Source organism: Marmota flaviventris, chromosome 8, assembly GCF_047511675.1.
Source record: "Marmota flaviventris isolate mMarFla1 chromosome 8, mMarFla1.hap1, whole genome shotgun sequence".
NCBI lineage: Eukaryota > Metazoa > Chordata > Mammalia > Rodentia > Sciuridae > Marmota > Marmota flaviventris.
The window spans coordinates 3,962,733-4,084,628 of record NC_092505.1 but is presented as its reverse complement, the minus strand read 5'-3'; the positions used below and the strand labels follow the sequence as shown (position 1 = coordinate 4,084,628).

Here is a 121,896-nt window from a genome sequence, read left to right as displayed (position 1 = left end):
GAATGTCATGAAGTTCTGACACCGAGTTTGCAAAGAGCTCCTATGAAAGGAACTTGGGGCAAGTGGTAAGAGCCAATGAACACCCACAGAACACCCCAATGCCACCAGATGCCAGCTCCTCTGGCCGACAGCTAGGCATTCCTCCCAGGAGTCCGTGGTTAGCCCCTCAGGATGGAGGGGAGACCCTCCCTACCCAATGCCTTCCACAGACATACTCAAGTCCAAAGTGTTCTCCTTTCAAGGAGGGAGGGCTTCTAACTGTAGACTTGTTTCCCCCAATGGAGCAGGGAGGTCTGCTGCTCCCAGAGGCTGAGAGGAGGAGGACAGGAGGAGGAGGAGTCTGGGGTACTGCCAGGAGGGGAGGGGCAACTGCTCTGTCCTGCACTGTCTGCCCATGAGAATTCTTTCTTGGGAAAGGAAAAGGTTGATGAAGGAAAACCAATGCTCCCTCACGAAAGGACTGCCAAACACCCCTCGATGCTCACACCTGGAAGGTAGAACTACTATTTCTCAAATCCAGCCAGCACGCTAGTCCCCAACAGGGACCAAGAATTCTGACACCTTCCTAAAAGCCGTCAATTGAGGGGACCCAATAGACTGTGGCTTTGGCTTGTCTTCTCCCCTGACAAGGCAGCTCTGCTCATCCATACTGCCTGTGCTACTCCTTCCCCACATCTTCAAGTGCCTGTCCACCTGCAAACCTCAGTCATCCCCTACCATCAAGGGCTCAGGAATGTTCACGCTCCATGGACTCTGGAGTTTCAAGTACAAACTCTAATTACACTTGATTTCTCACAGATTTCCCTTATGGTTTTTAACTATTAGAAAGCAAATGTCTTTAATATTGGGCTTATACATCACGTAACCCTTATATCAATGTCCTTAATAAATTCCATGTGCTTTTCACAAGGTTTATAGTCTTCTGAGAGCTCTCTGGATGTCTTTCTGAACCCTCAAGACTGGACACCAGGGAGCATAAATAATCATTTCTTTAAAATTGTACCTCCTTTACAACCTTGAATTTGAAATGTGAATATATGAATATAAAGGTCTGGAATAACTATGCAGATTTATGGGGAATATCAATTTAGGTTATATCACAGGCTCCAACTTGGCTTTTCTTTGTATAGCTGGAGATTTGTTACAGTTGGGCTATAGTTTGGGGAAAATGTGATTTATAGTTAAAGTCATCTAAAAATCAATACAGTTGAAGATTTCTGACATAAAGGTCCTTTGCAGAGCAAGATGTGATGCTAACATTGGGAAGACAGGAACTAATATGGAAGCTAGAGTAGAGTGGCTGGAAGTTGCCCTGGGGGGCGGGGGGGGGGGGCGTAGCTTGGCTTCCACCTCCCCACTGTTTGAAGATGGGCTTGTGTGTTTTTTGAAAACAGCCAACATAATTCAGGTGGAGGAGGCAGAAAGACTTTTCTATTCCTTGTTTCGGTAGAAATCAATGGCTTTAGTTAGTGTAACTGTACCCTCTGCGTTCAGTATCTAAAATAAAATAAGCCTCATTGCTTGTATGATAGCATTTCTGCAGATTTGGCGTCTAGGGCTGAACAAGTTGTTAATTAGGTGATCTGCCAGGCCAGGCGGCAGTAGGGATGGGGTTTCAAAGGCAGGGCTTAGACGCGGCAGCCCTGATTTTGGATTCTGATACCAACTTTCTAAATGAATTGAAGGGACCCCTGGGGGAAGGGGAGAGCAGTCCTTAGTAGGATCTCCTCTGCATGAGGACGAACTTGGGACCCAAAGCCCAGACTCAAAGCCAGTGGCGGGCGCCAGCTCCCCAGCTGGTAGTGCAAGGCGCTCTAGGAGAGGCGAGGCTCCCATAGGCAGCAAACGGCCGCCCAGCCCCCCACCCCAAAGGATTTCAAAGCTCTCGCGTCCTCGCCTGCTTCCCCCAGCGCTCTGCTCTCCCAGCCTCCACTCCAGCACACCCCGCTCACGCGCCGCGAGGAGGAAGGAGGAGTGGGTAGGAACCGAGGCGGGGGAGTCCGCGCTCGGGAAATGCCCCGAGAAGCAGCCGGCGCCGGTGGAGATGCACTTGGAGAGGGGGAGCGCAGGCTCCAACTCGCTGGGAGCCTCGCGGCTCTTTCACAATTCCCTGCTCTCTTCCTTGACCCCCAAGTCACCCCAGCAGCCCCCGCCGCAGAAGGGCAAGGGGACACGGCGGGCTCGCTCGCGCGCGGGACCCCGGGGGTATTTCGGGCCCTCGCTGCCCCTTTAAGGGTTCCTGAAACTTTCCCTCTGATATCAGATGAGCCTCGTCACATCCGTTGGCCGCAGCCTCCCGAGCGCGCTCCGAGGAAATTCAGGACTCGAGTTTCCCGGGGAAGAGGCGCGGCCCGAGACCAGCGAGTGGGCCGGACCGGCGCGGGGGCCCTCGCGCCCCGCTTTGACCTTGGGCACGGGGAGGGGCCCCTGCGGGGCAGCCAGCGCCCGCCAGAGGGGGCAGCGGCGAAGAACTTGCTCAAGTTGGAGGCGCGGGTTGGGGCGGCTCCGGCACCGCCGCCGCCTGTGAGCCTCCTCCCCGGCTCCTCCGCCCCTCCTGCGCCGCCGCCGCCGGCCCGGTGCGCGGCCAGCCCTGCCCCGCCGCCCCTCAGCCTCGCGTGCCCGCCAAGTTGCTGAGCCGCCCGCGCCGCACCGGCAGGCTCTCCTCCCGGCTCCGCCGCGGCTATGGGCGCGCCGGCCAGGGCGCTGCTGCTGCCGCTGCTGGCCCAGTGGCTCCTTCGCGCGGCCCCCGCGCTGGCCCCCGCGCCCTTCACGCTGCCCCTCCAAGTGGCCTCGGCCACCCGCCACCCGGCTTCGCCCGCCCCAGAGCCCGTGACCTCCGCACTGGCCCGCGCCAATGGCCTGGCGCTCGCCTTGGAACCCGCTGGAGTCAATGCCAACTTCTTGGCCATGGTGGACAATCTGCAGGGGGACTCTGGCCGCGGCTACTACCTGGAGATGCTGATTGGGACTCCCCCCCAGAAGGTAGGTCAGTAGGCTCCCGCCCGCCCTACGGACCCGGCGCCCGCGGTCCCTGTAGTCCTCCTGGCTGCAACCGCGGGCTTTTCAGGGGCTCGGGGCAGAGTGGGGAGGTGCCCAGAGATGTCTTCGTGAGCCTAACGTCGCCCCTAAAGCGGCAGCTGGAGGGGAGAGAAGAGTGGGGAGCTCAAAGGGGCTTGGGGGTCGGGGAGCGGGGGTGCCCGCGCGCTGGCGGGGCGAGGGATGGCTGACCCGTGCCCTAGGCGCCGCTGAGTGCTGTGCCCAGTGCTCAGAACTTGTTAGCCCCGGGCCTCCAGTGTGGCTGGCCCCGCGAGAGACCTGTAATGCGCCTCCGGCGCGATTTCCTTCACGCGAAAGACACCTCCTTCCATCAGGATAGGTAGCAGGGGCCTTGGGCGAGATGCTATGGGTTGGGAGAAATCACCTCGTGTTGCTGTCCCCTGCCCCCCACGCTGTCTCACATGCTGCTTAAAGAGGCTCGTGGCCGGCATCCAAGCTGCAGTACCCTTTAAAGGGATTTGTACATGAGCTCAGCTAAAAGCAGCCAGGTTCCGAAGTGGTTCGCTGCCGCCTGCGGAGCGAGCTGCGTTTCCTCTGGCCCGCTTTTCTCTGTGAGTTGTCTGTTGGCTCCTTGGCTGCCCCTGCGCACGGAGCCGCGTCTCCCCGCGTGTGGCTGGGAGGTGTGAAGTGCAGGCTGAGCGAGGCGGTGACAGAACAAGACTCCAGTCGAACAGCTTTCCCTTTCTCTTCCTTGGATGTTCATTTATTAATATTTTTTGGTAGTAAGGGACATCTTAAGAAAATAAAAAGGAAGAAGCCTACCAGGAGTTGATCTGACCCCTTGTTCCCTTCAGAGTCCCCAGTGCACGGGTGAAGTCGAGTTTTCTCCTCATTGCATACGCTGTAAAGATACTTTATTTTTATTTTTAACATTGTCATTTGGGTTTTAATTCTGCTATGATCGCCCATAAATAGAACATATTCATGACTTTTGTATAATTCTAATTAAATTATTCAAGACTTAAAGAGGAAAGATATGCCATGCTAGTTCTTTTTTTAAAAAAAAGGAAATAGGACTGAACAACTTCTGTAGTTGTTTAATTAGTTTAACAAAGAAAAATAACCTTCAAAATGCATTATTTTTTCTCAGCTCCTATTCTGGCTGCTTGTTTGGAATGGGGTGAGCCTTCTCTGTGGCTGCAGGAGTGGGAGGTGGCTGGAGGGCAGGGGGGATGGGACCACAGTCAGCTGAGGAGGCTTAGTGGCCCATGAGGACACCACGTGGCGGTGGGAACCTTGTGAATTGCTTCTCACAAGATCCCACGGGACATGGGATAGACTTTTTTGTGTCCTGTGAAATCTCTTGGAACAAGCCCTGAATGATTCCCTGTTTGAGAAACTTATACCTTTTTTGGGGAAAAATAAAAAAAGCTAGTGTTGGCTTTAGAAGGGACTTCTCACTGAGATACAGTGAATGCTGGCAGTTCTAGTAGGCTGAGATAAAGGAAGCTTGGAAGCCCTCCTTCCAGAGCAAAGTGCAAGAGAAAGTCTCGAGAAGAAATAAAAAATCCTTCTTGGGCTCTCTCTCTCTCTCTCTCAAAAAAAAAAAAAAATTCATAAGTAATAGCTTGCTTTTGTTAATTAATTCGATGACCTTTCTTTCAAAATGATGAAGTTTAATTAATTTAATTAACAGAATGTAACACACTGAGCGCCTGTGCTCATATCTTTACCATAGCCAAAGAGGTGATTGGATCAAGGTTATTTCTCAAACAGTAGCATGTTTTCAGGGCAGGCTGTTTTATAAAGACAGATATAACTTTTAAATTGATGGGGAGTGAAATATCTGGGACCTCTTTCCTGGCTTGATTTAGTGATAAGCTGCTTTATAGCAAAAATCCATGTACATCATTTTCTGCAGGCCTACTGTAAACCCTTAGGTGTTGGTGACATACATCCTGTTCACTCCTGTCCTGCCCTGAGGTGTCCTGACCACCAGCAGGGCATTCGCAGAATGCCACCCCTCATGGGCCACTAAGCCTCCTCAGCTGACTGTGGTCCCATCCTCCCTGCCCTCCAGCCACCTCCCACTCTGTTAATGGTCAAGAGTCATGCATTTATTCTCTGCTGATTCTCTGAAGCCTGAATAAAAATTGCTCAGGTGGAAAGAAAAATAGGATTATAAATTCAAGCAATAAATAACCAGGACTTTCGGGAGTTCATAGACATGGATAGTGTCCGAGGGCCCCGTGCCTGACAGACACTGCGGAATATTCCAAGTGTGTTTTTCCTGGGAATCCTCACAACCTCTTACCCCTGAAGTTCTTATGTGCATCAGGGAGATGAGAAATCTGGAACTTGGAGAGGCTGAGTGACTTGCGAGGGCAACAGGGGAAGAAAGAGAGAGAGAGCTGAAGTAGAACCCAGGGAGCTGGACTCCAGCACCCAGCTTCCCAGCCACCAGCCACATCCTGTTCCTTTCCCCCTCACACCTCCTGACTTCTTGGGTTGTGGTTTTGAACTAGCCTTTCCAGCCAGAGATCCCGCAAGCTCACACCTCAAGGTGTTAGTGACTTCATGTGTAACTGCAGTTGGACTCCCCACCCCGCAGCTGCCCCATCGCCTCCTTCCTTTAGGGCAAAGCTTGAAGAAGAACACAGTGCACAGTTGGATCCAGGAACGAGTGCCCAAGGAACGGAGGGAGGAGTTTGATAGGAGCTGAGCCTTGCAGATCCCTGTCTCCTGTGGGAAAGCCAGCCCTTGGGAGTGTGCTTGTTCCCTGAAGGCTTTAATCAACAACTGGGGGTCCATTGTTCTGCTCGCCACTCTGTGAGGAGTCATAGACATCTGCCCAGAAACCCAAGTGAGAGCGGCACAGCCGTGAGCTGGCCCACGTTGGCATGGAGATAAGAGCCGGGTTGCACACTGATACCATTATGTGACTTCTTTCCAACAGGAGAACCAGCATCTGCTGGAACCATGCAATTTGGTCTTAATAATAATAATGGTGTTCTAAAGTGATTATAATTATAGCAATTTCCATTATTTAAAAAAATCTTTCATGCTAACACAGTAAATCCAGATGAAGATAGGAAAGGTCTGCAGCCATACACTTTATAGAGGCTTCATGGAAGCATTTGGGGCTTCTGTTGAAAGATTTTCTGTTGTCTCCACTAATATGGATGAACAGCCGGGAAATCTGTTTTCATATTTAAGCACTCAAATATAAACAGCCAAGGAATCATTTGGGGGCATGTGTTCGGATATCAGCCTCTTAGTTGATAACTGGGAGACTTTGGATTGAAAGTTTGTTCCAAGCTTATAGAGTTGAAGTTCAGATTTTTCCCAGTAATTCATCCAGGGTCCCTGAATCACAAAGCTGACGGAGGGAAAGGAAGGTGGCAAGAGGACATTTGGTGGAACAAATATCTAAGGTGGTAAACTCTTAAAGACAAAAAGCAAGATACAAATGTGCAAGATACAGAGGTTCAGATGGCAAGAAAGTCACAGCTAGTCTACCATTGGCTCCTTCAGGTGAAGAGCAGCAACCTGCGGGCTTCGGCAGAGGAATTTATCAAAGGCTCAATTACAGAGGATGTGAAAGGCAGGCCCAGGAATCAGCTCAGAGCAATGGGGTGGGGATGGCCAGAGCTGGAGAAACTGTCACTGCAGTCGGAAGAGCTGCCTCCCTTCTTGCCCATCGAGTGTGCAGCACCATGATGGACCTTTTGTTGTTGGTTGGTTGGTTGGTGCTGCAGGGGATGGAGCCCCAGGCACCTGCCAGGGCTCTGGACTCTGCCACCAAGCTGTGCTCAGCCCCTCACACTAAGGGTTTTGCCCAGCTCACCTCAGTGAACTCTCATGACATCCTGCGCGTCCACGCAATTATTTGAATTGCTTTCAGATGGGAAATCTGAGATTCCGAGCCAGGACTGTGTCCTAGGGAGGAAGAGAGCAGGGGTGCTCATCCAAGAACACTGCCTGTTCCAGTCTGCAGCCTGTGCCACTGCGCTGTATGATTTTAGTTACAGTAACCTTTTAAAAGAGTCACCTTCATCTTTCTGGGAATGCCTGGGTGTGGCTATGTCACACCTGTGCCTGTGGGCAAGTGGTGAATCTTCCCAAGCTTCCCGTCCCCACCCAGGCTGCCCTGAGAAACCCCTAGGCTGGAGACTGGACCAGTTGAAGTTTATTCTCTCAGCCAAGGTACCAGCAGGGACATTCTCCTCCCAGGGCCCCAGAGGAGGTCCCTTTCTTTGTTCTCAGTGTCAATGGCTTTCAGGGGTCCTTGGCTCACAGCTGCACTGCTCCAACCTCTGCCTCCATCTTTCTGTGACATTTTCCCCTCTGGTGTCTCTGTGTTCAAATTCCTCTGTTTTTTTAGGGACCTAGCCATCAGACTACCTGACTTTATCTTAGGCATCTGAACGGACCTACTTTGCAGAAGAGCTTCCAGGGACAGTTCTTCAGCACATGCAGTTGCCCCATGGACAACCACAGATGTCATATACTATGGTGGTCCTATGACCCTGTGCGGTGTGGTGACGTTGTAGCTGTCTTAGTTGGTGTAAGCACACTCACTCCGTGATACTTGCGCAGTAAAAAATCCGTCTAATGATGCATGTCTTAGAACGTCTCCTACTGTTAAGTGGCGTGGGATCTGTGTCATGTTGGAGGACACAATTTAGCCCACAAGTTCATTATAGTTTATCTTTCTGTAGTAGGTTTTATTCTCTCACACTTTTTAATTGCCAGTAACTTCACTCAGTCTTTCAAGTGTAATGTTCATTAGCAGCAGTGAGCAAATGGTGGTTTTGGTGTGGGACTGACGTGGAGCCCACGGCAAGGCGGTGCGCTGGGGGATGGGAGAGGAGGAGAGAGGGTTTCGCAGCTTTTCTTTGTTTCTGTATTGGTTTCCCCATTAGAGAGTAATCGCTTAGAATTTTAATATGTCTCTTATCATGTTGCCACCTCATTCTAGAACCTCTGAAATTAGTGTATAATGGCAGAAATATATCCAACTTGTGCCATCTTGGGTCAGCAATATTTAAATACCTCTGACTAATAAAACACTCTTGTTAGGAACAACACAGATTTTTGAAGCTTGTGTATTTCATGTTTTAAAGACTTTGTGAGGCACCTGCTGAATCAGGATATATTTAGTATGAAATGACAGCCCGGCCCCTCCAGGACTTCTCCCGTGGTCTTACTGCCCGCTTCCCTGTGTCGCAGGTGGGCTGACTGAGCCCATCGTCCTGTGCTGGGCGCTCTGCTCCTCCAGCCTGCTTCCTCCAGCAACGATTGCTGATCGCTGCTTACTGAAAACCAAAAGGGGAAGGATAAGTTTAGCTATTCCTGTCTTAGTCTGTTTTCTGTTGCTTTTACCCACAATATCACAAATTGGGCAAATTGTAAAGAAAAGAGATTTATTTTGGCTCCCATCTGTAGCCCTGGACCAAGGGGCCACATCTTGGTGGTGGCCTTCTTGCTGGCAGAGTCCCAGGGCAGCACATGCATCACAGGGCAAGAGACCTAACCAAACTGGCTGCTCTAGCCGACTTGCTGAGGATAACTCAATAGGGTAGGGCTAAAGTGGGACATTTGCCTAGCATGTGGAAGGCCTTGGGTTCAATCCCCAACACTGCAAAACCAAAGTAACCTCTCTGTTAATCACCAGAATTGGATTAACTCATTCACAACAGCAGAGCCCTGATCACCTTTTAAAGTCCCACGTCTTCCTGTCTCCTAGGGGGGATTAAATTCCAACATGAGTTTTGGAGGGGGCACATCATATAAAACTGTAACCATCAGGACTAGTGATTCCTCCTTATGGTGGAGGTATGCAACTGTACTGCACCTGTGAGGAGCAGTTCATTTCTCTTCCCTCAAGCCATCTGACAGTGTGCCTTGGGATGTATTTTGTGTCTCAGAGCAGGTCAAGTCTTATCCCCTGGAAGGTCCACCTAGGCTGAGGCAGAGGGTGGCCTGGTGGCTGCTGATTCCTGCACCACCTTCCTGCAGAGCGCAGCAGGAGCTGGGTAGCCCGGCCTGCAGGTGAGCAGGTACTATTGCATCCCATCCACGAGTCTCTGTTCATGACTAATGATGGCCTTCTGCCCCTTCTTGGCTCCTTTGCTGTCTGCCATGGCTCCCACCTCCTGGTCACCCTGCTCTGCTGTCCAGCCTTGGTAAACACTGGGGTTCTTTGTTCCTTTGTAACAGTGGATACCACCTGGAAAATAACCTACCTGTGAGGCAGGTACATGGCTCATAATGGCTTCTGTAACTTCTCTGGCTGTGAATGCACACTTACAGGTGAAGTGTGAGGCAGAGTGTGTGTCACATATTCTGTAAGATTGTGTGTGTGCACGCGTGCACACAGGCATACACGAGGGCAGGATGGTTGGATAGGCTGTCACGTGGCTCCCCTGGGCGCCTTCCTGGCCCAAATGGACTATTTGCTATTTTGCCTATTGCTACTCAATAAAAAATGGACACTTCTTTGTTCTTAGAATTCTCAAAAGAAGAAAAAGCGCTCTGGGAGTGCAGACATAACCACATTAGGGAAACAAAAGGAGCCGGTCGTCTTTGAGTTGGTGCTTGCTATCCAACACGGGCTTCAGGGTGGATGTGTTCAGATTTTTAGTATGTGGCACATCATATACCTGTACCTAGAAGTGCACGCTCCCAGCTCTGCCATTTGGGGAAGACAAAGAGGACTGTCTGCCAGGGCAAGTGGGGCTGCCCGGGCCAGCTTCATCATTCCAGGGAGCCGTAAAAGGCCAGGGAGAGCACACTTCTGCCACCTCACGCCCCTGAGAGTGGCAGGAGGAGGACTTATCCTGGCTGCCAGGACAGCCTCTTCATGCTCCCACTGCAGACTACTTGCTCCTCCAAACTGAGTGCTCCGGAAAGGGCCTTGGCAGTGGGCGGAGACCCAGGGAGACCCAGCAGGTCTGTGCCAGTCACACAGACCCCCTGCCAGAACCCAAAGAAGACCTCTAAGGCAGCCCTCTGGAAGACACACCCTGGAGGAAAAGGTGAAGGCATGGAATCCAAGTTTTCCAGGTCGGGCTTTCGGACCTCGGCAGCTCTGACCGGAGGGAGGGTTGGTTGCTGGAAGGAAAGCTGGAAGGAAAGGAAGGGGGTGGCTTCCAGAGGCCTCCATGGAGCTCCTGGGCCCTCTCCACTGCATGCTGCGCCTTCCAAGGAAACGCATAGGTGTTTCTCCATCAGAAAATCCATCAGGAAGCAGAAGCAACTGTGGTGTGCGCAGTGGTTAGGAATCCGGGGCTTTGGGTGCAGATCCCAAATCTGCTTGCTGTTATCCTCACCTGTAAATTCAGGTACATGACCAGACAACCTGAGATCTCTTCTAGAAGCTCCAAGACCCCGCTGCTGTGCTCTGTTCTGCTGGAGAGCATTTTTGAGCCCTCATTTTTCACCCCCGGATGAGTGCTGCTTTGACTCTCTGCAGAAGGGAACCCAGGGTCTGCTGAAGTGCAGTCATCTCAGTCAGTGTCCTGGCATGGGGAGGGGCCTGCTGCTGGCTCATGGTCACGTCTGGGGACACTGCTGCCCCAGATCAACTGACCGTGGGAGGACGAGGAATACTTTGCAGAGCTGGTTAAAAACAGAGGTTCCTGGGACCCAGTCCACACTTAAAGGATGAGGTTCCGCACCTGGGATGAGAAGCTGCATGTTCCAGCTCTGACCTAGGAGCAATCCTCAAGCCCCCAGAGCAGCGTCCAGGGCTGCACTTGAACGCTATCTGGGGGCTGTGATGGAGGCCAGAGCCCCTGCCAGTGGTGCCTGTACACAGAGTTCTGTTCTGTCACCTTCCTGGACATGTGACTTGGCTGGGGGTTCCCTCTCTGCCCTTTGAGAATCTTTTCTCAGGTGGACTGCTTCAGAAGCTTCCTGGTGTTGGGCAGGTTGGAAACCAGGAAGGCTTTCTCCAGGCTCAAGTCCTGAGGCAGTGCCGCTCAGAGTCTCCAAGTCTCGGGGCTGAAGGCTGCCTTTTGAAATTTCCAACCTGTCTCAGAGCAAAAGTTTGTGAATCCAGAAAAACGAATTATCAGGAAGCAAAGTGAACATGAACCAGAGGTGCTTAACACAGCGTGGTTCTTTCAGTCTTGCTTGCTCATCCCAAAGCCAAGATGAGCCAAGATGTAACAGACATCCCTCTGCAGACCAGATGGGACCTGGGAGCAGCCAGGCGGTGGTTACCCTGTTGCCCTGAGGAAGCTGTCTCAGCCGCCAACTGGAAATTGTTACAAAAACTCCAGAAACACATCCTTGTGCCGCCTACTCCCTTTAATTAGAGGGTGGTCCTGTCTTTTTTTTTTGCTAAAGCAAAAAAGGAAATGTGGTAAGAGTAGGTGTTGTGCTCTCTGGAGTGTCCTTCCTGGGGAAAATTGAGGGCTGCCCCTGGATGAGCAGGTAGAGCCCATTTAAATCCTGTGTTGCAGGGCTGGCCATATGCCCAGCACCTTGTGAGTCGTGGGTCTATCAGCCACTTGCGTGGGATCCCAAGTAGAGGTTGAGAGTCAGCAGGCGGAGGAGGGCAGATCATCTCACCTGGTAAAACAGCTGTTGCAGACACCTGGGTTCCAACATACATCATGCCGTCCCTCAGAGCCCGTTCAACAGTGTTGAGCCTGTTTCCCAGGGTCACAGCGAGAGCAGATCAGTCACAGCAATGAGGAGAGGGCTCCAGGGGGTCACTCTGCCAGTGTCTGCATTGAGGCCAGCCATGCCAGGCCTCGGCCTCCTCATTTCCCTAGTGGTTTCCAAGAAGGCAGATATTGTACAGATAAAGCAACATGCACTCCACTGCTACTGTTTGGCGTGCACCGGGTAGATATGCTGGGGTAGTATGCCGCATGGTACGGGCTTCCCAGATCTTAGCTCAGCAAAAGGCAAGAGCCAGGAAACAAAGCTGGGAAGACAAACAGAACAACACAAAACGGAACAGGGCTAGGCACTCACATCCCGGGTCTGTGTCCCGAAGGAACCTCAGTCTTGCTTGCTCATCCCAAAGCCAAGACTTCTGTCGCCCCACCTGCACTTCCTCGCCCTCCTGCAGAGGTGAGAATAGAGCTTCACCTCCATGCAAACAGGCCTAACAGTGGTTCTCAGCCCGAGGCCAGCACGGCCTGCCCAGGGGACACTGGCATTGCCTGGAGACATCTGAGTCTTCACCAGTAGCGTGATGCTACCTGGACAGGTGAAGGCCAGGGGTGCCGCTCAGCATTCTGCAGCACACGTGATGCCCCCACCAGAGAAGGATCTGGTCAAAGTGAAAGCAGTGAGGAGTGAGAAGCCCCCACTAGCGCCTGGCACACATGCCCAAGGAGCAAGGGCGGAATGTCCACCGGGAGCCACTGCACAGGCACAGGGAGGGGCAGAGGGGACACCTGCTGATGGCTGCCATCTTGCTGTCCTTCCTTGTTCCTGACAGCAAGATCCCGAAAGGCTTGGCAGTGCCTGCTAACTGAAGTGATTGGGGACCAGAGAGGAAAAAGAATTTCGAACTAGTTCTGAAGCCTGGGCTTGCTTTCATTCCTTTATTCAGCATGTCTATTAAGTACCTACTGTATACCAAGCCCATTCTGAGCAGTTAACCAGACAAAGATGGTCTTTGGGAGGAAGACGGATTGTGAAGAAAGCACACAGCATTTCTGATTAAGTGCCGTGTCACAGCACAGCCTGGCCATGGGTGTTGTACGTCAAGAGTTAGAATGGGTGCTGGGGAGATGTCACTGAGAGGTGCAGTCAGACTCAGACAAGGCCCAGGCCCAAGAAGCTGGGGGCAACCAGCTCCAGGATGAGCCTGGAGATGCAGACCATGCCCAGGAGGCGCTCAGTGTGGGCGCATGTGTGGGGCCCCTCTGAGACACCTGCCTTGGCAGAAGCTCATCTTCATCTGTTTTAAAGTGTGCTCTGAGATTGGATTTTATGAGAATAGAGTATGCAGACGTTATGCTCCCCTGCGTACAGGCATGAGGGTATGAGTGTGAGTGGTTTATTTAGAAGACCTAAGGAGTCATGGATAGGGACCGGGTATGATAGAGACAGTAATAGGTGGGGACAGCAGGGGCTCATCCCTAGGGGTTTCTGAGAGGTCAATTCAGCTAGGCTCTGCTGAGGGGCTCTGCTGAGGAGATAGGTGTGGGGCACTGTCACCCCCTCCTGTCACAGACTGGGAGGCCACAGGTGTGGGGAGGAGGCTTAACCCTTCAGCATGGTGCTTCTGCAAGGCGCGGCACACAGGCACGTTGGGTTCCCCGGTGCCTGCATGGCCGGTGCAGGCGAGGCCCACATTTGAGGAATGAAACAGCAGTTGCTGTCCACTGCTGAGTGACTCAGGAGCATCACTGCAGCCCCATTGTCATGAAGTCGTCTTAAAACTGTCCTTCAAAATCACGACCTGCTTGCGGGATTCAGTGTTGGGACCATAAGGACTTTCAAAACCTCTGGAACAGCTGCGTGCTCACAAACAGGTGGCAAGTCCCAGATCCGTGAGCGTCCTGTGATCCACACACGTGTTTACCAAAGGAAGGCCCCAGAGCATTTTGCACATAAGAATTCACTATGCCCTGGTTTTATTGTACTCTCCGTAACATGGGTTCTTAAGTACAGTCTCGCTCCACAGAATGACAGCGTGATCAATGGCAGTCTGCATACAATGCTTGTCCTGTAGGGTGAGAATGGGGCTGAAGGATTCCTGTCGCCTGGTGACATTGTCACCACTCTGTGAGACACAGCAACACGTTACTCAGCGCTCACAGTGGTGCTAGTAGAAACAAACCTATTGCACCGCCAGTCGTTTAAAAGTGTAGCACAACCCACACAAGCATAGTCATCTGATCCTTGAAAAGGTGCCAAAGGATACAGTGGAGAAGAGACAGCCTGTTTAGCAAATGGTGCTGGGAAAACTGGTTACTCACGTCTAGAAGAACGAAACTGGACGCTTACTTCTAATCCTGCACAAAAGTCAGCTCACAGCCTCGGAATTAGACCACAAACCATGCACCTCCTAGACACAGGCATGACTTTCTCAATAGGACCCTAAAGCTCAGGAAATAATACCAAGAGCTGATAAATGGGATGCCTTCATGTTAACAAGCTTCTGCATAACATAGGAAAGAATGAGGAATGTGAAGAGAGAACCTACCGAATGGGAGCTACTCTTCTGAAAGAGGATTAATATCAAGAATATACAAAGAGCTCAAAAAAACTTTACAGCAAAAAATTAAATAAGCCAATTAATAAATAGGCAAATGAATTAAACAGACACTTCTCAAAAGAAGCAATACAAATGCCAACAAATGCATGAAAAAATGTTCAACTTCATTAGTAATTAGAGAAATGCAAATCAAAACTATACTGAGATCCCATCTCACTCCAGTTAGAATGGCCGTCATCAAGAACACAACTAATAATAAATGCTGGAGAGGATGCGGAGGAAAGGATCGCTTTACCCTGTTCCTGGGTGTAGCCCGCTTGTTCAGTGGTAGCAGTCTGCGGTGGCGCACAGGCCCTGCCACGCCTCCCGGCTCACAGAGGACCTCCCCACAGCCACACAGCCCCGCAGGCTCCGTTCAGGGTAAGAGCCCCTACACTGGTGTACCATTTTTTATCTCTAATACTGTGTTATGTCTTTCCTGAGTCTCTGTTTAGATTTACACCTACCTACCATGGTGCCACAGTGGCCTCTGTGTTCAGTAGAGAAACTGCCGGGCCACTTAGCCCAGGTGTGCCGTGGGCTGTCGTCTAGGTCTGTGCAGGCGCTCCCTGGCGTCCCCGTAATGATGCAACCGACTGACAATGCATTGCTCAGTATATCCCCATCATTCAGTGACACTGGCTGTATGCACGGATTTTACAAGCATTTGCCGTCCTTGTCACCATCCTTTGATTAGTAGATACACGAGCATTTGGGCACATGCGTCTTCTGTTGTCCACCTCCTTGCTCCTGTGTCCCTAGGAGAGACTTCTGTGCTTGTGGAACCTGGCGATGTGCTGGGCTCCTCCCCTGAGCTGGTGCTTCTCGGGGCTGCTTGTCTCTGTCTCTGCAGACACACACTCGCTGTCCTGGGTTGGGGGTCAGGAGTGGAAGGCCTCAGCAGCAATGCAGGACCTCCAGGACCTCCAGGTCAAGCCTCACGCTCCAACCCAGCTTTGTGGGGGCTCCTCGTGGGTGCAGGGGCGTGGCACGGCCAGTGACCCACGTCCTGCCATCCCTCAGGTCTGTCACCAGCTCCGGTCCCCACCCCCTGGGGGAGCCACTGGGCCCCAGGAGCCCAGCAGTCCTGGCTCTGATACAGCATCTGCTCAGTTTGGAAGCTCTTCTCACGTGGTCTCAACTGGCTCCTGGCCCTCTGGGGACATCTGAGACGCTCTTGGACCTGGCGGTGGGAACGTTCTCCACTGTCTGAGCCTGGGTTTTTCTTCTGTTTTGTTTTCTGTGCTGGGCGCTCGGGGAGTGTTTGCAGTCTAGAAATGCAGGAGGCTTGGTGCAGAGCCTGGAGCTCCCCCGTCCTCTCCTGTCGGCCTCCTGGGTGTGGACACTGGGCCTTCTCGCCTCCCTCTCCCACTCTCGTGTCTGTCTCTTGGGTTCTGCTCTCTCATTTCAGCTGCCGTGGTTTGAGTTTTCAAGAGCATTTTCTTCTTCCCTGGGAGCCCCTTTTTGTCCATCTCACAGCTCAGAGTTGCTTTTCTTCTCTGTCTGTGTCCGAGGAAACGAATGACGATTTTGTGTGACATTTCTTCCTGCTGCCTGTCTCTCATCTGCCTCTTCTGAGTGCCACTTCTCTGCACCTGCCACGGTTTCTAACTCACAGAGACTTTCCCTGCCATGTCCTGGTTACTGGCTGGCCCTTCACGTTGGAAAGAGAGGCGTTGAAAGGCCGGGATTCAGGGCTGTGTGCGGACAGGGCCTCGAGCACGTGTCCTGTGGGACCCACGCCGTGATGCTCATCGCATGTGACCTTGCCTTGTCAGTGGTTGACTTGACAGAAACACCTTCCCAGCTTTTCTGCAGACCTGAGGACTTTTTACAGTGGCTTCCTTTGGGCTGTAGGCCCTGAGTGGCGCTCTCCTGGGGATTTAGGGAAGCTTGCTTTCCTGTTCCAGGTGCAGGGCTGCCAGGTAATGCTCCTCCCACTCTCTGCTTTTAGTGAAAACGCAGGCTTCTGTCAGGAACAGCCACATCTGACCTTAAGGGAGAGGTCAGGAGGATAGTCGAGATGCCAAGCCTCTGAGATGTTGATCTAACACCAGCATCTCTGGGAGAAAAACAAATCCCTGCATGTTCTAGTCACTCAATCTACATTTTTTGTTTATTTGTTTATTTTCAGCCAAAAAATTTCAGTTGATGCACCCTCATAACTCTGGGGGTAAACTAACAAATAGGAAATGTGCTATTCTTTTTCTGTTCTCAAAATTTCCCAAGTATGGAAGGACACACCTCAAAACTTGCTGCTATAGTCTTTCTTCGTAAGGCATTATTTCCAGTGGGGAAGGTGTGGATCCTGTTAGAAGGATTTAGACTTTGGTCATCACTAAAGGGACCTCACATGAGAAGAACACCCAGGGAGTTTGCAAGGGACAGACGGGAGGTGGGGAGAATAAGACCAGGACTGAATATGGCCACTGCCTGTTTGTGTAAATAAAGTTTTATTAGGACACAGCTGTGCTCATTTGCTTTCATATTGTCTGAGGTTATGTCCTGGTCTTTCTAATTCACGGTTCAGTGGTACCATAAACTGTAACAGAACACCACCGTCTGGGTGATTTGTAAAGAATACGGGTTATTTAATTTGTTTCTGGAGGCTGGGAGGTCCGAGAACCTCGTGTCAGCACCCAGGTGTCACATGGGAGATATGCAGGCATGCCAGCTCCGTCTCTCCCTCTTCTTATAAAGCCATGATGCCATCATGGGGGCCCTACCTCATGATCCCAGAGACCCACCTCTGAACACCCTCAGCATGTGGCTTTGAGGATTAGGTTTCCAACACATGCTCTTCTGGGGACACGACCATAGCAGCTGCTGTTACCCAGCAGCAGCAGAGGGGACCCCCAGGCGTTTCCACCTGGGCTTACACAGAAAGTGCTTGTTGGCTCGGTTGACTGGCAGGTGCCAGTGAGTAGGGAGGGAGTGGCCACTCAGCCCTGCAGGCCTTGTCCACACCAGGAAGCTGCAGGTGGAAGTGTCGGGCCAGGCGGTGGCTCAGAAGCACCCACTGAATGTCCCAGGGTGCCCGGGTCATGACACCAGCCTCACCCAGTGTTATACCATGCAAGGCACTTGTGGGTGTGCTGAGCCTGCACCTCCCCATTCCGGTGCCTGTGCTGGAGGCCCGGGGCCCTGTGGGAGCCAGGTGGGGAAGCAGTGGCACAGCCACCTACCCCCTTCCTACTGCAGACCTGGAGCCTGAATCAGGCCCGTCACCTTGGATTCCTGCTGTGGTTTGGGTACCCCAGAAACTGAGCTGGAAGCTTGGTCCCCATCATAATGGTCTCGAAAGAGGGGAACCTAGCAGCAGATGGTGGGGTCTGGACCACCCTGGTGAAGGAATTGATGTGGGCCCACAGTGAGTTTGATCTCCCCGCAGTGGATTAGTGCCTGTGGAGTGAGTGGACTATGAAAAAGCAAGCCTGGCCCTGCGGCGGCTCTTGCTTCCTGGCTTGAGCACATGCCTCTTCTGTCTGCAGTTGGCTCCCTTTCCTCCCCTCCACCCTGTTCCTGCAACAAGATTCTGGCACCTTGTGTTTGGACTTCTCAGCTCCCAGAATCGTGAGCCAAATAAACCTCTTTTCTTTGCATGTTATCCAGCCTCAGGTATTCAGTTAAAACAACACAAAATGAACTAAGACGAAGTCAAAAGGAAGTTTTGGTAGTAGTTAAGACTGGACTTGCAATGCCTAAAAATACATATATTTTCACAAAGCTATTGTGACAATACAGTATTTGCCAAAGATTTCATTCAAGGTGGAGAAGAGTGATTTACGGAGCATGTTTGAAGACAGTTATTTGGCAAGAGAGAGTTTTCTTGAAATGCCCTATCATGCATACCCATGGACAGAGATTTGGAAATGTGTAGCAGAAGTATGTATGCATTTGTCCTTTGACTTAGAAATCTACTTCTTTAAGTTTATACAAAAGTTAAAGCAGAAAGGATACTAAAAGCAGTTTGCAAGGTTTTTCCCCATTACTACAGGTAACAGAAGAGATGGGAACAGTCCATATGTTTAACAAGAGGGAACTGAGTGAGCTAACCAGTTCACTGACACCACGGAGCACCCTGGGAAGGACCGAGGACTCTCTCTATACACTACAAGGGAAGAGCGAGGTGGAGGAAGAGGGTACTGTCCTGCCATTCATCCAGGAACGTGCCCTATGGCACAAGTAGGAGCTTTGATCAAGGAAGGGGAATTCCTAGGTCAGAGGTCCCCAAACTTGGGGTGGACACATCCCAGGGAGCATCCAATGAGCCACTGGGGTGCAGGAGGAACATATGTCTGCATCTGTTTTTACCCAAGATAATCAGGAACGAGGCTTTACTAAGTCGTAGTGGACACCTATGGTTTCCTGAGGCCCACCTGCTGGGAGCCAGGTCACCAGTGGCTGTTGCACACCGGGCAGGTCTGGGGTCCAGGGGACTCTTCTGTTCTGCACTCAGCGAGCCAAGCTGCTGTCCCCTGGGTGCCTTTGGTGTAGCCTGTCCCTGGCTTCCATTCCAGCCTTCAGCATGTCATTGATCTGGTTTATTTTTTTAAATAAGATCTGTTTAAAATAAGAAGATGAGTTACATGCTCTCAGTACCCAGAAAGTCAGCTCCAGGTTTTCTGAGTGTTACTGTGGTGACGAATGGCCAGCAGCGCCGCTCCTTGGTGGGCACTGGAGAGGGAAGCCGTGGTGAGAGTGCACAAGGGTGTTCGGCACAGCGAGGCCACCCTCTGCGAGTCCCGAGCTGATCTGTGAACATCACTGAGACTCTACTTATACCAACGGCAGTGTCTATTTGCTGCCTTAAAAACACCTTTAAATCCTTAACATGGAAACATAACGTCTAACTATGTAAAAATCTTCCAAACAATTTCAGGTTATTTATTTATTTATTTTTAACCCACAAACTGGAGAAAAGTATTATCTTCTGATGAATTTTCTGGAGCTACCTACTGGTGGGCATTAGGGGGATGTGAGCAAGTTTTCATCTCCATCTCACAGGTGGGGAAACTGAGGCACCCATGGGTTACATTGCTGAGGTGGCACAGTCCATGGGAGCAGAGCCAAGATTTGGAAGTTGGCTGGTCCCAGACGTGACCTCTGGATGGCATGCTAAGCTGCCAGATTTCACAGTGTGGCCAGGGTCTCTCTTCTGGCCTCTGATTGGTTACACTGGGGCCAGAGAAAAGGTGATGTAGATCCTACTCCCCTGCCCTCCCTACTTTGGCAGCCTGCATGTCCCTTCATGACCCCAGCCTCTAATGGAAGTCCCTCCAAGCTCCTGCCAGTTCTCTCCTGGCCCAGCGAGTCCAAGGCCATTTGTTCTGCCCTACCCCTCTGGAGGTGATGGGGATGGTCCCCACCACTGCCCCAGCCACACCTGCATGAATGGCCCCTTCCTGAAGGCCTCCTGAGTAACTTGGGAGCTTCTGTCCCTGTGGGGCTCTGAATAACACAGCTGGTGGGCACTGCTACTGTCCAGGCCTTTGGATCCTGAAGCCCAGACCTCAGTTTGCCTCTGTTGGTTTGTAGACACTTCAAGCAGCGAGAAGTCATCGCCTGTTTTCTCTCTGGGTTGGATGTCACAGTCTGCGGGCCCCTGGGGTCTTGGAGTGATTGAAACCACGTGGGCTGCCAGGTCTCGGGCCTCATCCCTGCACCAGGTCAGCCCCCACCCCCCACCCCATCATGCTTGAATTGTGTCTCCTAATTCCCCAAGTTGAAGTCCTAACCCCCCGTGCCTCGGGAGTGACTGTTTGGACACAGTGATGTCTTTACAGAGGTGACGAAGGCAAAATGAGGTCCTCAGGGGGTGGGCTCCACTCCAGTCTGTCTTGTGTTCGTATAAGAGGAAACTAGGATGCCCTGAGGAGACACGGGGCTCATGCACACAGGGGACAGCCATGTTGACAGGCAGCAAGAAGACGGTCCTCCGTGAGCCACGGGGAGAGGCCACCTGCCCCTGCCTTGGTGTTGGACTCTCAGCACCAGAACTGGAAAGCATAGGACTTCTGTTGTTTAAGCCGTCTGGTCTGTGCGGCTGGAGCTGACCCCCTCACTCTCCCCAGCCGCGGGCCAGGTCCAGGGCTCCCGCTTTCCCCCTGCAGCTGCCGTGGCCATCATACGTGCATCCTCACACTGTGTCTGTCCATGCTGGGTGACCAGGTCCCTCAGTCTTCTTGTTCCAACTTTATGTTGGCAGGAAGGACGAGACGGATGGGGTGCACACCCGGTCCCGTACAGTGACGTCCCACCTGGCTTTATTTTCTGGATTCATAAGAAAATGTGTCCTATGAATCTGGTTCTCCAACAACTGCATGTTAACATCATAGGAATTCACTGAGCCACCCAGCTCTTGCCACCCCAGAGCCAATTTTAAGGGGAACAAGAGGGTGAAGTCAATTTGTTTTTCACAAAGCAAGACACCTCCACTTAGGGCAAAAATCGTGACATTCAGGTGAATCAGAAAATTATGACATTGCTTAAAGCCAGTTATCCCAGAGCTGTCCACGCTTCTGAACACGTAAAACCAAGAGGACTGGAGTGTTTGGTACAAAATCCAGCTCTTAAAGGCTGGGGCTTTCTGCTGTGACTCTTACCTGCCTCTCCGCCTGGCAGGTCATTGATCTGCAAACCTGGCAGCCTCCTTGGGCAGAGAAGATTTAAGGTGGAGAGGCCAGCTCAAGTCTCCAAATCGCCCGGGAGCTGGGCGGTGGATGGAGAGCAAGGCAGGCTCACGGGAGCTGTCTGCCCTCCGCAAGGCTCAGGACGCTGCCCGTGTAAATCAGAGTTCAGGAAACTGTGCGGTGAAACGTTATTTCAAACTCTGCACTTAATGCCCTTTTCCAAAGATCTATTCTGCAGTGGAGGAGATAAAATTTGAGTTAATTCTGGCCATTTTAAACAGTAATCAATATTTTTTCAAACTAGTAAACCCAGCATTTTTTAGGATCATTGACAGTGATTAAAACTAAAATATAGTCGTTTTAAGACCCTGTTGAAGGCTGACCAGTGGAGGTACTGGGTTGGTTGGGGCAGGGGGTGGGGAGCATTGAGAAATCTCTATGTGCAAATCTCCTCTTTGTCCGAGGCCAGCTTTTAGATAATTTTTAATTTTTTAGGAAATTTTAAGATGTGTGATGCGATTTTCACTATGAATTATTTCAAAGATCGTCATGCTAAGTGACCAGCCAAGACGGTGACAGATTTTGTTGAGTGAGTCGTGGTGTGGATCACACTGAGTAGACGTGCACAGGAACCGTGCACTCGAGTGTCACTCAGGGATGAGTTCTGAGCAAGGCTTAGTTAGGCAATTCCATCACTGTGGGACCGTCCTGGAGTCCACCCATGCAGCTCAGATGGCATAGGTCAGTCGCTCCGGTGGCCCTTGGTACAATCCGGCAAGGCTGCAAACACGAGATGGGTGTGGCTGCTGCCTGCACACTGTCTTATGGTGAACTTTTCTGTTACAAGTGGAAGAGTCATGCTCAATAATGATGGAAGTAGAGCCTATTAATAAGTAAACTGGTAACAGCTAATATATATCATTATCAATGGCACGAAATGTGCGTGACCCTGTGCACGGCTTGTCCACACCAGCTCCACAGAGCATGCGAGGCTTTGCACCCAGTGACTTGATGTCTTGGTGATGGGATTTCTCAGCTCCATGAATAATCTTATGGGACCCCTGTCACCTAGAGTCCCTCGTTGACTGAGGCCTACAGCGTGTGGCTGTAGGTAGATGTTTGGTGGGTGGGGTGTTGAAGGACACTGACTTCAAATGGGACCTCGAGGCAGTGTTGAGGTGGCGGCAGGATAGGAGCGTCACCATGCCCAACATGGGGAGCGCTCCAGGGTATTCACAGCCTGCCCCTCCACTAGACTGTGGACTCTGGGCAGGACACTGTCCAGTAGGCTGCCAGGTGGGAGAGGAACCACTGGGAGCAGTCAGGTGTTTGGCCAGGTGGAAGTTCAGTGAGGACAGGCTCCAAGTCCCTCTGTTGAGGTATCTGTCCCCAGGAAGAGCATCGCCCTGCTTTGGGTAGGTCCTCATTACATACTGTTGACTTAGAGTGAACGGGAGGGCGTCGTGAAAGAGGCTGTAACATGCTAGGGCATACATGAGCACGCCCCCATGACCCAGGACTGAGGACAAATGTGGTCACCTGTCGGTGACAGTGACAGCAGAGCGGCCCTCCTGGGCTCGTCAGCCGTGCCCACATCTGCTGGTCATCAGTCACCCAGAACCTCGTTGAGGAACAGATTCCGGATTCCAGACCGCGCCCCCTGGGTTGGGGATTCCATGCTTTTCTACATGTTCCCTAAGTTCCTGGGTGATTCCAGTAATCAGCCAGCACAAGATGACGACCCCAGTCTCCTGTCAAGTCTTTAATTATCATGTTCATGATAAATCCTAGTCTAGTTGTTGATTCGTAAGGCAGTAGCTCTGTCTGCCCGTGAAGACAGCCTTCAACAGAGTCAGATGTGCCCTTGGCCTTCACCTGGCCTGCTCTGGACAGGGAGCACACAGCAATGGGCAGTGAACAGTGACCAGGAGTCCTTGCCCGCGCGGAGCTTGCATGTTAGAGTGGCATATCGTAAACATACAGTAGGGACGGGGACAGGGGCTGTGAGGAAACCGTCAGGCGGGGCAGAGTACAGGAGCAGGGAAGGGTGGCTAATTTGTGCAGATGGCCAGAGACGGCCTCTGGAGTGAGAAGCCCCGGGGCAGAGAGGAGGACGGGAGATGAGTGGGAAGGTGTTCCAGGCAGAGGGGGCACCCACTGAGAAGGCCCTGAGCCACACGTGCACTCACCTCCCGGACCCCAAGGAGACCCAGGAGAGGGAAGCCCTGTAGGTAGATCCTGGACGAGAAGGTCCGGGAAAGAGGAGTGGGTTTCCTGTTGGGAAGAGTCTCATGGTTGAGGGGTTGGCTGTGGTTTTGGAAATGCCTTCCCTAACACTCAGACCAGCTGTCCAGGAGCAGCTGGGTATTCAAACAAGAGGCCCCAGACAGACACCTGCTTGAGAGCCCATGTGCAGAGGTGGCATTAGAGCCAGGACAGCAGGTGCACGCCCCGTGCACAAGCCTAGGTGGAGAGGAGGGGAGGCCGGGGATGGGGCCTGGGCTCCCGCACCCTAGAGGAGGTGGGGAGGAGGGTCCCGGGTAGGCACAGCCAGGAGGCTGGAGCAGAGCCAGGATGTGTGGGTTCCTGGGAGCTGAGGGAAGCGAGGGAAGCGGGTCATGAACCAACCATGATGACCAGGGAGAGGGGGCCTGGCGGTAAGCTTTGGCACGTGAGGGAGAGAAGAGCCATTTTTGTGGGGTGGTGGGCTCCAGTGAAAGTGGACAGAGGATTTGGAAGCTGGGAGCCCTGTGGGCTGTTTCCAGGGGTTTTTCTACAATGGAAGACAAGTGTGGGTGGAGTTTGCCCTGATCCCTTCCTAAGGGGATATAACATGCTCTCTGCAAGTGGGTGGGCACGATCCTGGCAGAGGAGGGACCATCAACGCTGCAGAGAAGACGGAATTGGGGATCTGCTGTGCTAGTGGGCAAAGGTGCCCAGGCCCAAGGAGAGGGGCAGGATCTGTGGTACCGCTGCCCGTCAGACACATGACACTTGGCACACAGGGTTCTCACCTGTGTTTGAGGGTCTGTGGAGATTTCTGGGTTTCTTCTATTTCTAGAATGTTCTGGAAGAAGTCCATGTGACTGTTTTTTACTGTGGTTAGGAAAACATCTGTATTGCACTGGCTGAGACACAAAAGAGGGCTATTTCTTTCATTCTCTCCAAGGTCTGCGTCCTTTCAAAGTATCGGACATTGTAAAAATGCAAAAGTGCGCAGAGACTTAATGTTTTTCCTGAAAAGAATTTACTGGGAAGGCCTTTAACAGATCTTTCTGGTAGAGAGTGGTGTCTTTGATTGCCATATGCCCATTAAAATACTTTTTTTTTTCTTGTGGATTTAACAAGAAAAAAAAAACATCAAAGCCTCTTATGAACTGCTTGGAAATAACCTGCTTCTTAAGTGGCTGGTCTGGAATTAGAGAAGGGGACAGACAGCAGCCTTTCTGTGTGACACGTTCCAGGTGGGGCTGAGCAGAGGGGTGAGGAGCATGTCAGATGGGAGATGACGTTTCAGATCTTAAGGTTTCACTGAAAGGCGGTCCCGGCATCCACGTGGGGGTGAATGGTGGTGGCTCTGGGTTACAGCCATGGCCATTAGCACACTGTGTAATCCCCGAGCTGCTAAGAGGTGCCCCTGCCTCTGTGACCCTGAGAGCTTACATCCATCTCCTGTTTTCCGTGCACTTAATCATAGTCAGTAGTTGAGAATGTATTTTCATAGATAAAATCAACTCCCAGGGCTCTCCTTGCAAGGCCATTCAGCCGGCCATTTTTAAATACAGCGAGGTCATTATCCACTCATCTTTGTGCATAATTCAGAATAATGGATGGTTGATTGGCAGCCCACCTCTCCATTTACCCCCTACCACTTTTGTGTTTTACATTGTATTCAGATTGGTGATGGTGCCTTGAGAATACCTTCATGAACACAGATTGTTAACTGTTTCACGGGTGTTGAGTGGCCGAGGAGAGAGCTTAGAAGTTCAACTCCCCAATCGTGGATAGACCCTGTGTGAACTGTGCTTTGTCCCCCACTGTCCCACAGTCAGAGCAACAGGGATGGACACCTGTCATGAAAAGAGAGGCAGGGAAGCCAGGAAAAAGCAAATTCCCTTCATCCCTGTGACCTGGCACCTGGCGGCTGCTAAGTATTCATTGAAAAACGAATTTCCCTTAAAGAATCAAAAGGAGAGTCTAGTCTCAAACAGCTATTTGCACACTCATGTTCACATCATGCTTCACAATAGCAGATAGGTGGGAGCAGCCCAAGTGTCCACTCACCGACAATTGAGTAACAAGATGTGTATATGTCTTAGTTCAGCTGCTGTAACAGCTGTTAGACTGTGTGGCTTATAAAGAGTATGAATGCATTTCTCACTCTTCTGGAGCCTGCAAGTCCAAGGTCAAGATGCCAGTGTGGTCAAGTCTCAGAGAGCACTTTCCCAGGGGTGTAGGCTGCAGACTTCTTGTTGCACCTCACGAAAGCTCTTTGGGTCTTTTTATAAAACCAATAATCCCATTATTTGTGGCCCACTTCTTTATACCATCAGTTTAGGGGTGAGGATTCCACCTCTGTGGGGACAGAGACACCCAGGCCATAGCAACATGCAGTGGAATTGAACCTCAAGAGGGAAATCCCACCCTCACAGGCTACCACGTGGGTGAGCCCTGGAAGCACGGTGCCAGTGACAGAGACCAGCCACAGAGGCCACTCCTGCACGACTCCACTTACACAAGGTCCCTCGAGTAGTCAACTGAGGGACAGTTGCTGGTGGGGGCGGGGGCAGGCCGTAGTGTAGAGCTTCAGCTCCGCTAGGTCAGAAGAGCTCTGCAGGTGAGGTGGCCGCCACACACCAAATGGCTGAAGGAGGCTGAACTGTGCATTTAAAGTGGTTAAGATGGTAAGTTTTGTGGTGCGTATTTTACAGCAATTAAAAAAAGTAATAAAGGACACCTAATACTTAGAATAGGGGCGAGTGACCAGTGCACAACAGTGACCTGAAGTCTCTCCTGTTGCCACAGCAGGTAAGTGTGCTTTCTCTCCCTCCCCCTCCCCCTCCCCTGGCTCCTCTCCCTCTCCCTCTCCCCCTTTCCCTCCCCCCCTTTCCCTCCCCCTCTCCCCTCCCCCTCCCCCACCCTTCTCTCTTTCTCTTTCTCTCTCTCTCTCTCTCTCTCTCTCTCTCTCTCTCTCTCTGACTCTCACTAAAAACATTGGCAACATTGGAATTTGGGGAACCAGGGTGAAGTTGACCATGTCCTTTTACTGAAAGTTCAGGTCTGATGTGGCTTCTCAACCAGTTTCCAGCTCTTGACAAAGGGGGACATTTAGTGACGCTCCAGAGATTTGGGGGGAGTGAAGACTTAGACTTACGCCTGAGGGGAATCCTGGGGGCCCTGGGAGATGTGCAGGCAGAGCTGTGTCCTAGGTGCCCACTAGGTTCCCCAAGCCCTGAAAACGCAGGACAGGCTCTCGGGGCCCCAGGGCTTCAGCTGTCCCTGGGTAGGAGGAGGCTGGTAGAAAGGCTTCCATGTCCTTCTGTCACTGCCCAGCCATGGGGACCAGGCTTCTTCTTAACGCCTGCTTTATCTGACGTGGTTTAGTGGGGCCTGTCCTTTCCTTGGGAAAAGGAGCCTTGTCTTTCTGGAATAAATGAATGAAGTCCAGCCTGCGACACTCGCACGTGACTGTAATCAGCGGGCCCACATCCTGCCCAGAGGCAGACTGGAAGCTCAGAGGCTTCCGGAAACTCCACAGCCTGGCGGGTCTGCAGGAGCCTGGCGTCCTGCATGGAGAGAATGCTGCTTGTTCTCCTCCTCTCCACCCGCTGCTTCCTGGTCTCCCCTGAGAATGCTGGCCAAGCAGTGGACGTCTCCAGCCCACCTGTCATGCGGTAATGATCCTGCTCCTCCTGACCTGGGGCTCCCGCCTGTGGAAACTAAAAACAGGAGGCAGCTTTCAGCCTCGCTTCCCGCTTAGTCTTTCCATGTCCAGACTCGGAGGGAACCAAGCCCCGAGGATGATGCCGCATGTGCAGACAGCTGCTCAGGTGGGACACCCACTCAGGTGGGTCAGCTCTCCAGGTGGGACAGCTCCCCAGGTGGGACAGCTCCCCAGGTGGGACGCTCCCCAGGTGGGATACTCCCCAGGTGGGACAGCTCCTCAGGTGGTACAGCTGCTCAGGTGGGACAGCTCCCCAGGTGGGACAGCTCCCCAGGTGGGACAGCTCCCCAGGTGGGACAGATGCTCAGGTGGAACACTTCCCCAGGTGGGACAGCTCCCCAGGTGGGACAGCTCCTCAGGTGGGACACCTCCCCAGGTGGGACAGCTCCCCAGGTGGGACAGATGCTCAGGTGGGACAGCTCCCCAGGTGGGACACTCCCCAGGTGGGATACTCCCCAGGTGGTACAGCTCCCCAGGTGGGACACCCACTCAGGTGGGACAGCTCCTCAGGTGGGACAGCTCCCCAGGTAGGACACTTCCCAGGTGGGACAGCTCCCCAGGTGGGACAGCTCCCCAGGTGGGACAGATGCTCAGGTGGGACAGCCCCCCAGGTGCTATAGCTGCTCAGGTGGGACAGCTCCCTGGGTTAGATACCTCCCCAGGTGAGACACTCCCCAGGTGGGACAGCTCCTCAGTTGTGCAAATGGTTCTGTGGGCTCTGGTGAGAAGGTGAGAGGGCCCCTGTGTCTGGTTCTACCCCTGCTCTGCTGGTCACTGGCCTGGCAGCCTGGCACCACAGTCCCGACCCTGGGGCACCCGGGGGCTGGTCTGGTGCCGAGGAGGACTTGCACATGGCTGTCAGCCTCATTCTCCGCAGCCTGTGTGGATGAGGGGGCCTGGGGATATCAGTGAAGCACACCACACAGAAGGAGGAGACAGAGGCCTGGGAAGCACAGGTGTGTGTTTTGTTTCGGGTTTTAGTATCAGGGATTGACCCAGAGGTGCTTAATAACTAAGCCACATCCCCGGTCCATTTTTTTAATATATTTTATTTAGAGACAGAGTCTTGCTGAGTTGCTTAGGGCCTCTCTAAGTGGCTAAGTCTGGCTTTGAACTTGTGAGCCTCCTATCTCAGCCTCCCTAGCTGCTGGAATTACAGGTGTGTGCCAGTGTGCCCAGAAGAAGCCACAGCTTTTAAGGGGGGTGGCTTAGGGCTTGCTTTCTCTTTCTCCCCACCCCTCGGTGTGTCTACCCACTCTTGGAGGAACTGGGTGGCACATGCAGGGTGCATCTCTTGTGCTTTCTCAGGGTGGAGAGGTATTTAAAGCCCTAGTGACTCTGAGGCTCTTGCCTTCTCGGGAGGGCGGGAAATGACTGCGCTCCCGGGAGGGAAGCCATCACAGGCCACCCCGGTGCCCCTCGTTCAGCAGAGACAATAAGGAGGTTTTTGGGGTTTGTGTGTGTAATTTATTTTTTTTCCTTTAAATATTTTTAGTTGTAGATGAACACAATACCTTTATTTTATTTATTTATTTTTATGTGGTACTGAGGATCGAACCCAGCGCCTCACCCGTGCCAGGCAAGCGCTTAACCACTGAGCTACCGCCCCAGCCCTAATTTTTGTTTTTAAAATTTATTTTAAAGCTTGAGATAAAGTTCACATATCACTGGGAATTCACTGAAGGGCACAGCCTGGTGGCTTTTCGTATGAACAAAGAGTTGTGCGGCTGTCCCCATAGTCTGTGTGGGACGTCTTCATCATCCTCAGCATTAGGCATCACTCCCCGCTCCCAGAGGAGAGCTGCGGGGCTGGGCACTGCTGTGGCCACAGTGGAGGAGGGTACAGCGGCATGGGAGGCGGCAAGGCCACAGTGGGGGCACCGGTGCCAGAGGGAGAAAAGGACGGGGCTTTGCTCCACTCACACTTCCACGACTTCATCCTCTGCCTAGTTCACACGCTGCGGTGGCAACCAAAGGGGAGAGAGGGCTGCCGCAGAAGCTGTTGTTGTGAGGCCCAGAACTCACCAAACCCAGGAGGGGATCCTGCCCTGAGAAACCCCAGGCCAGAGAGTTCCAACTACCTGGACTTGAGTGTCCTGGGCAAAATGGGTTCAGTGATGTTGATATCCTCACATTCCTCCACCCATCCACCCATCCATTCATTCATCCACCCATCCACCCATCCATTCATTCATCCACCCATCCACCCATCCATTCATTCATCCACCCATCCACCCATCCATTCATTCATCCACCCATCCACCCATCCATTCATTCATCCACCCATTCACCCATCCATTCATTCATCTACCCATCCATTCATTCATCCACCCATCCATTCATTCATCCACCCATCCACCCATCATTCATCTACCCATCCACCCATTCATCCATCCACCCACCCATCCATCCACCCACCCATCCATCCACCCATCTATCCATCCATCCATCCACCCACTCCCCATCTATTCATCCATTCACCCACCCATTCATCCATCCATCCACCCATCTATCCATCCACCCACCCATCTATCATCCATTCACCCACCCATCCATCCACCCATCTATCCATCCATCCACCTATCCACCCATCTATCCATCCACCCACCCATCTATCCATCTATCTACCCTCCCATCCATCTACCCACCCACCCATCCATCCACCCACCCATCCATCATCTACCCATCCACCCACCCACCCACCCATCCACCCACCCATCTATCTACCCATCCATCCATCCACCTACCCATCCACCCATCCATCCATCCATCCATCCACCCATCTATCCACCCACCCATCCACCCCATCTATCCATCCACCCATCCATCCACCCGTCCACCCACCCCTCCACCCACCCATGCATTCATCTTCACCTTTGTGGAAGCTGCCAGGGTCACCCAGGAAGCAGTGGGAGGCGAGGCTTCCACAAAGGCACTGTGATCAGGGTAGTCAGGACACACAGGCTCTCAGAGATGGGGGCTGAGGGAAAGGGATCAGAGGAACTTGGGCACCAGGGGACCCTGTGGGCGCTGGCTGAGACAGGGCTGAAAACAGACATCGAGACGGCGGTCTGTGTGGCCCTTCAGTTGGACCCTCCTGGACGGAACTCTGCTGTGGTCACCCCCAGCTGTTCCCCCAGGTCACGCGTCCATCCCAGCATCACCTGCATGAGGACCAGGTGGTGGCAGGGCCACCGAGTGTCCTGTGCCCAGTCCGCAGTGCTGTGCGCACCCTTCCCACTGAGTCCAGACTAGTGGCAGGGAGAGGAAGAATGAAGGGCTGACAACACTCTGGCCCAGGTTGGGTTTAGCAATGAGACATTTAGGAGATCAGTCTGGGAAGACATCCTCACCTGCCCTTCTTTGAGTAATTGAAACCTCATATGCCAGGTGATTTCTAGGGACATGATACATATATGGTTTCAGGTGCTGCTCAGAGCAACAACCATGAACCCAGGTGACAGGAGAGCACTCAGACTCAGGTAGGGTGTATAAACCTCAAAGGTTGCACAGCCAACTGCAGATTGAGCCTGGGTTTGAATTCAGCTAGCATAACCAAAAATCCAGTGTTTTTGCACACAACCCTGCTTTCTTTAGCGAGTGTTAGCAGGCTATATCCCAGGACCAGAGCTAGAAAATGAACTTGAATGTGTCATCTTATGAATCCCATGAACGGACATGTTGCCAGCATACTTAAGAGCATTAGCTTCAGGATTGGGATAAAAATCCACACTGCCCCCCTCCACCTTAGTGATTTGTCATTTACACTTTCATTGACCAAGATGAATTGTTTGAAAAGTTTGCAAACTCAGAGGGTCTTCTTCCCCTGCTCCATAATTCTCCTCTCACCTGGGAAGGGTCCCAACGTCAGGGTAGCAGGGCTCCCAGAGGATTCTGAGCTGGGTTTGGTTTTGGCTTTGAGTGACCTTGGAGGTTCTTGGCGGAGGCATCTCCTGCACCCTAAATGCCCCTGCACTCAACCTCAACTTCTGCAGCCAGTCTGCATCTGCCCATGCTGGGCACCCAGCGGCAAGCTGTGACCGCGTTTCAGAGTCCACAGCTGAGCCTGCGTCCCTCTCTGCATCCACTTGGGGGTTGTGGTTTTCCCCAGAGCAGCTGGGACCCTGTGTCTCCCAGCGCGTGTTTTTCTGGAGGAGCCCCGCTGCAGTGGGAGGCCACATACGAGCCTGCACGTGCTCGCACGGCCAACCGGAATCAAGTGCGTCAGCCTCCTTGCAGCCCAGTTCTGGGACAGCTGTTCATGTTAAGTGGGGCTCTTGAAAATGATCTTTTCCCCTCCTTGATAAAAAACAACCTTAATTTTAGATTAGGGAGAAATGGCATGTGGCAATTAGCTTTTGCTTTCTTCAATGTGCTTAAGTCAATGAGACTCATTTCTGGAACCGGGTGTTGAAAGAACCCAATGAAGGAAGTCAGTGCCGACTGTCACGTGTAGGGACTGTGGGCAAACAGCCCGTGTGGCGGGCGGAAGGCGCTGGCTGCCGTGGGCTGGGCCTGCAGCCTGCCTCCAGCAGATGGGCCGCTAATGCAATTAGGAACCGTGGTGTTAAATGAGCCATTATTTAAATTATCTGCCACTTTTCCTATCTATTAACCGGCTGAAAAAGAGTGGTGTCTGAGAATCCCAGGCTGATCACCAACCAGCTGAGTCACCTGGCTTGTCCCTTATGCCACACTTCACCTGTTGCAGCGATCAGCAACTGTCTTTAGGGCCATTGCTCAGTGTGTCAGCTGGAGATTAGGAGGACCTGGGACACAGGTGCAGGCCATGTGCAGGTTTCTGCAGCTCATGAGAGTTCTTGGCCCTGGGAGGCTCCTGGCTTCCGGACTACTGTCTGCCTGTTTCCGCCGGGGACTCTGAGTGAGGTGACACCTGGTCTTCGGGGAGCATATCAGCTCATTCAGAAGTGCTACGGCAAATTACCCAGAAGCCTTCTGCCAGCCTTCTGGAGAAGGCTGCTTCCTGGTTCACAGAAATGATACCCTCTCTTCTCACTGTGTCCTCAGGTGGCAGGGGAGAGCTCTCTGGGCACCTTTGTCAGGTGTGGCCCTCGTGACCCAATCACCTCCCAGGGGCCCACTGCTGAAGCTAGCCAGCTGGGGTGAGGTGGGCACACACCCTCAGACCATGGCCAGACCTAAGGCTCTCGCTTTTCTCCACCCCAGGGGTGGGCAGGGAGGCAGGGAGGAGTGGGTTGTGCAGCCGGCACCACCAGGGATTTCAGGAGACCACACAGGGCACCCTGGGTGCTGCCTGCCTGAGGAAGGTCCCCCTGCACCAGAAGTCTGCTTTGGGCTGAAGGCTGCTCCCAGGAGCATTCACCCCTGGCCACTCCAGGCCTGCCCTGGGTGCTGGACAGGCTCGGTCCTGCCGCAGATAAGATGCCAAGGTTGGGGTGAGTGTGAAGGAAGATGGGGTGCCATGACCTCTGCCTCTTCTTGCTTCTGACTTGGGTTGTGCTGGGAGTTCAGGACGTGGGCCTGCAATTATCTGGGTAGCAACTGGGAAGTTAACTAAGGTTAGCCGATTGTCGAAAACCGAAAGCCCTCTTTGCACACACACTCATCAGGAGGTGACAAGCTGGCTTTCTTTACCTGTGTCCCCTCTGCTCCCAGTGCAGCCCCTGTAGACCCCCTGTTTTAGCCAGCTTTTCATTTCTGTGACCAAAATACCTAACAGAACAACTGAAAAGTGCAAAGGTTTGTTTGGGGTCATGATTTCAGAGTTCGTAGTCTGTAGCTCTGGGTCCGAGGTGAGGCAGCACGTTGCGGGGGGAAGGGCCCAGAGGCGGAAGCCGCTCCCGTTATGGTGGGGTCCGGAAGCAGCCAGAGAGAGAGGGGAAAAGGGCCCTCAGAAGATGCAGCCTTCCAGAGCACCCCCCAGCCACCACCCCTCCAGCCACCAGTCCTCCAGCCACGCCCACCTGCTACAGTGACCACCCTGGTCAGCCCATTCACACTAGGATGGACTGATTAGGTCATGGCTCTCCCAATACAGTCATTTCACCTCTGAACTTTCCTGCATTGACAAAGGATCTCTTGGGGGACATATCACCTCCAAACCATAATACTTCGCATCTGAAGGAACAAGAGATGAGTGAATTCCTATTAGTCGAAGGGGTCCATCCCTTTGACTTGGGGGACCATCCAAAATGGACTAAGGAAAAGGCTTTGCCCTCAAAGCTCACTGAGGGAAGAGATGGCAACTTGGAGGAATTAGGGACAATGAAAGAATTCAGGGGTGCCAAAAATCAGGAACGTGTGGATCACCTTCCTCTTGGAGGCTGCCTGTGGGACGTGGGACTCTGTCCGGTCACAGAGACGGGCACTATGTGTGCCTTGTCCTGAGCCCTCATCCTGGCAGAAAGGGTGAGAGACGTGTTGGGAACGATCGTTCCTGCTAAAGCTCACGATGGTGTTGGGAGGCGGGTCTCCCAGAGGTGCCGAGGTGTGGAGGACTGGGCTTGGGATGGATTCCGGCCAGGGCAGAGGTACTTAGCTGGCAGCTGGGTTCTCTTGCTGTGTGAAGCCCCACCAGATTGTGACCCAGCAAGACGGCCCTCACCAGATGCGGCCCTTCCATCCAGGACTTCAGCCTCCACAGCCATGTCCATCAAATAATCCCCTTGCTTGTAATTCTCCCAGTCTGTAGTAGCAGCAAAACCCAGACTCAGACAAGGTGTTTATAATTGTATAAAAAGAAGCAAAAAGGCCCCTAGTACATGCCTTTGTAAAGCTGAGTAAGCTCTATCTAGCAGGGCCAGGCATGTGCCCAAGCACATCCCTAAAGGAACCTTCCTGAAGAATCCCTTAGATTCAGATTGCTCCGCGATAAGCCCAATTTCCTTGGCTGGAGATTTATGTCCCTTGGGATGTTGTGAGTTTGCACCAGTGGTCACCAACAACTGAATTTTATTGACTGTATATTTCCACCTGGGTGTCTAAAACTGCACATCTTCACCCTCTTCACCCTCTTCCTGGAGGAGGTGAGGGGGACCTCCCCTGCACGGGCTCCAGGTAGCAGGACATGGTTTGACCCCAAGGCATGTGTGCATCCAGCCCTCCTGCTCAGGAAGCAGAGGTGGAATTCTTGAGACACAGGGCAGACCGGGTTCTAGGGGCTTGAGACGTAGGAGGAATGTTGTGCGTGTGACCCATCCAGGGCCCACCCGCCATACCATGTGCGTGATGGTCGGCTCTGCCTCCTGATTATGTATCTCATTCGGGGAGCACATTAGAGAAGTAAGTACCACAATGACAGATTGCTATTGTGGGGCAGGATTCCTCCACGTCTTCCTTCTGGTCCTCTAGAGTAAGCCATCCAAGGTCTTCCACCCTCTCCGATGTTGCCCATACCTGGAAGGTGCTCCTGCAGATTGCTTTACAAGTGGATTGACAGCCTTCCTTTGCCTGCTGTACGCACCCCCTGCTGTCTCCCTCCCTGGAAGGCTCTCAGCCCTGACTTTCACGGAGTCACTCAACAACTCTACTGAGTACCTACTAGGCCCTGGCACTGTCCAAAGCACTGGGATAGAGAGATGCCCATATGTGCATCCTGCTGTCACAGAGGGCACCCTGTGCAGGGACTGTCATTGGAGAAGTTGGGCTCCAGCGTGGTAATGGTGTGTAGGCCCCGGGGTATGGAATCCTCTGGAACCCTCTCCACTTAAGGCAGGGGAAGAAGTCCCTGTGACAGAGAAGGAGGGAAAACAGGACAGCAGTACTTCTGAAGTCACAGAACACCAGGGCCTCCATCAGACCAGACGACCATGGGATAAGGGTACCCAAGGTTGCTGGTGAGCTTGGTCGGCCCTGGAGGGTATGTTGGAAGCTCCATCTTGGCAGGTTGCTGACCAAAAGGGAAGGGAGAGGTTGAGACCCATGGTGGCCCATGGTGGGTGCTTGGCGGTCACGGGAAAGAGAGTAGTGGCTGGAGGGAGCTTGCTTTGGATTTTGCTGCTTCTAAGACGTTGACAAAAAAGTGAGTTTGCTCAATTCTTGCAGTTCTGCCTTCCTAATCTGTCTGGATCACAGCTTCAGAGGTCAAGTGCCTGGGGAAAGTTGTTTTTTTCCTCTGGATCTTGGGACACCCGGCCCCGCCCCCAGCGTGCACACACACATACACACCCTGTTGCTGCTCTGACTCCCTGTCCAGGGCCCTGCACAGGAAGGACCCAGCCCTGCCTGCAGAGGCCCTCTGAGCCTGCTGGGATTGAAGGAATGAAAAGTCAATGAGCCTGTTAATCCCAGAGGCTGAGGCAGGAGGATCATGAGTTCAAAGCCAGCCTCAGCAACAGGGAGACGCTAAGCAGCTCCGTGAGACCCTGTCTCTAAGTAAAATACAAAATAGGGCTGGGGATGGGGCTCAGTGGTCAAGTGCCCCTGAGTTCAATCCCTGGTACCCCTCCCTTCCCCACCAAAAAAAAGTCAACGAGGATGGGAACAACAGACCCATCTCTGGTGGAGGCGGGTTTCCCCGTGGGCCACTGTGTCAGGAGGAAGTGGAGCACTGGACTCTGCAGAAGCTGCACACTGTGGGAGAGTAGCAGGCAGGAGGCAAGGCCTCAGATCTTGCTGGACCTTCCCACCTCTCCCGGTTGCTGGTTTTCTTGGTTATAAAGTACCCATGCCATGATGTCCTACATGCTTCTGAGTCAGGTTAGGTCACGCTTTGAATGTGTGAAAGCGTTTTCTGAATTTGTGACTTCGGTATCCTTTTAGGAGTCTGAATGATGTAGTCTAGAGCTGGGCTGGTGTGCGCACAAGTGTGCGTACAGTAGGAGTGCATGCACATGAAGTGAACCCAAAGATGCCGGTTGTGATTTTAGAAATCCCTGGGACATGGATAGGAGGAGGAGGACACAGGGCCATGTGACGTGAGTGTGTCAGTCCACGTAAAGACAGCCGCAGACTGTATTTCTGAGTTGTGCGGGATGAGGGGTCTGGAAGAAGCCCACAGGCTGAGTTTTGGAGCGCCAGGTACTTCAGTGCATCCTGGGAAACTTGTAGGCGTTGATGGTCTTTTTTCCCTTTGCCGTTGAACTCCTTGGACAGGTGGGGCTGCATCTCAGGGAGCACAAATAGTGTTAACCTGTCTGCCTCTGATGCTGCGGAATGGCCTCCGGGGGTTTCTGCCCCTGGATTTTCATCCACTCCTGACTTGGAGCCTGCTTTGTTTATTTGGGGCGACTTCTGTCCTCAGATTGAATATGTAAGAATGACCTGTCACCTGGTGGCCTGCTTACATGGCCACAGCTCTGGACTGAATGCTCTTGAAAACTGACTTCTAAGGAAATCTCAAGGAGGTGTGACTGTCCTGAACTCCTGGGCCATGAGAAGAGATGGTCGGTGTGAAGCACTGCAGCCCACGCCTGAGTCTGACTGTCTCTGTGCTGTGTTCTCTGCCTCTGCAAAGGAGCAGCAAGGCCCAGGACGGTGTCAACAAGCCTGTTTATGAGGTGGGAGGCAGGGGTGGAATTCCAGACCCAGGAGAGCAGGGAGGAATGTCTGCCCAGAAAGCTCCCGGGCACTGGGACTATTGTATGGAGGACAATAGTCTTGCTGCCACCTCAGCCAGGCCTGGGGTGTGGGAGCCGCCAGTGTGGACATGGAATGCCCGCCTGCCTGGCAGAGCCCGCGGGCGCTGGGCGGCCGGGCCGTGCTGGCATTTCGCCTGTGTCTTGCAGCTGCTGGGTGCGAGGTTGCCAGAGAGACCCGGGAAACGCGGGTGACGTGGCATGCTTCTGAGACTGACAGCAGGCCTGGGGGATAGCTGCTCCTGTTCAAGATCCCATAGCTTTTATCATCTGTGGCTTTAATGACCAAGAAAAACCTCTGCAACCGTGTGCAGGAGTCAACCTCGAGGGTGGCGACATCCCTTGCCTCGCAGGCACATTGCCCTCTTGAAAGCTGGGACTCCCGGACTGGCCCCAGGAAGGGATCCCAAGTGTTCTAGGGCTCTGTTGGTCTTCACCCTCCCAAACCCCTTCACCCAGCAGCTTCAAAGCTCGTCTTGCCCCCAGGGAACATTTACACTCGGACGGACGTGGACAGGAGGAGGAGGACACAGGGCCATGTGACGTGGGTGTGTCAGTCCGTGTCAGCTCCTACTGGTGTCTGCTGGTCAGGCACTAGCCTTGGCACTAGACAGGGTGCGTTGGAACCCATTCCAATGGTAAGACCCCAGGCCTCACTCTTCCGCATGGACCACACATGTGGCATGGAAGCCAGCTCTGAGGCAGTGAGGAGGCTCAGAGACAGGCCCACCTCAAAGACGGACAGACAGTATGACGCACTGACAGGTGTCCACATCCATTCTCGGCACCTGTCAGCGCAGAGTGAACGGGATGTCAGGGGTTGCTGGTCAAACTGAAAGTCAGACGAGGCAGGAGGGACTCCCCTTAGAGCCTTTCTGGGGCTCTCAGCCCTGCCGACACCTAGAGTTTGGACTTCTCCCCTCCAGAACCTGGGGAGAATAGGCGTGTGTTGTTTATGATGCCCCGGCAGGGGTATGTGCTACGGCAGCCCTAGAAGACCAATGGGAAAGTTGAGCCCCTTTGTCCAGGAAAGTTGAATCCGCCAACCAGTGTGAAGTCGGACGGATACCGTGGAACTGCGAGGCCAAGGAAGCCATCTCCAGGTGCCAGGGAGAAAAGGAAAGAGCAAGACAGGCTCAGGTTTCCCTCAAGTACTAGAGAAACATCTATGTGCTGTTCAGAGGAACACGTGACTCAGGCGTGTAGAGCCCAGGCAACCCTTCTTCAAGTGTAAGAGTCTTGGCGCTGGGTCCCAAACAGGAAGGGACCAGAGAAGATGGCTATCTTGGGGGGCCACAGGACGCCCAGCAGAAGTTCCCACGAGGGACCTGGGGGAGCCAGCTTGGGCCTGCGTCTGCCTGTGACCACTGAGCAGCGGTGGGAAAGGTGATTGTCACAAGCAACCCTTGAGAGGGCGCAAACAGCAGCGTGAGCCGTGGAGAGGCTCCTGGGACAGAGATCCACGGCCATCTAGGAGGGCCAAGGAAGACAGGGCGGGCAGACAGAGGAGGGTAAAATCCCAGGCAGGTAAAAGCAGGAGCTCTCAAATGCACCGCGTGAAATGGTCAACAGAGCTGCCCAGAAGAACAAACAGGGTGTGAGCCAGCGCATGCCCTGTCCCTCCTTATCTTATAACACCCACCGTCACTGGGCTTAGCTGTGTGCCAATTTTGTCAGATCTCAGAGTGGGGAGCCCACAGAGCCATTCTAAGTTGTGAAATCAAGACATCAGGTAAAGTTGTAAGACAACAAAAAACGAGTTAAAATGGATACAAAGCTTGCAAACTACAAGAATTCTTAAAAACCAGGGAATTCTAAAGTAAAGATTAAAAAAATAACAACAAAGTAAGAAACATTAAAATAGAAACCGAGATACAGGAAATGATAGGGTTAAGAAAAATGTGTGTGGTTGGGTGGGTGTGGGGTCAACCATCTCTTAAAAGATGAAGGGATTAAAAACTGCCCAGCAAGTCTGACATGCCTGGAAGTGAGCCTCTGAAAATTTAGTCTTGTCTCTCTGTGTGTGTGTGTGTGTGTATGTGTGTTGTGTGTGTGTGTGTGGTGCTGGGGATTGAACCCAGGGCCTTGTACATGGGAGTCAAGCCCATGGGAGACAACTGAGCTATATCCCCAGCCCCTAAAAATTTAGTATTTATGAACAGGAAGAAAAGGGAACCTGGCCCTACAGGAGGGATTTGTTCAGTGAGACTGAGCTACAGATGGGTCTCCTTCACTTGTTTTTGTTATTGTTGTTGTTTATTTCGTCCTGGGGACTGAACCTCCGGGTGCTTAATCACTGAGCTACATCCCCAGACCTTTTAATTTTTTATTTTGAGACAGGGTCTCACTAAGTTGCTCAGGGCTTCGTTAAGTTGCCAAGTCTGGCCTGGAACTTGTGATCCTCTTGCCTCAGCCTCCTGAGCCACTGGGATTTATAGGCGTGCACCATGAGGTCCAGCGCACCCACTTGTTTTAACCTCTGATTGATGATTCAATGCATAAGATGATTTCTTAGCATCCACCAGTTCCTCTCCACCAAACTCCAAGTTCAGTTCAGCCCTTTGCATTTCTAGGTTCCACATCCAAGGATTCAAACCACCAGGGATCAAAAATATTTTAAAAAATAGTACTGAATATGTGCAGACGTTCTGTCGTTGTTCCCTACACGGTGCAGTTTAACAACTCTTTGCATGCATTCACATCCTGCTGGGTATGATAAGTAGTCTAATAAGTCATTTAATCTGCATTTAGAATATGCAGGAGGATGTGTGTGGGTTCTATGCAGATACTCTGCCACTTTGTAGATGGGACTTGAGCTTCCTTGGAGTTTGGTACCTGCAGGGTGTCCTGGAAGCAATCCCCCAGCTACCAAGGGAAACCATGAATGCAGATTTGCTTGGTGCTCCTTTGGACCTCGCTCCCTCTGAGGCCCTGGAGAAGCCTGCCCTGCCTCTTCCAGCTCCTGGTGGTGGCTGTGAGTCCCTGGTGTCCTGGGGCTGTGCAACCCTGACCCCTGCCTCGATCGTCACATGCAGCTCTTGCATGTTTCTGTCTTTCCATGGGCCTTCCCCTCCCTGCAGTCCGACTGGATGGGCCACCCTAGGGCTGCCACCTTAACTTGACCAGCTCCGCGAAGACCCTGTTTCCTGACAACGTCTACTCAGGGTGTGAGGTTGGGGTTTCGGCACCGGAAGGCCGTGAAACACCAAATGCAGGTGTTGGGCCGGTGAAGCCTGGAGTCCCGGGCCAGGAACGGGCTGGCTGTGAGCTTGGGGCTCAGGGGCGAGAGGAGGCCTTTACAGACACGAGGGTGTGAGTCCAGAGGGCAGAAGCCACGCCAGGCTGAGCCCTGGGCAACTCCATCCAGCGGCAGGGGCATGGGGAGTCGCAGAAGCAGGAGGGGAATTCAGGAAGGTTGGAGTTCCAGAGTCCAAGGGGAAGGAGGAATTTCCAGGAGGAGGGGTTGAACCTGAGCCAAATTCTGTGGCTGGGTCGAATAAGTGGGGGTTGGGGGCATAGAAAGTTCTAGACTTAGCAAAACTGAGGGTATTGGCCAAGGCAGCAGTCTGTCCATGAGATAATGCTGGACAGAAGCTTGCCTGTTCTGTTTCCTGTCTCTAGCTGTTTAAACTTGATGTTCAGCCTTTGGGCTTCATCTACCTACTCTGTGTTCTAGAGGCTTTGTTCACTCTCTAAACAGCTGGCCATGTGTCTGCACTTGGGAGAGTGCTGGGCATAAAGAGGGGCAACCCACCCTTCCTCCCCTCGTGCCATTGTTGACTGGGGTACATGGGCCAAACCGTGGACGGGCAGCAGTTCAGCAGCATTGGTCAACTGGGGAGGTACAGGAAGCCTCAGCAAGATGCCACTATCTCCACTGGTGTGGCAGAAACAAAGGCCACCAACACCAGATTTGGGGGAGGATATGGAGCAAATAAGCAGAGTGGACCCTGGCGCGTTGCCACGGGAGTGCATCTTGGTATGTCTGTGTTGGAGAGCTACTCAGCAGTTTATTTAGAAAACACTAGAAAGGCATCTTGACCCTGTGACCCAGTAGGTTTAGTCCTGGGTATTTACCCAAGAGAAATGGAAGCATCTGTCCAAAGACTTCCAGGAGCGTCCACAGCAGCCTCACCCACACCAGCCTTCAACTGGAGACCAGCCAGCCCCATCTAGAGAAGCAGACCCACTGCCGCGCACGTGGAGGAACGCTCCTCCGCCGCGGAGACTCCAAGAGCAAAGACCCCAGCAAGGGAGCAAACCCAGCACCGCCCCGTTGCCCTCACAGAACCTTCAGGAGCGCCTGAAGCCGTTCCATGGTAATAGAAGTCAGAACAACGTGCGTGGCAGCTTCTGGGGAAGAGGCGCCAAGGGGACCTTTCAGGGACAACAGAAGTTCTGCATCTTGGTTTGAGGACATACTGTGGCAGCCCTCACGGAGCATTTCAGGCGAGATTGGGCACCTTCAGGGTGGTGTGGCTATGGTCTCACACGCATTTCAGATCTTGCATTTTTATTGTACAGAAATTCTACTGTAATCAAGCTACAAAAGCAGGACTGGGGCAGATGTCCCCAGGCACTCTGCAGGGGACATCTGCAGAAGGGGGCCACATTGGATCTGGTTTTCCCAGAGATTTGGGAAGGCAGGAAGAAGGTGTTCCCAGCCAGGGAACCAGGGCACAAGCTGGGGCGGGGGGCTGGCGGAGGCTCGGCCTGGTTAGCCAGTCCCAGCGGCCTAGGGGGAGATGCAGCGGCTGCAGGGCTGTTTCCAAGGCTGTGTGTGCCTGAGGAGGCCGCTCCTTGCTGCAGGCCTCTTCGTGGACTCTGTCTGATTCGGTTTACAACCGCCTCCCCAGTCAGTTCAAGCTTTTGCCTTATGATACTTTCTATTTTGTCTCCTTAAAAAAATAAAAGCTACAGATTCTCGTCGACACTGGAAGCAGTAACTTCGCCGTGGCAGGTGCCCCCCATTCCTACGTAGACACCTACTTTGACGCAGAGAGGTAAGCGGTGGGTCCAGAGTGGGCCTGGCTGGGTGGGGACACCACATGAATCGGCATGTAGAATATACTGGAACAAACCAGCCAGAAGACTGACTCACTTTCAGGATGTGTGTGTGCATGTATGTGTACACACGCACATTCGTCATCTGTGCTTGTGTCTGGATGTGTACCTGAACATGCATGTATACGTGTAGATGCACATGTATGTATGTGCGTGTTTCACTTCAGGGGAATCCATCACACAATCCCCCTTACGTAGCCTCTGTGTATCCACAGGAGAGTCACCTTATGCATTGTCAAGTGAAACAACTTCTGCACTTACACAGGAGCGCAGAGCTTGTGAGCCGTCAGTGTGTGAGGGAAGGTATGGGCAGAGGAGCACCATGTGAGAGTGTGGCCATTGAGGCAGGGGCCATTCTAGGCAGGGGTAAGCATGCAAAGCCAGCTCTGTGTTGCCCCGTCGTTCAGAACGGTTGGGGCACAGTTCACAGGAACATCGCTGTGGGGAGGTATCTGGGGAAAGAAGTCAGTGGCTCATTTGGAAAGAGTGAGGGTGCTGAGCACAAAGCACATGGCCTAAGCACTAAGCACTAAGCACTGAGGGGCTCCACAGGGCAGCTATGGGTTGGGCTTGTGAGAAGGGTGGAGGTCTCTGGAATAGCAGACTGTGCCCAGTGCAGGGGCCAGGACTACTGGCTCCAGAGGACCTCTGAGTGGGTGCAGGGAGGGTCCCCAGTGGCCTCATGTCACCCTCCAGTTCTGCAAGAACCCTGGATCTGGTGTCCCCTTCCTCTGGGCACTTGAAGCTGCTCTAATGCTGTCCACATTTGGACTTCATGTCAGTTTTTGTGAAGCTCAAAGGGAGCAGGCAGAGCAAGCCTGCCGACATGCAGGGGCTTTCTTTTTAGGGTCACGAACTCCCATAGCCTGAGAACTGCTGGCGGGATTCCCGACGGCGGGCCCTTGGCATCTCCGCCCCTCTCCCTTTCCTTATCCACAGTCTTTATTCCGAGGACTAAAGCCCAGATTTAGCTGCCAGAAAACAGGGAAACAAAACGCCCCCAGAACAGTCCTGTGTGGGCTGCGCTGCGGCTCCCCGGGGGGGCAGAAATGGCGCAGTGACCTGGGTGTGCGGCTGCAGCTGCTGGCTGTAGGGGGAGCCGTGGCCAGTGCACGCGGAGCCCCACAGAGCCACAGAACAAAGTGGCACCCCTCCTTCAAGGAACTTAGAGCACAGCACGTGACTCCGCATGTTGTAAGATCTCGCCGTTGCTATCCTAGGGTACACTAGCTGGCCCGTGATGGCCTGGGGAACGAGAAGATCAGGGTGTGCCAGAAGTTGTGCTGTAACCACGAACACGCGTAGAAGTGGGTGGTGTTTCTCGGTGCGAGAGGGGCCATGCTGTCCTTTCCCGTTCAGACGCAGGTTCATCCAATCCTCTGCCCACAGACAGCTCCCACCTCCAGTTGCTCACTGTGGGTGGCCCCGACGTGGGACGGGACGCCAGGTTGCTCCAAACCTCCCATGTTTATCCACATGGCCTGGGAAGTCAGGTAGGCAGCAGCCCCACCCACCTTCCTGATTCCGCACAGCAGGCCCGGGCCTTCCGCCCCACACCCTCCTCGTGACGAGTGCTTTGTGTCACCCCAAATGAAAGCCACCAGGAAATATGATTTGACCTACATACATGATTCTGAATGGCCCTATGGAGCTCACACGTGGAACACTCCTAGTCCCAAAATCTGGCATGCTCCAAAGTCCACCAGCTTCTTGAGCACTGACATGATGCTACAGGCAGAAACGTCCACTCCTGGACTCAGCTGACAGGTCATGGTCAGAACAGGCGCACCAGAAATACTGTATCAAATGACTCTCAGGCTACGTGTCCAAGGTGCAAACAAATGAACTTTGCTTTCATAGTTGATTCCCATTCCTGAGGTAGCTCATTGTGGGTATGTGAACATTCCCAAATCCAAGACACCCCAAATCTGAAGTTCTTCCAGTAGCTTTATTTTATTTCAGGAAATAAACACCTGTGCGGGTGGAAGGAAAGGAAAGGGATGTGTAGTAAGGTAGTCATGGTCTCTGAAGGTGACCTCTGTGGCTCGAGCACACTAGGAGACCGTGAGGGCAGGGCCTGGAGGCTGTGCGGGGACCACTGTGGCTGCGTGTCACCCAGTGTAGACTGACCAGGGCTGATTGAGTAAGACTCCAACCCGCAGCGCAGCTTGGGTTGTTGACGTTGTTTCTTACGTGGTGAAGAATCCTGGTGGAGTTCAAAGAAAAAGTTATCACCTGCCATCTTATTTACATAGCAGTTAATATCCAACTTCTGTTAAACCCACATAGAAAACATTCAGTGTGTATGTGAAAGGGAGGCACATCTGGGGCTCAGGGTTTTCACATGTGTGTGCCCAGAGGGGCTCAGAACGTGCACAGGGATGAGGGACAAGGGCTTCTAGGATAGCCATTGTGCCTGATGCTGGCCCCCCAGTGGCCAAAAATCCCCCCAGAGTTTCCACCACTCTCCCACAGGGGATGGTGTCCCCCTCACTGAGAACTGCTCCTGGTGACAAAGTTGTCCAGCCCTGTGTCATTCTGAGCAGGCTCTGGTCTGTTCTGCACACTGACCTGGGTTCCCCTGGGTGGGGTGCTCAGGACACAGAGGCAGGAGGAACAAGCCCGAGCAGGTTCCCATCCCAAATAAGTTCATTCCTTATCATACATCTGTTGACATCAGTCACAGTAGAGAGACCGGAGAGCCAGGTCGGGGTAGTGTGCACGGTCACTTCCGGGTTTAAACGGGCAGACTTCACACAGTGGTGGTCACTTCTAGACTGTAGGTAGATGGGGTTCTTTGGCAGCTGACAATTGCCAGCTCCACAGAAGTCAGATGGGCTTCTCCACCCAGGCCCTGTGCCAATGCCATTGTCAAAACACCCAGGGGTAAATAACAGCCACCACCGCCAAGCCACGCACCGCCCTCCATACAAGAGCCATGCTTAATCAACCACACAACCGGGCGTCCTTCCCCTGGGCTCTGATGCACTCACTGTTCTCATCAGGCCCCAGGAGGCCACATCTGTCTAACCCCCCTGTTGGCTGGTCCAAGTGGACTTTGTGCATACAGCCAGCCTGGTGTTCAGGTGGCAGGTGGGTCCCTTTACCCAACCTAAAGGCTGGGCTTCTCTGGCCATCTGCCCCTGACTTGGAGCAAACTCCTGAGGTGCACACAGCTCCCTGCATGGCCGAGCCTCCTGCTCATCCCACCAGAGGACACAGACCTGCCATCGGCTCTCTGACCACTCCAGTTTCTGATCTGCTTCTCCTCTTGTGAGTAGATAAAAACAGAACACACCCATGTCCAGGGAGAGCCCTGGGCTGCCCCAGTGGTCACTTTGGCCCATGACCACTGCCTGCTGAGTTTGCTGTGTTCAAAGCTGCACTGCGGCCAGGCCTCCTGCCCTGGTCCTGCCTCTTTTCAGGAGCCCGCTCCTCAGCAGGGCTCGAAGGCCACTTCTTTTCTTGGCCGAGTCAGACATGAAGCTTCACACTTGTGACCTTTGGTGGGCTCTGTGCCCCAGGCCACATGCCTGTCCCAGGCTGGCCTTGCAGGTCAGTCCCCTCTGGGGCTCGTGTTAACCTCGCCTTCTCTTTTTCCAAGCTTCTGAGAGGCATGTGGCCGACACAGATCCATTATTTCAAGATCCCAGTGTTTTCTCTCGATGACTTGCTGTGAGGCTAGCTTGTCCGATGCCTTCCCCCGCCTTTGGCCTGGGCCTACGGTGCCCCTTCAGCCCTTCTTCAGTGGGAGCATTCTCTTCCTTTCTGCGTGTTGGACAAAGGAGTCTTTTCTGAAATGTGGCCCCCCGCGCTGTGAGTTTTCAGTGTGAGCCTAGGCCTCTGATCTTGGTTGTAATAGGGTTTCTGGTTGGGTTTGAGCCTCTGATTCAAGTTCCCAGTCTCTGGGCATTCAGGTTTAATGTCTCCTGAAGCACTCTACAGTAATTGGAGGTTTGGCATGGCGCTTTGGGCAAGGTGGCTTTGATTTATGGGATGAGAGGTCGGGCTGCTGTGAGTCATTGGCATAGCTAGTCTCTGTCAGAACTTCTTCCATGGTCACGAGTGCTCCAGTGGATGACTATGCAGTGGGGAAAGAATTGTGTATTTTTTTTTTAATGTACTTTTTTTTAGCCAATAAAACAACCTCTGGCCCGTTGGCTTGAGGGAAAGCCAATATACACACCCCTCGACCCTCGACTGATTTGGTCAGGAAATTAAGTATCTATTCCCATTAAAATTTCCTGGCTCCTGGGCTGCATGTAAGCAAAGCCCACAGAGAGGGTGTAGCAAGGAGCCAACTATTCTCTGTAACTGACGCCTGGAAGTGGGATTCGGGGATTGAAGACGCACCTGGTGCCTTCTCTACAGAGGCCAGACTGGACACAGATCAAATGCCTTTCCCTGTAACAGTGACAGATGTGTTTGCCTGATTGTTTAGGTGCTTTCTTACGCCTGTGCTTTCCTGGAGGGACTGGCTGTATTAGAGGCCTGTGAGTAATGGTCACTGCTGAGGCTGTTGAGGACCCACGAGGCTCGGCAGGCTTGCTGAGCTGCCCCGAACCTCACGGGTTCCATCTGTTCCTTCTGGTAACTTCCAGACTTACAGAAGAGAGCGAGGGACCTCTGGTCATCTGGGCCAGGCCACCCCACCCACAGGTGGATTCCAACCCTGTAAAGTTCAGGAGAACCCCAGGGAGGCTCAGGCAGAATTCTTCAGGGGACCCAGCGTTCCCTGGTGTCGGGGACCCAGAGCCGCCCAAGGATTCAGCTGCCTTGAATCTGCCCTTCCGGCTTCTCTTTTCTGTTTTCTGGAAACATTGGTGGGCTTCATTTAAAACAATTAGACGCTCTACGGCTCTGCTCTCCTCTTCGACTGACCTTGGTTTTTATTCCTGAGTCCCCTGAGCTCTCTTCTCGGAGGCAGACTGTCTTCTGAGTTTGGTTCAAAGTGTGTTTGTTGCTGTGACTGGACTTTTTCCTGCCACCCACAGATTGTCCCTGACAGATTGTTGTTTCTGAGCACTGGAATGGACATTACATATGAGAAGCCCACCGGGCGTTCTCTCTGGGTATATTTAATTAATGAACAGAGGGGTTGGCCATTCAGTGCCAAGAATTAGGATGTTAGAAAATGAAGGTAGAAGAATTTTTTGTTTAATTTAAAGTTCTGGAAATTCTATGCTAATAATCCATAGAGCTGCTTATGATTCTTCTCCAGGACTCCATTCTTTGCGGTTTAGTGAAAGAAACCCAGAGAGAAGGGCTTGGTACTACTCTTCTTTCTCACATTATCTTGAATTGTGTTTCTGCAAGGGTACCCAGTGATCACATGTAACCATTTAAGCTTAAATTCACTAACGGTCAATGAAACGAAGGCTCAGTTCTTCAGTCACACTATTGTCACATTTCAAGTTTCAGTAGCCACGTGTTGCTGCCATGTCGGGCAGTGGCAAAGCAGAACATCACTGTCACCACCGCCGGTTCTGTTGGATGGCACTGGTGCAGAGCACAGAGGGACTCACCCTCTGAGAAGCCTGTTGCTCAGGGGGATGACCGCTCCTCCACCACCCCAACCTCCTTAGCAAAGCCAGGCCCCCTATGGGCAAGAGCTGCCCCTTTCCATGAGGTCATTGGAACTTAGAATGAGATAATTCGGGGTCCTCGGTATTAGTAGTTCTGTAGGAACATTTTCTAGAAAAAAAATTCTTGAATTTTCTAATAGTAGCTCATAGATTGGAGAAGGTAGCAAGTGATTAGATAATTATAATAATAGCAGCTATTTTGGTTACGTACCTGTCATGTTCTGGGTTTTTTTTCTAAATGCTGCGTGGTGTTAACTCTTGTAATCCACATCATTAACCCCAGGGGGTCTGATAGGAGGACCCCATGTTACAGTTGAGGAATCTGAAGCACAGAGAGGCTGAAGAGTTGGCCCAGGTCTGGAGGCTTGTGAGGGGCTGAACCTGTACCTGAACCCAGGCGCTGTAACTAGCTGCCACTCCCTTTCCTCAAATGACACTGAAATGTCCAGAACAATGTCAGGGGCCAGCAATCTGGGCAGGAAACTGTAGAAGACACGCCTAATACCCAGCGTCCAGAAGGGCTCAGGTTCCCATCCCAAGGAGTTGTTTACAGACCAGAGGCAGTAAAAACAGGAGGCCGCTGCACTTGAGACTGTTTGGGGACGATAACTAACATGCTAGCCCAGGGGTTGGCAAACTGTCACCGTTGGGCCCAACCTGACCTGCCGATGCGTTTATAAATCTAAAGTTTTATTGGCACACAGCCACGCAGCCGTTTCCACATATCACGTGGCTGCTTCCACATTACGGTGGCAGAGCTGAGTAGCTGTGACGGGCCTCGTGTGCAATGCAGAGCCTGCAACGTTTCTCTGTGGGCTCTTCAATGGACAAAGTGTGCAAACTCCTTTCTAAACCGTGTTCTCGAAGCATTTCAAAGTGTCAGCAGTGGTGTTCCTGTCCTTGAGGAATGACCTCAAAGTGTCAAAAGGGACTGAATAATTCAGAGTTTTTCTTGGCATTGAACATGACTGTGTGCATGCCCTCCTGTGTGCCTGGCCCATCTGAATTTGCACCAACCCTGGAATTTGGCACTGCACCCATCCTCAGATACTCACGCCTAAAGGTCCAACTGCACTTTCCATGGCGATTTCTGGTGGGGCAGCCGGGACTCAGGGTGACCGGTTCTGCTGCCCTCACCCTCCGTCTCTGCGCCTGCCCCTCCTCGGGAGGTGCTTCTCTTACGTTAGGGCCACAGTGGAGGGAACTCAAATGGTAAGCTGATATTAAAATTCAACACCCGTCAGAGTTTATTCTCCATCATAAAAGTGAGAATAAATTAAACTGCACTGAAATTTCTTTGCCAGACATTTTTTAAAATAACATTTTTTTCCTGATTCTAAAAGTCACATGCAGAAGTTGCTGAAGGATTCAACGACAAGAATGGGCATCTCTCCACCAAATCCATTACCCAGAGACAGCCACTGGTAATATTTTACTGTGATAAGTAGTTTTGAATATTTTGCCACAGAAACAAATTTTTCTTTCAACTTAATTTTTCCCTGACACTTAAATGGTAGGAAAAACCATATTTTCATTGCTGCATAATAATCTCTCATACAAATACACCATAGTTTATTGAACTATTTCCTTTTTACTAGGCCTTTGGTTTGTTTCCTATTATAAATAAAACATTATGACCATCTCTGTTTCCTGAGTACATCCTCAGGGTCAGATTCTCAGAACTGTGATTAACAAATTAAAAATGATTTGGGCTGGGGTTGTGGCTCAGTAGTAGAGCACTTGCCTAGATGTGTGAGGCACTGGGTTCGATCCTCAGCACCACATAAAAATAAATAAATAAAATAAAGAGATTGTGTCCATCTACAACTAAAAATATTTAAAAATGGTTGACATTTGTATAGCGTAAAAGATACATGAAAAATAAATATGCATAAATATGGAATCATGTCATCTCTGACTTAACTTCTTCCTGACCCCAAGCAAGACTGCATTAGCTTCTACATAAAGACATATTAGCTTGTGTTGATGTTGTGCAGCCTTTTTACTGGAGCAGAGTGGAGTGGAACTGCAGGAAGAAGAGCCCTCTAAGGTTGTTGGTTTGGTGATTTGACACTTGTCTTAGGAACCTGGTCATTTTCTGGCTTGAATGTCCAGATATCTGCCCAGAGTCATTCCTGGGGTTCCTTCTTGTAGCCCAAGAGTTTTCAGACTCATGTGGATACAAGAAGGACTGCAGGGCTGGACACCCAGGACTCTGACGCCCGCTCTCTTCTCCCCAAGAGGGCCTCCCCGGAGAGCTACAGGACTCCGTGTCCTCATGTAAGTGCCTGGTGTCAGAGAGGTCTCTGGTGTCAGGAGTCCCTTGCTTTCCCGCCATCTTGGGAAGAAGCTCCAGTTCACTCTTGTGCTACCTGAAGTGCTCTGTGCTCACATGCCGAGCGGATCACTGGCTGATCCTGAAGAGGACGGCATTGCCGTCTGTCTTGCCCATCGCCTGCCCCTGTTCATGTTATTGTCAGTAACTTGGTCCTCAGGTTCAGATGAGTCCCAGGTTCTTGGTGGTGCCACCATTTAGATATGAGTGTAATCAGCTTTGAGGCGTTAGGAGAGCCTTGAGAAGGGCCTGTGACTTCAGGGGCCAGGCTGGCTCTGAAGAGGAAGGACCTGGACTCCCAAGAGGGGGCTTGGTCTTTGTCACCTGGGTCATGTGAATCTGAGCCTCAGTCACTGCTGGAAGAGCTGTAGAGCCTCCTCACGGGCTGCCAGCACCTCTGTGTCCCTTCGAAGCCAGTGGGCCAGGCTGGTGCCCAGATCTGGTCGTGTTCTTGGAGGCTGAAGGGATTCGTGGGTTGGGGTGAGGAGAGGGAGAAGGACACTTGAGGGCTACAGGATAACCCCAGACCCGCCCTTCCACGTGGCACCACACCCTGTCATCAGAGTGCAACTGATCCTGTCTGGTGAGGAGGGTCACCTTGTCAGCACTGGCACTCCTGATCATGAAGAACTGCTTACAGTGGGCTGCGATGGGGACAGCTGCTTGTCCACAGTGACCACCCTCTCCTCTGTGGGTCAGGGAACCTGGCTCTCTGCACAGAATACAATGGACTTTTCTTTTCCTTCTGCAGGTCCAGCACCTACCGCTTCAAGGGCTTTGAAGTCACTGTGAAGTACACACAGGGCAGCTGGACTGGCTTCATGGGGGAGGATGTGGTCACCATCCCAAAGGGCTTCAATAGTTCGTTTCTTGTCAACATCGCCACTATTTTCAAGTCAGAGAACTTCTTTCTGCCTGGGATCAAATGGAATGGAATACTTGGACTTGCTTATGCCACCCTGGCCAAGGTGAGGCAAATCCAGGGATTTCAGCCATTTATTTAAGTTAATAAACTATGGATGAGAGTCTGAGGACCAGCCATTAAAGGGCTAAGAGACGGGGGACTGCCCCTGAGGGTACCCAGTGAGAATCCCCCCCCCCCCCCCCACTGTTGAAACAGACCAGTCCTCGCACACTCAGGTCCAAGCACTTTTAAATTAAAGGTAAATGGCACACTTCTTGGGAACGTCCCTGCAGGATTTAATCATAACATGAACTTTTTTGTTTTTGTTTTTGATTATTTTAGTTCTGATGCTAAAAGGCGTCAGCAGAATCTGAATTGTGTTGATTATGGACTTGGTTCAGGAGTTTCTACCAAAACAGATTTGAAAGAAAACATGCATGTGTTCAGTTCACACAGGCACATGAACAGGGGCCTGTGGGGCATCCTGGGACATCAGCAGGTGGAGGTATCCCCCCTGTCCTGCCATCGCCCGCCCTCTGGGGGAGCCTCCCAGGACACAATTGGAACAGGAACATGTTGAGTTGCCCTGGGGATGGCCAACCCCTCTAAGGAGTGACGAGCCAGGAGATCGGGGACCTCGCTCTCAGGGCCATTGTGGCCTTCACATCATGGGGAGGGACAGAATTGGATGTCTGCAAATATTTGTACTTGGGCCAACCCCCAGGAAATAATGGTGTGCAGAAGAGGGAGGCAGGAAGGCAGATTTCTCCCTGGGAGTGTCACCAGAACCATTGGGGCTAGATAGCAGAGGTGTGCCCTGGGCTCTTGGAGACAGGCGGGTCTGCATGGGCTTGCGAAGAGCAGAAGGGGGCATCTCTTGTGGTCCTGGCCCTGGGCCCCACACCTGGCTTCGTGGTGCAGCCTTAGACTTGGAGGCAGAGCTCAGTGTGAGAAGGAAGTGTCACTACCCTGGCAACAGACCCTGTGGGCCTTTGGAGATCCAGAGCGGAAGGCCAGTTTGCCCACCCTGTGGGACCATTACTCCTGTTCACGTTCATTAGCAAATGGTGTGTGGTGGAGCAGACAGGTTTAGTGCCAACCCATGACTTCCCAAGGAGAAAGGCTGACCTGGTTCTGGGTGCCTGTCAGGCCCTAGGGAGAACATCACAAGCCGTTCATTCACTCGAGGTTTGTGTCCTGTGATGCCCACCTCGTAAGGCCAGGGTCTCCCATGTTAGAGCTGTGGGGGCTAGGTCAGAGAGGCTTGACCCCTCCACCCAGAGCACAGAACCCCGTGTCCTTTCACCCTCTCTGCAGAGCGGCCGCAGTAACCTGAGGTGAACGTCTTAGATTGCAGATGGGTAGAAACTTAGTAAATCCAATTTCACTGACAGTGTGACCTAGGGCAAAACATCTCATCTTTATGTGGCTTTTTGGAAATGAAAGATGTGAGCATGATTGATTTTATGCAAATTATTCTAGATGATAGAGTAAATTTCAATTATCTGCAATTAATAGAGTGTAAAACTTCTGTGAGAACAAACTACTTTGGGGTTTGGGGGGACTATTCAGAACCCCCACATGACCTTTGCTCTCTTCATCTGTGAAATTGCAAGATGACTGACAATTGGCTTCATGCCCCCGAGTTGGAGGAGCCAGTAATAGGAGCTGCGGGGGAAGTGGCCCATCTGGAAGGACCAGCACAGTGGTGTGGGTCAGGCACTCAGTGGAGGTCACAGTGTGTGGTGTCCCCGGTCAGCCCCAAGTGCTCCCACCAAGGCTGTGTGCGACAGCTACCACTGCACACCCACTAGACCATGTTCCCTTGGGGTTGGTCCTGAGTAACTGCCTGTTTTTGAATCCCTTGGGGGATCCTGAGGCAGGGTCCCAGTGGAGAGTAGCTTGGCAGAATGATAGCAGAGCCTTGATCATGTGTCCCACTTAGGTCCCAGAACAGGCCTGGCAGGTGATTGCTATCACAGGCAGGAAACAAAGGCGTGACCCTGGTCAGCAGGGTGGAGCCCGGCCTCAGTCCCAGGTGGTGTTGTCCCTGCTGCCTCTCAGGAAGGCAGGCCAGAGTCCACCAGACCCCACCCTCCTGCAGGGACTTTGTGTCCCTGGACTTGTAGCTCTGCTGCAGGTAGCCAGCTGGTGGCCAGATGTGGGTGGGCTGAGTGAGCGGGAGGCAGAACTCATCCCTCACGCCTCCAGAACTGCCATCTCAGCTCTGCATTCAGTGAGCCACTCTTCCTGCCGAATGACCACAGGTGTCAGAGGACGCCTTCAGCCTCTGCCTCTGCAGCTCATTGTTGTGATGGCATCCAAAACTGACCCTCCACCCCCGAGTGGCTTATCTAGATCCTCCCAGGTGTCTAAACTCAGGTCTGTAGTATCAGTGACTTTCTGCTTGGCTGCCCGCGCCCTGGCTCCCCGGCGTGGAGCTGTTTGCAGAGTAGCCCTCTTCCCTTTGAGACCTTCTGCAGAAATGGGGGTGTCTTCTGCACACGTAGCCGTGAGTGGGGACCAAGGCTGTATGACAACACACAGAGCAGACCAGGCCTGCTGCGGTTTGGCAATGGGAATCACCGGGCTTTGTCTTTTTAGGTCCTTTTCTAATTGCTGCATTGTAATTGCACCTCAGAGTGGGTTTCCCTGTCACTACTCAGGCGTGAGCATAGTTTGGCCAGTTTCGCTCCCCAGCACCTCCCCTTCCCCTCAGTCACCAGCCTTGTCAACTCCGGGGCTCACTGACACTCTCCTGATGCTGCCAGAGTCCAGCTGGCCGGGCCTGGGCCGGGGACTCGCTGCCTGGTGGACCAGTCACCAGTCACTTGATGTAGGGCAGTTGCTGGGAGGTGGGTCAAGCATCAGCAGCTGCAGCAGCTCCTAGAGACACTGTTCCCTGCCACCCTCCAGTGTCCAAGGTCAACTCCACTTCCTCCTCGTGACCCCTTCCACGTGGACACGCGCCCCCTCTGGAGGCCGTGGTGAGCAGCCCGAGGTGTCTGCACCACTCCCAGAAGCACTGTCTCCCTTCGCAGCAGAGCTCTTCCAGAAGGCGCGCGCCACACGGGAGCAAGCGCCACTGGGGGTCTCCGCACCTGATCACAAGCATGTTTGTGGTTTAGCTGGAAAACTCCAAATTTGAAAGACCAAAAGAGCTGTGGACCGCGCTTGGTGTCCACACTGGGCGGCCCTCGTCTCCACCACGACTCATGAAGCCCGGTCCTTCTTTTCACCCTCCTCAGCCATCAAGCTCTCTGAAGACCTTCTTCGATTCCCTGGTGACTCAAGCAAAGATCCCCAACGTCTTCTCCATGCAGATGTGTGGGGCGGGACTGCCAATTGCTGGATCTGGTACCAACGGAGGTAGTCTTGTGGGTATCTTTTAGTCTTAAAGGGATGAAAAAAAAGTCACAAATTTATGGGGTTATTTCAGCTTTACTAAAAACTGGATGAGAAATTTTACACACATAGGTACTATAACATTGTGATACTCTTTGTTATAGAAAGCTTTTAAAAATGGATAAGCTTGGGTATTATTTTATCCTTCCTAATCATGCCACCATCTAGAAATATGCACCTCCAGATCCCACTCACTCTGTCCTTATTGACCTTTGAAAGCACACTGCTTTCAGGGAGAGGAAAGGCACAGAGGAGCAGAGGGGAGGTGGCAGCTGGGTCTACTGTAGGTGGGGGCCGTGCACTCCCTGAGAGACAGGAACATGTGCACACAGCACAGGGAGCAGGTGTTTTCTATGGAAACACAATCCAGACTATCAGCCACACAGATATATTGTAGCCGGAACTTCCTTTGGGGGACCCTGCACCCAGACATCTAGAGTAGACGTACAAGGAGGGTCCATCTTGGGGAGAGCTGGCCAACCCCTCTGCCCTGACCCTGAGAGGCATGCTCAGCACCCATCGGCTGATGGTCACCGGCTCCCAATACTCCTGTCTTGTCTTTTCTTTCTTGGTAGTAAGAGTTGAACTCAGGGTTTCTCTACCACTGAGCTGTGTCCCCAGCTACCCTCCTTTTTATTTTTTGAGACAAGGTTTTGCTAAGTTGCTGAGGTTGGTCTTGAACTTGTGACCCTCCTGTCTCAGTCTCCTGAGTCGCTGGGATTACAGGTGTGCACCGCTGCACCCAGCTTCCCAGCGCTTCTTTCCCTGCTCCCAGGGGACAGGGTAGCCTAGCACTTGCAGCCTGATGCTGTGACTGGGGACGTCCCCGTGCTCTGCTTTCCTGGTCCCTGCCCTCGGGGGGACTCGTTGCCATCCATCATGGCAGCTAGGCATCTTATTGCATCTGTTTGGGGTGGGGGGTCTCAATGCTGTGAAGCTGGAGTCGTGTGTGCTTTCCTTAGATAAGGACCCTGCCAAGGGGTCTTGGTTACACCAGGGCATGGCTCCGTGTGACCTTGCAGTTGCGGCCCTCAGACGTTCCCCATTTAACTTTGAAGCATCAGTATTTGCTTCCCGACATCACAATAAAGAACAAGTGCTAATTCCAGTGAGGCTTCACCCGTGAGCGAGTGCTTCTAGGTGGAAACGTTGGCTGTGCTCTTCCTCTTACACCTGTACTTTCCTCCCCAGGTCCTGGGTGGAATTGAACCCAGTCTGTATAAAGGAGACATCTGGTATACCCCCATAAAGGAGGAGTGGTATTATCAGATAGAAATTCTGAAATTGGAAATCGGAGGCCAGAGCCTTAATCTGGACTGCAAAGAGGTGAGCACCCACCACTCTGTCGTGCCTGTCTGGGACCTGGGCCTGGTGTGCTTCAGCGTTCACAGCTGGAGCCTGCACAGGAAGTCAGAAGGTGCCTTATGTCACAGGCTAGTTCAGGAGATTCTTATGGGAAAAGACACAGGGCCTTGTGGATGGTAATTTAGTGCATGAATTCCAGCCCCTGAGACCCCCTGGCTTAATGGGGCAAAGCTAGCACAAGGCAGGGAGTGAAGAGCCCCAGAGCCAACTATACCCTTCTGCACGTGCCTTGACCTGAGGGTCCCTGACCTCCACTGCGGAGGATGAAACAAGCAGATTTTTATCAGAATGGGGGACGGAGGGGAAAGAACTCAGCAAAACTGAACCCCAAAAGCCATATACTTTATCTGCCCTGTGTGGCCGAGCCCTGCCCTCCTCGAGAGCGATCCCCGCCCCCCTGAGCTCACAGCTCCTGCCTGCTGGGGCCCGGGGTGCAAGGCAGGCGCGACAGGCCCAGGGACACACACAGCTGTGACTCTGTGTAGCACCCTCTCACTGCTCTGTGGCTTTTTTCTTGGCACGTGTAACATCATGAGTGCTGTGGCCTTTCAGCATGGCTGTGAAAGACCCCGTGGCTCCTGTGCTCCTGCCCTCCAGGCTCCTTGCCCTTCACCACCACCTTCCTCCACCCGTACTCACGTGCGGACTCCCCAGGACCAAGGCTCACACAACTGTGTTTTATTGTGACAGTGTTTCAGTCCCAGCCCTAAGTCTGTGTTCATGTCAGAGGCACTTATTTACACTTAACAAATCACCGATGGACCCATATGCGGGCCTGTGTGGGGGTGTGTGTGTGTGAGAGAGAGAGAGAGAGAGAGAGCACAGCGCCTATCTTGAGGCTGGATTCCTAGGCCTGGGCTCTGTCCTGCATGCCCTACATGCTGCCATCCCTCAAAAGAGCAAGTGACAACGCCCAGGCCATGCCACATTTCAGCCTCCTACAGGACTGTCATGTATTCACTCTTCATATAGGTACAAAAATATATAGTTTTAGGAGCAAGCAGAGTTGACTTTCACATTAGTCAGTTTTTAAACTGAAAATAAGCGTGTTTGAAAATCATATTAACAAGTCGGTTCGTTTCATTTTCTCCAAATTCTTCACTCCTCCTGCTCACTTCCTTGACCTCACTGGCATGTTTGGCCATGGGAGTCACAGACTTGTGTAAAGTAGGAGGGCAAATTGGCCATGCCTCCTCCTTTCCCAGGCAGCTTCACTCAGCTGGGTCCCTAGTGGATGTAGTGGCCTATCTGTGGTTGGCCCACTGATCCCCTTTCTCCTCTGCCACATCAAGAATGTGACAGTGGGGACAGGGCTGGCTGCTGCGCGTATGTGTGTGTGTGTGTGTGTGTAAGTTTCCCATGACAGTAACTGAGGTGACCAACTTAAAAAGAGGAAAGGTTGATTTTGACTCACAGTTTGGAGATTCCAGTCCATGACCGACTGCCCTGTTGCTTTCGGGCCTGTGGGGATGCAGCGCATTATGGTGGGAGTATTTAACAGAGCAAGCTGGGAAGCAGGGTGCCAGGAAGGGACCAGGGTCCCACAATCCCCTGCAAGGTCACGCCCCAGTCACCTGTGCCTCCTGCAAGTGCCACCTCTTAAACTTCCCATCACCTGCCAAGGGCGCCTGGGGCTGGAGTGCCAGCCTTTCACAGGTGGGCCTCGGGGCACTCCAGACGCAAACAACAGCAGTGCCCACCACGGGTGTCCTGTCCTGTCAGTCTCCTCTCAAATGCGAACATGGTGAGCTATGGGGGGGTTGTCCTCCTCGCCCACGAGTAGGTAGTAGAAAGTTGATCTGTGCAGCTTGCAGAAGTGGCCTTAATAAGTCACGTCAGCCTCTAAAGTAAGGGGTTCCCTCTGTGCTGGGTCGGGGGTCCTGGGAGAGGGCATGGGGCCGCTCCATGTGGCAGGTCCAGCCATGCTGGAGGGAGCGTGCCCTGATGCGGATGCCCCCTCCCTTCTAGTACAACGCGGACAAGGCCATCGTGGACAGCGGCACCACGCTGCTGCGCCTGCCCCAGAAGGTGTTCGACGCGGTGGTGGAGGCCGTGGCCCGCACGTCCATGGTGAGTCCCGCACGTCCATGGTGAGTCCCGCACGTCCATGGTGAGTCCCGCACGTCCATGGTGAGTCCCGTGGGCTCGTGCAGCGCCAGGAGCACCGGGTGCTGATCACACGCCCGGAGTAGCACTGTGACAGAGTCTAGCAGCACGGTGACAGAGCTATCACTCTGTGTGCGCTGAAGGTTTTAAAGGGTGGACTTTTAAAACCTATTATTACAAAGTTCACGTCCTGCTTGATGTTAGCCAGTAAGTAACGCCTTCGTGTTGACCCCGAGGAGCTGGTCCCGAACGGTCGACTCTGCCTGGGGTTTCCATCGCAGGGCAGCGGGTGCAGTACTTCGTGACACTACCGCAGTCCCCTGTCGCTTGAGGACAGAATGTGCTCTGAGAGATGCCTCACTGGGCCGGGCGGACGCAGTAGCGCGTACCTAGAGGAGCCTGGTGGCGCAGGGCAGTCAGGAGCACAGTGGCCGCGTGCCCTGCGAGGTGGCTCCTGTACATGGTCATTTCTTACTGTTATCAGTATCATGTGCTTTCATAGGACGAGGGTGTACCCCAGCTTCAGCACAAATGTGGGAGAAGTAAAACGTTGCACGGTGGCCACGCTGACCACACTGTCACTTGGAGGCAGCTCCAAAGTTGTTCCCGGGACCTCCCTCGTAGGTGCAGGCTGTTGTTGGCTGGGACGCTGTCACTCGGTGCATGACTGCATGTTAAAGTGACGGTGAATCGAGGGTGCCTGTGTGGCCTTTAAGCCAGGACAGATAGCCCTGAACATCACCCCTCTTTGGCCTTCACCCACCGTGTGCTGGCATCTTATCCCCCACTTCTGGGGGAAAAATGATTTATTTCACAGATGACAAAGGTCAGTTGGCCAAACTAGTGATTATTTCATGGCCGTGCTCTGAAGGGCAGTTAAAATTGGGACCTGGCTGCTGGAACTTTCAGTGTCACCCCGATTGTCTGGACAGTCAGGACATCAGGGTGGGCCAAAAAGCACTGGACAGAACACAGCACTGGGGTCCAGCGGAATCTGGTGGGGTCCAGCCTCTGCCACTCAGCGGCTGGGTGCCTGGAGAGAGCTGCCCTCAGAGAGCCTCCGCCTTCTCCTCTCTGGGGCTGTTGAGGGAGTTTGGGTGAGATGCCCCGAGCTGGGGTGTGGTCGGCACTTGGTAGAGAGAGCTTCCATGAAACGCCCAACGAGGCACCACTACGACTTGTTTGGACACCGCTTCTGACTTTGCAGGTGTTTTTGTGGCATCTGCGCACTTGAGGCCGTCTTTGCAAGATCACCAAAAGTGAGCATTTCTTATGCAAAGCCGGTGTGCTGGTGGTCGTGTGGGGCTGGTGTCCCGCCATGGAACCAGGATGGACTATAAGAAGATGCATAACTGTCACTTTGTTGGAGCTTATAGCAGAAATGCGGGGAGCAAGAGGGGGTCCAGTTGTCCTGAACCAAAACTTCCAAAGTCTAAAGCTGCATGGGAAGAGCAGCAAGTCCACAGGACATGAGGGAAACGGCAAGAAAGGACACGGGGAGGACGTGGAGCCCGGTGTGACTCGGCGGGGGCGGGGCATCCTGGCAGCTGCAGCAGGAACCAGAGCCCATGACCAGCTTGCTCAGCATTGGCGGAATCCAGAAACGCCACGTCAGGGCTTTAGTGCTGAGAAGCCAGGATGCTTGTGGGACACGAGACCCACCTTAAATCAGGAGTGCTGTGCCCGTTTCCTAGACAGCAAGAACGTGCCCGCGGAATCGTCATGGGTCTCCTCAGGCTGGGCGCTCTGAATGGTTGATGTTTACCAGTGTCCCCGGGGTGAGTGTGAAGGGTCGGTGTGTGGCCACAGCAGGTGTCCCACTGCCTGGGCTCTGTGGGCCTGGGGCGCGAACCTCCTGAGAGCACGCAGCGCATGCTCAGCAGCCACTGACTTGGGGAGAAGGAGTGAGCTGACGGCATCTGCTTGCCTTGTCTAAAATTATCCTCTGATTTCATTCCACGCCATCGGGAAGGAGAGACGCGGGCAGCTTGTTTGCCTTGGGCAGAGAGTCCACAGCGTGCATCGTCGGTCCTGGAGGGTAGGGCCCAAGGGCCGGCCGCTCCTCTCCCTGCTAGGTGCCTGTTCCGGACTCTGCTGCCTTGGTTTCCTCTCTAGTGAGGAGAGGGCTGGATTCAGAGAGTTAAAGGAAATAAAAACACTGGGCCCTGTCCCTAGGCTTCGGTCCTTCAGGTGGGATGCTGAGTTAGTGTTGGGTGGGTCTGTATTTCGGGGGGATCTGGGGTGGGATGAGGTGCCTGCATGTGCTCACCTCGGTCCTCCTTCCCTAAACTCTCCTCCCTGAGCGGTGAGGACTCCAGCTGTGGCTCCCACCTGCCGCCCCTCCCGGGGTGTGTCCACCTGGCCCAGAGCTCATACTCAGCTCCCTGGACAGACATCCCTCCTCACTCCCTCTGTCCTCTCCTACCTCTGCCTCAACACACGTCGGGTGTGGTGGTCCTGCCCCAGGTGGAGGAAGGGAGGCTGCTGGGAGAGACACAGGGGTAAGGAACCTGCAGGATCCGCACAGGTGGGCCTGGCTCCGCCCCTCCCGCTCCCAGTGAGGCACAAGGGGGCGTCCTGAGCTGGTGGCCATGTTTATGTCCCTGGGTGCCTTCATTCCCCCCACCCCTGAGTCTCATCCGTCTGCAGGCGTCAGGACTTCAGGGGACCAGGGAGAAGGGCTCAGGCTCTGGGGCTGGAAGCAGAGCTGCACCACACCAGGAAGTGTCCGAGGCTCAGGGCCTCGGGGAGGAAGGCTGCAGGACAGGTGTGCGGTGGTGGCCGTGGGCGCTCCGTGAGGATCAGGGACAAGGTGGCACCCGAGCCAAGATCTGGAGGACTGTGAGGCTCCAGCCCTCGAAGGAGTCAGGAATCCAGAGGGCAGCAACACCCAAGAGGGCCCTGAGGGTCACAGTAGGGTTTCTCTCTTCTAAGGGGCTGCCACCCACCACCGTGTGGCCTGGGGCAGTTTCGGCCCCTCTCTGTGCTTTGGTTGCCTCATCTGCAAAGCGAAGAGGTCCAGTGGCCACCTGGCTGGGGCTGAAGGCCAAGTCGCTACCGCTGCATAAGCCCAGTGCTCACGCTCAAGAGCGCTCCGTGAGTCTGAGCAGCTTTTACGATTATTATTTCATTGTCACCAGCACCCCCAAGGGACTGAAGTCCCTGCCACTCTGTCCAAATGGAATGCTGTTTGTGCCCGTGGGCGTCTGGCGAGGGGACCAGGCAAGCCGGGCACTGTTTCCTGTTGACGCGCGAGACTGCTCCCTGTTTCTCACGGGATCTTGTTTTGTCTAGATTCCAGAATTTTCTGACGGGTTCTGGAGCGGGGCCCAGCTGGCGTGCTGGGCGAATTCTGAAACGCCTTGGTCCTACTTCCCTAAGATCTCCATCTACCTGAGGGAGGAGAACTCCAGCCGATCCTTCCGCATCACCATCCTGCCTCAGGTACCTACGCGAACCTCTGCTCCCTCTGTGCTTCCTACAGTAAGGAGCAGAACCAGGGGCTCTGTGCAGTGGCCCGTGAATTACAGGTGCCACACCCCCCACTGGACAGCCTTCTCCCCCAGGCACACCCTGGTGCTGAGCCCACAGGTCTGCTGGTCTCCGCCATGCTGGCTCACCTGTCTCTGGTCAGTAGGGGGCGCTGGGCTTCCTTGGCCCCAGAACAGGGGGCGGGAGGGTAGCCTTAAGCATAGTCTGGGGGCCAGGTGGGCAGCATGATGGGTCCACGTGTCTTTCTGCATTCCATACCTGACTTTGACATTGCAGCTGGGTTCTAAGGAGAGGATCCCTGCTGTGACCCCTGACCTCTGGGCTCAGAACTGGCAGCCCTCTCCTCCGCAATACCCTCCAAAGGACCCCAAGGTCATCAGATTCCGGGGCTGGGAATAGAGAAGCCCCTCATAGTAGGAGGAGCCACGGAGACACATTGTGGAGGGTGGCCATGAAGAAGGGTAGCACTTTTGTAACATGTGCCACACACCATTTTATTCAGCGATGGAGGCATCATTATTTTTTACTATAATTCCAATAGCCACAGACAGACTCCTTTGTCTTGAGTGCCTGAGTAGGCAGCATCCCTCAACCCCTCCCCAGACCCACAGCCCTAGCCCAGATCCTCTCACCACCAGCTCCCCCAGCAGGCTGGTTCCTCCTCTGCAGCCGATTCCCACCACCCCCGGCCCTCATGGGGTGCCTCAGCCTCTCCCATCTCCTGGCCTGAGTTCCACCAGCGCCCGTCCTGGGAGCCCATCTCTCCTCCTCCGTGTGTGCAGATTCCTCCCGTCCTCTAAGACCCAGCTCAAACAAGCCCTGCTTTTGTTGAGACTCGCTGAACAGAATCACCCGTTTGTGAACTTGCCCTTCAAGCGCATGCTGCATGTTTGCCAGTCCACTCCTCGGGGGTGGGGTCATCTATTTAGGATGTATTCTGTGCTGTTTCCTCTTTCCATTTGACTTCTGCTTTCTTTGTAAAAAGTCATCTTATGTCTCCTCTCTGTTGATTATTAATTCCTGGGGGATGAAGATGAGCACCTTGAGGTTTAGAGACGGCCTTCCTCTGGACACTGGCGGGCAGCAGAGGGAAGGCGCTTGCTGGCTGACACAGGAGTGTGTCCCAGTTGTGATCTGTGTATGGGAGATAAAGGGCTGGGAGAATCGGGAGGAGAATCCTGTGTTCAGGTCCCAGGGCCCTGGGAGGGAGGACAGAGAGCCACAGGAGAGCAGCTCAGCAGAGGACACACAGGCCAGGCATGGGGGCTTAAGTGACACCGTCAGCACCACCCTTGAATCCCGAGTAACTTGGAGCAGGTGGCTTGGCCCTTCTTTCTCACTGTGAAGGAGAGGGAGTAACGCCTACCAAAGGCGTTTCCAGATGACCTTGAAAGAGCACCCTGCATAGACGGCTGTTAGAAAAAGTGATTTTCAGCATCTTTAAAATAATGTGTTGTTTACAACAACTGGTCAGTCAAACTGCAATACGTGGACACTGTCTCATCAGTGTGGTTTGTAGCCAGTGTCCAAAGCCAGCCTGAGGACAAAGGTGAGCAAGAAGTGGTAAATAAGGGCATGAGGGTTGATTGACAGAGCCCAGGACCGGGAGAAGCAGCTGTGGGGAGCGCAGGCAGGCAGAGAGCTCTCTGTCCACGGCACCTCCTGGCCACAAGAGCTGAAGCTAGTGGGGAAGCTGCCGTGAGGACCAAGCTTCGGACCACACAGGACTATCATGAAGGAGCCCTTGCTGTGTCCTCGTGAGAATTCACCGTGACTCCCTCTTGGGAGATGGCAGACTTTGGGGGTTGACCTTGACCCGCTCACATTTTCATGTACAGATCTGTTTTCCCTGCTGCTGTCCTGGGTTCTCACTCAGGTCACTCACTATTCCTTTGGTCCCCCTCCTTGCTGGGGGAGGACAGAGGCAATCACCTGGGAAAGGAGGTTCCGTGAGCTCCCTTTGCTGCTGTGCCCATCAGGGATTACGTGGGGAGTCACCCCTGAGCAGCTGGCCCTGCCCAGCCAGCCCCTGTACTGACACCCAGGGCATCCTCAGGGCTTCTTGCCACAAAGGTTCAGGGTGGGGCTTTCAGGCCTCAGCAATCATAGGCAGGCAGATGACCACCAGTGCAGCAGAATCAGGTTATATCTATGATACGTGTGCAAATAGGGCATAATAAATCTTGCTATTATGTATGATCATAATGCACCAATAAAATTAAAAAAAAAATAATAGCATACTTTAGTGTCAGCCGACAGGGTGATTCTGATTTTTTTTTTTTAACATAACCTTAAAAATGTACTTACTTTCAGCCTAAATACCACTAGTTTTTCTATTTGTGCTATTTTAGTTTAGGGCAGACAGTTTATTCTGAGATCCAGCAAGACTGAAGCTTCCCAACATATTACAAGATGTATGGCTTGGAAAAATCTACGGGGACATACACAGAAAGGACCGAGTAAAAGATCCAAGTTTGGTTTGCCCAGTGTTAGGGAGCTGCTTAGTCGCATCCATAGATCAGTGTCCTTGGACTCCGTCAGGCTCGGCACCATCGTTCACTCAACACAGTCACGGAGTCACCTTCTGCCAAGGTGGTGACATCTAGGGAGGAGGTGTGGTTCCTGTGGCCCTGAGCCAGGGTCTGCAGACAGACAGTCCAACCATGACAGGGCCATACTGCAGGGACGGGATGGTTCCCCAGAACAGCAGCCACGGGATGTCCACCTACAGACGACCCTGAGGACAGTCACCTCCTGCCTTGGGGGCCTCTCCTCACCTTCCCTGCACATGGGAAGTTCAGTGAGGCCCCCCTCTCCATGTTGGTCTGATTAGACAGACAGACAGACTCCTTCTGTAAGCACGTGCCTGCGTAAGTTACAGGTGGCGTGTGTGTCTCCTCGTGTTTCTGTCCCTTTCAATAAGCATGGATGTCATTATGCTTTTGATCTTGTCTCCTGGGTGGCAGGGACTGTGCTGCCATCTGTCTCTCTGTGGCTCCCCTTCACCTTGGGGGCCTCCAAGCCTATGGTGACCGTCACTGTTTTGTGACGTCGTCCGACGGGTGCCGTTTCTTCTTCTTCCCCCTCCCCTTCCCCCACAGCTTTACATCCAGCCCATGATGGGGGCTGGCCTGAACTACGAGTGCTACCGATTCGGCATCTCCTCCTCCACCAACGCGCTGGTGATCGGTGCCACCGTGATGGAAGGCTTCTACGTGGTCTTCGACAGAGCGCAGAAGAGGGTGGGCTTTGCTGCCAGCCCGTGCGCAGGTGAGCGCTCCTCGTGTTAAGCGGGCACTTGGTGTAAGGGCACCAGCTGGAAAGCAGGGCTGCAGGGCAGGTCAAGCCTGTCCTCGGTCACCAAGTCTCACCCAGAGAGCAGAATGGGTGGCAGGGTTGTTGGGAAGATGCAGTGAGATAATCCACGTCCAGTGTTAGCCCTGTGCTCAGCACAGGGCAAGTGCTCAGTAACCGTGAGTCACTATAGTTACCTCTCAGGTCAGGTGAGAGTGGCCATGCACCCAGAATACATATCCTCCCTGGGGCCTTGGTGTTGAGTCCCAAGGTTTTGTGTTTTATTTTTGGGGTGCTGCCTATGAAACCCAGGGCCTCACACTTGCTAAGCCCATGCTCTGCCACTGAACCATATGCACCCAGCCCCTGAATTACAGGTCTTTGACAGTTAAAGGAACATAAAGAAGAACATTCATATACAAGCGGTGTATATTTTTCCCTCAACACAATCCTCATTATGAAATAAGAAATAAATACCTATCATCAGGAAATTTGACTTGGTGGGGAAAAGCCTTAATCATGAGACAGAGCTGAGGGACAGGGAGGGATGCTGGACCGGCCCCCAGGGAGCCTTATAGGCACCTTCACTCTGTTCCAGTCCAGCTGAAGAACGTGGAGAGGCCAGGGAGGTAAATGCCACATGATCCCAGCTGAGTTGCTAGGGAGGGAGTTTGGGTTTTAATACCTAAACCATAGTCTGAACCTGGTCACTAGAGCAGGGGAGTGGTTCTTCCCATCCTCTGACAGCACACCAGTGTTTCTCAAAGTGCTCAACGATTTGGGGAATGGAAGAAGAGCAATATTTTTTTAAAAAAATTTTTTAAGTTATAGATGGATACAGTCTTTCTTTATGTATTTTTCTGTGGTGCTGAGGATCAAACCCAGTGCCTCATGTGTGTGAGGCAGGTGCTCTACCACTGAGCCACAACCCCAGCCTCAAGAAGAGCGGTATTAAAAGGAAAAGCTACCTCTGGACTGATAGGCCAGCTCATATTCTGTATGATAAACCCCCAGCCCAGGACACATGGGTACCTGGCGGGGCACCTTGCTAGGTGTCAGTGCACACTTAATCGACTTGGTGCAGGTGAGCAGACCTGAAGTCCTCGAGATTGGCCATGTTTTCCACCCTTGAGATCAGACGTCCACTTTTCCATGTGCATTAACTTCCGCCTGTTAGGCTGTCACTGAGTGAGTGTCGCTGAGTGTGGGAGTGAGTGGGACCACACGGCCTGAAATGCCACCATATTTTCCAACTGTGAATAATTTACTTCTTTTTGACTGAGGGGATCTTAAGAACTAAAGCAGTTTTGCACACCATTTCTGTTCTCTCGTTAAATACCTACCATTAAAGTAGGGGCTACTAGGCAACAGCTGTCCTCACGTCCACTTTGCTGAATACCTCGGAGTGGAGCGGTGGTGAGTTTCCCAAATGAATTGCTGTTGGAAATGGCTTAATATGGAGTGTCTCTGGGCAGGACCACATTGTTTCCTGCTTTTCTCCTGAATTATTTGTTAGGTGCTCTTACATAAGATTTTTGGTGTTGTTGCTTTTTTAAAGTGGATTGAAGGCTTTGGCACTTAAACATTTGATTATGCTGGCTGTGGGAATATACCCTGAATATTCCCTCTTCAATGCAAATTACTTAGCCATTAAAGTAATTGCATCCCTCAGGGCTGCAATTAAAGGAGCTGTTGGTGCTCTATAGAGCTCTGATAAATAGAATGGTTATCCTGCCTTTCCTTTTTAAAATCCTTCATTTTCAATTATAAAATGTTTAAGGAGTAGATAGATGTTTTAAATGTCAGAAAATGACAGTGTCTGTGGGGGATTAGCCCTGGACCGCTGGAGGATGCCACAGTCCGTGGGCACTCCAGTCCCTTGGTGTACCGTTGCCCAGAACCTGAACACACACTCTCGTATGCTCTAAACCATCCTTTCCTGGTACAGTGTCAGTCCACATAAGTGGTTGTTGTGCTGCACTGCGTAGGGAACAATGGTGAGAAGTCTGTACCTGGTAGGTCCAGACTCAATTTATTTCAAATATTTTTAATCTGTGGTTCGTTGACTCCACCGAGGAAGAACCCACGTATACAGAAGGTTGACCCCACACACCTCGGGCACACTTGTGGAGCATCCAGATTTAACATGTTGACCCTGTGACATAGGTTCTTCAAAAATGTGAAGAAATTAAAAAAAAAGCAAAGCCCACACCTCATTCCCACACCTTCCCCAGAGTTACCCTTTATCCTGAAATTGATAAATATAATTGCTACACATTTACCATTTTACTATATATATATATATATGTACTTTACATTAGTTACCTATTGCTGCGTAATAATTTTCCCCAAGACTTATCAGTTCCTTATCACAGTTTCTCGAGCAGTTCTGAGGGTCGGGAGGGGGAAGCGTGGCGGGCTGGCTGGTTCCCACTCAGGGTTTCCTCTCATGAGCTGCAGTTATGATGTTGGCAGATGCTGCTTCCAGGCTCACTCACACGGTGATTGGCAGGAGCCCCCATTCCTCACCATGAATGTTCTCAAGACAGGGCACCTGTGATCCAAAGTGTGCACCTGGACGCCCAAGGTGGAAACAGTCCTTTTATGACCTAATCTCAGTGGTGACATGCCATCACTTCCACCCCCACTATTGGCCAGCAACCCTATTGCGTGTGGGAGAGGACTGCACAGGTTAGGCACCAGGAAGCGGGGTACTTTGGGAGCATCTCAAAGCTGCCTAACACACACTTATGGCAAACATATTGGTTGGTTAGTGGTTGTTTTTGTTTTCTTTCTGTTTTTCAATTTCTGTGAATGCTATGGTAATATGCATATACTTTAACTTGATTTCACAGTTCTACATTATATTTTCTAGATTTTCCATGTTGATATGAGTACCAGGACATTTGTTTTAACTGCTATATCATATCCTTACGTGTGAATAATCTCAGATTATTCACCCAATCTCATGTAGATTAGCATTTGGGTTGTTTCTCATATTTGCAAGTACACACAGTACTACAGAGAACATCTTTGTGCACATGAACAAGCCGTTCTCCTTATTCTTATTTAAAATTGTCCTTTCATTTCTCTTGTCAAGATGGGTGGAGGTTCTAATGGTATTTTGGTGAGCACAGTCTTCAATTTATAGATTAATTTGGGAATAATACCCATTTTTATGATATGAAGTCTTGCCCCAAGAATGTGCTAAATTTCTTCATTTGTTTAGTTTTTCTTTTATGGTGTACTGCAGTGTTTTGTGATTTTTTCCCCCCATAAAAATTATATGTACTAGGCACCTCTTAGTTCCTACTGTTGCTGTAGATGGGATGATTTCAAATAGCGTTTTCTAGTGGGTTGTTATGTAAGTATGCAGTTTTTTTACATTAATCTTTTATCCAGTCACATAACTGAGTTCCTATTTTATTTTAGAGTCACTGGATTTTCCACTAAGGTACTCAAATAATCTGAAAATAATACATTTTAATCTTTTATAATCTTCACATATTTTATTTATGTTTATTATGTGATACCTTCTGAGACAGTATTGAATAGAAATGATAATAATGGTCATTTTTGTCTTTAAGGGGAATACTTTCCATGTATCACCATTGAGCGTGATGAATGGGGAAGGCTTGTGGAATTTCCTTTTTAAACCTAAATTTAGGGATTCGTAGTTCTTGGAAGTGTTTGGTGTGAATAGAATGACTGCTTCACGATTTCTTCTAACATCAGACATGTGCCTGTTTCATAACTCAGCAATTCTAATCCCAGGTGTATGCAAAGAAATCTGGACGTCTACCCAAAGTCTTGACCAGAAGGTTCACAGCAGCTTTGTTCATAAGAGAATGAAAGCAATACATCATTTAGGAATTACAGAATGGTACTCCCATGTCCTTCTCATCAAAGAGAAAGCCAACAAGTCATCAAAGGAGAATGGGTTAAACAAATGGTTGACTTTTCATTCAGTGGAACACTATACTGCAGTTCTTTCTCTTGAAGAAAATTCTCTTTCATAAGAGAATCTTAGAAAGATTTTTCTTATGAAAGTCTGTGAAGGGGAATTAAGAAAACCTAGAATTCATATCTCAATCGTGAATTTTGAAAATTTTCCATATAATGTATTTCAGTGTAATAAATGTTCACTTTGTGTATTTACACATTTTAGTCTTCTGCTTTAAGACAATTGGGTTTACTGTCCCCTTTTAAATAACTTTTCTCACTAAAAGGGTTTTTTTTTAAATTTATTCAACAATTTTTATGTTTAATTTACCTTGCATAGAATATGTGTAGGATATACGGATTAAACGGCCTCCCTCTGGATGACTATCCCATTGTTCCTTATAACATTTATCAAACAGTCTATCTTTTCTTTACTAATTCGAAATCCCACAACTATTACACATCAAATTCCAGTAAATTCTGGAAGATGGATCTTTACTCCTGGATTTCCTATTCTTGCTCATTGATTAGTATTGGTTCCTTTCCTTATTCTTTTGTGTAAAGCTTCTCTTTTCTTTTTTCTTAATTTTTCTTTTGTTTTATGAACATTTGAATCAACTTATTTAAACAGAAGATCTTGTTGGTATTTTGTTGAGTTGTTAACCATTTCGAATGCAGCTTTTGTATAATTTTGCATCCATTTTTCTACTTTTCTTTCATTGATGAAGAGTTTGTCTTTCTTTTGTGGAGACACTTCCCTCTCGTGGTGGACATTTTTGTTTGGTTGTTTTGTAGAGCTCCTCTTTGGTGGGAGTGCTGATTCTCCTCCTGGGAGAGTTCAGTGTGCCTTGGGTTGTGAGCAGGTCACCATAAAACCGTTTTGTGGTGGTTACTGCTCAGTGTCCTCTGACCACGAGAACTTCTAGGTTTCTACACTAAGTTGTGTGAATTTAGACTCCAACCATGCTTGAGGTGGAGGTTTGAGGGTTCCAGTTCTCATGGGAGATTCTTTCTTGCCCTTCTCCCCAAGACCTTCTGCAGACCTCAGGCCGACTCGAGCTTCCGAGATGGTGGAGATCCCTGTCCCCTTCCACCAATGGGCTAGACTTTCTCAGGCGTCTCAGCCCAGGTGTCCACTCCTTAGTGTTCAGGGCATTGAGATCTCAGCAGTAGCACCTACTTCTGGTCAAGGAAGGGCTTTTACTTCTGGTCTCAGCTACCTATTTGGAAATTGGGGGAGAGCTGGGGGTAGTGGATGCCCCTATATTTCTAGCTACTCGGGAGGCTGAGGCAGGAGTTCAGGACAGCCCAGGCAACATAGCCAGACCCTGTCTCTTAAAATAATTGCAGGGGGAGTGGGTCAGTGGTAGAGCATATGTTTGGCATGCATGAAACCCTGCACTCAACCCTCAGCACCCCAAAGTAAATAAGTAAAGTAGACAAAAATCAGGGATAACGTTTTATCCTGGGGCTGTGTTGTAATAGGAGCAGGTGCCACCATTACACTAATCAAGTTGATGGAGCCCCAATCTTTGGGAGCGTCCCTTCTCTCCCTGTGTCTTTTATCTTTGTTTTGTAAGAGGACTCTCAGTTTACAGGGTCTGGCTTCCCTGTAAGGGCTGGGATCAGGGAGCAGTGGAGGATCCTTGGTTAGAAATCCCTGGAAGCTCTCCCATACCACACAGTTGACCTCAAACCCATTTTCAGCCAGGGCATATCCCTGGTGCAAGAGCCATGAGTGTTTGGAAAAGTTCGCAGATGCTCCCTTCTGCCGCCCTGCCCCCCACCTCTGCTCCCACAGGGAACCGCTAATCCAGTCTCCCCCAGATCCACCGGAGGAGGAGAGGAGCGGCAGTGCGGCCTGGGCTGGCGGCTGCAGCTGGGCCACTAATAGTGCTAAGTCTGCAACTCTGTTATCTCAGTGCCTCGAAGCTTCTGAAATACCATCCATCTCTTTTTATAGATTGAGACATTTCACACCCAAGAACTGCATAGCTTTCAGCTTGTCCAACTTGAAACGCATCATGGATGGCGGCAGTCATTTCACGGCAAGGTTTTCTTGCCGCAGGTCGGAGTGGATCGTCTGGTACAGTCCTGTGATTAAAAATAGGGAACTTAGCTGCTAAGAGCAGAGTTTCAGAGCTAAGCCTCTGCTTATCCACACAGAATGTAATCAAAAGGTACCAAGACCAGGGGACCCCAAGGACAGGTGGGGCAACGCTGGTTCCTCATTTTGCAGCACAGGACACCTGGCTTTCACATGGTTGCAAAGGAAATGGGTCCTGGATCCAGAACCCCAGTAATTCCAGCCTATTCTTCCAAGTAAACCAGGTCCACGCACATGCCCTCTCTGCCCGTGGGGTGGTTCCCTTTGTGCTGTATGTTACGGGGGAGATCTGACCATTGTAATCTCTGCGCTTGGTGAAGTAGAACTTTCCCAGGAGCTGCTTATCAACCCAGTCCTGACCTTTGGGGGATGACAGACAAAAGGGCCAGAATCAAAATTTCTACCCAAGACATTAAAAATAACAAAATAGTAACAGCGGGCAGTGGCCTAACCCCACCCTGCCCCACACCCTGTGCTAAACGCTGAGCATCAGTTGATATGGTTTTCCTCCCAACAACACTGACCTGTAGGGGCTGTAATTGTCCCTGTTTGACAGATGAGGAAACAGGGTGAAGGAGGTAGTTCAGATCCCACAGACCACAGTTAAGCCAGGACGGCCCGGCTCACAGCGGGAGCTTGGGTCTGCATCACGGAAGGCCAACCCCAGAGCCCATGTCCCTCCTATCCACTGTGTGCCTGGATCTCTGGTCTGTAAACCAACATACAGGGTTAAAATCTGTGCCTTGGTTGTAGAATCGGCAGATGTGTAGGAAACATGCAGACCATCAGTGACGGCATTTCCAGAAACTGCCCCTAGAAGTGACTTGAAATCCACTTCTTCCCGGCTGTGCTAGTCTGTGGCAAAGGGCAGAAGATGGTTGTCTGCAGCTGAGGCTTGATGTCTGACAACCTTAAACAGGGGCTGTTTCCAAAACCATTATTACTACTATAAAAGTAACAATGTGTGTGTTGATGAAAAGTTTATGTTGGGATCTTCTGTGCTTCTCTTATACACACAAGTCATATACAAAAAAGTGTAACTCAGGCGTTCAGCTTGAAGAACAGTACTAAAGTCTGTCTTCCCAACCTGGCCTGGCTGAGGCTGGTTCTGTTTCTTTAACCCAAATGTGATCAGGTCCCATGTGTCATTTTTTGACATGCTTTTAAAAAAAGTTTGTACATATTAATGGGGTTTGTGCAACATTTCCATCATGCATACAGCAGGTGCTGATCAAATACAGCCTCCCTTTCCCACCCTGCCCCGCCCTGCACCCACCCCAGTCCCTCACGACCACTATTTTGCTTCAGGTGGACATGTTTTGGCTTCCACCCGAGAGGGCACATGCGAGCGGCTCCTTCTGTGCCTGGCTGGTTCCACCTGACGGGACGTCCTTCTTCTGCGGACAGCAGGACATCCTTGCCCTTTGTGGCTGAGTCATGCTCCCTTGCGTCTGGGCCCCGCATGTCCTTTACCTGCTCCTCTGATGGGCATCGGGGTTCGCCCCACATCCCAGCTCTGTGGACAGTGCAGCCGCCAGCCCACACAGGCAGGAGCGTCCTCGACACGCCCACTCCATCTCCTTGGGACGTATCCCAGAAGTGTGATGCTGGATCCTACGGAAGATCTATTTTTTGACTGCCTTTTTTTTTTTTTTTCAGCCATCTTATTGAGACATGATTCGTATAAACAAAACAGGTCCTGTTGACAGGTACAGCTCCCTGAGCCCTGCACGCGTGTGTGCCCGACACTGTCACCTGTGGAGGAGGTGCCAGGTGCCGGGTTGTGCTCCCTGCCTCCCGGCCCTGCTCCGCCACCCCCTCCCTGGCAGCCGCCCCTACCTTCTGTCTCTGGAGATTACTTTCCACTTGCTAGAACCTTTTATAAATGGAATCACAGCATGCGTCCCTCTGCCTGGCTCCTGCGCTCCGTGGTTATTTCGAGCCCTGGTTGCTCAGTGCACCAGCCGCTCACGCGTTCTTATTCCTGAGCAGAGCTGGGTTATAGAGATGTACTACGATTTGTTTACCTCCTTTCACCTGCTGGTGAGCTTCTGAGTTGTTTCCAGTGCGAGTGTTTTCACTTTATAAACAAAGCTGCGTGGGACCAGGCTGGGCCTTGCTTTTCACCTAATTTGATAACCTCCGTTTTTTAACTGGGGTATTCAGTTAAAAATGTTCAGTGCCGGGGCTGGGGATGTGGCTCAGGCGGTGGCGCGCTCGCCTGGCATGCGAGCGGCCCGGGTTCGATCCTCAGCACCGCATGCAGACAAGGATGTTGTGTCCGCCGAATACTAGAAAATGGGTATTGAAATTCTCTCTCTCTCCCTCTCTCTCCTCTCTCTCTCACTTTAAAAAAAAAAAAAAATGTTCAGTGCCTGTGCCCCTCACTGGCAGGGGTCACATCCCAGGAAACTGTAATAAGTTGAAACTAGCATACAGAAAAAGTGCATTGAGGGCTGGGGCTGGGGCTCAGCAGTAGAGCACTCGCCTAGCACATGCGAGGCCCTGGGTTCGATCCTCAGCACCATATAAAAATAATAAATAAAATAAAGATATCGTGTCCAATGACAACTGAAAAAAATGAATTTTTTTTTTAAAAAAAGTGCATTGAGCCCACCTGGCCCCCCGCCCCCCACAGCTCAGTGGCACGCACACCATGGGGTGCCCGGAGGTTCCCCTCCTGACCCAGAGCTGACTGGAGCCGTGGTTTGCTGCTGCCTGCATGTCAGGAGAGCCTCACACCCCTGCTCAGTCCAGGAAAAGACCCTAGCCCCCACTGTGAGCCGGGCACCCTTGGCCTAACTGTGGTCTGTGTGATCTTAGTGCCCTTTTCACCCTCAGCGTCCTCATCTGTAAAATGGGGACGATTACAATCCCGACAAATCAGTCTTATTGGAAGGACAACCGACTCAACCGGCTGTCGGTGGTGTGCAAACCCTGCGTGTGTATCTCCGTTTCTCCTGTAGGAACACCTAGGAGGAGAGTGGTCGTCCACAGGACAGGTGTGTCTCACTTCCTGAGAGCCTGCCCAGCTGTTCTCCAAAGTCTGGCTGTATGGTAGTCATTCCCCTTGCAGGCCCCCCGTTCTTCCTGGCCCACATCAGATATTGCCATTTTTTTTTTTATTTTAATAGGTCTTTAGCATCATCTTATTGTGGTTTTTTTTTTTTTAATTTTTTAATATTTATTTTTTAGTTCTCGGCTGACACAACATCTTTGTTTGTATGTGGTGCTGAGGATCGAACCCGGGCCGCACGCATGCCAGGCGAGCGCGCTACCGCTTGAGCCACATCCCCAGCCCCTTATTGTGGTTTTAATTTGCATTTTCCTAATGACGAATAGTCTTGAACATCTTTTCGTGTGTTGCTGACCATTCACTCAGCTTCTGTGATATATAGTTTTTAAAAATCCTCTTGTCCATTTTTGTACTTTTCCTCGTTATTCAGAGATCTTTATATTTTGAGGATATGAGTCCTTTATCAGAAATGTGACTTGCAGATATTCCCTTTCAGTCTCATAGTATTGTCTTTGGAAGAGAAGTTCTTTCGTAGATTGTATTTTTTGGTGTTGTAAGAATTTTTTTTGCTCAAGCACAAAGAATTCCTCCTGTGTTTCCTTCTGGAGTTTTTATAGTTTGAGGAATGTGTCATTTTGTTTCCTAATATTTGGAGATTTCCCAGATAGCTTTCTGTCATTGACATCTCATTCAATTGTACTGTGGTCAGACAACATGGTTTACATGAATTGACCCTTTTAAATGATCTGGAGCTTCTCTTGTGACCGAGGACTCGGTCCATGACAGTCAGTGCCTGTGTGCTGTTGGAAACAGGCGCATTCTGCTGCTGCGACTGGACCCTTGCATAGTCCCGAGCTGGTCCTCTCAGTTGGTGGTGGCCCAGGTCCTCTGTACCACTTGTCACCTCCATGTCCTTGCTCTGCCTTTAAGAAAGGGGAGTTGCCATTTCTGACTGCTTTTGTGGACCTGACTATCTTGTGCCATGGGCTTTGAAGCTCTGTTATTAGGTCCAAAAATGTTCGGGGTGATTCTGTCCAAAGCAGGACCTTTGCTAGGACTCATGGAGTCACTGTGTTCCTTCCTGCAGTTCCCTGGCTCCGGCTGCCTGAGGCAGGCAGAGCCCCTCTGGGCTTCCTTCGGTGACATCCACAGGGGACACCCTTCTTGACCCTTTCCCTGTTAACACATTTGGGTTTCTACACGGACAGTGGTTCCTTATTGGCAGCGTACGGCTGGGCCTTGCTTTTTACCTAATTTGACAACCTCCGTTTTTTAACTGGGGCATTCAGACAAGAGATTGGCAGATGCCAGCCTGCGGGCCAGATCTGACGTGGAGCTTGTTGTGTGAGAATGGTTTTTACATTTTTAAAGAGTTAGGGGAAAAAAATTAAAAAGAACATGTAGCCCAAAAAACTCTAACATATTTTCTCTCTGGCCCATGACAGAAAAAAGGTTGCCAGTCCCCGGTTTCGACTTGTTTCTGTAAAGCGATGATTGACAGGGCTGTTTCAGTCTACCTTCTTGCTACAGGCTGAGTATTCCATATCCAAAATGCATGAGACCAGAAGGACTTCAGATTTTAGGGTCTTCATACTCTGGAATATCTGCAGACACTCAGGGTATCCAGAGGATGGGATCCAAGTCTAAAGTTGACATCCCCTTACATTTCCTCTGCACCTTATTTGCACACCTCAAAGGTCATCATATGCAGTGTATTTGTTGCGCCTGCTTTGGGGATTGCACCTCTCACGTGAGCACAAGTGTACACATTTCCACTGTGGCTTTATGTTGGGACTTGAAAAGTTTCAGATTTTGTAGCATTACAGATTTGGAGTCTTCATAGTGGGAGTGCTCAACCTGGATCTGTTTTTTCTGTGTCATTGGTTCTTTGTTCCCCCTCTTATGATGTGGCTACAGCCCTTTGTATCGAGTTCGTTTGTTTCTTTGTGTTTCCCTGGCTCCCGTGCTAGCTGGACCTCTTTGAGGAGTTGCTCTGAGGTTTACAGGGTGCACCCCTAGCTTCTCACAGTGCACCCCTCGGGTAATCTAAGACCCACTTTCCCTCCTGTATACCACTCAGGACCTTGTCATTGTCTTTGCTTTAATTGGCCAATGATCTTCAAGTATTCCGTATTTAAAGTGAGCCAGGTGTGGTGGTGTGCGACTCTGGGGGTCAAGGCAGGAGAATAGCAAGTTTGAGGCCAGGCTGGGCAACTTAGTGAGACCCAGTCTCAACATAAAAAATCAGGCTGGGGCATGTAGCTCAGTGGTGGAGGACCTGCCTAACATGTTCCGTCCCCAGTACAACAATAAATAAATCAACTAATTACAAAAACCAAGAAAGAAATGAGGATTCTTGTAACACACTAGAGAGTGACCACTTTGGGTTTTCTTCATCCCTTCGCACAAAGCCTGCTGCCCACCCAGTGCCCTTCTCTTCTGCTTGAAGGACTTGGTGCAGATCTGCTCATGATGAGCTCTTTCAGCTCATGTGAACCTGACGACATCCTTATGGCATTTCATTTTGGAAGGTTTTTTTGTTTTGTTTTGTTTTGTTTTGCTGGGAATAGAATTGATTTTCACCCAGTCCTTCAAAGATGCTTCTCCACGATCTTCCAGCATGTTCTGACCAGAAGTCTTCTCTCATTCTTATCCTGTTTCTTTGCTTGTATCATTTATTTTCTTTCCATTTTTAAGATATTCTGCTTATCTCTTGTTTTCGGCAATTCACTAGGGTCCTCTTTCCTTGTTCTTAGGCTTGGGGTTCCTTGAGCCTCTTCTGTTGGTGGTTTATGGTTTCCACCAAATTTGGAAAAATTTTGGTCATTATTTCTTCAGTCATTTTTTTCTGTCTCCCATCCTTTCCTTTCCTATGAATTCTCTGCCGATGTAATTCAGTGCCTTGGAATTTTCCCCGTGAACTGATGTTCTATTTAGCTTTCAGTGTCCTCTGTGTTTGGTTTGCCTAGTTTCCATGGTGATGTCGTTAAGTGGGTAGGTCTCTCTGAAGCATATCCTCACTGCACCTGGCCATGTGGCGCAGGACTCTCTGGCGTGTCACTGGCTCCCCCGGCCTCCCCAGGAGGTACAGTGACAGAAACTGCTGTGGTGTCCTCTGAAGTTGTCGTCTGTATCATTTCTTAGTAAATTTCAGCTGATTGGTTTTCTTGTTGTATATTGTTTTCTTGCTTCTTTTTATGAACTCTAAGTGGTGTTTCCCTGCTTCTTTGCATACTCGGTTGCATAGACTGCATGTGACCTTCCAAAGTTCATATGCTGAAACCTCATTCCCAATATGATGGTACTTGAAGGTGGGGACCCTGGGGATGAGACTAGTGTCTTTGCTAACGTGATCCCAAAGAGGTCCCTGACCCCCCAGCATATGAGGACACAGTCAGTAGGCAGAGCTGTGTGTGGACCAAGAAGCCCTCACCTGACACAGAATCTGCTGGGGCCTTGACCTTGGACTCTCGGATCTAGAAGGGTGAGAAATAAATGTCTGTTGTTGGAAAGCCTGCCCCCAGTCTCTAATACCTAGTATAGCAGCCTGAATGGACTCAGACACTTGGCAGTATTTGTTGGATGCTGGATCTGGTGGACTTTTACACTGCTGGGTGCTAAATGTTTTTATATTCTTGAAAATATTCTTGAGACTTGTCCTGGGGTGTGATTAAGTTACTTAGAACAAATCTGTGCTTTCTTTTTTTCCCCATAGTTTTATTTAGGTAAAATTAAAGTAATCAAAGGGCACATATGTGAAGTATGCAATTTGATCAGTTTTGATATATATATCTCCAATACAATCAATATAAAAAGCATTTCCTTTACTTTTTTAAAATTTGAAATCATGCAGACTGTATTTCTTACATGTTTTATTACATTAGAAATCAGTCACCTTAAGATATATAGAACCCCAACCCCCACCCCCTGTCAACTATTTCAAAATTCAATGGCACACTTATAAATGTCTCAGAGGTCAAGAAAGAAAGTGCAAGAAAAGTAAATAAGAAGTGCTTTGAACTAAGTGATCATAAAAGCTCAAAATGTCAGGATCTCTGGGATGAAACAGTAATCAGAATGAACATTTATAACTTAAAGTACTTGTATCAGAAAGAAGCTAGAATAACAAATTATTTTGAAATTAGTAGGAATGAAAAAATAAAAGTAGGAGCATAGATATATGAAATAGAGAAGAAACAGTACTGCTAAAAGTTGATAAAAATCAAACAAGTCTAATCAAGAAAAAAGCAAGAATCCCAAAATTAGTATCAATGGAAAGGGAGCTCTCAAAATAACCCCATAGATGCTAAGAATATATTAAGGTGATATTACAGTTGTATGCCAACATGGTCTATATTAGAGAAGGATTTGTGCGCTGTTGAGAAGAAAGTGTACTCAGTCATTGATGGATGAAATATTCTATATATGTCTGTTAAGTCAATATCAACTGTATTTTTTAGTTCTATAGCTTCTTTATTTAGTTTTTGTTTGGAGGATCTATCCAGTGGTGACAGAGTCATGTTAAAGTCACCCAGTATTATTATGGTCTATTTGACTCTTGAAACTGAAAAGGGTTTGTTTGATGCATGTAGATGCTCCATTGTTTGTGGCATAAATATTTACAATTGTTATATCTTGTTGATATATAGTTCCCTTAAGGACTCTGAAATGTCCTTCTGTCCCTTCTGATTAACTTTTGGCTTAAAGTCCACATTATCTGATACGAGGATAGAAACCCCTGCTTGTTTACACAATCCATGTGAGTGATACGTTTTTTCCCATCCTTTCATCTTCAGTCAGTGGATGTCTTTGCCTATGAGTACAATATGCTCTTGGAGACAGCATATTTTTGGGTCTTCTTTTTTAATCCAGTATGCCAATCTTTGTCCTTTGATTGATAGGTTTAGGCCATTTACATTTAATGTTATTATTGAGAAATGATTTTTATTCCCTTCTATTTTGATTTTTTTCTGGTTTTTACTTTGAATTAGTTTCTCATTTGATTGACTATTCTTGTAATGTAGTTCTTCCCTTTGCTGGTTTTCATTTCTTCTTCACAAAATTTTTTTTTGAGCATGTTTTATAGTGCAGGCTTTCTAGTTGTAAACCCTTAACTTTGGTTTATCATGGAAGGTTTTAATTTCCTCATCAATTCTGAAGTGTGATTTTGCCAGCCAGTGTTGTTGGCTGGCATTCATTTTCTTTCAGAGCTTGATATACATTTTTCCAAGACCTCCTAGCTCTGAGGTTGAGAAGGCTGAGATCTGGATTAGTTTCCCTTTAAATGTTACCTGCCTTTTTAAACTCTGGCAGCCTTTAAAATTCTTTCCTTATTCTGTAAGGTATTTTAATAATAATGTACCGTTGTTTGGGTCTATTGTAATTTTATATGTTTGGGGTCCTATAAGCCTCCTGTATTTGATTTTCCATTTCATTCTTTAGGTTTGGGAAATTTTCTGATATTATTTCATTGACAAGATTGTACATTCCTTTGGTTTGTGTCTCTATGCCTTCATCTATCCCAATAAATCCTAAATTTGGTCTTTTCAGGTTATCCCTTATTTCTTGGAAGTTCTGTTTTGTAGTACAGGCTGTCTTCCAAGTGATCTGGTCTGTTGACAGTGCTTTCCATTGAATTCTTAATTTGGTTTATTGATTCCTTCATTTCAAGGATTTCTGCTTGATTATTTTCAGAATCTATCTCTTTATTAAAGTGATCTTTCACTTCCTGAATTTTCTTTCTGATTTCACTCCTTACATTGTCCTTTACTTCACAGATGAGTTTGGTTAAATTCCTTCTCTAATATTTTTTTCCACTGTGATATAGTTAGAGTCTGTTATTGAAGTATCTTGTTTTGTTTGGGGCAGTTTGTTCCCTTGTTTTTTCATGTTATTTGTGTGTCTACCCATCTAGCGGTATGGATCTGAGGTAGTAGAGTTTCTACCCTGTGGACTTGTATTGTCCCTGAAGGTTTCCAGTATCTCACTGTTTAGAGGAAGACAAATAATAACAACCAACGCAAACAATTTTACAGCATTAAACCAAATAGTTCCTACTATGAAGTCTACAGTGTTAATTATCGCAATACACAGAAATGATGTGTTCAGTTATTGTCTACAATAAAAATGGCAACTTTGCAAAAGGTTTTATAATTTCAAATGGTGGACAAGGAGAGAACAGAAGTGATACAGGACGTGATGATTATGAGGGAGGAGGAGAAAAGAAGAAGTAAAAAGTTAAAGGAAGAGTGAAAGAACAATAGAGATTGACTGTTAGCAGAAGAAAAGACAAAAATAGAATCAAAGGAAACAGCTAAGAGAATATATATATATATATATATATATATATATATATATATATTAAAAATTTTTTAAATAAAAATAAAATAATACAAAACAAAACTAAACTATACTAATGAAATATCCTAGTCTTCAAACAATGAAAATAACTGACTTCAAAAATGCTAGAAATGATTTAAAGAAAACAAATGTCAGTATGAATGAATGTCCATGTACCATTAAGGTCACAATTAAACAGAGAAAAGGGGAAGAGAGAGAAAGAGAGAGAGAGAAACAGAGAGAGAGAGAGAGAGAAGAGAAAAAAAACCCAATGAAAAGTTAAAGAATTCTTTCTGTTGGAGTTCAAAAGTTTCTCAGCTTCTCAGCAGTCTTAGGTGGGGTCCTCTGGTGCGTGATGATCCACCCTCTGGGTTGCTGGAGTGAGAGAGGTAATCTCATAGGCAGAATTTCTGGAGGCAAGGTTTAGGCTTAGGTGGGCCAATTGGTCTGGAGATTTTAAATCTGTGAGCCACCAGGGCCCAGTAATTGCCAGTCTATGCTGGAAGACTGTATCCCAGGATCTCCCCTGGGTTCCACTCATATAGTGGGGAAACACTATATGATTTTTAGGACGGCCCTTCTGCGTGCTGTAGCAAATGCCCTGTGAACATACAGTGGGGGACCCAATTCTTAGTTACTTATATCACCTGCAGCCCCCGTGTTTCCTGGTCTTGGGTTCAATCTCTAAATTCAATCTCTCCCATTCCTACCCTTCTAAATTCCCTCCCAGATGCACCTCTCCCAGCCAGTCCAGCAAGCAGCCAGAGGGTGGGGGAGTGGGAGAGCTGGGTGGGTTTTGGCAGCTTCTTTCCCAAACAAGGATATTGTGTAGTGGGCATTTCAGTTTAGTGGGCAATGTCCTGGATCTCTAAATGCTCCATACCCAGACACGCCTTGGACCTCCTAAAAATGTGGCTTCCTTCAATCCCCAAATCCCTCCACTGTGCTCATGGAGGGGCCGCTCTGGCTGCAGCAGTGGCTGGACCACGGGGGATTTCTTCTTTATTTTATTGTAGCCAACCTCCTGAGTTCCCGATCTGCTTTGAATGTCCAGTTTTAAATTCCAGGGGAGTCCCCCCACCTTTCTTTTCGGTTCACCCACCTTGCAGAGGAGCTGCCTGTCTGCTTTCTTGGTTTCACTCCACAGAGCAGCCGGGAAAGCGGCCTGCTCTTTTCCTCCATCTTGAAACCCCTCCAGCCTGTGCTTTCTTGTCTTGCTTCTTTGATTTCTTCAGGGAGAGTCAGAGTGAATTTTGGGACGGCCATCCCGCGTGCTGTAGCTAAAGCCCTGTGAACTGCTTGCTGCTTTTCCCTTCACTCGGGGGAAGAAGGAGCAAACAGGAAACAGAAAGCTGGGGAGAAGGCACTCTTCCCAGCCCTGTCTGCACTCCAGGCCTTTCCTTCACGTCCTTTTAGAGGCTCTTTCATGGCCTTTCTGTGTTCTCTGACCAGTACAGTCCCTCAGCCCACAGGGGCTGGTCTAGGACCCCACTGGTACCAAACCCAAGGATGCTTAGCTCCCACGTGGATTTGCATGGAACCTACACACATCTTCTCATGAACTTTCATCATCTGTAGATGACTTATATTACCTACGACAACATAAATGCCACGTAGATAGATGTTGTTCTGTATCGTTTGGGGTATAACAACAGGAAAAAAGCCTGCATGTGCCTAGTACAGACACAGTTTTTTCCCCGATACTTTTGGTCTGCAGCAGGATGACCCTGTGGATACAGAACCCACAGACATGGACGGCCTCTATGCTCAGCCAGAGGCCCAAGGGGGGCCCACGAGGCATACTATCCCCTCAACATGACTCTGCCCGGAACTCCTACGGCCTGGGCTTCCTGGGCCTCTGCCTGTCTCTTTGGAGGCCGTGGCCTCTGCCTGCATCCCCATCCTGCGGCCACCAGGGGGTGTGCTGGGGCAGTCGCAGGGTGCTCTTTGTTACCCATCTTTTTTCATATATTTTGCCCAATGTTTTGGTTGTTTCAGGTCCAGGAACACAGCTGCCCCCACTCTCTCTACCTCTCACTGGAAGCAGAGATGGCTCCAAGCCTGTCTTCATCTCTCCGTGCTTTACTGTTTTCAGATGCTCTCATCTTTGTACTGAGCCTGTTCCCTTTCCATCATCTTACTAGCCAAGCTCCTCCATTTGTAAAGTAAGCACACGCATGTGCACACACACACACACACACACCACGGCGACCTGCTGTAGGAAAACACGGGCAACCGGAGAAGGATTCCTACAAATCCACGATGATAAAACATAAAAGGTCAATCGTTTTTGTCCAACAGCAAACCCTCACAAGCCAAGGGCTGTGAGTGTCGTGAAGCCAGGTGGGGAACCGTAGTCCTTGTTTCCTGTGCTGTGTGGGGAGAGGAGTGGGCTGTCCACGCCATGCAGGTGGGCATTCATGCCCACTGGGCTCCCCGTGGACACTCTGCCAACAGGTGTAAAGAAGCTTGAAAGTGAGCATGCCGGCCCCAAGTTTACTTCTAGGCGCTCTTTCTGAAGTTGAGAATATGAACAACGGTTTAGGCTCGACCTTTCTTGCATCCTGTCTACACTGGTGCAAATGCTGAAGGCACAGAGAAGGCCGCAGTGGGAAACTGGTCAACAATCTGATAGACCCATAGTTTTTGTGTGTGTGTGGTCAGCAGGATAGCCTGGATTAAAAAGTAAAAGATGTGATTTTAATATAGGTAATGTATATATTAAATATATATATCATATGTAAAGTAAAAATAGAGTTTACAAAACAACAAGTACCACATAGTCCCATCCTGGTTTTAAAAAATCAGTGTATAGAAAACGATGGCGCCCTACGATATCAGCGCTATTTCTAACTGGTGAATTTATGAGTGTGCTTTTATCTCCCTATGTTTTCAGATCTCTCTATCATAAACATATATTGACTTCATAGTAAAGAGTAGGGTTACTTTTCAGTTATTTAAAATGTTTAGTAAATATGTGTCTTGATGGCGGTACAGGCCATGAACAGCAGCCTCCTCCGTGAAGGGCCAGGTGCTGATGACCTTAGGTGTTGCTGACTTCATGGTGCATGTGGCTGCCCAGCCACCGGAGCACCGAGTGACCGTGGACCTCACACATGAGCAGATGTGGCCATGTTCCAGTGAAACTTGATGTCCTAAAGGAAGTGGCAGGGGATTGGCCCAAGGATGTCCTGGCTGACAGCTGCTGTGGGCACCCAGGGCTTGGGGTGACCGAGGGCCATGCCCACAGGCCTTCCTCATTGCCCATCTTTGCCTGGGCCCTTAAAAGTCCACTAGCCAGAAAATGTACCTTCTTTACAAAGGACCCAGGGCTGTTTCCCTCGTTTCAGACCGTTACTCCATTATTATTTTGACTTGTTCTTTCCTCAATTGAGAGGATCATATTCAGCCCCAGGATCTTGGGGCTCTAATCACAGGAAAATTAGATGCGTGGCGGTGTTATTTGGGGGGCTGAGTAGTCGTTTCTGCAGTTAGAAAAGAGGGACAGCAAGGCCTGTTCCTTTGTCGTTTTCAGGGTGGAGCTCAGGGCTCCGCGCTGCTGACAGGGGAGGTGGCCAAGCACGTAGATGAGACCCTCCCAAGCCCCGACCTGCCTGCAGGGCTCCGGCACTCTCTCTGTCATTGAGTCTGGACAGCAGTGTCCTTCCCTGTGGTTCTCCTGGTCACCACGTGTCGTGAGCTAGATGCTGCAGCCTTTGGGTTGGGGTCCCCCAGATGCTGAAAATCCACCCGTGGGACAGGAGTGGGGCAGGGAGGGTGTGCTGAGCCAGGCTGACTCCAGGGTGGGACGTGAGCTCCGGCTGGCGCTGCAGAGGACACAGCCGTGGGCCAGGCAGGCACGAGTAGATTCCACTAGAATTCCCGCCCCCTTCCTCTTCCTCTGAGGACACACAGCAACGCCACTTAGCTGGCTACCAGGCTCAGGCCCAGGTGTTGTCCCCTCCATGGCACCGCAGGCTGTGGCTGTGCGTGCCCTTCTGCAGGGTCCCCTCCTCTCCGTGGCCCCAGCTCCTGCAGACCTTGGAAGGTGCTGCCCTTGCTGTGTGGGCCTGGATCCCTGAAGGCACACTGTCCCAAAGCCTCCCTCCTCCCAGCACTAGGACATCCCAGCCTTTGGGACCCCAATGTGCTGTGCAGGGAGGTGACAGCCGGGGTCCTCCATGCTCTTTCTGCTGGAGGGGACCGCTGAGCTCAGAGCCGTGCATCTCTCCCCTTCTGTCTCCTCAGAGATCGCAGGTGCTCCAGTGTCTGAGATCTCGGGGCCCTTCTCCACCGAAGACATAGCCAGCAACTGTGTCCCCGCCCAGGCTTTGAATGACCCCATTCTGTGGATCGTCTCCTACACCCTCATGAGCGTGTGCGGAGTCATCCTCCTCATCCTGATCCTTCTGCTGCTCATCCCCTTCCAGTGCCGGCACACGCCCCGCGACCCCGAGGTCGTCAACGATGAGTCCTCTCTCGTCAGGCATCGCTGGAAATGAAGAGCCACGTCTGACTCTCTGACCTTGACCTTGGCTCTCCACAGGACTCCGCATCCAGGGTGCCGCGTGGGTCGGGCCAGGCTCCTTCCTCTGTGCGTTGGTTGGGAATCTCGTCCTGCTCCCACCTGCCTTCCAGATTCACTGTACCTTGATTATTCTTGATCTTAAAGCTTCCGGTTCTTCTTTCCTACTTCCAAGAAAAATGGTAATAAAAAACACCTCATTCTAAACCAAAATGGAGTGGATCAGGCTTCAGGCTTTACGGAGCTGCAAACTGACCAGGTGTGCCATCAAAAAAAAAAAGGCAAGCCATGACTGGCTTTCTTTCTCTAACCTCTTGAAAAATGTGTGTGCATAACCCTGTTAGCTTCCTAGGAGCTTTTGTATTAATAGTATCTAAGGGTATTTTGCACCAGGCCTTGGCGTGGGTTGGGTGGCACTGGAAGACTTTGCAACATGGTGCAGGAGGAGCCGTTGCCCCAGCCCTCACCAGCCTCTCCTGCAGACGCGGGGCCTCCTTCCTGTTGAGGCACAGGTGAAGGGGACCTGCTCTTTTGTACCCAATGAAGCTGTGCTATTGTTGGTGGAAAGTTAAAGTACTACCTCTATGACTTTGCCCAGGGTCCTGAGACTGGGTGGGGTGGCGCAGCTTGATGCCAGCTATGTCCTCACCCGCCAGGGTCCTCATCCCACCAGGTGAGAAGGGTCCACTGAGCTTGGTTCTGTGGCCATGCTGGCCGGGACCACACACCCTTCCTCCTGCACAGCTCAATTAGCAGGGCCTTCAGGAGCGAGACAAATGCGACTTTGATGGCAGAGTTGTTTCTGTTTCTAGGTCTTCTCTGGAAGTGGGTTGGTTGGTCCCCTTCTGGGAAACAGAGAAGTGGCTAAAGGCCCACGCTCTGACCCACTGCAGGGGAAGCCAGGTGAGGGACACGGAGGAGCTCTGATTCTCCCTGTGCTCTCAAGCCATGTGCTTCCCTCTGCAGAACTGCGGGGCTCAGGGTGACTGCCCGGATGCACTCAACCAGAGCTGTTTGGCAGTCGGCCTTTGTGCCTTTGGCCTTTGGTGACAGGTGATTAGCGGTGTCCTTGTTTGGGGGGGAAATCCCCACTTGCTGTCGCTCATTTGAGGCCTTTGCCAAAGAGAAGTGGAGCCTTAACACGCTGCAGCCGGCTTACATGACCTGATGCAATCAGAAGGTGCCAGCGAGTCTCCTTTCTCTCTTCACTTTGCAGTGCTACTGGGCGGGCTCGGTGTGTTACAGAATTCCTATCAGCAGTGCTAAGCACCCCCTCCCCCGCAGGAGTGTTCTTGCTGTGTGTGTGGACGTTCAGGACACCTGTTCTGCTCATGAGGTCCCTGAGTCCCCTCCATATTGAGAAATACATGACCATGCCAAAGAGACATGGGGGCCACCCAGGCAGGTCATGGTGAGCTCGTAGATGCTGGCAGCCTAAAGAATCTTCTGTGAGATTCCCGTGGGGGAAGAGCTGAGCTGGATCTGAGAGGAAGCTGAGCACACAGAGGGCAGAGAGGAGTGTCCTCGCCTGCTCTTGTCTTGGCTGGCCTCTGCTGATCATTTCAAAATGTGTTGCAGAGCTAGACATCTCTGGCAGTGGATTTCACTTCTTATCCCGATGACTTCTCCATGGATTCCTGTTTTGTGAGCCTCTTTGTATCAAAGTGAAGCCAGTTATCCTAAACTGCACCTCCTCTTTGCTGTAAAAAAACTGACCCCTGAAATAACAGGAGGGGTGCGGGGTGTGGCCGGCAGCTGGGCTGTGGGTCCTGGGGCAGGTGCCGTCTGTTCCTCTTTGCGCTCCTGGTTTCTGAGTGGGGATGGTTCTGCCGCAGCAGATCAGCAGGCACAGCTCTCAGAATACAGGAGCCTAACAGATCAGGTTCCCCCGAGGCCCTGGATGGAGTTTGCAATAATGCTCTTTGCTGCGCATCTAATTTCCCTACCTTTGCATCTCCGATGCCATTGGATGTGACATTTTAATGGGAATGCTTAAATTACAAAAGCATAATTTAGCAACAAGAGTGGAACAGACAGTTGAATTTAGGACACTTTCCTGGCATGCACTGCAGCGGAAAATTGGACTTTGAGTCCAAACTGTGATAGTGACACCCACCTCCTCAAGTTATGTAAATTGAGACTGCCTGACACACCCGCAGAGAGATTTGCTTTGAACAGGAAGGGAGGCTGCAGCCCTTTGAGGGTGTCATTTTTTTACCTTGCAATTCACCATGGAAGGTTCTGGAAATCAGCCCTGGCCTGAAAGGAGCAACTGAGCGATTGCATGTTAGAAGCCTCCTCCGCTTCAGAGTGGAGCAGGTTCTCCATGAACCAGCTTATTTTAAGTAGTGTGCTGCTTCCTTCTTGATAACTTACTCAGAAGTCTGAAGTGAAGCCCTGCCTTCGGAAACTGGAACTATTTCTAAAATACAGCAAGAAGCGAGGTGGGGGTTGAGCCTTTTTCCCCCTTGGGAATTTAAAGGAACCATGAGTGACTGGTATCTGATCCGCTGGCACATGTCCCACGCCCTATTGCCTTTCTTCTGAGCCCAAAACAAGTGCCTGGCACTGAAGAAGCCCTGCCCTGTGCACGACCCCGGGTGCTCCAGCTCAACACTGTGCTTCTGAGCCTGGAGAAGGACGTCTCCGGGCTCATCCTGAAGCCCAGAAATTTGAGTTGGAGATAGCCTTGGGGTCAGTGATCAGAACTGTGGAGCCATTCCCAGCAAGACAGCGGTAAGGACACCATGGAGCTTGGGGCCATAGATTTGGGGATTCGGCTGCAATTAGGGGATTCATTCTCTCCCTTAAGAGGAGAAAGAAGAGGAATCATTTAATTATTTAGTCAAAAATGGGGGTTTGTTGAGTTCTTCAGGCCACATCCCATTTGGTGGATCTGCCACACAGGGTCCCATCCTGAGTTCTGGCTTCCTGCCGCTCCATGTCCCCAGGAATAAGAAGTCAGTGCCAAACTGTGTTTCATAACCAGGAGTAATTGTGTTTCACAGCCTTTGTCCTTATGAGTGGAAATCAGATAATCAGGGAGAAACCCAATATGTTTTCTCTTGCACAAACTATTTAGAATTGATTATGGAACCATTCAGGGAAAAAAACTTACCCTAAGATTTTTTTTTTCTTTTTTTTAAAGAAAAACTGCCCAACACCATAAAAGGTACAGTTGTGGGGTCTGCCAAGGGAGAGACTAGATTTTTAGTACTAGGTAAACTCCACAAATCTCTATTAGGCTTAACATTTTTTAGACTTGAACTTACGATTGTTTATCAATTCAAAAGCCATCTGGAAAAAGTCTTTGTGGGGTGGGGGAGGGGGTGATGCGATTTCCAGTGTGCTGACTGACAGGGAAGCAGGTTTGACACCTTCAGGAAACGTGCTTTCATTCCGGCCACTCAGATTTCTTTCTCACAGTTGCTGGATCTGTGGAGATGTGATTTGTTTTAGAGATCCAGGCCCCAGCTTGCAGGAATACTCAAGATAGCGTCCCCATCAGCATTAATGGCCTGAGGGAAGGTGGGCTGTGAGCTGCCCAAGCTGGGGAGGGATGTCCACTCCAGAGACAGAGTGCAGGGTTATCGGTGTTTGGTAGACTCCGGGAAGAGGGCGGGACAGGAAGGAGCCAGAAGAGAGGTGGACCCACAGTCTGCATTTGTGCAAAGACACTGTGGGCTGCTGTCCCAGGGGTGCTCTCAGGGTCCTGGCCCTGCCCACGCTGTAGTGATGTCCCAGAGGGTCCTCTCAGACTGGTCACTGCAGGAGAGGAGCCATCAGACTGAAGGAACTTGCTTTATAGCCGTATTTAGAACCCTGTTCTAGTAAATAGAGAGGCCCAAACTGCCCAGCAGGACCCAGGCCTCAGCCTGCAGGTCCAGGGCTACGACTGAGGACTTTGGAAGGCAGGGTCAAGAGACTGAGGCCAGGGGACTTTGCCAGGTTACCTATGGGGTCTGAGCTCTTGGGAAGGGCACCTGGCAGCTGCTGCCTGGATATTCTTCCCGAGAACAGAGTAACTCAGGCCAGCCCAGCCACTCTGACCACACTCCTTTCCCAGACACTTCCAGAAAGAAGAACTTGAGGGAAACCAGATCCTTCCTCATGTCACCGCTGTCCGCCTCCGAGCCCTGCCCCCAGCCTCAGCATCCCTAGCAGGTCCAGGAGGTCCCAAAGTGAACCTCAGTCCTATCCAGAATCAGCGTGGGACAGCCTGTGGGGCAGGGCCACACTGAGAATGGGCCAGGCCCTTCCCTCACAGGTGTGCAGTGTTTAGGATGAATGGGGCCAGGCTGGCCTGTACCCAGGACGCACCCACAGAGCCCCACATGTCACAGCCCGAACAGAACCTTGCTGGTATGGATCTGTAACTCTGCTGTGTCACCCAAGTGCTGGGTGTGTGGTGCAGACGTGGTTCCAGTTGACACAGCTGTGCTCACAGTGGGGCCTCCAGAAGGAGACAAGCATCCTGGGCCTCTCTTGCCACCAGCCCCACGTTGACATTGATGTGTGTCCGGGGTCTCCAACGAGCTGGGAGACAAGTTTTTGTTCACAACACATGCACAGACAGGCGTATCACGAGGAGCCCAGTGTCCCCCCGTGGCCAGGCCTCTTTCTTTCTGGTAAAGGCCAGCTGCGGACTCTGAGCTGTCTCCTGATGTGAGCGGGTTTCCACCTGTTACATCTTGGGGCTCCATGGAAGAGAAATTCCACAAGTTTCACGTCTCTGAGCCGGCCTCTCAGAGCAAAGTGTTCAGAGGGCATTCAAAGGCTATCTTCTTTTGAGATCAAGGGGGTGGGGGGAACTGCTAATTAAGGATCTGTTAATCAATATTAAAAATCACAATAAAATTTATTAACAAATTGTATGCAATTTTGTGTTCTTTGTTGCTAGGGGTATAGAACTGGGGGTTACCTCCCCCGACACACATTTTCCTAATTGTGGATGCCATGTCACACATGGTCATCAGCAAGGGCCGAAGTTCTGCTTGGTGTAGCAATTGCTCGGTACACGTGAGCACTCGGAGAATGAATGGGATCTGTCACGTGCTAATGACAGATTCATGGGATCTAAAATGACATATTTTCTACCATTTCTGTTCATTTTACTGTTGACCATTCTTGAGGTTTAAAATGCCTGTGTTCGGGCATTGGAAGGGGCCACTCATCTCTCCTTAAAGTGACGGGCTCACTGCCACGTGGGCAGTGGCTGTTAGGGTTCTGGTGGAAGAGCTTCCAGCCTGCACTGAATTCTAAGCAGATGCCAAAAGTAGAGCCTGGCAAAATGTATTTTATGCATATCTCAGATTTATATCTTTTAACACATGATTCCTAAGTGTAACTTGTATTTCTGGCAATGCTTAAAATGATTTTATATTTCCCTTTTGGAATTTTCCTCCATTTCCAGCACACTGACTTTAATTATAGTTGTGATTTGAACAAGAAGATATTCATTCCATCTTCGAAGGGGCTCAGCGGCCGTGGACAAATGTAGAAACGATTGCTGTGCAAAACATGGAGTTTTCTAAAATGACCTTATTTTTATACTTATATGCTGCACTGATTTAAGATATAGACCATTGAAAAGGAAATAGAATATATTGGTTTATTTGAATAAATAATACTCTAACTTGTTGGGTGTGAGTTTTTTGTTTGTTTGTTTGGTTGGTTGGGGTATTTTGGGTTTGTTTTTTTACGGACTTCAGTTGTTCAGGCCACACTTCTGAGATCACTGGGTTGGTGTGTCATGGGCTGTTATGGCCACTGCTTCCACGTGGGCTTCTGCAAAGCAAAGACAGAGCTGAGTGGAGGGGCCGTCACAGGTTCAATGACTAAGATGCAGAACATGCCCAAATGGGGAAAGAATAAGGTCCTTTAGGATCTGAAGACCACACAGGGAGTGGAGGGGGCGTGCCTGCAGAAAAGAAATGGAGGACACCCTCACTGGTCTCAGGGATTGGGCAGGACGGTCCTACCTAGTCTTGAGGCTGGTGTGATGGGACTGGGGATGTCCAGGTAGGTGTCACTCCCACAACCCCCTGCAGGGAGGTGGCATTCTCCTGGTCACCAATGGGAAACCAGCCCTCAGGCACTTGTCCAGGAAAACAGCTAGAGAAGCTTGTGCCCCAGGAGTAGAAGCCAGCTCTGTCCCGCTCCAAAGCCACACTCCCTCTGCACCCCACACTTGCCTCCTGAACCCCACCCCCAGAGCCTGAGGCCTCGTTTGTGCCACGAGGATCCTGCTTAGTGATCCAGTCTCTCAGACACAGCAGAGACACTTGGTGAGTGAGGCCACCTCATCTAGAGCTATGAATCAGCTGCAAGACCACCCTTCAAAATAGGGTCACTACTCACCTTTGTGTACCCAAGGGAAAGGGGGAAAGCAATTTCAAACTATTCAGGCCTGATTGGAAGGCGTAGCTAGAGTTACTGGAGAAAACGAATAGGACACGTACTTTTAATAGCCATGAAGATCGCTGGGTTTCCTATTCAGCCTTCTCTAAGCTGCCCTGGCAGGCATGGAATTCCACACAACGCGGAACCTTAGGCGGCCTCACAGGCGTGATCCCACGTGTCTGCCACGAGGTGGCGCTGTTGGGAGGTGTGGTGGTCCAGGTTTGCGCTCCTAAAATTTGTTCTTTTTTTTTTCTTTTTTTTTTTTTTTTACAGTTTTCACAGGCAGGTTTTATCAAGTGTGTGTATGTGTAAGCTATATTCCCAAAAGTGCCTGGGGATGCCAAGCTTTCAACTCTGCTGCCAGAGAATCTGAAAAGTAAGCTGGCTAGCTATGTAGTCAATCTTCAAGGTCACCCCCAATTACTCATCTCCATTCCCAAAAGGTCCCTAGGTGTTTAGACCAAGCTCTCCAAATGCTCTCTGGAAACGTCTGCTTGGCTGTCACCCTGGGGGGGAAACTGAAGCACAGAGTGATGTCAGAAAGTCTCCAGGCTCCTCCTGGGATGGCCCAGTTGATTACCAGACCCATGATCACAACCACTATGCCTTTATAAGATTAAAAGTGAGAAATCGAAAGGAAGACTGTTTTTAAAAACTGAAGATTTGCAAACACCATAATGCTACAAGGCTCAAATACTGGAGAAAATATTTGCAACAAATGAATAGATAAAAACAGAGTTCGAGAGCAGCAAATTCTGGCCACATGCTATGACATTTCACCTTCAGAACAACCCCTGTTGGTCACACTGTTTCCAAAAATCTTTTTTTTTTTTTTTTAATGCAGGGTAGAAGACAGGGGCATAGAGAAGACAGACCAGAGTAAACAGGAGGGACTGGGAGGAGACCACCCTGCAAGGTGACCTTCCGTAAGCCAAGACCCTAAGCATGACACCAAGGTACCAAGCATGAAAGCAAAAGGCGTCCAGCCCAGCACACACATCTCATCCAGATAAGCAGGTTGTATGAACTGGTCTTATTTTCAGTGTTCTGCCTTGACGGCTGGGCCACGCTGGGTCTGGAGTCTAGCTAATACCTAGAGATGGTAAGCTACTCCTGGGAGCCTCCCTTTCAAACACAGACCCAAACACAGCCACCACCTCTGTGGGCTCTCACACTCAGGCCACTGTCTAGCCCTGCCCTTGGCACACAGGTCAAGTACTGGACAATGAGCACAGCCTCTGCCCCAGAGCCAGCCCGTCCTCAGCCTGCTGACCTCACCTCTGGCCCCCACCCACCATGGAAACCACAGTCCATTTGCCCTGCCCCTTCCCCTCCCCCTTGCTGTCTCTCCCGTTTCCTGAGTGGCCCTGCATGTAGTGTCATGGCCTTTCAGCCATTCAGGGATGTCATCTGCTCTCACCCCAGGGCATCCCTGGCCACCCATCTCTGAAGCCACGTGGCACCCAGAGGGATCTCTGTGGTTCCAGCAGATGGTTCAGCACGGAGCCCTTGCCTGAACTCGGTCCCTGATGTCCGTGATGGTGGGCAGGGCCAGGCCCAAAGGGAGTCAACCCCCTTCCCACTGAGTTCTCTGATTCCCTGAGCCAAGGCCAGATGTCTCCTGCTGCAGGCGTGGTGCCCACTGGTGCTGGTGGCAGAGGCCAGCAGGACCCTCCTCGGGGCTCTGCCCTCTGCACTGGAGCCGGCTCAGCTGGCCAGTCACCACCGCCCACATCAACTGAGCCCTGTGGTGAGGGGCAGGCAGCAGAGGGAAGAGTCGGATGGGGCACCCCCCTCATGGGGACCTCCCAAGGGCCCCGGGCAGCCCCCAACTCAAGGGGTGCAGGAGTGTCTGGGGGCCTTGGGTCCCCAGACCCTGCAGCAGGGTAAGGAGCATGGAGAGAGTGACCCCAGGCCTCTGCCATCCTGCCCTGCCATCCTGCCCTGCCACCCTGCCCTGCCGCCCTGCCCTGCCGCCCTGCCCTGCAATCCTGCCCTGCCATCCTGAGCCCCTCTGCTGGCAGAGCTCTGAGTGTCCCCAGTTCAGGGGCAGCAGGCCGCCCATAGTCTCAGGTCCTGACGCCTTCCAGGCTGGCACTGGTGAGAGACATGCTCTTCCTCTCCTCGTGTCCCCAAGGTCCCAGGGGCTGAAGGAGGGCCAGGACCAGGGGCAGTGCTCAGAAGGCCCGACCTAGGCCCAGGGCCTTAGCTGCGGACATCAGCATTCACAGGATGAGATGACCGGGAGAGTGTCCCTGAGGTGCCCAGCTCAGCCCGTTGCCAGCCATGGGGCTAGAACAGAATCTGAAGGGTCAGGGGAGGGCAGGGAGGGGCCAGAAGCCAGGCTGAGCGTCCCCGCATGAGTCCAGCCAAGGGCAGGCCAGGCTGGAGTGGTCAGAGGGCTGGGTTGTGTTCAGCCCCTTCTCTGAGGCCTCTGCCAATGTACTCAGACTCAAGAAGGAAGAGGTTTCTGCTGTCCTTACAAGTGGCCAGCATCACTGTGCCCCGTGGAGGGCTGGTTCTTGTATTTCAAGCCAGTGTCCACTCTGCACGCTGAGAAGTCACTAGATATGATCAGCCACCTAAAAGCTAGGTGGCAAGGCGCCCGCGATCCCATCCTCCAGGTGACACTCCCTGACCCCTGAGGTCCCTGCCAGCCTTCTGTGATTTTTCAGGCCATCCAGCAGCTCAGAGGTCACTGATCCTCACTCCTCCAAAGGGGCAGGGCTCTCAGACACTTGGTCACAACACACTCACAAATAGCCGGAGACAGGGAGAGTGACTTCCTGTAGGGAACGCTGCTCCCCCCACAGGAAGTGGCCTGGCCTGAACCACCCAGCGTGCCCATCAGGGAGCTGGGACCAGGCTGAGCCGGTGCTGCAGCTTGCAGCTGGCCGAGCCTGAGCCCAGCCTGGGCATGAGGGCTGGGTCCACCTCTGGCAGAGTCCCTGGGGACAGTCACCCAAAGCTCAGGTCCCTGGCAAGGTTGGAGCCCTTTGCTCTAGTTCTGCCGTGGCTCAGTGGATCCGGCTCTGACTCCAGAACCAGGGCTCTGACCAGAGCTGCCCTGGAGCTGCCCTGCACGGCCCCACAAGCCCACACAGGGCTGGACAGCATGGCATGGCCGGGACCCAGCTCACCGGCTGCGCCCAGTGTTTGAGGCAGGAGCTGGGACTTTCACTACTGGAAAGTCACACTGAGAACATCCCTGACGTAGCCACCCGCTCAGGGGGAACAAACCCACGGTCGGTGTTTGAGCCCCAAGAGCCACAGACCACCTGGAGCCCCCCGGCTGGGACGGGGACTCAGACCATCTGAAACCCCTGCACTCCCAGGAGCGCTGTTTCTGGGGGAGGATAAAGGGGAACTGCACCAACCTCAGGCCTCTGGGGCTCATGGCCGCCTGGGGGAGGGTCTGCCCCTGGGATCCATTCCTTCCTCAAGGGACTGAGCCTGCCCTGGGGCTTCCCCACGCTGGTAGGGGACCAGCTCTGTGCCACAGGAGGACTGTACTGAGGGCGGAGGCCCTGGCCTGGGAGAGGACAGACGAATCCAGAGTGTCAGGGAGCAAGGTTCACGCCAGCCCCCAGCTCCTCCCCAGCATGGTCCAGCCTCCAGGGGCCACCGGGTTCTAGAGACCAGGTGCTCCAGACCCACCTTCCCCCCCAGACCCTCCAGGGATCTCCAGGAAAACTGCACACAGCAGAGCAGAGTCCATGTCAGGTCTGGAAACCTCAGATTCCATTTCTGTCCCACAGAACTGCAAGTCCCTGCAAGATTGGGCAGAGCCTGCCAAGGGACCTCACCATGGGCAATGACTCTAGAGGCCACCAGAGGGCGGCAGCCACCAGAGGACGGCAGCCACTGCGAACGCATCAGCCTTAGGGCTGCTCCCAAGCAGGACTGGGAGAGGCCTGGGGTGCCTGGAGGGAGAGCCTGGGGGTGTCTCTGGGGGGAGAGGATAAGTGGTGTCTTTGGAGAGACTTGGGGCCATTAGGAAGTGGCACTGGGGCTGGGGACACAGCTCAGATGGTAGCGTGCTTGTCTCGCATGCACAAGGCCCTGGGTTCAATCCCCAGCACCACAAAAATAAAAAAACCAAACAAGGAGTGGCCCTGCCCACCCAGCCTCATGAACTGGCGCAGTCCTTTCCCCAACTGCAGCCGGCGGTCAGCTCTGGAGCTCCCGGGCTCCGGGTCCTGCTGCAGGGGCACAGGCAGCCCCCACCTCGTGGAGACACCTGCCACAGCTGCGGACTATGCCGAGCCCACAGTCCTCCTGCCTCCCGTCTTGGAGGCGAACCCGACACCGTCCAAGGATGGATTAAGAAGCTTCATGGTCAGAAGAGATCTGGGTGGGGGTGTGCCTGGGAGGGGCAGGGGCATAACCCAGACCCACCCTGCCCCTGACAGGCAGCGTCCAGTGTGGCCTGAGGCCCTCCCTGTCAACGGGCAGCAGAGTTAGAGGATCACCCAGCTGTGGCTGCACAGGGGCCCCAGGCCAGCAGGACTGGTCGGCCTGAGTGTCCTAGACAATGTCCCTCTGCTGCTTGGTCCTTGCCCCTCGTGCCTGGGGTGGTCCCTGCCTTCTGTGTGGGCTCAGGCCTTCCTGAAGGCCAGAGCTGCACTGCTCCTCTGAGGGCCAAGGCCACGGGTGCCCCATCCCCGGGGCACTGCTGCACGGCTGCCCTCCGTCCTGGTGGCCCCAGGGGATGAAGGTCAAGCAGCAGCACGGAGGCTCGGGTGTGGGGTGTGGCTCGTGGCTGCCCATGGTCTCCCTGCTGGCCACACAGGGCCTCTCCGTCCTGCACACCCCACCAGCCGCCCTCTCGGCCAGGACCTCTCAGCAGAACTGGCAGAGCGTCCTCTCCACCAGGACCCAGAGAGCCTCACCTGCAGGCCAGGCGCCCAGCAGGTACCAGTGACAACCTGAGGTCATGGCTTCCCAAGCTTGCCCCCTTCCCGGCCATCTCTAGGAAACAGCAGGACGCTGCTGTCCTCTGTCCTCCAGGCCCTGGGGAGGGCAGCTTCAGGGCAGGTCGGGCACAAGGCCCCTCCTCCTGCCATACTCAGGGTTCCCCAGGTACAAACGTGTCAGAGAAGTGCCGGGCAGCAGGGTTTATTAGGGACAGGTGGACACCCACCACGAGCCCTCCCACCCACAGCAAGACAAGGCTCCTGAGAGGACATTACAAATCAGGAAGGACACTGGCAGGGCGCTGAGCCCTCTGGCCCAGCTCAGGGCTCTCCTCTGACCACGGGGAATCACAGGCTCCCAGAGCCCCCAACCCTCATCCAGGGGCCAGCAGAGCCCTTGCCTGGGCAGCCGGGCTCATGCTCCCTCTCTGCTGAGGGACAGTCGTCACAGAGCCACCAGGAAAGGCCAGGGCCGCCTCCCTGTGCTGTGGACCTGGTGCACACAGCCTTAGCCAGGGAACTTGGCCAGCCGGTGCCGAGCCTGGGTCAGGCGCGAGAGCCGCTCCTTCAGGAACTTCCTCTTGTCGCTGGTGTCGCTGCGCTCCTTCAGCAGCCAGCCACAGGCGTCCTTGTCCTGCAGGAGCAGGAGCATGGCCTTCTGCAGCTGCTGGCCGAACGTCTTCAGGACGAAGAACTGGACGATCAAGGGCACGAGGCTGGAGATGCGGTTGTGAGCCTCCTGGGAGGAAGGGACAGGTCACAGGAGGCGAGGCCAGGTCAGCAGGGCACGCTGACCTCCCCACAGGAACCCTGGACGGACCCAGACTGGGGGTGCAGGCCCTCGCCTGGGCTCAGTCCCGACAGAGGCTTCTGTGCTGGGGACGGGGGGAGCCCTGCACGGGGCAGAGAACCACCCCACAGGTGTCCAAGACCGAGCTGGAGCGAGTGTTCCCAGCCTCCCTGACCATCGGCTCGTCCTCGTGGAAGAGGCAGACCTTCCTAAACCAGGCAGCAACACACTCGGCACAAACCCCGTCTCCACATCCCTGACGGCTCCTCTGCACAGGCCGACCTCAGCAAATGGGCACGTGCTGGAGCTTGGCAGGTCCTGCGGCCTCCCTGGGGCTCAGTCTCCCTCCCTGGGAGGCAGGGTGCAGGGCAGGACCCTCTGGGATGGCCCAGGAGATGAAGCGTGTGGTCAGATGCCAGCGAAGAAGACGCCAGGCAGGCGAGGAGCACCCAGTGGCTGCTGCAGGGGAGGCTGAGAGGGAGCAGAGCATGGTGCGCCTGGGGCGAGTGGTGGGAGCCCCAGCTGCTGTGCAGGAGGGGACGGCTGCGGGCAAAGGGGCCCTTGGGGGACATGCTGGGACCTGGGCATGCAAGGGTCAGCTGGCCCTAAGTAAGCAGATGACTCTACATTGTGGGTGGGCCTTTCCGGTCAGGGAAAGGCCTTCAGGGCAAGAGGACACCCCAGCCGCGGGCTCGGCTCACTTGGCCCCAGTTTCCAGCTCCGCAGTCACTGGCCACAGTCATTGGCCAATTTTTGACTTCTTAGACATATCCCTCGGGTCCTGTCTGCCTGCGGAACCTGGCTCGGGCACTGCAGGCTTCCACAGGCATGGGCTGTGGACAGGGTCACCTCTGCAACCTCCCTGTGGTAGCAGAGGCTGCAAAGAGATGGTGCTGTCAAGAGGTGACGGACTCCTGTGCTCCACCCTAACGTGGGACACTGGGCAGTCACTGGGGGAGCCAGGTTGCTCTTGGCATCTGAGTGGACCCATCTCCAGGGAGCAGTACGAGGGGCCAGGTGCAGGGCCGTGGGCAGCCTGCGAGCCTTTGTGCAGAAGCAGGAGAACACGCAGGTGCAGTGCAGCTCTGCAGCGCACGGAGTCACCTGGGAGCAGCCACAAGACCCTGGAGAAGGGCTGCTCCTCGGGCAGGCTGCAGGCTCCCATGGGGTGGTGGCCATGCATTTGCAGGGTCAGCCGTTCTGCTCCGTCACACCTCGCCCTCTCCCAAAACTCCCTGTGCCCCACTGGGGCAGCCTGAGCACCCAGGTACCAGGGGCTGCGGGATGGGCCCTGCACTCCTGCCACCCCCAATCGGCTCACTCCGGGTCTGCAGCCCTGAGTCTGCAGGGGATGGGGCTGGGCCCTGGATGCCAGCCCTGCACTCCAAGGGTGCTCTCCACCTGGACCCATGCGCTGCGCCAGGCCACGAGCCACAGTGCCCCTGGCCCCCCCAGGCACAGGGCATCCAGGCAGAGCTGCGGGCTGTGCAAGGTGCACACAGAGACACTCTGCCCACCGCAGCCCAGAGTGGGGAGGGCTGGGTCTGGAAACCAGGAGGGGCCAGCGCCTCACTCTGCAGATGCTCAGGCCCCAGAAGCTCCGCCTGAGCTGCACCTGTGACTTCACATGGGGAGCAAAGGCAGCGCCAGGCCAAGCAGGCGTCTCCAGGACATGGGTCCCTGTGAGCTGCCAAGCCATCCCAACCCTGTGCTGGGAGACTCGCCCACACGCCTCTCACGGAACATTCTCCATGAGACAGCACTGCACAGAGAAGAATCCAAGTCTCAGAGAGGGTAAGCGGCTTGGCCAGAGCCACACAGCCAGTGGAAGCCAGATTACCACGTGCTCTAAGCCACAACCAGTTCTGTCTACCTGAGGTGGAGCTGCCCCCAGGGACGCTCACCCAGACCTGAGAGGTGGAGCTGGCTGATGGTCACCTCACAGCCACCGTGCCATAGACAGAGCGGGGCTCAGGCAGCAGGGAAACCACAGAACCCCTAGGATGGAGACCCTGCACACGCACCTTGCGATAGGCATCGAGGTGCTGGAAGATTTCAGCCATGGACGACTCCTCTGCAGAGACAGACTGGCTCTGGCCGTGGGATTTCCTCTTCTCCTCCTCTGCCTCCTTCTCCCTGACGCCCTGCAACGCGCCCCGGTAGACCTGGTCCTGGCAGTACACGATCTGCTCCATCTGAAAGTGAAGCCGGATGCACCTCTCCGCTCCTTGCTCTTGTTCCAGCCTGATGTCCTCAATCTTGGACTGCGGTGAGAGAGACACAGCTCAACCTCCTCCACCAAGTCACCCGGGCAGTAGGCAGTGGGTCATCAGCATGCCCACAGCCTGGGTCACCAAGGTGAGCACGGCACGGCCTGGGGCAGCCTGGGCCACCCCCTGCTCATCAGGCCTGACCCCAGCTGAGGTCAGAGCCCTGGGGTCCTGAGCCCACTGAGCAGCCCTCTCCCCAGGTGGCCCTGCTGGGCTCTGGGCCACGCCTGTCCCCTGGGCACGAGGGTCTCCTTCACTCCTCGCTCTCTGCTCACTCTCCACAGATGCTGTTTCTGTATTCAGCTTCTCACTGAGGGCCCCAGCTGGGGGCACGCCCACCTTGTGACCTCCAACCTGACCAAGGCGGCCTCTCTCCTGAGAGTCACAGGCTGCGATTCTGCCTGCTCTCTCCCTCCCCAACCCTCCTCTGGCTCCAACCCGACCTGGTGGAGGAACTGCTTCTCCAAGAGCCAACGAGAGGCCGGGAACGGACAGAGGAAACAGGTAGGGTCCCCCGCCAGCCTGGGGTCAGCCTTCGAAAACCACGGCTTCTTCTCACCTTGGCAGTTTTGTGGAGGTTAAAAAATTCAGCAAAGTTCTTTTCTGAAGCATTTGTGAAGGCGATTCGCACCATATCTGACCAAAGAGAAAAAGAGGTTCGACAGTGGTGGCGGCCCTGGTGGCCCACGCAGCCTGCACAGAGCCCAAGACACACGACAGGCCAGGGGCCAGGCCTGCTCCCCCTCCCGCACCTGCAGAAGTGGGCCCTCAGGTCCTCGGAGGGGTCTCCTCGCTCAGTAGCCCTGGCCGCCACTCCACAGAACACTCATGTGAGCTCAGTTTCAAAGAATGTGGCTTGTGGGGACCAGGATTCTAGTCATACTTAACGATAAAACTGTCACATCAGCCTGAAGGTTGTCCAGAGAATCTGCAGGACCACGATATTCATTTGAAACGAAATGCAAGAGCTGATTCTCACTACATAGAAATTCCCGCCATCGCTCTCGTGTTAGGAGCACACATTCCCGCTCTTCCTATTCACGGGATCGTCCTTGATCCCAGAGCACCAGATCGTCACCCTTGAATAGTCTGAACTGACCCCAAACCTCAGCTTTGTGAAACACAAGTAGCTCCCGAGATGCTGACTGACTGCACTTCTCTTGGGTAACTTCGGGGCCTGCTGCAAGGACCACAAGGTCACCATAGGCCAGAGCTCTGCAGTGACGAGGGTGCTGGTGGGGACGCCACCCAGCAGGCCAGGTTCCTGGGACTCACCCTGCTGAGCCCGGGGAGGCTGCCCCACCAGCTGGCCCCTGGCCACCTCTATTACCACTCTTGATGAAGAGGCAGGGTGTGCGGGGAGGGGAGGAGGGGAGACATCAGGCCTTCTCCAAACCTCGGGGAGATGATTTCAGGAAGGGGTGAGAGAGGACAAAGTCGGGTCTGCCCTCAGGGCTCTGACCTGGTTCCCTGACCACAGCAATGCCACCGCACCCACTCGACCCTTGAGGCAGTGCCAGGCCCTCACCGGGTGCATGGCCATTCCCCCAACCCCGCTTCTCAGAGGAGCCAACACACAGAGCGTTGCAAGGGCTGTGCTCAGGGCCGTGGGGCAAGGGGCAGGGTGGCAGAGGGAACCCCAGCCTGGCCTCCAGCCCTGACATGCCTGTTGGGGGCATGGGGACCTCCTGCCTCATAGGAGCATCTCTCGCCCCACTAAACATTTCTGTGGGCACAGACAGATTCAGGATGAGGGTTGGTCACCAGGAGGACAAGCCAGCTGTGGAAGCTGCCATGTCCACCCCACCCCACCCTCCGGGGAGGGAAGTGGGGCTGGGGTTCCAGTCATCACCAGGCCCGGGTGGGGAGGCCTCCAGAAAACCTCTGAGCGTCTGAGCTGAGACCCACGCCACCCGTCATGGCACAAGCCCCGTGTCCTCAACACCCTCAGCACGCACAGCAGAGGCCAGGCAGCATGTTCCTGGGATCACCTGTGACGCCCCAACCGGAGGACGGGGCAGGCCTGAGGGACAGGCAGGGATGTGCTCCTGATGGGCTATGCATACTCTTGGGGACAGTCTGGGGGAGTGTGTCCTTAACCAGTGGGGTGGCAGTGTCAGAATGGAGCCCTACAGCAGGCTGGGGTCTGGGCGGCAGAGAGGGCTGCTGGGAGAAAACCCCGGGAACAGCTGTGAACCCGAGCCCGGCTCCGATCACCCTCCTTGCCTGAGAAGTGAAGGCCAGAAAGTGACGTGGTGCTCACCCGTCACCGTGTGCAGCATGTCCACGGCCGGCTCCTCCAGGGACCTGAGCTGCTCCTTTATGATCGTCTCAAACGTCCTGTAGTTCACAAAGCCTGGCAGCTCCCGGCCACGGTACTGGTTTTCAAACTTCCTGATCTCTTTACGCAGAACTCCATGCCCTACAGGAGGAAAGGGGCTGTGGGTAAGACCCCCGCGGGTGGTCGACACCACCTTCCTGGTCTTCTGAAGACCTCAGTGGGAGAAGCGAATTCCCAGGAACCTCGATTTGGGAATGGATGACCCTCTGGTCTGTAGTAAGGAGATGGCCTTTGTGGTGTCCCTAGACCCCCCCCAGGGGTCACACAAGGAAATATCAGGCGCAGGGTCTCAGGGAAGGCCTACTGGACAAAGCACTGGCCTGTGTCATTGTGTCACTCTGCTCCACTTCTGCCAGAGAGAGAGGACGACACATCGCCTCCCCAACCAGGACCACAGGGCCTCTGGGGGCAGCAATGACCCTGACATCAGCTGCAGCCACCTGCCCACCAGGTGCTCTTGGGCTGTGGTGACAGAGGAGGTGTCCGTCATAGAGGGGACAAGAGGGCACAGGCACCTCAGGTGCTGTAACGAGGCTCAGTGACACTGTCCACTAGGCAGAATGCTCAGCTTCTCTTCACACTGTGTGCCCAAGGTGCCTGACCATGGGGACGCTCCCTCAGGGTGCAGCCTCAGAGGGGCCCAGCTTCCCACCTGGAAGGATGGTCTCTGGGGCCTGTTTGCTCAGGGATTTTCTGGTAGGAAATTGTTTTTGAGGTCAGTTCACAGGCAATACCACTCACTCTGCCAAGTGGACAGTCCTGTGGCTCTCAGCGTGTCTAACTGATCTGGGACTCCACCACTATCTAATCCACCACTATCTCTTCTAGAGGCTGAGAAGTCCTCCCCTGGAATACACCACAGGCCGTCACTGTCCCTGCCAGTTGGTCCCTCTCTCCAGTCCCTGCGACCACCACTCTGCTGGCTGACCGACAGCTCTGCCCACTGTGGACACATCATAGGTATTGACGCAGGTGCATGTGGCCTGTTGGGACTGCTTCCTGCACCTACAGGGTGTGTCCAAGGTCCAGCCATGTTCAGAATGGGTCACGCGTTGGGCCTGGGACTGAGAATTTCACATGGCACAGTTGTGTGTGGTTTGGGGAAATTCCTGGAAATGCAGGTGGGGGTCCCACCACCTAAGGCCTCATAGTGCGACCCTGGTGTGGGCAGGGTCTGTAAGAGGCAATGGGTCTAAATAAGGGTGCTCCTGTGAGCACCACAGAGGAGAGCTGGACATGGGCCAAGTCCACCATGTGAGGAGACCTGGGCTGCTGTGGGGACCCCTGCTCTGCAGTTCCTGTGTGGACATGGGTCTCAGGGCCCTGGAGTGTGGACCTAGTGGTGGAGCTGCTGGCCATCATCCAAAGCAGCTGTGCCACCTCCCTCTCCACCCACAGCTCATGAGGGTCGTGTCTGTCCCTGGCTGTGAAGCGGTCACCCTGTGGTTTTCAGGTGCCTGCAGCCATTTCTGGGTCTTCTTCCTGAAGTCGTGTCTCTTCCCATTTTCTCACTGGGTTATTCGGGTGTTATTATGGAGTCTCAAGAGCTCTGTCTTCTACACTCCATGCACTGCGTTTCACCCCCGTGTGATTGCAAAGGATTCCCTGTTGGAAATGGGCAGTTGTCCCTCCCTAACCCCAGAGGCACCCACAGCAGGGGACAGCCTCTGCTCCCTGGAATTGCAGGGCTGAGCAGTGTAGGAACAGAGGCCACAGTGATGAGGTAAATCGCTGTCCCCTAATGAGCCGTCCATGGGCTTCTCCAAAGAGCACCGCTCCAAATCCCCACCACCTCCATGCCGTCGGCCCATGGATTCCACAGGGTGGCCTACCCAGAGAGGAGCACCACTTTCCCAGGTTTGAGACTAAAAGCCAAAGAAATCTGTTGCTCTGAAGCTCTGGATGGTGGAAGTGAATAGTGGACACACATCAAGGTCCTCGAGGGACAGCAGGTCACTTGGAATGTGCTTGGCTGCCACACCCTGATCAACTCATCTATGACTTCCTTCAGCCTCTTGAAATCTGGATAGATCATTCCAGAACTGCCCTCTTCCTCCCCAGATTCCTGGGGGAGGGGGGAGGGCGCACAGGTGGTCTCCAGTGGGCTCTTTGTCTTCATTCTCTGCTGCCACAGGTGGCCAGGCTTATGCCAGCAGTACCCTCACTGGGATGTAGGACACCAGATGCACCATGTCCCTCCACTCACTATTGGGGAGCAGCGTCTCTTCTGGGGGCTAAGAAGTGTTCTGTGGTAACCTTGGACATCAGTCATGACGGCTCATGGCCTCGTCCGCAGCATGGAGCCGAGCAGGTGAGCTGCTTTCTCCTAGCTGCCTCCCCAGCATCCCCACCAAGGAACCTCCTCCCCCAGACTCAGCCCAAGGCTCCTGCCATGACCAGGCCTGGACTCGCTGACATGGCCAAACGTGTCCCCAAGTTCATGCTGAAGTTCTCCAATGTGGTCCCGAGGGCTCTACCCCAACATCTGGGTGCCTGCCCTTAGAAACAGGCCCAGGGGAGTCTGGCCTCTGCTTCCCTTGAGGACACAGCTAGACAGCGCCATCTTGAAACCAGACACCCAATCAGCTGGCGCCTGGACCTTGGCGTTCACACACCCAGAACAGTGAGCCGCGGGTTTCCACTGCTTATACACACCCAGCACCCTCACCTTTTTGGAAGTTCTCTTCAATCACAGTACTCCACTTGTGGAACTCCTTTCGCATCCTGGTAAACAGCCGCATTTCTTCTGGCCCTACAACTTCCTCGGCTTGTACTATAGCATTGATGTCCTGATTGAACTCATTGATTTTCTGCAAATAAGGACAACATCAGTGTGAGCAGACCTTCAAACAACAGACGCCAGGGTGTTTGCAGGCCTGTGGGTGCTGGGCTTGGATGAGCCTTTCCCCCTCCTGGGCGACCCTGGATTAAAGGGGGTGAGGCATTTCAGGTACCAGGAAGCCCCACCCTTCCCTTCCACCTTCAGTGGAGGAGAGGACTGAGACCTACTCCCTGCTACCCAGCCTGCACACACCCTCCACTCCCTGGCCACTGCCTCAGCCCTGTCCCTTTTAGGGCCAAGTGGGCAGAGGGCCGTGGATAGCCTCATGGGAGTGAGGACAGAAGCGGATGAGGCTCAGCGTCCCCGTGTGGACACCAGGCGGAATCTGCCCCACGAGGCCCCGGGGAATACTCACGTCTATCAGGAAGAAGGTTTTCAAGCTCTCCTCCTCTGGGACGTCCACGCCAAAGTATTTCAACTCCTCGGTTACTTTCTGGATATTTTCCTTTATTTGATTTTCCAGCAGTGGCAGGGATTTCTGGGAAAACGATGGGATATACAAATATGGACGCGGAAAAAAAAAATGAGGCCACAGGCCTGCTCACCAGAGTAGCTGCAAGGTACATGTGACGTCCTGATGTCCTCTAAAGACTTTCCTGTGCAGAGAGACACACTGGGGCATCCCCTTCCACCAGGGCTGCCCACAGCCTGCTCCTGCACACAAGCCCATGAGCCGCACAGAGACGCCCACTGAACATGATTCCTGGCCACCTAGGAGCCACCAGGGGGCCACTGCTTCTGCATCATGTTCCACGAGCTCTGGTGGTGCAGGGGTGCAGACAGATCCACTGTCTGCAGTTGGAACAACTTGAGATTCCTCAACACTTAGATGTTGTTCTCAGCAGGGAGAAGCTAGCAGGGACTTCTGTTCCTAACAGGTGGCTAAAGTTATCCCACTACCCGGTATATACCCAAGGGACTTAAAATCAGTGAACTACAGGGACAGAGCCACATCAATGTTTGGAGCAGCTCAATTCACAATAGCTAAACTATGAATCAACCCAGGTGCCCTTCAACAGATGAATGGATAAAGCAAATGTGGTGTATGTACACAGTGGAATATTACTCAGCCATAGCGAAGAGTCAATTATGGCATTGACCACTAAAGAAACGGAACTGGAGATTATCCTACTAAGTGAAATAAGCCAATCCAAAAAAAGCAAAACAAAACAGAGGCCAAACATTCTGACATGTGGATAATAACACCCAATAAATGAGGAGGGAGGGGGAAAGAGAAGTTCATTGATTTAAACAAAAGTGAATCAAGGAAAGAAATGAAAGCTGAGAATAGGGATGACTTTAGAGAGAATCAGACATAATTTACTACATTCATATACATAAATACATGACCAGTGCAATTCCACATCATTACAACCATAGGAATGGGAAGTTATAGTTCACGTATGTAAAATATATCAAAATGCACTCCACCCTCATATATATATGTAAAAACAACACATAAAAATGGACTGGTTAAAAAAGGGGGGGAATCTGAAGCAAATACCAAAAAATCTACCAAGTTCGTATATAAGTGTCTATTAACTGTTTTGTATATACTTGATATATTTCATATGTAAAGAAATCACATCACGTCTGAAGCAAAATCAGAAATAAATGCGAAAGTCCTATTTAAAAATTAAAAATAAATACAATAAAATACAAGGTGACTGAGTGCCCCCAGGTCCCCGCCCCTGCAGCTTGGAGGGTGCCGCCAGGCCCTCAGCAGCCTCCCTCACACGCGCCCATGACTGGCAATGTGAGGAGGGAGACTCAGAGTCTGAAGCCAGCTGATGGGCCTCAGACTCACCTTGGGCCTCGAGGACAGTGACCTAGCTAAGAAAAATTGAGCTTGGGTTTAGGAGTGTGACCCAGTGCAGGGGCAAAGATAAGTCCCAGGCAGCTCTACGTGGGCAGTCTGCTAAGGGATGAGCTCTTTCTGCATGACGCTGGCCCAGAGAGCTCCACCCTCATGACCAGGTCCACCAGACATCACCCTGCTCTCCACCTGCACCCTGGGACTTTGGGAAAGACCTTGAACGCTGGTGCTGGGCAGCATGGCAAGATCTCTACTGAGACTCTGTGCCCACACGGGAGGCAGCTCTCCAACAGGGCTGCTGCCGCAGTCCACACGGGCTGAGGCCCTAACTGCTGAGAATTACAGTGGTGTGAGCGAGACACTGCCAGGTCCCACAGAATCCAACACTCTTCTCCCTGGAGACCCACTGGGAACCCAGCTCCTAAGGATACCCACACATCAAACCCCAGGACAGATGGACTCACAGCCAGGGTGCCACCCACATCTGCTGTGTGAGGCAGCAGAATCCCAACACCAAGGCTTCTCGTGCTGGAGTCACCAACGGCAAAGACAGCAGGATGTGTGCCGAGAAGCCTTGAGAGGGCTGGGTACAGGACCTCCCCAGCACTGTGGACGGCTGGGTGCCAGGGACCCCTCAGAGAGGACATGGGGCTCTGCTTACACAGATGTGTGCAATGAGCTCAGTGGTCAGTCTCTCCGCCAGGCAGGGAATCGTGGCCTTTCCTTCGTCCAGCAGAGCCCTGGGAGAGAGAGCAAAAGGGACATCTGTGGTCACGTGGACAGCACATCAGAGTCTGCATGTGCAGATGGGAGGCTGGGACAGACTCAGGCGCTTCCAACCGAACACAAGGGCATACAGCTGGTACCCAAGCAATGCTCAGGGCTGGATCAGACCTGGTTGCCTGTGGGCAGCTCAGGTATGTCCACAGAGGCTGGAACTGTCCCTTCCAGCTCATCAAATAAATGTGTCTCAAGACATCCAACTGCAGATTTGGTCTCCAAAACATACACGTGTACACCTCAGACACGCTTCCGTAGCACACACACACCCTTCCGTGTGTAACAGGCGTGACTACACAGCACCTGTGGGGACAGGACTGCACACAAACATGGTGCCTATTTACATACACACGTGACAACTGGGGAACCCAGAGACACAGCTGCCCCAGGGTGAGAACTGCAACCATGTTCACGTGGAGGAGGGAGGCCACAGAGTCTCCTTGTAATGCCAAACTTGGGCCCACAGGGTGAGGTATTGCAGGTCTCTGACATTGGTAGTCCCTGAGGGTGGCAGGCGGCAGGGGCTGGAGACCCTCACCAAGCCTGACTGTCCACAACCATCCATTTTTCCCAACGTGTATGAAACATGCCATGTTGTTTGACTTTTAGCTATTTAGAGTGCACACTTCAGAGACGCTATGACTTTGACACTGTGGCTCAGCACGGCCACCTCCCACCTCCAGAACTTTCCTGTCTTTGAACATTGCTCCATTAACCGCCAAGCCCCGTTCCCACCTCCTCCAAGGCCTGGCCAGTTCTCTCCTGTGGCTGTGAGTTTCCTGGCTCCAGGGACCTCGTCCAGTGCAGACACACGGCCTTGGTCTGGTGTCACAGTCTTTCCCTTGGCACAGTGTCTTCAAGGTCCAGCCACGTGGCAGCAGGAGGGGGCTTCCTGCCTTTCTGAGCCTGGGCGGGAGCGTCCACACCTGCCCACAGCTACCCTGCTTCTGCACTCCTCGCTCCTCGGATGTTGGGTGTCTCTCACCTTCTGGCTGCTGTGGAACGCACTGCAGCTGCCACTCTGTGCATGCACCTGGGACATCCTGTCACTCCATGGGACGCCCGGAAGCCCCCGGGGAACTGAAGGCAATAAGGCTGAGACTCCCCCTGGCTCTTCTTTGAGATCCCACCAGCGTGTCCGTCAGTCCTGCCTTCTGAAGAGGCCTCACTGGACACAGGCACTTCTGCACCTGCGACTGCAGATGCCGGGGCCGAGGTCACAGGGACCCGCATGGTCACCTTTCATGGCTAAGTTAACTACAGCTGATGTCCGTTTTGGTCTGTTAGTTAGGGAAGACCCCATTCAGGCTTCCCCAGGTGTTCAACACAACCCCATGCCCCTGACTGGCAGCGACCTCTCTGGCTCCTTGGGTGAAATGTGCGTTGGTCAGTGTCAAACACGCAGGCACCTGTGTCCGACCTGGGCTCTCTGTTTTTCTCTGTTGTTCCATCCATGTTTCTACTCTGGTTCCAGCCCCACACGCTTAGATGACCGCAGCAAGCAGCCTCCTTATTCCCTTAAATTAGGGGGCAAGGCTGTGTGCGTCCCTTTCCTCTCAGGACAGCTCTGCAGTCAGTGCCGGGGGCACACAGGCTGACGCACACTCACTCCCATGTGCGCACACACACACACTCACACACACACACACGCTGCCAACACCTGCTTCAGCCCAGCCACTCTCCCCGGCAGGGACGGCCGTCTTGCTTGGGGCTGGCCTTGGGGAAGCGCAGCTGACCAACCTGAACTGAGGGTGGTCCTCGAAGAAGGCCTTCTCCTTCTGCAGGGCCTCGGCCAGGCTCAGCCGTGACTGGATGTCGTGCTGGCCGCGGCACTTGACGATCATGTAGCCCTTCTTCAGGTGGCACACGAGGTTCCTCACCACGTCCACCACGGTGTCTTCAGTGCCTTTGTCCACCAGGTCGGGCTTCGTCAGAATTCCTGCCAGCCAGGGACTGGGATCAGAGACCGTGCAGTGTCCCAAGGCAGAGGGAAGAAGCAGCCCCCGGCCTCCTCCCAGCCCAGGGCCAGCAGACAAGGGCCCCTACAGAACCCACGAGCAAGCTGGAGTCCCAGTCCACAAAGACTTGCAGGGAAGGCCTCAGGGAGACAGGGGGCCATGCTAGAGGGGTGGCCCTTCCCCAGCTCCTGCACCCAGGCCCATGGAGGGACAGGCCGTGTTCTGTCCGTCCTTCACCATGCACAGACCAGCCTGGCTGCCCTCCAGAGATCTCAACTGGGAGCTTCTCCTTCCTGTTCCTGCCCACCCTCGGAGCCCAGGGCGCCTTCCCAAAGGGACATGGGTCAGGAGGCCATGAGGTGGCCAATAAGGATCAACGTGGCTCCCTTCCTCCAGACCCAGTGGACACGGAACCTACACCTGGGGGGTTCCTGAGCCACGTGCAGGTACCCTCGGGCAGCCAGCCTCTCCCCTGGACTCAGGGATGTGGTCCCACCGTCGGCTCCCTGCTTCTCACCTATGGTCCTGTCTCCGTCAGGGTCCACCTCCTGCGCCATGCTCAGTGCCTCCGTGGTGGCGATGTCCACGTTGCTGGGGACCACCACCAGGTTGATGGTCTCCTGCTTTTGGATATACTTCCTGATGAGTCGCTTGATCTATAGGAAAAAGAGGCCGTGACTTCCCAGCACTGGGCTGGACAAGCAGCAGACACACTGGGGTGGACAAGCAGGGGACAGGCCCAGACCATGCACTTGCACTCAGGCACTCAGTGTCTGCAACCTCCTCCGTGGGCAAGTGAACCTGCAAACACAACCCCGTGGCTCTGCCAAGCCAGACGCAGGGCAGCGGTGCCTGCGGACTGTGGAGCCCCAGGTCAGGGAAGGCCGTGAGGCTGTGGCTGCCTACTGTCCCTGAGGCCTCAGATCTGAGGGTCCCAGTGGAGAGCAAGACACCAGACCTACTGCCTGACTCACTTCCTGAGTCTTCCTTCCTGGGGTGAGAGCCACGGGGGCCATGTGTCACCTCCTCTGTGCCTTCACCCTCTCTGCCCACTAGGAGCCCTCTAAGAGATGGCAGGGTGCGTTCCACACAAAACTTCACCGTGACCCAACCAAGGCTCGGCTGAACACACAGAGATGATGCCTTCCTGCATTCTGAGGCCCAAAGTCCCTTCTTCTCTAAGGAAGGGGACGAGGTGACGCTCTGATGTCTGAAATGCTCAAGGAGCGTCCAGAGCTCCCGACCATGGACTCTTGGAGGCTACAGAAGTGCAGGCTGTGCTCCCACAGGCAGGAAGGACAGAGCTGCCTGTCTACACGGTCGTCTCTGTCCACTGGGGATCGTGACATTGGCTCTCCACTGCCACTCGCCTCCACACGCCCCCTTCAACCAGGACCTGGACTCCCGGCTGCACTCATGCAGCGCCCCCTCATCCGGGGCACAGGCAGGTGGAGGCTGGAGTCTCACCTGGCGCCCGATGTCAGTGGGCTGATTGCCAACAGCCACCCTGGTAATGCCAGGAAGGTCGATGAGGGTCAGATCCGGGACGCTGGGGGAGCTGACCTCCAGGCTGATGAGCTCATCGCTGATGCCCAGCCCTGTCCCGGCGATGAGGTTCTGGGCTGTGGAGAGGAGAGGACACGGGGTGCAGCTGAAGGGCGGTGCCCCATTTAGGGAGCCTGCCACAGCAGCTCTGGCTCGGGGGTCCTGAGGGGCAGCAGGTTTGGAGCCCCTTCCCCTTTGGAGATTGGACCCCATGTTTCCTCAAGAGGTGACTCGGTACTTTCCCTGCTGTGCCCAGGACTGTCTATAGAGGGACCTGGGACATCTCCACTGGGCCAGCCGGGAGTCCTTCCTGATGGCATGCTGTGACCCTCCCCTGGGTGTGGGAGGAGAGTCACAGAGAGGAATGTGAGGACACCAGGGGACCCAGACCAGAGCTGGGAACTTGTTAGGGCACCAGGAACCGGTGAGTTCTGTTAGGAGCCTGCTTTTCTCTGGACCCCTCTCGGTATTGACACATTTAGAATGGGAGAAGGTTCCTGAGGGCCACCTGGTGCTTCTGAGCGTAGACACCATCTCTCTGGAATGTCTGTTACAGTCTAGAACATGGCTGCAAATAATGACGTCGGCATGTGTGGCCAAGGCAGCTCACTGCTCCTGCAGTACCCAGGTCCCCAAGTCGTGTGTGTGACCCTAACATGAGGCAGAGGAGGTGCAGTAGCTCTGGGGTGGGTGAAGGGAGGGCTCCCGAGGGAGCAGGCCCAAGGCAGGGGAGACGGGGACCCTCTGCACTAGCTGGGCCTGGTGTCCAGGCAAGACCACGGGCACTCACCTTTATTGATTTCCCCTTCCACCTGTGAAGCCTCTGAGAGCTCCAACTCCATGTCCAGGTAACTGACCTTGCCCCTCCACTCATCCTCCTGCCCCAGCTTCTTCATCCTCAGCACAAGAGGGCACCTGGTGACGATACCTAGGAGACCACACTAATGTCAGTCCTCTGCTCTGCTCTGGAGGCTGGAGGGGCCATGCACCCACAGATCTCCAAGGTTGATGCCATCATCAGGGGAGATGCCCAGGCAGAAGCCTCTGGTCTCAAAACCCTGCAGTGACCTCATGCACTGGGGCATCGCGTCTGTGGTGACCTCAGACATGAGCTTTTGGAACAGTCACCCCAGTGACTTTCTCTCATTCATCTAAACCCATGAACACTTCGGGGTTTCAACCCAATGTACTGCCTTCAGGTCAGGTGACAATCTCCCAAACACAGGCAAGCGGCCCTCCCTGCTCCTGAGCCACCCCCCACTCACTGCTCCCCCAGGACACATTCCCGTTCAGAAGGAGCGTCTATAAGCCCTCTCTGAATCCTGGCTGTCTAAGAGCTCAGCCTCTGAGCTCTCACAGGCTCCTCTGTCTGTGCAAGTCAAAGGCATCACTCTAAGATGCCCATCATTGTCCCCCCAGCTGGCCAGTAACCTGGTGGGATGAGCTCAGGAGAGACACCCAGGTGTACTGTGTTCTGGGCAGGGACACTATCCATTCAGACTCTCCACCAACTGCAGACCCCATACAATCCACAAAGGCGTGCAACCAGACGGTGTAAGAGACAGAGAGCTCTTCACCCCAAATGCACAGGCTGAGCCAATCACCCCGATGTGGCTATGTTTGCAGATGGGGCCACTGAAGAGGCAATTAGAGTTGACAGATGTCATCAGGGGTCACAACAGGAAAGTCCTGACCCATGTGATTGGCATCTTTGTAAAATTACGTGGAGACCCCAGGAATCTTGCCCAGAGAAAAGGCCACATGAGGTTAGGGCACAGTGAAGAGGTGGCCACCTGCAGGCCCAGAAGGACCTCAGCAGAACCCACCTTCACCTTCCACCTGCAGCCTCCAGACTGTGGAGAATACAGAACTGCTCTGGGAGCCACCAGGTGCCCGAGGACAATAGTTAGAAATGAGTTCTCACCACTGCCCCTGGGGAGAGCCACTCCCGACAGAGCCTCCAGCACAGAGCTCTTGCCCGAGCTCTGGTCCCCAATGACGGCGATGGCAGGCAGGGCCAAATCCCGCTCCACGCCCAGGGCCCGCAGGGAGTCGATGAGGTCGATGCAGGGGCGCACCTTCTCCTCGTACTGCCTGCAGAGGTTGAACTCGGACCCCTGGAGAAGGCCAAGAGGACACTCTGTTATGTGCAGGTCACGCTCCACCAAAGATGGCAATGTGGACAGGAGTAATATAGGGTCCCTGGAATCCCACCAAGGGGAGGGGGGATACCTGAAGAAGTCGTGCACGCACCCCTCCATCGAATGCAAAACATAAACCAAAGGTCCAAAACCCTCATAAAGACCCCAAAACAGGAAATACAAAACAAACTACATCCATGCACCTTAGAGTCAACTTGTTGTAGCACAGGGCCAAAGAGGAAATGCTAAAAGGGCCAGCACCTGAAACACCCTCTACAGAGGATCAAAGACGGGCTAGACAGCAGCTTCCTACACCCACCAACCAGGTGGGGAGACACTGCTTCTGGTGTGGGTTGGTTTATTTGGTGCTGGGTTTCAGTCCAAGGCTTCCCACTCTACTGAGCACAGCCCTAACCCTGGGCTGTACCCTCCTTCTCTGACAGGCTTAACACACTCAGAAAACCCCAGGAACGTGGGATTCTAGACCCACCCAAAAAAGAAGCAGGATGAGCATGGCTTGGGCGGTGGGTGACCCAGGGACGGCTGGGGCAGCGTGTCTCCCGCCAGCACAGCTGGCCTTCATCTAGAAGCAGGCAGGAACCAGGCAGGTGACTCTGTTCTATTTGAAGGAGGATTCATTAGGCTGCTATTCTTTTTTTTTTTTTTTTTAGAAGTTGGGTGCCTTGGCCAGGACCTGATGGCCAGTGTGGGATTCCGACAAGGCAACCTCATCCTGCTCTGCACTCTCCCCTAGGATGGTTCCATGAAAAGTGATAAACACTGCTGTGCAGGTGGCCTCCGGGAGCACACAGGTTCCAGAGGGCCAGAGACATCCACCCGGGCCATCGACGCTGATCCTGTCCCCATGCTACGGCTCTAACTCTCCAGGTCTCAGCTGCAGAGGGCCCGAGTACCTGCAGTTCCCGCACCTTCCAGGCTCTGCGGATGCTGTGGCTGGGGGCGCATTTGAGAACCACCGTCACTCTTACCTTGAAGTGGACGTGTGGGTTCACAGACGTACACCCACACCCAGACTAGAAAAGACCAGCTGCTTCCCAGGCAGGTGGGGAGAGTAGAGGTTACAATTTGGACCTGTCTCCCGGAGGCACATGTGGTGAAGCCTTGGTTCCCAGCTTGGAATTACTGGGAGCTACTTTGTAGTATAACAGGTGAGGCCTGGGGAGACGTAGGGGCCAGACTTCCTCTCTCTTTTGTCTCCCAGCCTTTGAGGGGAGCACCGTGTGTGGCAAGGCTCCCTGGCGTGCTCTGACACCACATCTCAAGGTAACAGTAAGTTGTCATGAACTGAAACCTCTGCCACCATGAACTGAGTCAGTCTTGTCCCTCCTGGAGCAGGACAACTGGGTCCTTGCACGCTCTGTTGGGGCCCAGGTGCAACTACGTGGGTTAGCTCAATGTGGCTGGGCGCCATGTTGTTCTGGGAGACCAGGGGGATGCAGATGGGCTGGTGTAGGGACAGGGCTGGCATCCACACCCAGGGCGCACTGTGCTGCCCCCGTCTCACCACGGGTCAGTGTGGAGGTCTCACTAGGACACTCCATCCCTAGGGAAGCCACGTGGTCTCCTCAGTGTAGAACGGAGACCTTTTGGGGGCGAAGCAGACATGGGGTGAGGACTGAGGCGCCCTGGAGACTGATCCCAACACTGGCCCTTTCAGCCGGGTGATGTGACAGGTTCTCCTCCCTCCACAGTCCGGCTTCCCAGCTCTAAGGAGGAGTCACAACAGTACTCGCTCTCGAGGCCCTGGGGAGGAGTCAGGAGTCAGGACCAGCTCAAGCCAGGTCCTTGGGGAGGGGGGGCTGGGGCCTTTGCTATTCCGGGTTTGAAATGCTGGCCTCTCGCCTGCTCTGGTGGACTCCATTTCCAAGCAACACTCAACAGTTGTCCCATGGTGTCAGCAGCAGTGTTGAAGTCACAGGCAAATGAGAAGGCCCACCCGACGCCTCCTCTCCTTACAGCACCTGCTTACGTTTCCCTCCCAGACGCCCCTCCTGCTGGGTTATAAGTCTTAGGGTGGGGATGGGAAGGACTCACACCCACTGTGACGGTCATCTTCCTGTTACTGTGTCAAAATTCCCAAAATAAAGCATCCCTCTGAACAGAGCCACTTACCAATGCCTCATTTCTCTCTGCCGTGGAAGCATCTCCATTTGGGAAGAGATGGTTGGATTCCACAGCAGCAGGATTAGCACAATTGACTTCTGATGGAGGAGGACTCATCTTCTTCCTTGTCTCCTGTCACACCTTGAACTTCACAGGAGATGTGCCAGTCAGTGCAGGTGGAAGCCCTGGCCCTGAGTGATGGGGCCTTGGTAAAGAACACAGCCCAGGCCTCTGTAGAACAGCCAGCCTCTGCCCACCCCCAGGATTGTGTGCTTCGAGGGCAGCATCTAGTCATCCCTGGCCCTCTGGAAAGGGAGGGTGGCTCCTTTTGTCTGGTAGGAGTCGGGTGATAAGGAAGGCCATCGAGTCAGAGGTCACTTATGGAGACTGTCCATCCACAGAACTCTTCTTGAGACAACCGCCCTCCACCTATTTTGGAAACAGGATCTGCACCTCACAAGCAAACGTGGGCTGAGAGCTTGGGTTCCTACAGTGTCCCTGGCTCCACAGAGAAGACCCCCTCCATCTGTCCCCTGGATCACCATGTTACTGGGCCAGGACGGCCTCAGTGGGCCTTAGTACACCATCAGGTGACATCATGGGTCCCTGGCCTGCTCTCCAGGACCATGGACTCACTTTGAGCAACCAAAGCAGTCGTTGGGTATATGCTCCCTCCCTCTGTTTTTTCCTACAGAGATTCCTGAGAGCTAAGTCCTGTGTGTTTTGTCTGCAAGCCACAAACTTTGTACCTTTCTAGGGTCATTTTGATCATCAGGGTGGATTCACAGAAAGGGAATCTCAGTCATTCCACCAGTTTCTACTCTCACTGCTCTGGGCCTCCAGCTGCCGTGTGCACCTGGACCAAGCAGATCCAGCACCATGGGTCTTGGTAGAGTCTTATGGCCATGACCCGCAGCTCTCAGCCCATGTTTGTTCATGAGGTGCAGATACTGCACCCTGGGTTTGGGGGGAGACTGCAAGGGAGCTGGGCCCCTCTCTCTCCTCCCTAGCTCTCCTCCCTCACTACTGCAGACCCCACTGGGCATGGCCCACGAGGGTACTGTGGTCACCTTGTGCAGAGGACTGGGTTTTGCCTGGACTTCTGTTGTCATCACAGTTTAGGGTCAGGGAGGGCCACTGTCCAGGTGCTGAGGACTCTTTGTGTTCCTTTCTAGGGCAGGTTCCTGTCTTGTGGCCACCTAATGTCCTGTGAGGTTGGGTGGGAGGCTGCTGCCTCTCCACTCCAGATTTCAGGCTGTGGGAGCCTGCACATATCTCCCAGACCAAGGTGCCAGCTTCCATCATTGCTGGGCACAGTGCCCACAGCAGGTGAGGGGCCATCCAGCCTGCAGGCTGGGCTCATCCATGTGGGGCAGAATCTTCAGCTCAGAGCCCAAAGGCTAGCAGGGAACAGAGGGAGGATTCAGAGCCTTCCTCCCTCAGGAGCCTAAAGAGACCCCCTGCCCAGCAGTTCTCGGGACAGCCTAAGGCACTGAGAACCAGCCACCTTCCCAAGGTGGCTCACTCTAGGTCTCACAACAGCCCTCCCAGGGCTAGTTGCCCTTTTGGTTTTTCTTCTAGAACCCTCTGGGACTGACAGTTAGTGGCCACCAGCACTTGATGGGCTTCCCAGGAAAAACCTTGACTTACAATGTGACCACTCATTCCTAGTACCCCATCTGAGCAGTGAGTGGTCACCAACCTCGTGGGGGACAGGACTCTGAGGCCCCTGGGGTCCTCTATCAGTCTGCAGGACTCCTGCCACTCTCCACCCCTCCAGGCACACCCAAGGCATCTCTGCAAACTGAGTCAGACCTCTAACCTGAGTCTGCCCCAGCCACTGACGCCCTTCTGTACCCCCAAGACCCCAAGATCCTAGGGATTCCAAGTCCAAGTCCACGGCTGGGGAGGACCTGGAGCAGGGGCATTGTGCCCAAGCCAGTCTCTGCCACCCCTTCCTGGGAACCTCCTGCAGGATCCCGAGGACTCCTCTGCCCTTCCAGGGGTCTCCTGGACTTGGCCTTGCTGGCTGCACCTCCTTAGGGGGAAAACACAACCCACCGAGACCATGGTCAGCAGCTGGGGTGGGCTCGCACCCCAGCAGCCCTGGGTCTGAAACTTTCTCAGGGCTCAGCCTTAGCCTGAGGCCCTCTGCGACCCCTGCACTCCCCATCCGGGTGCCTGCCCGCCAACACCAGCAGAAAAGCCACTGCCACTTAGGGGACAGTTTCTCAAACTCCACCCAAGAGCCTCCACAGGAGTTAGTTGGTGGGAACTAGAATGAAAGGGGTCTGAGCTCACCTGCAGCTCCTGTCAGTATCACTGTTTCCTGCAAGCAGCAAAGTCCCTGCAAGCAGCAATGTCCCCCGCAGTGCCTCCCCTGGGCGCCAGTCCACAGCAGGAATGCGCTGTGCTTGTCCCGCGCCTCTCTGGACACTCACCTGTCCCTGTGCAGTGACAGTGCAGGCGATGTCCAGCTGGGAGGCTTTAGGTGGTTCCACCAAACCCCGCCTGCTTGCTGGAAAACTAAGGGAGACAGTCCCTCTGAGCCCAGCCTTGGAGGTGGAGTTGGAGGTGGAGCCAGGCTCAGAAATGAAACCGATTCCTACCCAGATCAGGCTGCTGCCCTGCAGGGCTCCGCCTCCTGGATCTTGCTGAAAGGAGATGCTCCAGCCAGGCCACCCTGCTGTGTCTCCAGGGAAACTTGTGGGGACCTTGATAGGCAGCTTGATCTTTAGGAGAAGCTGGAGGCTTGCCATACAGGCAGCTGCAAAGACCCCTCTTCAAACCCTGATTCTTACCAATCAAGTCTCAAAGATTTCCTAAGTGTCCCTTAGAATAACAGGACAAATTTATTGAAGGGGAAAGAAGAGAACACTCTCAAGAGAGAGAATGGGTGCTCTCAGAGAGGAGAGAGACAAGGATCCTCTCCTGCACTTCAGTTTGGGAGTCCCAGAGGAGTTCCAAAAGCCCTGCACAGCTCCTCCTCTTGACTTTTGACAAATAATAGGACAGCAAGGTGACTCTAAGGTCCCCACTGTCATGGAACTCTAGGTTCTAATTGGATTCTTAACCGTACATTCTTACAGATTTTATGATTAGGAGGAACTGCCTTTATCTCTCAGAGTTTCAGGATCTGGTCACAAAAGTCTCCTCCTTTGGGGTAACTTGGGTTCCTCTTATCCACACTATTTGGGGCCCGCATTTCTCCTACAGTTAAGAGTAGATTACTGAGGAATGTGACATATCCTGTCCACTGAGGCCAGGCAGGGCTGCAGGTAAATGGCTTCTTGGAAAAGAAAGCACGTGGGGGTCAGCGCAGTGGGGGTCAGCACAGTGGATCCGTTTCATAGAATTAGTCCCTGAACCTCGGGTTCCCACCACTGACGTCTGTCTGTCCCTTGATGCTCTGAGCTGCCTGCGGCACTGATGGCAGCATGGATGGTCTTTTGAGTAGACTCCCCGGGGCCACTCCCACTGCAGCAGGGAGTCCACCTTTCTGTGTTCCAGGTAGCGGGACCCTTGGGCATCTCCCAGTGCATCTCCTCCTGCCCCTTTGCTCTCTGGAGGCTGGGAGGCCTCCCTGCATTTCTGCCCCCCGACTTCTCCAGGTTGGAAAAGGATGGGAGAACCTGGGGTGGCACCCAGCAAGCTTGGCCCTCCTTCTGGGGTTCCTGCTCCCTGTGCAGGGGAATGAGGTTTCCCTCGGGGAACTGAGGAACACCTCTTCCACACCCCTTAGTTCAGCTGACGGTTCCAAACCACAAGTCCCCAAAAGTCTTCTATGATTAGGGATCATCACTCCTCCACCACTCCACACAACCTTCCCCAGCTCCTGTACGGGGTTCCCAGAAACTCAAATGTCTGTGGAAACCAGGGGAGCTCTGCAGCCCGCATCTGCCTGGGCTGAAGTCCTTTGGCTCTACAGGGTCCACCCATGCTAGGTGTTAGGTGGTGCACCCCAAGCTCTCCTTCTCCCAGGGTCACCCAGGAAGCCTGCAAGCCCACGGAGCTGCTTACCTCCAGTCAGACTTAAGAGAGATCCAACTTCTTCTGGCCCTGAGCCCAGTGACAGAGGTCTCTGCAGGACATAGGTGCCAACCTGCAGTGCCTTTGGGACATCCCCAGATCTCACTCTGGGCAACTGGGCAGCAGTGCTCCTACAAACCACAATGACTGTTTTTAGGAAAGTTCATCAAAGCCCCCGACTGACACCTGGGCTGAGTCTCAGCTTAGCCAGGACTGTGAGGGGAAGGGCCACAAGGAGCCCGGGTCCAAACTGAAGGAACACCCTCTGGCTGGTGCTGCAGCCTCCTTCAGTCTGTGCCCTGTGCTTCCCCCACTGCCCTGGTCTCTCCCGGGCTCTGGTGCGGGAACCTCATCACTTTTATAAGCACACCATGACAGTGACCTTAGGGCCTGCTAGAGAGTGGGAAGTGGCCGCGACCTGGACCCAGATCATGGGTACTGACTCAGCATGTTAGGCACCAGCCTCAGAGAGGAATAGGCGCCAGTCACTCACCCCACGAGCACACTCCCAGGTGGGAAGATTCTCACTCCTATTTCACACAGGAGAAGACTGAGGTCCATGGAGCAGGCCCCTAGCCGGGAGGGAGGGCTGTGGCCCCCACACCTACATCCTTCTGCACCTTTGCCCCTTTGCTAAGATGAAGAGGCAGCGCCTGCCCTCAGGAGCCCCAGCACCTCCCACCCAAGTTGCTGTGGAGGTATTCCCTCCTAAATAAATGCCAGATCTCTCTTTTCTATCAAAAAGAACTTCAAACTCCCAGCCCTGGAGAGTGCCTCCCTGCCGATCCGGGGAACTCCTGCCCACCACATAAGCTTCTGCCTCCTGAGATCTGTTTAGGAAGGTCCTCCTTCTGGGCTGCCCTGTGCTCACAGACTGCTGGAAAGTCCCCTTCCTGGAAAGTCCCATGCAACGTCTGCCTGGCTGTGCAGTTGTCCCTCGAAGCCCCTTCCAAAGCTGGCTCCGGCGTCTTCTGGGCCCCTAGCGGCCTAAACTCAGGCCAAGATTCTGTTGTATCTCGAGGGACAATGGTGATAGTGGGGGATATGACCACCTCCTTCATGAAGTGTCACCTGTGTGGAGACAGGGCCAGGTCTGGTCACACTGGCATTTCCCAGAGACTACCTTGAGCCTGGCACACCTGCAGCAGGTGCTCAGTGGACACGGGTGACTCTACTGTCTTGAGTGCTCCCTTGTATGGGCCTGTGGCTCCACCCTGGCACAGGCTGGGTCCTGCCCTCTTAGGAGATTGCCTACCTCCTGTAAAACACAGCTGCCATGTCCAGTGTCTGCAGGGGACCTTAGTAGTGGCCAAACCATCCACTGGCCCTCTGCCATCCTCCAGCCCATGCAGCCCAGGGGTGAGGCGGCGGTCTCTCTGTTCCTCCTTTGCCCTCCACAGGCTGCACAGCCTGGGCTGCGCTGGGCGCGCCAGGGACAGGGGAGAGCGGAGCTACTAAGGGAAGCCCTTCAAGGGGGGCTCTGTGAAGTCAGCCCCCTTCCTCCAAGCCCGCACACTCTTCCAACCCCTCTGGAAAGCTGGTGGCCCTTGTTCAAACGCCACAGGGTGTCCCACTCCTGAGGAGAGCTCCCCTGCACTCTGCTCAGCATGGTGCACTAGGCCCTGACTGTACTGGTCCCATGGGGCCCCACACACACTTCCTCACTGCACCCCTCCCCCCCACACACACATGAACTTGGTCTAGCCCAGGGGCACTCCTTCTCCCAGGCCCTGAGTCCTGGACACCTCAGCCGTCCTCCAGGCCCAGTGCACTTGCTGATGGAGGCTTTCCCACAGGACATGCCCAGGGAGCAGGCAGGGCACGGGGCCAGGTGCCCCACACCCCAGGCAGCATGGCCCTATCACAGCATCTTGACCTTTGCTACCAGGCTGAGGACCCCTCGGGGGACACCACCAGGTCCTTGCTGTTGGCTCTTGCCCTTATCATAAAGCACACCCTGCCCGTAAGAGTCCCAGTGTCCCTAGTGTGAAGGGTGGCAAGGGAAGGCTGGTCTACAGCAGCAGAGTGCCCCTCCTGTGCCCTCCAGGGTGACTGGAAGCCACTGGGTCCTCCCCTCCCCGCCAACATCCCATTTCTTGCCCAACTCTCGTTCCCTTTCAGTTTCATTTCTCCTCTTTGGTTGTGAGAAAGAAGAGCCAGCTGTAAGGGAAATGCCAGGAGCCTAAGTCCCAGAGAGGGGGAGGGACAGGAGGGTGGGTGGTGTGGTGGGGAGGGCCACCCTCTGTCCCCGCCTCAATAAGGATCAGCCCAGGCAGCCTCATGAGCCTGGGCTCTCTGCCTGTGCTGCCCCTGGGCTTGGATGTGCTTTGTGGATGCCCAGGGGCTCAAGGGACTGCAGAGCACACCTGGATCCTCCTCTGGGCCCCCGAGTGATGAGTCCTCCTCTGGAGCTGCCCTGGCTCGGGTAGGCCCCCACCAGCACCTCCTCTGTCCCTCCTCGGCTGGAGCCAGCGTCTGGTTTCCATGCTGGCTTCCTCTTCTCTTCTGTGCATGGGACCAGCCCCTGCTTCTTCCAGGTGTCCCTGCACCAGCACTGACTACCTTCTCAATGTGCTCAAACACCTGAATGTCCTGAGTAGGGAAAAGTCATCCCCTGTGCTGTAGTCACCTCAAGAGCCAGGGCCTGGGCCACCAGTGTGCTTGTGGCCAGGACTGCAAGGAGATGCCACCAAAACACCTCCTCTTACGGTGAGAGGAAGGTAGTTGAGGGCAGAACTGGCCCTGGGGACAGAAGGCCACCTTCAGGGTATGTTGGGCCACCCAGGCAGGACATGGCCACCTAAGGGGCCAGGTGACCCAGGTGTGGTTTGGGGACTCCTGGGACTCCAGGGAAATCCTCACCCCACAGGAAGAACATGTTACCAGCTCCCTGGTGGGGCTCACCCTCCACATGGCTCAGCACCAGTATTTTGTTTGAACAACGGAGCTGAAGGACACAGGCCCAAGTGCCCTTTAAGGAGTGCTTCTCCCTCAAAGACACATGCTGTGTGACTGTCACACCCGTCAGCACCACCAGGCCCAGGATCATCTCTGCTTGAGGGTCCCCTGAAATCTTCCCAGTGGCTCCACCTCCTCTGTCAAGGTCCAGGAGGGCACTGAAACCCTCCTGTCCATCGGCCTGAGGCCCCTGCCCTCCAGACAGTGCTGGCAGAGACACTCTGTGGGTGTCTGAGATAGTAAGAACAGAGTTGTGCCTCACAAACTGACTTCTTACCCTCGGGGCCGGGCACGCGTCTTGCTGGTGGAGTGCTCAGAACTTCCTGAGGAAGGACCAGCTTCTCTGGCGGGACCCCCAGGTCAACTGCAGCCTTCCTCTGCGGTTCCTGATGGAGCCTGGCCAGCGGCTCCCACTCACCCTCCCTCCGTTCACCCACCCACAGTTTATTTCACACTGTGTCTTGGGTGCCCACTGGGCGCCAGGCACCAGGGCACTGGTTGTCACAGCGCTGCTCTGTCCACCGTGTTTGAAGAACTCCGTGTTGCCCTCAGGAGGGAGAGCCCAGGTTCCTGCCCGGGCTCTGCTGAGCTGGTGACCCTCCTAAGCTGCTCTGATCTCCACCTCTCTGTCTTCTCCCACTCTCTGTCCCCTCATCTTCCCACTCCCATGGGATTGAAGACTGAATTGTCACTGCTTTTGTGTGACACTTTGTGTTATTCAGGTTGTCTTCTGCTATTTTGATACCCTTTTTAATTCCTTTGGTTCCGACCATCTGGTCTACCCCTTTCTGAAGCTCAGCAGTTTTATCTTCCTATTACCAAAAGTAGTTATTTGAGAGTATATCTTCACACTCACCAAGAAAGGTGTCGATGTTATGAAGAGAATCATGTCTCTCTGAATCCACCTGTGCACCTTCCATGGATTCAAGAGAGGACCTTGCCCTGGGAGGGGAGAAAGCCCCCAGAGGTCCCTTCCCTGGGATCACCAATGGCTCATGAGAGGCTAGGTCTCTGCCCTCTATTCTGAGAAGAAAAGGAAGATAATACATTTCCAGGACCTTCTACATGTATGAGACATTCCTCTTTCCCTTCTCATCTCCTAGAAGCCTGCAGGGTCCTTCTTTTACCACCATGGTCAGGTCTAT

General features: G+C 52.8%; 2 protein-coding genes across 7 annotated transcripts; one reads left to right on the top strand and one right to left on the bottom strand.

Annotated features, from left to right (window-relative positions):
• Positions 1–2,311: 2,311 nt before the first annotated feature.
• On the top strand, positions 2,312–101,583 carry Bace2 (beta-secretase 2). Of its 3 annotated transcripts, none has more exons than XR_011708283.1 (10): positions 2,312–2,982; positions 41,275–41,363; positions 50,096–50,312; positions 53,497–53,625; positions 54,845–54,979; positions 56,987–57,088; positions 60,419–60,568; positions 63,718–63,886; positions 91,086–91,258; positions 101,387–101,583. XR_011708283.1 is itself a non-coding variant. In XM_027929198.3 (9 exons), the coding sequence occupies exons 1-9, from the start codon at positions 2,683–2,685 to the stop codon at positions 83,814–83,816; spliced, it is 1,545 nt and encodes a 514-aa protein (XP_027784999.1). In that variant the 5' UTR covers positions 2,314–2,682; the 3' UTR covers positions 83,817–88,713. The 3 variants fall into 3 exon arrangements, 1 of the variants encoding a protein (XP_027784999.1); XR_011708284.1 differs by lacking the exon at positions 101,387–101,583 and adding an exon at positions 94,000–94,076 and having other exon boundaries at positions 91,086–91,157; XM_027929198.3 differs by lacking the exons at positions 91,086–91,258; positions 101,387–101,583 and adding an exon at positions 83,563–88,713 and having other exon boundaries at positions 2,314–2,982.
• Positions 95,571–116,309, bottom strand: LOC114080200 (interferon-induced GTP-binding protein Mx1). Of its 4 annotated transcripts, none has more exons than XM_027921785.3 (14): positions 116,206–116,309; positions 113,774–113,911; positions 111,424–111,616; positions 110,290–110,427; positions 109,422–109,576; positions 108,472–108,610; positions 107,737–107,935; positions 105,878–105,956; positions 103,756–103,878; positions 103,227–103,368; positions 100,481–100,639; positions 98,777–98,853; positions 97,972–98,211; positions 95,571–95,896 (listed from the first exon to the last, which is right to left on the bottom strand). In XM_027921785.3, exons 2-14 carry the CDS (start codon positions 113,879–113,881, stop codon positions 95,666–95,668), a joined length of 1,983 nt encoding a protein of 660 aa, XP_027777586.3. In that variant the 5' UTR covers positions 113,882–113,911; positions 116,206–116,309; the 3' UTR covers positions 95,571–95,665. The 4 variants fall into 4 exon arrangements, with proteins under 4 accessions (XP_027777586.3, XP_034491409.2, XP_027777587.3 ...); XM_034635518.2 differs by having other exon boundaries at positions 113,774–113,955; positions 116,066–116,300; XM_027921786.3 differs by having other exon boundaries at positions 116,066–116,300.
• Between the last annotated feature and the right edge of the window lie 5,587 nt (positions 116,310–121,896).

Excerpts from the sequence above, each read along its gene's own strand:
- Bace2 (XM_027929198.3), top strand. The coding sequence starts at position 2,683 with ATGGGCGCGCCGGCCAGGGCGCTGCTGCTGCCGCTGCTGGCCCAGTGG. Across the intron at positions 2,983-41,274 it reads TTGGGACTCCCCCCCAGAAG|CTACAGATTCTCGTCGACAC; the intron begins GTAGGTCAGTAG and ends AAAAAATAAAAG. Across the intron at positions 54,980-56,986 it reads TTAATCTGGACTGCAAAGAG|TACAACGCGGACAAGGCCAT; the intron begins GTGAGCACCCAC and ends CCTCCCTTCTAG.
- LOC114080200 (XM_027921785.3), bottom strand. The coding sequence starts at position 113,881 with ATGAGTCCTCCTCCATCAGAAGTCAATTGTGCTAATCCTGCTGCTGTG. Across the intron at positions 111,617-113,773 it reads CAGAGAGAAATGAGGCATTG|GGGTCCGAGTTCAACCTCTG; the intron begins GTAAGTGGCTCT and ends GGCCTTCTCCAG. Across the intron at positions 105,957-107,736 it reads GAGGACCACCCTCAGTTCAG|GGCTCTGCTGGACGAAGGAA; the intron begins GTTGGTCAGCTG and ends TCTCTCTCCCAG.